Source organism: Mus caroli, unplaced genomic scaffold (assembly GCF_978045245.1).
Source record: "Mus caroli unplaced genomic scaffold, Mus_caroli_1 scaffold_8, whole genome shotgun sequence".
In the NCBI taxonomy this organism is placed as follows: Eukaryota; Metazoa; Chordata; class Mammalia; order Rodentia; family Muridae; genus Mus; species Mus caroli.
In genome coordinates, this window is record NW_028227263.1 from 5,730,955 (window position 1) to 5,875,133 (window position 144,179).

The window sequence follows — 144,179 nt, forward strand, 5'->3', positions numbered from 1 at the left end:
CCTGTCCTCCACCCAGCCTGTGCTCCTCAGCTTGTTTTCCACCCAGCCTGTGCTCCCCAGCCTGTCCTCCACTCAGCCTGTGCACTCCCAGGCTGTCCTCTGTCCAGCTTGTGCTCCCCAGCCTGTCCTCCACCCAGCCTGTACACTTCCAGCCTGTCCTCCACCCAGCCTGTGCTCCCCAGACTGTTCTTCAATTCACTCCCTCCAGCCCGTGCTCCCTTAGTCTATCCTCCTCTGTAGGCTGTGATGCCCTCAGTTTGTGTTCCTCCAGCCACGCTCTTATCCTAGTCTGTGCTCCCTACAAAAGGTGCTCCCAAGTCTGTGCTCCTCTGTAGCCTATGTTGTCCTGAGCCTGTTCCCCTGAGCCTGTGCTCTCCAAATCTGTGCTGCCCAGGCTTATGCTTCTCAGCCTGTACCCTCTCCACAGGCAGTGCTCCCTGCAGCTTAGTGCTTTCCTCTAGTTCTCGCTCATCCCATCTGTGCTCCCTAAGCCTGTGCACCCCACAGCTGGTGCACCTCAGCCTGTGCTCTCCCTTTCTTCAGACTCCATGCTTTCTTGAAGAATCTAGATAGGTATGACCAAAAAGACAAGGCTCTAGGGCCTGGTGGTGGCCAAGGTGAGACTTTGTCAGGTGGCTTCACAGATGCTTTTGAGCCCTGGGTTTAAGGAAAAGACCTAACATCAACTGGAAGGGGCAGGCACCCCAAGACTTATGGGGTGACCACACTATACAATTTCTGGCTCTAATGATGCACCATTTACTTCAGGGGAAAAGGAGTATCCAACTTGGGTGAAGTTTGAATACAGACGTGGACTCAGCTTTTGTTGCAACAGTCAAATCTGCTCACCAGGCCCTTGCCTTCTGGCTTGGGTAACACCAGGGCTCCTTCATAGGGCTAGGGCATGAATGCTGTGAGGAATGGGGAGGGGACTTTGGACAGCTTAGACCTATCGGCTTTCTTTAGATTACCATTGACTTTCCTAAAACTTTGGCCCTTCTCAGCTAGACACTCATTAGTCTCACTGAACATCTGCCCATGTGTGTGCATTTATAGTGAGCTTTACTGCAAGGGAACGGTATGGTATTGGTCCCGGTTCTCTGGACCTGGCACACTGTAGATGCTGACAAAAACTGTGTGAGAGGATGATGCTGGAGGGCAGAGCAAGCTTAGAACAGGCACTCCACATTATCAACTGCTGAGCAGCACAGATGGTACCTGAATGTCCGAGAGGCCTCTGGATCCAGGAATAGATTGTGGGAATGGCTTCTCCTTGCTGCTCCCTGCCCGTGTGGCCTGCCTAACATAGGCTTGGCATGTTCCTCTTAAGGCTTATCCCTGACACTCAGAACTCTGGAAAGGTGGCGAGTGTACCAGTGGGTCCCTGGTCCAAGCCATGACTTGACACACTTTGGCTTCCTGACAGCTGATTTCTTCTTCTTCTTGTTTTTTGGCTGGCCTATTCATTCTTTATCATTCTATCCCTTTTTCCTGCTAGACTGTCCTACTGCACAGAGAGCTCTGCCCACTGCTGTTCCTGGCCTGAGCTGTTCTCCCTGCCTGAGGGTTGCCTCCTTTGGTCTTCTGTTCTATCCCCTCTACCAGGTACCTGGGACCTTGATCTTTTCTTCAGAGATCCTGCTCCATATTGGTCATATTCAGACATGATCAGGATTTGTTTCATCCTCTGACCCCGTCACTCTACTGCATAAAGACTGCCTTTGATTCATGGCACTGGTCAGCACTCAGTGTGGCTGGCTACATTTGGCGACAGGTGGACTGGGAGTTTCAAAGCTTGGCTCACACTCTTCCGATAGGAATTTTGACAAGCTGCCAAATCACGTGGAGATTTTGAAGCCAATATTTATTTTTTTAAATTAAAATGCAAAGAATATAATCTCTGGTGTGGGGTAAATATTGATATTCTGAAACAAAACTGTTAGTCATTCTTATAAACATATGCAAGAATCTAAATTCCAATGAAGCCTTGGTACCTGCTATCAATCATTCAAGAACTCCATTATCACAGTCTTCTCCACTCAGAACTTTGCCACATCTTTTCTCCAGGCTCATTTCTGGCATCTAGTTTTGTCTTTTTTTTTTTTTTTTTTTTTTTTTAATGTGAGGCATTCTTGCCCCTTACTGACTTTATTTTCTTCTCTCTCTTTAAAAAACTTTTTACTGATTCTTTGTGAATTTTACATCCTGCACCTCAATTCTACTTATATTTCCATCTGTTCAGATCCACCTTCCACTCTGGCACCCCCCAATAAAATTAAAAAGAATCCCGTTATGGGAGCTGCAGTGTGTCACAGTGTGGCCCACAGCACACCCACACCCTTTTGTCTACATGCCTTTACTTGCAGATGTTCTGCTACACCATCAATAGTGGATTCTCACCAGGACCGCACGCAAATACCCTGTTATTGTCCCATGTCATGGACATCCTGCAGCTTTGGATCCACATGACTGTTTACCCAGAAATGGATCTTACTGTCTTATTTCTAGTCCCCCAAAATTTGCATTGATACCTTATCCTAATTTTCTGACTCCCCTTGCATTCTCATTTTGGTTTCCAGTGAGCATAGGCCCCTGGTATGAGGGTGCACTGCTAGCTGACTTCTATGCACAGCCTACATCTATGTGGCTGTGATGCAAATGATGACACACACAGGACAGATGTCTCCAGCTCAGCCACTCACCCTGAAGCAAGCCTGGAGGAGGATATTCTTAAGAACCTGGTGTGGTCTCTCACACCAGTAGGCTTTAAGTCTTGGTCCCCATGAGGACTTGTGGCAAGAAAGTACTATCAGGAAAGCAGGGCCTGGATGGGCAGGGAGCTACACTCCCATCCAGACAGTCTCAAGTGCACACTCCTGGGCTCTGTGTTTCTGTCTCTCTGTGTTTTATTTTTTTCCTGTAAGCTGAAGTCATTACATACAGCAGTTTCATTGGCCCGTTTTATCTTTCCTCTGTGTCTCCTGGGATCTTACTGTGGATAATGTGGACACGTTGGTGAGGAGCCTTTCTCATGTTATGCTTTTGACATTCAGCCATGTTGTCAGTATAGGGATGATTCCTTCATGACCACCACTGAATTGAATTCAACAACATGAGCATGTCAGTTGAGGGTGCTGGGTGGCCTCTAGATTTCAGGGTGTATGGACAAAACTTTGAGAGCTATCTTGTTTATTTCTCATTGCACACGTGCACTTGATTTGGCTAAGCCTATATTCATGAGCTGGAAGGTCTGCATGATGCATGTGTTAAATGTCATAATCTCCCCCCACAAGAATGCCCGATTGATTGAGCATAATTTATTGAGAATAGCTTTTTGCTATCCGATCTCCCATTTTGATTTTGTTGATCCAGTGTGTGCTCTGTGCCTCTTGCTACTTTCTCTTAATTTCCATTGGCATTTTTGTCTGTCAAACAGCACTACCCTCTCCCCAAATGGCAGAAATCTCGATACACAAAATCCACCCTTTCTCCTTACATTTCTCCAAAGACTGTCTTGGCCAGGGGCTGGGTAGATGGCTCAGCATCTAAGAGAACTTTTGCAGAGAAACTGGGTCTAGTTCCTACTATCCACACTGGGTGGCACAATCCCCTGGAACTCCAGTTGCAGGGAAATATGCTGCCTTCTTCTGGCTTTTACAGATACGACCCATGTGTGGTACACTTAAATACAGCACACAAAACGAAACAAAAAGTTCCTTGACCACACTTGTATATTCAGAATTAGCTACGTGCTTTAGAAACCTGGGATTTGACACAATTGCAATGTGTCTGATTACCAACAAGTCTTTCTAAAACAATTATCATTGTTGTGCTGTATTGCATGTGGGTGTGTGTAGGCTTGCATCCTATGCCAGTGCAGAAATCTGTGGAGTTGGTCCTCTCATTCCACCTTTATGTGGGTCCCAGGGATCAAACTCTGGTTGTCAGTCTAGTGCAGCGCAGCAGGTGTGACTCACCCCCACCCACACACTCACATTTTTTTTTTCTTTTAGACAGGATCTCATTATGCAGCCTTGACTGTCCTGGAACTCACTGTGTAGACCAGGCTGCCCTTGAACTCATGGAGATCCACCTGCCTCTCGCTTTTTAGTGCTGGGATCAAAGGCATGTGATGCCACAACTGGCTCTAAATTTTTATTAGTCTTCCACTTTAGGAACATGCATGTAATCTCTGTGTTCAGGTTCTCATTATGTCCTTTTGATTGCATTGTGCAGATTCCTGGGAAGGGATTTGTTTATCTTAGACTATATTTTTATTGCTCATATTTGATATTTTGTGGTGTAATTGCAAATTAAATCCTTGTAAAAAAATCTTTAAGTGTGTGCCTAACAAATGCAAGGTTTGACCCACAATACTAAAGAAAAAAAATCTGTTTTGTGCTGTCCTATTGAAGCAAGTACATTTTTCACTTTGTGGCTACCTAGCAATGTTGCTCAGCTTTCTTTTATTTTATGGTTTATCTTTTCTTTCTTTTTTCTTTCTTCCTTTCTTTCTTCTTTTCCTGACAGGGTTTCTCTGTGTAGCCCTGGCTGTCCCAGAACTCACTCTGTAGACCAGGCTAGCCTTGAACTCAGAAATCCACCTGCCTCTGTCTCCCAAGTGCTGCCACCACGCCCGGCTCTGGTTTGTCTTTTCTTTTCTTTCCTTCTCCTCCTCCTCCTCTTCCTCCTCTCCCTCCTCCTCCTTCTTTTTTGAGGCAGCATTTTTTCGTGTAGCCCCAACCATCCTGGAATTTGTTCTGTAGATCAGGCTGGCCTCAAACTCAGAGATTCGACTGCGTTTGCCTCCCCAGTGCTGGGACTAAAGGTGTGCCCTACCATGCTTGGCCGCTAAGCCTGCTTATTAATTTTGATCTGTAGATTGCCCCGATTTTTACTCAAGCAATCGTATTATCAGAGAACAGGAAGTTTTGACTTCTTCAGGAGTAGTCCTCATCATGTGTCTCTTTCTCTACAGTTCCTGCCAAGACCTCCTGTGCAATAATCAAAGACAAGTGGTAATAACAGTCTTTGTTGAGTTCCCAGAGTGAAAGTAGACAAGATTTCTATTTTGCCAGAAAGTATAATTTGATTATGGGTTTTTGTAACTCCGTTCAGCTGTTTAAGTTTCTGTCTATCACTGATTTGCCTAATATGTTTTCACAATGGCTTATTTATTTTTATTTTATGTGTATGAGTGCTTTGCCTGAATGTGTCTCTCTGCACCACATGTATGCCAGGAGCTTACAGAGGCCAGAAGAGGTTTCAGATTTCCTAGAATTGGAATTAGAGACAATTGAGAGCTGCTATGTGATTTCTGGGAATTGAACCCAGGTCCTCTGGAAGAACAGCCAGTGTCCTTTAATTCCTAAGCTATCTCTCCAGCCCCTACGAATCCATTTTAAAAAATCATAAATACTTCTTTTTCAGGAAAACACCAAATGACCGATGACTTCAGTGCAATGGGAGGGCCGGGAGGACCGGGACAACCCAGGGGCCCAGGATTAGGAGGCCATAGCAGCTTCCACGGAGGATTTGGCAGTGGTCATAGGGGCTATGTTAGTGATCAAGGCTGTGGCTGTGATCCAGGCAGCAGGGTTCGTGGAGGTAAAGCTGAAGACAAGGAGTGGATCCCCGTCACCAAGCTGGGCAGCCTGGTTAAGGACATGAAGATCAAGTCCTTGGGGGAGATCTACCTATTCTCCCTGGCCATTAAGGAGTCTGAGATCATTGACTTTTCCTGGGTGCATCCCTAAAGGATGAGGTTCTGAAAATCATGCCAGTGCAGAAGCAGACTCGGGCTGGCCAGCGGACCAGGTTCAAGGCTTTCGTCGCTATTGGGGACTACAATGGTCAGGTTGGTCTTGGTGTTAAGTACTCCAAGGAGGTTGCCACTGCCATCCGAGGGGCCATCATCTTGGCCAAGCTTTCCACCATTCCTGTGCAGAGAGGCTACTGGAGGAACAAGATCGGCAAGCTGCACACTGTTCCATGCAAGGTGGCAGGCCACTGTGGCTCTATGCTGGTGTGTCTTATTCTTGTCCCCAGAGGCACAGGCATTGTCTCTGCTCCTGTGCCCAAGATACTGATGATGGACAGTATAGATGACTGCTATACTTCAGTCAGAGGCTGCACTGCCACCCTGGGCAACTTTGCCAAGGCCACCTTTGATGGCACCTCCAAGACTTACCTACCCGACCCCTGACCTCTGGAAAGAGACTGTGTTCACCAAGTCTCCTTATCAGGAATTCACTGATCACCTTTTGAAAATCCACACCAGAGTCTCTGTTCAGAGGACCCAGGCTCCAGTTGTGGCTACCACATAAGGGTTTTTATACAAGAAAAATAAATGAATTAGGTCTGTTTAAAAAAAAATCATAGACATTGAATTTCATTAAATGTGTGTCTGTGCCTATTAAGGTGATCATGTTTTCTCCTTCGTTCTGTTAATGTTTATGGTTATCCTGACAAATGCATACTGTGTAATTATATATTTCTGGAATAAATCCATATGATTAGGATATGTTATCTTTCCCAGTGTTGCTGGGCTTAGTTGAGTAATTTTTTGTGTAGGCTTTTTGTACTTGTTTTTGTTGGCCTATATTTTATATTTTTATAATGTCCTTGTCAGATTTAATTAGAAGATTATGCTTACTCATGAGTGGTTGGATGAATTCCTTCTTTTTCTGTTCTTTGGAAAAGTTCTTGTAAACTCATATTGTTTCCATCTTTAATGGTTGGATAGAATTTTTTTGATGAAGCCATCTGGACACTTGGACTAAGACACTATTTTTCTTAATGACAAAGTTTCAAACTATGGAGTCATTTCTTGAATAGTTATAAATTGTTAAACTGTTTTTATATTCCCTTAGGACAATTTTGTTATATTCTTTCCTAGGAATTATTCTGCTTCACTCCACTGTTCAAACTTGCTGGTGTATGGTCATGCATCCTCTTTGTCTCTGCCCCTTCTTTTTTATCTGTAGCATCTGTAGTGATGGCCCCTGTGACTCCTGGCATCTATAGCTTGTGTTTCTTTCTTTCTTGATCAGATTTGCCAGAGTTATTTTAGTTAATTAACTAATTAATTATTTTTTTTCCAAGACAGAGTCTTTAGTAGCCCTGGTTATCCTGGAACTCATTATGTAGATCAGTTGGCCACAAACTCACAGAGATCTGCCTGCCTCTGTCTCCTGAATGCTGGGATTAAAGTTGTGTGCCAAAACATCTAGCTTTATTAATACTTTTAAACATATATATATATATATATATATATATATATATATATATTTTTTTTTTTTTTGGTTTTTCGAGACAGGGTTTCTCTGTGTAGCCCTGGCTGTCCTGGCACTCACTTTGTAGACCAGGCTGGCCTCGAACTCAGAAATCCGCCTGCCTCTGCCTCCTGAGTGCTGGGATTAAAGGCGTGCGCCACCACGCCCGGCTAAACATATTTTTGTAACACATATTTATATATGTTATATGTAAGTATATATACTTATATTTCATTTTCTATTTTATACTCTTCTTTATTATTGAATTTCTCCTAATTTTGGTTAATTATTATTTTAGAAATTCTTTAAAAATTAAAAAACTAATTTTATTTTCATTTATGTGTATGTGTGTTCCTGGTTGTGAACCATGTGTTCACAGGTGCCTATGGAAGACAGGAACATGTGTCAGAGCCCCTGGACACAAGTATAGCTTTATCATGGATTTCTGTATCTCCATTCAGCCATTCCTGTCTTACTAGTTTGCCTAATGCATTTTAAAAGGCATATTTTATTTAATTTTATTTTATGTGTATGAGCACTTTGTCTGCATATATCTCTATGTAACCATGGGTATGCTTGGAGCGTACAGAGGCCAGAGGAAGTTCAGGTGCTCTAGAACTAGAGTTACAGACAGTTGTGAGCTGCCATGTGTGTGCTGGGAATTGAACCTGGGTTCTCTTAATTCATGAGCCATCTATCCAGCCCCCATGAATGCTTTTAAAATCATAAATAGACACTGAATTTCATTGAATGGAGTTATGGCTGTAGGCAGTGTCATTAGCTACCCAGATTGAGATCCAAACCCGGGTCCTCTGACTCTAGCCCTATTTTTATAAATTCTTGAGGTGGGTGTACAACTTACATGTTTACAAAATCTTCATCCCCCTTTTCCTGCCCCTCTCTTCCCTTCTCCCTTCCTTCTTCATAATTTGTTAAACTTCATCATGGTAAAACTGCATGCAGCACAGTTTTACCGTGATAAGTTTTGATGTACTACATTGTCATTGTGATTCTATCAAAGTATGTTCCAAAATTTCCACACATGTTTTCTGCTTGTTTCAATGTTCATGACATCTGGCTTAAATGCAAGTGTGTTAGGAGATTATGTGATACTGTGCATTCGTATAACCTCAGCACGTGGGAATTACAGGCAGGGGGATCAGGAGTTCAAAGACAGTTTTGGCTACATAGTGAGTTCAACACTAGCCTGAGACATATAAGATCCTATTTTTAAGAAATGCTCTAAAAATTAAAAATAACTGACTTTGTTTTTCTGTGTATGTAAGGGTGCCCGATTGTATGTGAACCCTGTGTATGCCAGTGTGTACGAGAGGAAAAGCCAGAGGGAGAATCAGAGAATATGTGAAAATTTGTTTCTCCCCTCCCCTCCCCCTCCCCTCCCCTCCCCTCCACTTCTCTCCTCCCCCTCCCCTCCACTCCTTTCCTCTCCTCCTCCCCTCCCCTCCTCCCCTCTCTGCTCTCCCCTCTTCTTTCCTCCCTCCCCTCCCTCTTTCTTTTTAAAAAATATTTTTAAAATGTTTGTATGTATCAGTGTTTGTTTGCCTGCATGTATGTCTGTGTACCATTTGTGTGCCTAGGTGCCAAGGAAGCCAGAAGGTGTCAGTCAGATCCTCAAGAGCTGGAGTTACAGACAGCTGTGGGCCATCATGTGGGTGCTGGGAATGGAACCCAGGTCCTCTGCAAGAGCAACCAGTGCTCTTCACTGCGGAGCCATCTCTCCAGCCTCATCGCTCTGTCTTATCTTCTGTGAAATCAGATTAGTCTATATAGTTCAGACTGGATCCAAACTGGCAATTTCCTTGCCTTAGCCTCTCAAGTGCTGGGATTACAAACATACACCACCACGCATGATGAATCTGTGTGCCTTTTAGTGCCAAAAGGGTGTATAGAACCATTCACTGTGATCGAATCAGGTAAGTTCCTACTTTGAGTCTTCCACTGATGCATTTTTTTCTAAGTGTACAATTTTCAATTATAGTGTTTTCCTATTAAAATGATTCCTTATCTCTCTGAAATATATTTTTCATGAATTTGAAGAAACTACTTTTTAGTATTAATACTTTAATATTAATACTACGTTTTAATTAAATTCATAAGACATCTGGTTTCTAGGCAAGCTTTTTTTTCACTTTTTAGAAAGTATTTTTTATGCATATGAGTATTTTGCCTGAGTGTATGTTTATGTACACCTATGTACCTGGTGCCCATGAAGGTCAAAAGAGGGTGTCAGGTCCTCTGGAACTGGAGTTACACAATTGTGAGCTCTCATGTGGGTGCTGGGAATTGAGCTTGGGTCCTCTGGAACAGCAGCAAGTGCCATTTCTCCAGTATCATTTTATTTTACTTTATTTGTGCTCCTTCTACATCCTTCTATTTACATTCCTTATTAATGGATGTGGTGGTTTGAATAAAAATAGCTCCTATAGGCTCACATATTTGAATGCTTAGTTATCAGACAGTGGCACCACTTGAGAGGGATTAGTAGGTGTGGCCTTGTTGGAGTAAATGTGACCTTATTGGAAGGAGTATTCCACTGGGTGTCACATGTGTTCCTTTATAAGTGTTGGCTTGGCCATGGTGTCTCTTCACAGCAATAGAACACTGAGTAAGACAACAGGGTGTGTGGATACTGATCAAGGTTGAAGTACAACTGTTTCTGGCTTCAGCTGCAGCATTTCTCCATTTATATTAACTATGCATTTAAGTTATGAATACATTTGCCCTAGACTATTGATGCTTACTGGTCCTGGTGCTAACCCTGACCAATCCTGGGGCTCCAGCCCAATGCCTCCACTGAACACCAGAGAGGCCAGAACACACTCTGGAAAGTCATAGAACGCTTAGTCCATTTGCCCACTCAAGATGACATTGTCCTTTGTAGATGTCCCCAGATGTCACTGTGGCTAGCTCCCGGACCAGGCTTGAAGACGACCAGAAGGGACAATAGGTCCTTGTTCCAGCTGACCAGAGGCACAGGGATGTGCCATCTCCCCCTGAGGCCTGTGTCTCAGTTGATTCTTTTTGCCACAAGGACATTTCCTGGCAGCTAGCCCATGGTGCCTGCAAGTTGGGATTAGAGTCATTCTTTAACTCTATGGCCTTTTTTGTGTCTCCCTGGCCTTCTGGGGAGAATTTCATAACTAGGTGGCTCTGGGCTCCCTATGGGTGATATGTATGTGTGAGAGTTCTGGTATACCATCTTTCTTTCCAGGAGAAGCTGGGGTCACTCTAGAGTGGACGGTTTTCTTATAGTGTCCTCAGAGGAAGCCTGGGCTTTTAAAAGCACCCATCAACTCCCTTCTTTCCAGAACTGGGGTGGCCACATGGCGTCCACACAGTCTCCCAGGCTCTCCCATGAGAGGGGAATAACACTATTCAGGTGGGCAGGCTCATGTTAGATCCTAGAAATTTCTGTGGAGTCATGACTGTTCTGTCTCTCATCCCATTTCTCTGTGTGTCTGTGTGTCCCTGCCATGTGGGGACTGTATCTGAAGACATTCATAGTGAGTGGCCTATCAGCCAGTGGAGCAGTGGGAAGGAATGGGTTCTGTAGGCCTAAAGGCTTAGGTGTCACTATGAGACCAGGGAACCCTGAGCATACCCAAGGCCCAGGTCTCAAAAAGTACTCTTGGTCTTGATTCTATTTCCATGGTGATCATTCTGCTAAGAAATGCTCATAGTCCCCTGGTTACTCCCAGTATCTCAGGGAGGCTTTGAAGGTCGATGCTGAATGTCTGGGCCAGGGTGTGGCCTTCTGCTCACTCCTCTCCATCCCCTGATTCCTGATGCCATGTGCCAGATAGTTTTTTATAAAGACGAGAAACATACATGATATTGAATGTGAGCAAGTTGTGCAGTGTGATAGGTTGACTGCATCACCATAAGAAAGGATAGCTTCATTCTCAGATTCCCAATGTTTTTTGCAGCCCAGAGCAGTTCTCTTTGTAGCCTCTCCTCCAGTTTTCCTGGAGGGGTGGGATTGTGTGGGGTGCCGTGAGTGAATGTGGGGCTGATGCTCCTAGAGAAAGGGGTATGGAGTGCAAGAAAGTTGAATATAAGATGGTAGGCAGCAAAGATCACAGAAGATGGGTAAGTTTGGCCACCTGTCTTTGCTGGCTTCACCTTCCCCACAAAAGAGCTTTTCTTATTAGCTTCATCTTCTGCCTCCCACATCTCCTCCCAGTATAGGGTAATTGTTGAGGGTACCTGTGACCATGTACCCCCAAAAGACTCAGGTCCCTAAGCCACCCCTGCCACACAGCACGCAGTTTCTATCAGTCCAGCTGGAGGAAATTTTGACCTGTTAGGTTTGAGCCTTTTCACTTCTAATCCTGGTACCTAGCACAAAGAGTGCATCCTGGTGACCCCAGGCACCTTCTCACTTTCTCCCCACCCTGAGTGTTCAGAGTAGAATTGTTCCTTTCATCGTTGTGCTAGTTCTGACTGCAGTCTTCCCTCCCAGGCTGTGATAACCTTTACTGAGTAAATTTGTAAAAAGACTGATGCCTTGCCTGATTCAGTCCCCCAGACTGTAATAGTACCATGCTGTCTCATTCAGAAGCCTTTCCCTCATCTACCTCCTGTGTTGGGCCACCTCCCTGAAATAGCCTCTGTCCCAGGTTCCCTCTCAAGACATAGACTGGAACTCAATTTAAATCAGGAGATGTCCCTCTTGGTGAAGTGAAAATTTCTGGTTTTGTTAACAACTCCAGTTGCATCACGTGATGTTTTTCTGGACATTGTCTTGTGAGAGGGCATGGGATGTTTCACTGCAAACAGACACTTGAGAGAGTGTGTGATGTTTAGGAAGAATATAAATGGAACCCCACAAACAATAAGAGGATGCTCTTGCATTTGCTAGGCAACGCTTCGCTGATCCTGGCTGGTCTTCTTCGCTGGTCTTCACTTTGTAGAGAGAAACACACCAAAGAACTTTCTCGTGGTATTCCGGCTGCTTCTGGCTGCCTCCACAGACTCATGCGCACCTTGCTGGTTCTGCTGGTTCATGTCACTGCTGCGGATTCCGGTTTGGTGTTGGCTATTGACCTGGACTGTTGGTATCCTGACAACAAAGAGGAAAATTGCCCCAAGGAACTGCTTCTAAGCAGGTCCCCATCATCCATTTTCAATTAACCTTCTTTCCCCCCCTCTGGCCAGCAAATCAGAAGGGAGGTTAAAGGATTTAAGAACCCTAAATAAAGTAGGTTTTGAAAAAACCTAAGCCTACATTGAGGTGATGCAGGTGACGATGATTCAGAGACCCTGGGGATCAGCTTCCTATGGCTGTGGCTGTACTCACTGTTTCCCACGATACAGAGGTCACACAGCACTTACCTATCCCATAGTACTTCAGTGCTTTCCTGAATACACTTGTGGAGAGCACTCACCATCCCAGGGTACCAGAAAGGTGAATTCTGTCGGTAACATTCATCCTGCCCGGTGCGGGCCATGTCTCCTTGCCCTGTCAGCATCTTCCCTGAATACTTCATCACAACAATTCACTAGAATGCCTCTCTTTATGGGAGTCTTGGTACACAGGGATATGTTTCTGAGACAGGGCCAGGAGTCCTCTCTAAACCAAGACTCAGGCGTGAGGACTCCTCTGGCTCTCCCTGGTGAGTCAGCTCTTTCCACCCTCCCTCTCCAGGCAGGTGGATATATATGGTCCTGAGGACAGGCCAAGGACGTCGGCTGTCAAGGAAGGGCCTGCTTTCTGCATGTTTTGCTGTTGTGTCCTTGTTGTGGTATGCTTAGAAGTCTGTGTGTCAAAGGCTTGTTTCCCAAGGCAGTGCTGTTGTGGGGGTAAGGGTGTGTGTGCTATGCACCTCTGGGAGGGGTCTTTGTGGGATGAGGAGCCTTTAAGTCATTGGACAGGCTTTTAAAAGGGATCATGGGTGTCTGGTCCTTCCTGGTGTGATCTATGCTGCTTGCTTTTCCCTATGTTTCCCAACATGTCCTTTGTCACTTTCAGGTACCCCCACCATGGACCCAAAGCCATGGTCTCCTGGTCCTGGACTAGATCCTCCAAACTGCAGGTCAAACCAAGCCTCTTCTCTGAGTCAGTTGTCTTACAAGTCACTGTCTTGTTGAAGCCGTTGCCATGGGAACTGATGCACAGGCCCAACTGCTGGCCCCTTGAAGGGGCCATGGCTGGTTATAGCTGCAGCTTGGGTTATGGAGACAGGAATGTGGTATCGCAATTGTGTTGATATTTATGCAGGATCAAATCATGTAGTCTGGGATTAAAAGGAACTTAACATCATTTCTCTAAGCACCCATATCAGTAGTAGGTGAGGCGTCAACCAGGAGCCCATCATCCCAGATGACCCCCTAAGACATCCAGTGCCTGTCTGGGCCTTGGTGAATAGAAAGAATGTGGTACGCAGCCATCGAAGGCCTGGATAGTAGTCCTGGAGTAGTGGGGATTGGCTATCTGGGTACTAGTTCTATCTAAACCTCCTGTCTGGGGTCACAGACACCACTCCAGAGAGGCATGAGGTGAAAACTGGCTTGCTACCTGATTCTTGAAGTAGCCTGACTGACTCACTGTAAAACACCCTTTACTAGTGGGGGCCCCAGGGACTTCCTTCTCTCCCTTACCTGGACCTCAGGACTTTCCCGCTCTATCCATCCTCCTGTTTAACCAAAGCACCTAGGTGACTGCTCATTTGTCCCAGAGACCGGTTCACCCATTTGGTTTCTCTATCTTCTTTCTATCCCAGGAACCCCACTGGGTCCAGCCTCTGCCTAAGCCATGTGTGCACTGTTCCTCCTGTCTCTTTCGTCTCTAGCCTCTGTTGCAGATGCAGAGCTGGGCTCCATTGTGGTCAGAGGACTTCAAATACATTGTTTAACGGGTTTCACTCTTTTATTTATTTATTTATTTATTTATTTATTTATTTTTGGTTTTCGGAGACAGGGTTTCTCTGTGCAGTCCTGGCTGTCCTGGAACTCACTCTGTAGACCAGGCTGGCCTCCAACTCAGAAATCCACCTGCCTCTACCTCCCGAGTGCTGGGATTAAAGGCGCGCACCACCACTGAATGGTTCATGCTTCACTCTTTGGTCCCAGTTGTAATAGTAACAGGTGATATTTTAGAGGATATTACATCATAGAATGAAGGTGTTTCCCTGTCCACTGGCCTCAAACATAAATTTTAACAGCACCATGAAAGAGTAAGTGTGACAAAGGCTGCCCTGGGGGTTGTGGTCCTTGCAGAGGGATCTGCTGATCTCAGAGCCTACTGTAGGCTGAGGCCTGCAGTATCTACCTAGAAACACTCAGGGTCAGGGGACAGGTGGTAGGACTTGGCAGACTGCCTTATAGCACAGCCACCATTAGGGACACCTCTGTCAGGAAATGCTAAAGAAATCCATAGGGCTACCTGCTCCTATAGAAGGATCCATCCTATAACAGGTCTCCAGCCAAGGCTACGCCTTGACTCACAGCCCCAACAACCTCATTACGCCCTCTAAGTTAAGTTGACTTTCCTTTGAAGATGGGGCCCAGAGTCTCCCTGGTCTTCCCATGTTTCAGTCTTGCTTGCCTGTTTCAGGTGGATGGGATGTAGATTCCATCTCAGCATCTTTCTGGTAGCTCCAGGGGCTTCTCGGGTGCTCAAAGCGCCTGAAGAGGTGACTCATTCATAGGCCTGAGAGGTGTCCTTGATCTGCCTAGGCAGCGCCGGCACCTCAGCAGGCAGACGTGAGATTGTCTGGCTGTGGAGTGGCCCCGTGGGAGACACAGCAGACGCTGCTAGTCTCCAGACAGGCAGAGCCTCCATAGTTAGAATCACTGCTGAGGTGATTAAAGTTGTCATAACATCTCTGTGTGCTGAGGATATAACCTCATGAAATACTTTCCAGTGCAGGGATGCTGTGTGTGTGTGTCCGTGTATGTATGCTACCTTTGTGAAGAGCTCTCTCTCTCTCTCTCTCTCTCTCTCTCACACACACACACACACACACACACACACACACACACACACACACACGTGTGCACATTCCATACAGATGGACATGCAATGTGACTCTGACAACACCCACTCACAACTCATGCTCTACAGGCACACATGTGCATTCACACTCACGTGTACATTCACTGTACAGCCACCTACACACTGGCCATGTGGATTATCATGAAGGAAGAAGGGAGGGACCTGGTAAAGCAAGGCCTGGAAAGCTGGCACAGACAACTTTCAGCCTAAGGGAGGTTGGTTCTGAGTCGAGGGCTCTAAGAAGCAGGGATGCTGCACATCGTGACACGTCCCCACAGGATGTCACGGGACTCTGCTGCAGCACTTATCCAAGTGGACTCATGAATCTAAATCAATGTTGAAACACAGCCAGGTTCAATATTTAATGCCGAATTTCTTTGGTTGAATGAAAAGGTGTCTCTGTTCTCCCAGAGGCACTGTGGTAGAAAAGATGAGGGATTAGGCCCAGGGGAGCAACCTGGATGGGGGCCAAGCCTCTCCCATACTGGTCTTCCTTGTCAAGACTGAGAAACACACACATGAATGCTACTGACCAGCCCGACCAAGGACAAACAATGTAAAACACTGTATTTTCCTCTGGATGGTCTGTATCTACAGTACGTACACAGCATGGTGGGTTCTGCACACATCAGCTACACAAGCAGGTAAAGAAGTCCGTTAGTGAAAGGAGCTGAAACAGCCTGGTGGTCCTTGGCTACCCACCTGAGGGATGGGTACAGAATGCTGCTTTAAGGGACATCACAGAGGAGCTTATGAATATCAGATCTGCCTGCCAACCTCCTTACTCAGGTACTGAGTGTGTCTGCCTCTAGATGGCACTGCCCACCACAGGCTGCAGAATGCTGCCGCCTTGCCTCCAATGCTCTAGGAACTTACCTATGCCCTGTTCTCTGAGGCAGTTATCAGGAAGGCTATGCTCTGTGAAGCAAGTCACAGACTCACCCACATCTGCGGAGAAACCCAGCACTCAGGGCTGTGATACACACTAATTGTTTGTGGGTGTGTGTGAACGCCAATGTGTCTGTGTGTGGACAGTGTGGTATGTGTGCATGTGTGGTGGTGTGCAGGCATGTGCATGTGCATACATGTGGTGGGCAAGTGTGTGGATGCACGTGTATGTGGTGTGCATAGTGTAACTGTAAATGTGTATAAGCATGTATGTACACACAAATGTGTGCATATGTGGTGTGTTCATATATGTATGCCAGTGTGTGTGTGTGTGTACACATATGTACACATATGGACTACAAACTGGGAAGAGAAAGCTGGAGAGGAAGGGTGGACAGTCACAGGTTGGCATCTCTGGGCTCTCACCTCTGTGAGGATCTCCCCTGGGACAAGACACTTGCTTGTACAAAAGGCTCATTGTTGAAATATACTCTTTGAGGCGGGGCTTTGTACCCAAAATGATCATGAATATGGCAAAAAGGAAAAGAAACCATCACCCACGATAAGAAACCTTCATCCGTGATGACCGTCACACCCCACTCAGCCCCTCCTCGTGGGACGGAGAATCTGACTACTACATACTCACAATGGAACAGAATCCAGTCTGACAGAGGCCAACTTTCAACAGCACAGGTCCAGAGAGACTGTAGCCAGCTCCCTGAAGGCTACAGCCGTGAGTTGTTTCCCCTCCCCATGGCTCCGTACCAGGCCCATCCTTAGCACCCGAAATGACCTCAGGCTACCAGGCCAGGGCCATGTCCCATTACAGGTGCAGGTGATGAGCAGGCAGAGGTGCCAGGTGGGTCCCCCAGTGGAGATGCAGGTGTGAGGTAACGCAAGGACAGCAGGGGACGGGAAACTGCCCAGTGTGAGCGAGCTCTGGAGGGCCACTGCGGTGGTCCCTAGAGCAAAACCTAACATACATATACCAAAGGCAAGAACACCAGCTGGAGTCTTAGGGGGGGTGTGTGTCCTCCCAGCTTCCCTCCCAGCAGCGAGGGAAGGCGCTATAAACAGAAAGCAGGTGCCTAGCTTATGGAGGTAAGCTTGGGGACTAGTGGCGGTTGTATGTGGCCCAGTGTTCTTCCCATGGGTTCTTATACAACAAAAGAGATCATGGCTGAGGGCTGAGAACCATTTCAGAACCACTTGGTCATTTGATGACCCTTCTAGCCCACATAGCAAAAGGCCACTCCCTGCTCTGAAGCTCCTCCAGGGACACATGGTGGCACTGGCGAAGAAGTTGTGTTCCCAACCTGGCTACACTGTAGTTTCATTTTTCCAGGGTCCTGTTCGGATGTTCCCTGTCCCATCAGTGCCAAACGGCAGGCCTTCTCGAACATCACCCTGGAGCAGCCCATTCTGGCTGGGGCCCCCAAAAGGCAGGGACTGTGTCCTTCGTAGCATCTCCAAGTGGGCAGGGCCTGGGGATAGGTGTGGAGGGCAGCCATAGAGCCCAGGGCTTGTGTCTCCACCCTCAGGCTGGCTGACCATGGGGAAAGGGTCAGCCTGGGCACAGCAGGCCAATGTGTGCATCCCCATTGGGCCCTCCAGAGAGCTGGTGGGGCTCTCCGAACGTGAGCTGTGGGGACTGCCATCCAGGCTGGAGGGGATGTGGTAAGCATACTCCCTCTCAGCAGCAGCTGCCTGGTGCCGGCTGAGGTAGTGGGACTTAGTTCTGCCCTTGAGGCACCTGTGCAGGTGAGGGTCATGCAGGTGGGGATCGTGTGGGTAGATGTCCTCCTCAGCCATGTGGATGTGGGCCTCTTCCTCCATTAACTGCTCACAGTGCATCTTGGCACAGCACGGGGTGGCGGGTGACAGACAGCTGACATGGCCCTGGGCAGCCTGCAGGTTGGTCATCTTGCAGTGGCTGGCTGGTGGATGGCCGAAACCTCTGAGTTTCCCAGGGCATGGTGAGTCCTGCAGGCAGGCTGTATGTCCCAGTGCATCCCCGTTGGCATCGAGTGTAGGGTGAGCGCCGGGCTTGGTGGTGGAGGTATCTCCCCGGGAAGGGCAGCAGGACCACCAGCACTGCCACACGTCCTCCCGCTTGGCGCAGTGGTGGATAAGTACAAAGAGTCCCAGTGTCACGCAGAAGGCGCCGTAGAGACAGCTGAAGATCATGTCCAGGAAGTGGCCCTGAGACACAGCCAGGGCCCCAAAGGTCCATGTGGCTGTGAACAGGAACAGTGTGAAGGCAGCAGCACGAAGCTGGGCCTTGAAGGAATGCTCGTTCTGCAGCTGCGAGGCAGCCAGGGCATCACAGGTGGGTGGGGTGCCGGGACGGACTCCGTGGCGATGGCCACTCTCTGGCACGGCCAGCCGCTGCTGCTCCTCCGTGCGCTCTCTGAGCTCATACCTGCGCTCCGGGTGACGCCGCAGCTGCACGTAGGTGCAGAGGAAGTACACGCAGGTGACCAGGGCAATGAAGGCAGCTGGCCCATAGAACGCACCCAGGCTGGGTTCCCAGGCCATCCAGCAGCTGCAGGGAGAAGCAGGTAAGTGTGGGGGTGTGGCTAGCGTGCTCGCCTCCCCGGCCATCAGGACGGAATGGGGTTTCTTTCCTACAAGGGAATATTTTAATTTTTTGATAAGACTGGTTGGTCAGCCATGAGGTTTGGGTTGCTAGGGACAGAGCTGCAGTCTGGAGATGTGTCTGGAGCCAGCTGTTGGTTAGCCTGGTGTGCTGACCCTCAGGAGGTGGGTCAGGGTGGGACAGAGGCAGGCTGGGGTGGGTGGGGCAAGGAGGTACACTGGTGGAGGCAGGATATTGTCCCAGGTAAGCAGGGGAGTGGGTGGAAGCAGGTTCTGATGAGGAGGGTATGGGGCGCACTGTGGCATGCGTGAGGGTTGGACTTCCTGGGGTCCTGAGGGGACACTTAGAATGATGAAGGGCTTTGTGTCCCTGTAAGGGGTGGGTCTGGATCTGTCTGTGCTCCAGGGGTATACAATGCTCAGCTAACCTCCTGCTGTCTGATCCTAGACTACAGAAAACACAGGCCTTTGGTGTCTAAGAGTCAGTGGGAAGCTGAGCGTGTTGGGAAAAGGGCTTCTGCTAACCCAGAGGCCTGGGAGACATAACTCTGAGTGGTCTTTTGGGGCCCAAGAACCATGGCTTGCTGTTCACCTCAAGGGTTGATTGCCTTACCACAGGTACCTTGGGGGACAGTCACTAACGAAGGTTGATTATGACAGATGTCTGTGGGCACCTTCCCTGCCCTCCCCAGCCTTGGGCACAAAGGTCTGGGATGACCACAGGAGGAGCTGGGGGGTGGGGTGGTGTGTGCTCCCAGCTTTTTGTCAGCTTACAGGTGGGAAGTACTCACTATGCCACGTCCTCATCCTCGGTGCCATAATTTCTGATGTTTGTGGCAGCTGTGACCCCACAGATGATGAAAGGGACCCCTCCGCTGATGAGGTAGAACCTGTGAGAGAGATCAGAAGGCTGACTTCCCAGGAACGGCCCAAATACCTTCCCGTTCCCTGATGCATAGGGGGAGGTGGCTGGATTTCAAGGCCAGGCCACCCCTTAGAATAGACAAGCACACGTCCAATGGGGGAATCTGCCCTCTACTCATTTGGATCTCAATGGCAGGGACTCATGGTGAATCTTCAGACTCAGTAGGGCCCCATGGAGCCTGGGCTGGGAGCCGGACAGATATGAAGAGGTATAGCCAGTATGCCCATAGAGCAAAGACAGTCATGGAGGGTGGTGAGTAGGGCATCCTTATCCTGAAGTGGTGTCTTGAGTGGTGGCCCAGTTGGATTCCTTTCGGACCTGTCTTTAGCCAGAGTTCAGCTCATACCCCTCCCTTCTCTGTCAACAGTGCTCAGTGACCAACGACCCCGTGTATAGTTAAACCTAGCTTTAGGATGAGGAGCCTGGGCCCCCTAGCCCTCTGTGGCAGTTGGGAGAGTTGCTCACTTTCGACTTATCCCTGGAGAGCCAGCTGATCACCCTGGCAGGAGTAGGCAGTAGCAAGGACTGATAGCTTGGATGATAGCTTCACTGAGGGTGATTCAGTGTCTAGCCTACAGGATACCTATTTGAGTCCAACCCCACTGAGCACGTGTGCCCTAGACTCAGCCTGTGCACACACTAGTTCTGACATACTCATCATGACTGATAGCTTCCTATGGTGTTGAACCATGATAGGGCCATCTCCAGGTCAGTTCAGAGAGGATTCTCCCAAGAAAGGGGCTGCTGTTACATACATCCTGAGTGTGGCACAATGTCCCTACAAGCACTGTAACTAGGACTCAGACTCAAAGGCTGGGAGGAGGGCCTTCTAGGGATGCTGTGGCAATAACAATTCAAGAATGAAGCCACAGTGGAGCATGACAGTGCATTCTTGTAACTCTAGTGCTTGGGAGGCAGGGCAAGGAGAACTGGGATGTTTGAGGACAGCCTGGGCTGCCCAGCAGCCAAGCTCCAGAGAGGCTAGTGCCACACGGTGATACCTTACCTAAAAGTAAATAAAATAAGCTAATAGTCGCGTGAACTCCACTTGAAGGAAGGTCCTGTGACATTCCCAAGGGTAGTGGGATGCGGCTCTGAAGGAAGCTGGGTCACCAGGAAGGAAGAGCACAAGGAATGCTAAGCTTAGGGGGAACTAGATAAAGAATTTCCCCCCTTTAACTTCTTCAAACAACAGGTGAGTGTTACAACAGAGAAGTTTGACATTTTGTGAGTTCATGCATGCCACAGGGTGAGAGGCTTGGCATTTGTGACACAAAAGAAGAGGGGAGGTGGCCTCGAGTTTCAAGATCTCCCTGGATATTTCATGCGGATTAGTTCAACTTTATTTTCTTGGACTGTGATTAGATTGGGTCTTTTAATCTCTGAGGTGGCTGAGAGACACTAAGAGAAAAAAAAAGCTAATTAATATATTAAGTTTGAAATTTAAAAAAAGACATAACACAAACACAGGGAGAGAAGGAAGGGAAAAAATAGAAACCACATCAAAACAGTGTTGTAAAAGAGGTAGAAAAAGAAAAGAATAAATGGAAACAATCTAACCAAGTGAAAAAGTTACATTGTAACAAAGTAAACATTCTACTTCAAGGTAGAGATTGTTACAACAGAGGAAAAGAAAGAAAGACCCAGCTGGGGATAGTATAGAGTGAGAAGAGATGGGGGACCTGGAAGTAGGCCTGTAAGAATCATCTTTCAGCTTTGCCCTCTAGGTCTGTGGTTCTCAACCTGTGGGTTGCAACTCCTTGGGGGTCAAATAACCCTTTCACAGAGATCACAATCAGATATTTACCTTACTCTTCATAACAGTAGCAAACTTTCAGATATGAAGTAGCAATGAAAATAATTTTATGATTGGGAGGCATTACAACATGAGGAACTGTATTAAAAGATTGCAGCATCAGGGGGCTTGAGAACCATTGTTCAAAGCCAAGGAAGGCTACCAGGCCAGCAGCAGAAGAGAAAACAGGCTTGAGCAAGACAGAAGAAACACAGGCAAGGGCAAGACATGACATTTGCATTTGGCTGGGAGGTGGCACAGCATCGACCAATAGAGGGTTCAAAATACCAGAACAAACTGATAGATAGAGGGGAAAGAGCAGCTCCCCGAGTTGCAGTTGGCATTAAAGTTCCTCTTCTCAGCAAGAGGCAGAACAACCAACGGAAATTCAATGAGGAAATAGAGCCACAGTTATTAAAGATGTCAGCCTCAAGACTCCTTGTAACACATCTCACTAAACAGTGTGGCCAATGTAATCCTCCTCTAGTCACCGAGGCTTGTTCACCACGACACCAGTGTTATTAACACATTACTCTCCAGAATGTGTGGCTTATTCGTCCACATGAGAGCAGCACCCACACATCTTCATTCAGTCCGTGTAACTCCTGCACCGTGGGGACCATAACATTCACACATCTTCCTCCAGTGTGTGTGTTCACCATGTCAACCGTGACATCTTGACATTCTTCTCTGCTGTGTGTGACCTGCCAGCCATGGTCCAGGCATCCTCCTCCAGAGCCTGCATGATATGTTTACCATGAAAGCAGAGGCATTCACACGTCTTTCACTGTGTGGTTGCTTCAGCAAGACAACACTGCTAAGCAAGCAGTGCTTCCTCTAAGGTGCACGTACTGATCACCATGACAACAGTGGCATCCTGTTTCATTGTATGTGGCCTGTTTACCATATTAATAATGTTATTCAAATACCTTCCTTCACTGTGTATGTGGCCTGTTCACCATGGCAACAGTGGTATCCACACATCTCTCTTCACTGTGTGTGGCTTGTTTACTATGACAACACTGGTACCCTATCTGTGCTCTTTCATTACATGTGGCATATTCACCATGACAACAATGGCATCCTCTAGTGTGTCACCGGCTCTTCAACAGGTATATGTCATGGAAGACTCAAACATTCAGAAGATTTGAAATCATGCAGAACATATTCTCTAACCATAAATAAATTAGATGAGAGGTTGGTAGCAATATTTTGCTCAAGATACCACAACTACTGTGGACTTAACAACATACTTATAAAATATTCATGGAATAAGGATGAAGTTATAAAGGATATAACACACCAAAATTTCTTGGCTGCAGATACCATAGGGATAAAAGGGAAAATTATAGTTTCCAATCTTCCATTAGAAAGAAGAGAAAGATCTAAAGTTTAGTGATCTATTCTACCTTGACAAGGTGGAAAAACAAGACCTCAAGGTTGGCCCTAGGTTGCCACCTGATGAAGATGATAAAGATTAGGGACAAATCCTGAAAACTTGCTCCCCCTACAGCAAAAGCCAGTGAAGCTATAAACTCTTAAACTAATAAAGAGAGAAGAAGGACTGATGAGATGGCTCAGTGGGCAAAGGACCTTGCTTTGCAAGCCCCAGTTTGATTTCTGTGACCCAAATACTAACCTAATAACCTGATAGACAGGGAGAGCCAATGCCACAGAGCTGTCTGCTAACTTCCACACATACCATGGTGTGTACCCCCGCCCCATTCACCGTGCACACACAATAGTGATAATGAACTATTTACAAACATTGTTTGAGCTTAATTCCAATCTGAAGAGTTACTGTTGTGCACTCTACAGATACACTACAGGAATCAAGGGCGTAGATAGTGAATAGCTGCATGCCAACAGATTCAGTCACTTTGATGAAATGGATATATTCCTTGGGAAAAAATAAAACCAAAACATTAGAAAATTTTGCTGGTCTTGATAGCCAAAGGCTAAGAGAAAATCAATTCTTTCCAGTAGAGTGTCAGCCATACTTCAGGCAGGTCCCTTGCCTGGAAGTAGTTGGCCAACACAAAACTCCATTTTTTTTGGTCTTATTGTTTTTCTCATTGTTTTGGTTTTAATTTTGTGTGTAGGGAGGTAGGGAGAATCTGAGAGAAGTTGGGGAGGGAAAACGTATGATCAAAATATGCTGTATAGAAGAAAAGAAAAAAAAGAACACCTTGCTGGTGGGTCTGATGGCACATACCTCCTCTGGAAGGCAGAGGCAGGAGGATCTCTGAAAGTTCAAGGCTAGCCTGGACTACATAGCAAGACTTTGTCTCAAGAAAACAAAATACAACCCCCCTCAACTAACCAACCAACCAACAACCAACCAACCAACCAACAACCAAACTACCAACCAACCAACCAACCAAACAAACAAACTCCAAACCAAACTAAAACAAACTTTAGTGTGCTCTGTCTAATAAAAATGGATTTTAATATCTATATACTCAGTGGGCTTTCTGGCAGAGTATTATACATGCCTGCTCATATGACAAATTTGGAGGGGGTGGGCAGGAAAGTGTTTCTCAGATTTGAGGTCAGTGGGGCCTGATGTCAAAACCAGACACAAAACCCTGATGCGGTCAGTTGTTTGCCCCCGGAGTCCTTTGCAATGAACGCTTTCATAATGTATAAATAAATGAAGTCTTAGCGTTTTATGAAAGTATGACTCTGGACTGGCTTGCTACTCATATATTTTAACAATGTATTTCAACATATCAGCAGTGTGGAGAACACGGTGAGATCACTAGCTGGATTCAGGAACAGTATCGAGTGGAAATAGTGTGTATTCATTCTTGAACTCAGTCAACCAGCAAAAGAAGGCAGTGCCTATAAGTCTATAAGTCACCTGGGGAAAATTTGCACCAGATGAGGAGGAAGATGAGGAGAAAGATGTGTTTCTGTTTGTAGATAATAAGATGGACTGCATGAGAAATTCCGCAGGATCTATGGGACATGTGTGCGAATTTAAGAAGGTACAGAGTTGACACACAGACACACATTTTTATATTTGAGAAATAACAGGAGACATTGAGAAATAAAGTAAAGATGTCATTAAATGTCACACACTTATCACAGTCACAGCCCTGGAAGATTTTATACTCGTGAAATTTGAAAAATTGATTCTATAGTTATTTGGGACTGTAAATGATTGGACTATTCAGATCCGCCTTGAAAGACCTAGAAGAATGGTCTAGTACTCCCAGATTTCTGACATGATTGGGATTTCTGACATGTGTGCCTGTCCTCACAGGACATGGGTCCAGAAACATCTGAGCCAACTGCATCTGACACAAAAGGCTGCACACTGGAGTGGTTTGTATTTTTGCTCCGATTGTAGGCAAGCGCTCTACCACAGAGCCATATTCCAATCCTGAGTGATCTTATTAATCTCAGGCACTAAGCCAGGCAGAGTCACTGTGGGATGGAAAATATCACTCATAGATGTGCCTAGGGCCGGCCATACGGGCACTTTTGGGACTTGGCTGTGAAAGTTATCAAACCCAATGCAAAATGAATAAAAACCAGTGAGTAATTAAATAATCAAGTGGGAGCTGATTAGAAGAGCCTGATATGTGCCTGCTATGAAGAGCCACCACCACAGACTGCTGGGAACATACCTGCACAGAGGCCACCCCACCTGCAGCAGGACACATCCCTGCAGCTCCTCAGCCTCAGGCAGCACCATTTGGATTGTCGGCTCAAGTTCAATTATTAAATTCCCATGGATATTACCCTCCTTATCTCCCTTGGCTGCTTCTCCCCATTGAATACACTCATGGTTTACCACGATGTGCGTAGCCTACCATAAACTTCCCATAGAATGGACTCTGATGGATACCTAGGTGAACGTCAGGTTCTCTGCCTGCATTTGTCGCAGCTCAGTAAGCATGCATGGGCCCTACCCACGAAAGCACAAGTGAGCTCCACACTGGGGAAACCCTGCAAATAGACACTGCTCAACAGTTTGGGAGTACATACGAGTTCTGCAACATACTTGCAAAAGCACAAAAAAGATAAGACAAACTAATGGATTGGCCGGTGTGTGTGTGTGTGTGTGTGTGTGTGTGATAGACAGCCAGGTGGGTATAGCTAGGCCATGGAAGAAGGGTGAATAGATGGAGGGTGATGGACAGTAGAGAGTGGGTGCTCAGGTGGAGGGTCTTGGAGGGTGACTGGTACAGCAGAGGGCTAGTGATCAAGGCTTTCATCATAAACTGTTGGGAGGAGGTGGGAGAAGGCCACTGTCTTAGCAGGAGACACCTTAGGGAATTCCCTAGAGGATGCAGAACACACCTGTCACAGTTCACTTCAGCTGCCAATGTAAGTCAAACCTAGAGCCACTTGGGAAGAAGAAACCTCATCTGCAGAACTGCTTTGATCAGGTTAGTCTTTGAGGCACTGTCTTATTGCTAACTGATGTAGGAGGGCTCAGCCCACTGTATGCAGTGCCGTGCCTAGGCAGGTGGGCCTGGGCCGCAGAAAGGCGGCTGAGCAGGCCAGAGTGAGCAAGCCAGTAAGCAGCGCCCTTCTTCTGTGGTCTCTGCTTCATTTCCTGCCTCCAGATACCTCTACCTTGGCTTCTCTTGATGATAGACTGTAACCTGTCATTCAAACAAACCCTTCTCTCTTCCGAGCTGTTTTTGGTCAGTGTATTATCACAGCAGTAGCAGCAGCAGCAGCAGCAGCAGCAGCAGCAGCAGCAGCAGCAACAACAACAACAATAAACAAAGCAGCAAACCAGAACACCTTCAGGTGCCAGGGGCTCTACTCTCACAGGGAATCATTTGAAATGGTGATAGATACCCAGTGCTGGTACTGTAGGAGAGAGCTACACAGGGCTAGGTGGGAACCTGGTATGGAGTGGGACTGGCTGATCTCCTGGTGAATCCTGGTGTGAGCTGCAGCAGGTGGGCTGTGGTTTGGCCCCATTTGGGGCTCCATCCCGCACTGGTCTCCAGGGCAGGGGAGGGCCAGATTTTCCAGGCATCTGAGAGTAATGTCTCCCATCTGAGCAGATGACACTGACACTGTAAGAACCAGTTTCCCAGGACAAGGTCTGCAGGCCTGCTGAGGCAGTACTGGACAGTGCTGAGTGACCCTGGTGAGACCAACAGCAGTCTTTAATCTCCAAGTAATGACTGAAACTCAGGGACACTAATTCTCTCTGACTCCTCTGGCTCCTGGGCTTGCAAAGGAGACTACAGACTTGCCTCGAACAGAGCAAAGCCATCATCCCTGTCCCATTGCTGCCAGGAGTCTGCAACAGCAAGGGGTGTCTTGAGGCTGGACACCATGGGGAATGTGACTACCTTCCCATTCAGAATAAGGTCCCAGGCCACCCTGTGTTCAGAACCAGGGCTTTCTGTGTCCCCAGCCATAGACAGAGCAGAGAGTCCCTGTGCATGACATGAGGTCAGCTGGCTCCAGACAGCCAGGCACTGGTTGGCCTCCAGAGCCCAGCAGCCAGCTCTGGACAGAACCTGCTTAGTGGGGGATCTCCAATCCCAGCTCACTCATGAGTTTTCCTACTGCTGTTATGGACAGAGTGTTGCTGCATCATCAGGCTGTCTACTAGTGTGTGCCACTACACAGCATGATGCCTTTCCACATGCTAGGAGTCCCACATGGTCCTGCTATCCTTCTCTTGGCTTTCTAAGATTGCAATCCGGAAGTTTTTGGATATTTTCTTCCACATCCAACCAGAACAGCTCCCAAGATTCTTACTGTGGTTCTGCCTTTCACTCAGCTAGCGGGCAGACTTACTCTGACAGCATTATACAAATCGGGTTGCTTCCTGACAAACCATCTTCCCTAGCCCTAATGTTCTACCTTGGTGCAGGCTCACATCTAGTCATAGACAAAGCACTCAACACCATACAGAGACCCAGTAGCAGGTCTTAGCCAAAGTCGAATTTCACCAGGAAATGTAAGAATCCTGTGGCAACAGACTTTGTTTGTTTGTTTTACGAGACAGGGTTTCTCTGTGTAGCCCTGGCTGTCCTGGAACTCACTTTGTAGACCAGGCTGGCCTCGAAGTCAGAAATCCGCCTGCCTCTGCCTCCTGAGTGCTGGAATTAAAGGCTGGAATTAAATACCACCATGCCCGGTATGACAGCAGACTTAACCCTACCCATTAGCAGTCACTGCATGGAGGCATCGTCTACCTATGTGGGTCAGGTTGGTCTCCACCTTCATGGAAAGACCACCATGTATACAGGACAGTGGTGTGACAGGGCAGATTCTGGGGTAGAGGGCAGGGTATGGAAGACTGAAGAGGTATTGGCTTGGCATGAATGAGGCAAAGCAGCCAGCATGGACAACTGCTGCTAAAGGAAGATCTCGCAGGGTAAGGGGCTGAGCCGTGATGGGCTGCGGGCTTCTTATGCATACTACTCAGTGGCTACCTTACAGTTTGGGGGTTTCTGTTCCCTAAGAAAAACCCTGACACTTTCTCATCAAGTGGCACACACACACACACACACACACACACACACACTTCTTCCCAAGAAAAGTAGGGCCTTTGTGAGAAGAGAGTGGCTGATCTATAGGAGAAGGGACTAAACCTATGCAGGCCAGGGCCAAAGGGGAGATCCCCGGCAAAACAAGTTCTGTTCGGAGCTGGCTGCTGGGCTCTGGAGGCCAGCCAGTGCCTGGCTGTCTAGAGCCAGCTGACCTCATGTCATGCACAGGGACTCTCTGCTCTGTCTATGGCTGGGGATACAGAAAGCCCTGGTTCTGAACACAGGGTGGCCTGGGACCTTGTTCTGAATGGGAAGGTAGTCACATTCCCCATGGTGTCCAGCCTCAAGACACCCCTTGCTGTTGCAGACTCCTGGCAGCAATGGGACAGGGATGATGGCTTTGCTCTGTTCGAGGCAAGTCTGTAGTCTCCTTTGCAAGCCCAGGAGCCAGAGGAGTCAGAGAGAATTAGTGTCCCTGAGTTCCAGTCATTACTTGGAGATTGAAGACTGCTTTCGGTCTCACCAGGGTCACTCAGCACTGTCCAGTACTGCCTTAGCAGGCCTGCAGACCTTGTCCTGGGAAACTGGTTCTTACAGTGTCAGTGTCATCTGCTCAGATGGGAGACATTACAGTAGGTGCTGGGAAGGCTGCTCCTCCCCTGCAGAGTCCTAGCTTAGTTCCAAGCCTTCAAAGGACGCAGCCACAATTTCAGTCTTTCCCTCCTTCCTGGCTTGCCTGCAGTGTTGGACTTGGTCAGCAGAGGGGGTCAGAGGCTGCTGAGGTGCCTCTTGACCCAAGTCATTGCTTTTCTTGATGCAGTACCAGTGTTCAGTACTAGGGTGGATGCTGGACTATGGTAGAGCCCCACCTCACTCAAGGACAGCTGCCTGGGCCATGGACTTTTGCCCCAGTGTCTGTCTTGTCCTCGTCCTGGCTGCCAGTAGATCTCATATGGAGTAGGTGGTCATGTTCTCTTCACTGGGTCTGATTCCTTGTTTGCCCTGAGGAAGCTCCAGATGCACTCGCCTCTGGAGCCTTCTCTTGTGTCATGTTCCCCTAGCATCAGCTTTGACACATGGAACTTCCCGCTGCAGGGAGGCTTCTGTTTTCTGAGTCTTTCAGCTCTAGCCAATGAGGCCCCTAATGACTCTAGGCCTCTTATGAACCATCAGCCTACCTGACACAGGATAGGTGCAGCTTGAATCATCTAGCTTGGGGGTCACTCCCAGTATGTCAAAGGAAGAGGAAGAGAGGCCCTCCAAAGGCTAACCTTTAGACATAGCGGTTTAGAATCACACAGCCAGGGCTATAAGGACCAGGAAGCCTGAGAGTATGGGAGGCAGCAGGGCTGGACCAACCACAGCACCATATAAATCCATGATTTCACAGTGAGGTGGAACAGTAAGCCATATTGTGAATAGTTATGTAACAGGCCATAAAGATTAGTGTGCAGGAAAAAACATGATAAAAATAAAATAATGAAATGGTCACAGGAGTCCCAGCTCAGGCCCAGGGACACCAGTGCAAGGGTTACAAACCTGGGTAGCAAACCACAGACAATGGGGCACTCTGAAAGTAGGCCAGTGGGACTAGGGTTAGATAGGCATAGAAGTCTCTCCCAGCTGCAGGCCACACACACATCCCTGCACACTCATCTCTGTAAATGCATCCTCATATGCTGGTGGGGGTGGGGGTGGGGGAAGGGAAGGAGGGAGGAAGAGAAAGACAGAGAGAGAGAACCTAGCCAGTGATGTGTCGGAACACTGGGAGGAGGCTTTGTTGGGAGCCAAGTCTGTCCTCCCACTCTGTAGCCCTGTTTTGTGGGCCCGTGTGTACTTTTATGTCAGCTTGTCATAAGCTGGAATCACTTTGGAAGAGGGAACTGCAGTTGAGAGAGTACCCTCACTAGACTGGCCTGTGGGGAAGCCTATGCCGCATTTTCTTGATTAATATTTGATGGTGTGGGAGGAACTCACTCTAGGCAATGTAACTGCCAGGCTTATGGTCCAGGGTGCTATGAGAAGGCAAGCTGAGGGCTGGAGAGATGGCTCAGTGGTTAAGAGCACTGACTGTTCTCTCTTCCCAAGGTCCTGAGTTCAAATCCCAGCAACCACATGGTGGCTCATAACCATCCGTAACGAGATCCGACGCCCTCTTCTGGAGTGTCTGAAGACAGCTACAGTGTACTTACATATAATAAATAAATAAATCTTTTATAAAAAAGAAGAAGAAGAAGCCAAGCTGAACAAATCACAAAGAAAAGAAACCAGTAAGCAGAATGCCTCTATGGCCTCTGCCTCGGTTCCCGTGTCTGGTTCCCATCTTCAGTTTCTGCGCCGACTTCCCTGATGATGAGCTTACGAGCTGTAAGAGAAATAAACCCTCTCCTCGCCGGACACCTTTTGGCCATGGTGTTTTATCACAGCAATAGAAACCCTAACTAAGATGGCCTGTGGCCCTACCTTTCAAGTCACTTGGATGCCAATTGGAAATGGTGTACCTGTTGGAATAAATTCATTCCTAGAACTCTGAGACACTATGGAAGAGGGCTCAGACCCAGACACAATCTTACCACACTCTGTGTTGAGCCTACCATTTACATGAATGGCATTTGTACAGCACACAGTACATACACTTGGCATACATGTATCATACAAACACAGGCTTACACACACACACACACACACACACACACACCCTACCTGTTCATGCCTGCACATACAACATTAGCACATACATATTTATATACTGAAACTCTTGTTTCAGTATATAAAATATACTGAAACCCCTATTCTATTCCTGCTCTTGGAGGAGATCAAAGCCCCAGTATATGGGGCTTCAGCAAAGTTGTCCTCATTATTCATAGACTACATACTTGCCTTAGGAGACAGCAAGCCAAGTCACACATATATTGGGACATTGGCTAACATACATACATTACTCATAGACTACATACTTGCCTTAGGAGACAGCAAGCCAAGTCACACATATATTGGGACATTGGCTAACAGATGAGCTGGGGGAATATGAGCAAGAGTCAGGCCCATATCTGGGACACGGCTCAGTGCTGTGACTATGGCTAGGGGAGGGGGTCTTGCTATTTGATGAACAGCTAATCCCAGGGGTTTGGGAGCTGTGGCAGGAGGAGGACCATTGAGCCTGGTGTTGTTTCTATTCCTGCTCTTGGAGGAGATCAAAGCCCCAGAAAGCATGTGTGATGCGTTGGGATCATGGATGTGCTGGGGTGGATTGTCAAGGAAAATGGTCAGGATATGGGGTTGATGCAGCCCAGGGCATTACTGGGCATCTTGGAGACCTCTGGTACAGAGGCACTGACCACTCGGAAGCTTTATGTGACAGTTATTTCCATTGGCAGGGCCTGGAATCGTTTGGCAAGGAAGTGTCACCAAGGGACTGTCTGGATCAGGTTAGTCCATAGATTTGCTTGTGAGAGTTTTCTTTTCTTTTCTTTTTAAAAAACTTCCTTTGTTTTTATTTTATGTGTATAGGCATTTTATCTGCATGTCTGTCTGTGTGCCACATACATGCAGTGCCCATAGAGGCCAGAAGAGGGCACTAGATTCCTTGGGACTGGAATTACAAATAGTTCTTTTATCTGTGATGTGAGTGTTGGGAGTTGAGCCCAGACAGTGCTCTTATCCAAAGCATCGCCTCTCTAGTCCCTGTGAGGAATTTTCTTAGTTGGGTTAATTGAAGTGGAAGGTCCACCCAGAATGTGGGCGGAGCCATTTCATGGTTCAGGCCTCGGATCTGGAATGAAGAGAGAGAGAGCTGAGCACGGGTGATCCTTGCTCTCCACTTTCTAACCATGGATGCACTGTGGCACAGTGTCCTTGAACTCCTCCTGCTCTGCCTTTCCCACAGTGATGTACGAGTCTGAAGCTGTGAGCTAAAACAGCCCCTCCTTTCTCAGGGTGCTTTTTGTCAGGGTATTTTAACGGTGCAGTTGCGAAAGAAATGAAGACATTTGGGCTCTGCAACCGTTATGCTCTTGAGACACAAGATTCATGGGGATATATTCAGAGGGATTTCTACACTGAACTCAGGCAAGGGATCTGAGCACAGGTCTCCTGAAGGCTGGCCTCATGTGTGAGGTCCAAGTATAACAGAGGTAAGTGAACTTGCCCTGTTGGCCATTTTCAGGGTTCCTAGCTCTGTGTGCAGATCAATCCTGGTGGACACTTAGACATAAGAACATTAGAAACCCATGGTAGCTTTCAGAATTTGCTACTGTTGCCCAAGAAGGGGTTCCTGGGTGAGGGGCCCAGTAAGCTATTCTATTAACATGTCTGCCCCTGGGGCTTCAGCAAAGTTGTCCTCATTATATGGGAGGAAACAAATGACATTTCTCAAAGCTGGCTCTTGAAGTTGACTGTAATCTTCTTGTGGCTGCTGGGAATTTTCTTCTAAAACAGAAAAACCACTGGTGGGTTTACCATAATGGACACTAGTGAGGGAGAAGCCATCAGAAGAGGCAAAACTGACTGGACACTCAGGATGTTATTACACGTAGCTAGCTCCCGAGCAGGTACAAACCACCCCAAGACATTCTCTGGGCCTCAGAAATGGCTTCCTTTAGGTTGATGGAGGGTAGAGAAAATGTGGTAAGATGAGTCCACAGAGACCATCTCGGAATGAGGGTAGATGTCAGGATTGGGAGAGTGGTATCTGAGGTGGCCAGCAGGCCTGGTCTATAAAACTAGCCACCATCCCACTAAGGTATAACTTGACACCGTGGTTAAATAGAATCTAATCATGTGCTCAGGACTGACTGCTGTTCTGTCCAGGAGTCCTACCTGCGATATTCAGATTGTGTAGCTTAAAAGAGGACATGAACAGAGAAGTTGGTTGACTACGGTTACACGGAATTAGCGTCAAAGCAAGTCGTGCGTAGCTCTTACGTAGTTTTCAGTGTCTTGATTTCCCAGAAGTGGGGGGCTTACTATGCCCCTACTTGGTGTAAGAAAGCTCAGCCCAGAGATAGTATCCACACTTGGCTTTGTTGTTTGCTTGTTTACATATTTCTTATTCCAAATCTTTCTACTTCACCTTTCTCAACATCTTCAAAGACAGATGATTGAAGCAACTTCCTAGGCAGGCAGGCCCTGTCTAGTCATGTAGCCAGAGATGAGGAGTCCTGCCAGTCTTCACTGGAGGCTGTACACCCTGTGCAGGAGTTGTTATCCTCTGGTGTTCTATGAGGGTAGCTCTGGCAACCTTCTCTTAGCTGGAGCCTGGATTCTAGTGTGATCTACTTAGGGCTATTTTATGTCCAGCAAAAAGCCTGCAGAACCAGCCTCCCATGGCTGTTTATGGGAGTAACCTTGTATATGCCAGGCAGCAGTATGTCTCCTAAGTGTGGGAGGGGCTCAAGACTGTGTTCAGATACTAGACCCAGAAAGAACTTTAAGAGTGAAGCATGAGCCGGGCATGGTGGCACACTTCTTTAATCCCAGCACTCAGGAGGCAGAGGCAGGCAGATTTCTGAGTTCGAAGCCAGCCTGGTTTACAAAGGGAGTTCCAGGACAGCCAGGGCTATACAGAGAAACACTGTCTCAAAAAACAAACAAACAAAAAGAGTGAAGCATGAATGTCAGCTTTCCTAGAAGGAGATAGAATTTATTTAACTGTTGGAGGAAAAAATGGGCTAGAGACCCCAGGAAAATCTAGGACATGATTGCTACCTATTTTCTCTGAATTGAAATATTATTTCCTACTGGAGGTTAGAGGAAGGGTCTTAAAACTTAGGAAGTAAATAAAATTTGCAAGGCTCAGGAAGTTCCTGCAACTTACAAGATTTACAGGCTATGTAAGCAGTAATTGCTGGGGAGACGTCTTATGGGCTAAACTGACTTCCAGTTGTTCAGAGAGCTCTACAGATAACCCTGTTCTCTTCTGAGTCCTCACTCATTCTTGGGTGGGTTTCAGTGACATACTTGCCTATGAGTCACCCATACTCCAGTAAGTAACCCCTACTTATTATTCTGCAAGTGACCCCAATAAGCTTGTTGATTCATTAGGCTTAAGCCACAGTGGAATTGTTTCTTTGGTCTGTTGGTGTCCTACCTGCGATGAAGGGACCTTTGTTAATTCTGTCCCAAGAAAAGTTGCACAATAGATACCTGCTCCTGATTCTCACTGACTCTAGTTAATGGGTCTTCTGCACTTGTAGGCTCTGTCATGTGCCCTTCTGTGCAGAGGTACCATTTCATGATAGTGGCTGCTTTGGAATTCCAAGTCCTGGCTTGTTATTGATGACATGTGACTGTGGGGCTTTGAAAGTCACAAGGAGGAGTGACCCCCATGGTCACTCAGGATTCACAAGGATAAGTTACACATGGTATTCCTTCAACGTATCCAACTCAGACTAGAGATTTATGGAAGGAGAAGTCAATAAATGTACAGTAGACCCTGATGAAAGGCCACTAAGAGTGATAGTATTTATGAGTAGGACTTGATGCCAGCCTCTGATAAATGAAGAGGTCCCATGTGGATGATGGGAAAGGGGAGGTGTCCTGTTCCCATGTGGGATGGAGGGAGGGCTTGGTGTTGTTCCCCACGGGTGCTGGGTAATGAACTGATGAGGGGTGTGTATGTGTGTGTTTATTTGTGCATGCACATACACCACAGGGGAAATCTTGGTTCCATTTGGATTCAGAGGGTAGGTTATAGTTGCATGTTGATGTGAGGGGGTTGGTTCTGGCTCCATGTGAATTCTGAGGAGGAGGGTCTGGCTTCATATGGGCACATGGGGAGATCTTGGTCTCATGTGAACATTTTGTGGATGAGTTTCTGTTTCCATGTAAACATGGCTGGAGACACCTTTGGAGGATGTGGACATTGGGGATAGAATTCTGGTCTCATATGGAGATTGTGGGAAATCTTGGTCCTGTGAGGGGAGAATTCCAAGTAGACTGTGGGAAAGGCCTGTGCCTGCAGTCCCCTTTGCGCTCTATGGTGGCCTCTTAGAGGAGGCCGTATTAGGTATTTACTTTTGTGTGGGGTTGGGGTGGGGAGTGGGAGTTACACTGTTGTGAGCCAGCCATACTTTCAGTGTGCTTGGCTGTGGATCTGGCCACAGTGTAGTAAACTAGAATGCAGGATGTTAATTGTGAGAGCTATGGCTATAATGTTCGGCTGTGCTAGGTGTTTCCACATCATCAGAGGCCTTGTGTATGTGCCTGCGTTGCTGGTGCAGCATCTCCCATGGGTTGGGTAGGCAATGCCCAATCCTGCTATCCCTCTCAGTCAGGCATCTCAGCTTTCCCTCAGGCTCCTCCAATCCCTCTCACCCTCCTTCTCCCAACACAGCTTCCCTCTGGTGTGTGTCCCATTTTGCCCACGTGCTAAGGCCTCTTCAATGTCACCCTTTCCTCAATGGCAAAGCCAGACTGTCTTTGTTAGAGACCCCCAGTTCCCTAGCTGAGGTTGGAAGAATCTCTTTCTTGAGATGCTCCGCTCCTGGCTTCTCTAATGTTTTTCTTGGCTACAAGTGTTTCTTAACCGACAGAGGCTTGAGATGGGACTAAGGATGGATCTCCCCACTAGATTTATAGCTGTGTCTGTGCCAGAGGCTACTGTCAAGGCTCTGGGCCTGCTGTATGATGTCTGGGTGACTTCTGTTCAGGGTATTTGACCCCTGGCACTCTCTAGAGGCCTTAGTTCCCACTGAGCACAAAACAACACAGTTACACAGCCCACTCTCCCCTTCCTACTCCAAGAAAGCAAGCAGTGACTAGTCCAGGCACAGCCTAGACTTACCTGGGAGGTAAGACATACAATCACCTTCTCTCTGCCTATTCTCTGTCCCTCTCCCTGGCCACAGAGCCAATGGACACACATAGAATTTTCTAAATATGATAAAGAAATGAGCCTTGTCTTTTGGCTGTAGTAAAGATCTCTCCACAGAGTCTGAGCAGCTGAAACCTTCCCCCACCCCCACAATCCCCATAACCAAGCTGGGAATTTCTTCATTCTAATTATCACTAAAACACCACCACCACCACCACCACCAACAACAACAACAAAAACCTCTACATGTTTACAGTTTTTTCCTCCTGTTTTCCAATATCTAATGATCTGTGAAAGTAAAACCGCACACTCTGAAGTAACCAAGGACCAGGAAAGGAATCCCGGGGAAAACTCTAAACTATTTTCAGACGAATGACAAGCCACACGGTATTCCTTTGGGAATACTGTGGCAACCCCCCACACAAGAAAACATACAGCTATGAAGCAGCTATTTTAATTAAGAATTAACCCCCCCCCCCAAGCTCACATGGTTAGGAACAAGGAAGAAGGACAAACCAAACCTCTTCCCACAGAAGGAAGGACAGAGCAGAGATGACAAACCAGAGAGAGGGGAGGAGGGTACACCAAAGGCTGCTTCTTACTTGGCACTAAGAAAAGAAACAAGGCCAAGACTGACTCGGATGTTGGGCCAGAGCAGTTAGCCAGACAGAAGGAAAGACAGGCATTCAGAAGCAACTCTGTCCCCAGGCAACAGTGCCATAACCATTACATGCACACAGCTCGCAGAAATTAACCAGAAACCTTTGGAACTCAAGATCCACACACAGAACCTGCTGTATTTCTATAGGCAAGCACTGGGTGATTAGCAATGAAAATAAAGAAAAATCTCAGCCGGGTGTGGTGGTGCACGCCTTTAATCCCAGCACTCAGGAGGCAGAGGCAGGCGGATTTCTGAGCTCGAGGCCAGCCTGGTCTACAAAGTGAGCTCTAGGACAGCCAGGGCTATACAGAGAAACCCTGTCTCGAAAAACAAAACAAAACAAAACAAAAACAACAACAACAACAACAAAAAACCCCCAAAGAAAAATCTCAATTTATAGTAACGTTTTTGTTTTTATTTTTGAGACAAGGTCGCACTCTGTCCTCTCTGCTGGTTCGGAACATGTGGCAATCCCTGCTCTAGCCTCCTGAGGGCTGGTAGTATAGGCATGAGCCACCACAGCTGGCTATATTAATATTTAAAATGAAAAAAAGAACTTAAGGAAAAATGTAAACAAGGAGGTCCAAGACTTCTGTGTTGTGAACTATAGGGGACCCTGGGGAAATCGAAGATTTCCATACATGGAAAGGAGGCTGCGTGGTAGACTTGGAATGCTCCCTGCTCTGCAGGTCACGTCATTCATACTGCAGGATGAACTGAAATGACTGGACAGACTTCCCAAGGCCAGTGCTCTTCATCTTTGGCCCAGAACTATGAGCATGTGTGTGAGTGTTTGACCTGTGCCTTCATGGGGTTTTGGCCTCTAATGACTTGCCTCTGGGACATAAGCTCCTGTCTGAGCATCCTCTTGTGTGGCCCCAGGCAGGATCCTGTGGGCAGCAGTGCTGGGCATGCCTTCTTCAAGACATGCTACTATTGAGGAAGAGACCTCAGTTGCTGCTTCTCCACATACCCAGAGGTCGCTCTCTGAGGGCTTGGCTGCTCATTTGTTGCTCAGGAGGCCCCTTAATCTTCTCTCTGTGTTAATGTGTGTGTGTGTGCATGCGCGCGCGCGTGTGTGCATGCATGTGTATGCACGTGCACAAATGTACATCTTGAGAGTAAGGGGAGACAAGACCAGGTGAGTCACTATTTAAAAGTCACAGAATCCCCGCTGAAAGTCTAGATTTCTTTTTTTGTTGTTGTTGTTGTCATGGAAACCACCATCCTCCATCATGGTTGAGGAGCAAATACTTGGTTTTAACCTTGGCAATGAGACCCACTCAGCTGCTCTCTGCTAGGCCTCCATGGATCCCTTTCTTTCCTTGAAACAATCCTAACTCACACGTGGAGGCTCTCGGGTGTCAGAGCTGTCTAAGCTCATTTTAGCAGCCAATGACACAGCCCAAGTAGCACCTAGCAAGAACACCGGGGGCTGCAGGCTTATTCACGACACACTGCCCAAGTCCTGGGAATCTTCTGTGGCTCTATTTTTCTTCAAAGTTCCCCCGAGGTGAGTGTGTCTCCTCAGAGCTGAACCGGGAGTGTATTTAGGTATGGAGATTGCAGTGTCGCCTCAGGGAAGGGAAGGTTGCTTTTCCACATACCCAATGTAAATGTGGAAAGCTCCTACTGTGTGTCCCGGGCTCCCCCGGAAGCTCATGTTGGGAGTTCTCTTAGTACCTCTTCCTGGAAACCTGCAGGCTAGGCTGGCCACATGGCCTTTGCACAAAGGAAACAGAGTTCACAGCCACACGCATGGGATTTAGTTCTTCTGCCTGTGGTAGCTCAGGGTGCGGTGAGAAGCAGTATTCAAGTATTATGTCCAGAGAGCAGTGAAGCAGGTCATGTACCTGGTGGGCATCTCGAGGGTTCTTTCCAGGGACTGTGACGTTTCTGGGATTATGGAACTAATTTCAGCGGATGTGCATTTGCACTTATGCCTTAGGGGATCAGGGCAAGATGCAAACCCAGAGGGATGTCCATTGTGGTGTGGCAGGAAGGACACCTGAGTGATGTGCTGGATCAAGGGGGGTATGTTGGAGGCTGCCCGGCCAGAGATGGATGGTGAATTAGTCAGTGTTCTCTAGAATAACAGAAGCAATAGGATAAATGTATGTATGTCTATAGTTAAGATTGTTGTATTTGAAAACTATCTAAAAGGAGGTTTGTTATATTGGCTTACATGATTGAGACTGTGTAATCCAACCATGGCTATCTGCATGTGGAGAAGCAGAGGATCCTCTAGAGGCTCAGTTCAAGAAGCTGGGAGGCCTTAGAACAGGATGGATCAGGGATGCCTCAGTCTGGGGCTGAAAACATGGAAGCTCCCTGGAGAGCCACTGGCATGAGTGTGTCTAAAGAAGATGGAGTCTGGTGTCCATGGGCCATGGTGGCCAGAGTAGATGTACCCTCTCAGGAAGTGTGAAGTTTGTGCATGCTGGCTACTTATCCCCCTTTCTCACTGCATTCCATCCGGGCCCCAGCCTGGTATGCTGCTGCCCTCATTCAAGGTGGGCCTGTCCTTTGCCTTCACTGCATCACGTATTTGTCATCTCTGGAAAGATCCTCATGGACAGACCTAGAAGTACCTTTCTGGTCTCAGGAATCTCTCAATTCAGTCAAGTTAACAACCCAGATCAGGTGTCAGAGGGCCATCATGAGGTCTGAGATAAAAGGTTTCCCCTTGGGGCTGGAGAGATGGCTCAGTGGTAAGAGCACTGACAGCTCTTCCAAAGGTCCTGAGTTCAAATCTCAGCAACCACATGGTGGCTCACAACCATCTGTAATGAGATCTGACGCCTTCTTCTGGTGTGTCTGAAGACAGCTACAGTGTATATAATAATAAATAATAAATAAATCTTTTTAAAAAAAGGTTTCCCCTTCCTTCTCCTTATCCTCTCGTCTCTCTGAGAAGGGTCAGGCACAGCAATTCCCTTACCAGCCCCAGGCCAGGTCAGGAATCAGGAGAGGGAAGCAAGCCTTTAGTGGGGAATGAAGCCGACGACACCCCTTATAATCCCTGAACCTTCAAATGACATTAACCTGCAAAGAGTGAACCTGTCGAGGGCATGCAAACGCATGTATATGAATGTGGACAGCATGTATCTACAGGGGCTATGTACCTGCGCCTGAGTATTCCCATGTGTATGGGCATGTACCTACATAGGTATATAGAAGGTGCATATTGTATAGAAGAAGGTATGTATACCAAGCCCAAAGCTAGCCATGGGGAAAGGAGCTGGGGAAGACAGGAGGGGTCAGACATGCCAATGACCAAGGGATGCTGGGATCCTAGTGCCATGAGCCATCCTAGCACATCAGGTCCTGATTGACCAAGAAGGGCACTTGTGGAACCTCAGTGGCCTACAGGACAGGCAAAGCCTGCTTCACGGAGGATGGCACCTATGCCCAAGGCCTCCTAAGCAGGCTAATCTTGAGTCTGGTTTCAATCGACTACAGTGTTAGGGGTTTGGTCTTGAGCAAGTAACAGAGAGCTGGGGCTCGTATTGGTGACTGCTGTCTACTATGGTTACAGGCGTGTTTTCATCTAAAGTAACTTTCAATTGCTTTGTAGCACAGCCGTTTCCCAAGGGAAGCGAGAGGGCTCCTGGCACCTCCTAGATGGGCTAGTCTTGTGTTTGCTCTGTCTCTGACTCTGGAAAGAGGGGAGCAGACATCCTGTTGTGTTTGCTTTCAGGAGCTGTTTCCAGCATGGGGTTCCACGGTTCCAAGTCTAACTGAGAGTTCTCTCCGAGGAAAGGGAGTAGTAGACATAGCTTGAGCAAAGCCTCCTTCTTACTCCATAGGGTCCCAACATGCCAGTGCACAGTGACTATGAAGTTAATGCTAGAATGTGCAAAGATTTTCTATTAGCTACAAGCAGGTGCCTTAGCGCCACTGAGACCAGAAGTAAACCAAAGCCAAGAATGCCCAGTCCCCATGTATGGTCACCCCAGGAGGCATGGAGGGCCTTCTGTCAGTAACTGGGCAGCTCAGTGTTGCCCATGTTGCATAGGTACACAAGTCCTCAGACCAGCCAATCTCCAGCTAGAGATATCATGAGCAGTGCCCTGCTTCTCAAGTCTCCCAGGCCTACCTATATTATATATGCTATATACAATGACATATTATTACATATAATAAGTCCCCGTATTAGCCTTACGCCCATGACTGGACCCACTTACCTCAGGACTTTGCTCTACTAACCCATGTTACTCCTGGTTCCCATATTCAGCACAGTGGCTCCCAATTCCTGCCCCCAGACTCTGCCCCCCTCACTGTGCCACCTCCTAGCTCTGTGCAGCCCTCAGGTCACTTATACAGACCAGGTCATCTCCAGCCTGGAGCCTGGTGAAGAAGGTTTACAGGACACATGAAAGGTATGTCTGGGTGTCATGGGTTTCTTGGGCTCAGGTGGTGGAGGGGCCCATGAATTGTCCTAAATACCTGAGCAAGGGCTGCTTAGGGTACGGTGGCTGGTCAGGTCCAGGGCATGGCAGGGCCTTCTTGGTCACCTGTTTGTAGATGTTCCTAGCAGTCACACCGATCCACAGCATGGTAGAAAGCGTGGAATAGTGCAGAGCAATGCCCACCTGAGAGGAGAGAATGTCAGCCAGCCACCTCCTCCAGCCACCTGCCCCAGCCACCTGCCCCAGCATGCACAGCAGACTCCTTGGGTGCAGTCCTAACTTTCTGGGCTGTGAGTATACAGATCCCTGACAGCTACTCGGAAGCTCTAAGGGAACAATAAAAACAGTGAGACCAGGAGGAGGACAGGTAGGGAAGGAGCCAGAGGCAGCTGAGACTCTTACACTGTCCAGCTATTTGCTGTGTATGTGGACCTGTGAGAAGCTTGTGGGGTTGCCTACTAGATCCCCCTCTGTGGGAAGTCTATGTCATCTTTATGTATGGGCTCTGATGTACACACCTATTTGTGAACCCTGGTCCCACTCTGGACCCCCCGCCAAGTGGAAGGCAGGCACAGCTGCACAGCAGGGCTCCCCTCATATATTCACCAAGGCACTGAATTTAAGGAAAGGCACCTCAGGGATGAGGCTCTGATAACCCACCCTTGCACGTCACAGTGACTCATTGCTATGGAAACAGCCGCTGGAGCTAGTCCCAGGCAGCACTTTTACGCTAGCTAATTACGCATTCTGCACTGCTTCATCTCCATCTGATTCCATAAAATAAGGCTACCTTTGAGGTACTAACCTGACATTTTGAAATGGCAAGTAAAATATTGCTATAATCGGAAAGGACATAAATGTTTAAGGAATACAGAGATTTCCTGAATAAAGCTAACATCGCACGATTATAATGATTTATCGAATCCAGAGTTCAATTTTTACTTATGAGCAAATGCTATAATAATTGATGAGGATTTGGGGGTGGGGTGGGGGTTGGAGAGATTGAAGAACTGTTTATGGTTTCAGATGGCTTTGTGGGTACAGCACAGCATGTCCTGTGAGTTCAGCTTTCTCTTGGCTTTGCTGATGCTCAGGTGAGATAGGCCATATGGACATTTCAGCCACACTGGGCTCACCTCTCCTGGATGAGAGTAGGAGGCCTTGGACCTGGGTGGCAAGAGCTGCCTGCCATCTAAGAGTTCAATGTAAAGGCAAGCAGAAAAGGGGAGGTAGGCACGGCTTGAAGGAAGGTCTGCAGCATGGCTGTCACTGTCATAGACAGACAGAAATGTCAGACTCATCCTCAGAAGGGCACCTGACTTGCCCTTGAGACATTAGTTCAGGGCCTTGAGGTGGGTGGGGGCACAGCTGGGAGGAGAGAGGGAGGGGAGGCCTGGCTGTTTCCTCCCTTAAGCTGAGTCTCATCCAGGCTGTATGATCAGGGAGCAGAAAGTGTACAAAGGCAGGCTTTGTCTCTTAAACACCAACTTGAGGCAGAACACATAGGGAGGTCAAGGGATGCCGCTTGGCTTCCAGACAGCATGTGCTATTGAGAGGAAGAAGCAGGCAGGACACCCTCCCTTGCTTCCGGACCCAGGGCCAGCACTGACGTACATTCATTATGTGGGACTAACAGCAGCCGTCTGCTTTGTTTATGATGTCACTTAGTACTTTAATGAGACTCACGGTCATCTTTCTGTTGCTATGACAACTGTCTGTTCTCACCAGCCATCCAGAGCTCTGGACCACTTCTCCTGGTTGTTCTGATGATGCTGAGCTTGGGTGGGGAGGGGCTGGGACTTCTGTACTCAGCCAGTTGGTTGCTGATCCAAGTGGGGGACACATCTAGCTTTCAGTGATCTAATTTTTAGCCTGCTCCTCTCAGGTGTCTCCCTCTTAGCAGGTGAGGCAGAGGAGCTGTCGTGATGAGTGAGGTGGGCTAGCTTCTGACCCGTCAGGCTGCTGATTAAAACCAGCCTGGCTTCTGGCTCAGGGAGGCCTCGGAAGCAATAGACACCTTCACTTCTGTGCATAGGCACAGAGGCATTTAAAAATGTCCTAGTGTGGTGGAGATTGCTTTGTGGGACCTGGGTCTCCTTTAGCTCTTGTTTCTCCTGAGCTCTCCTTGACTCCCCTGTCCTTGCAGCAGCAGTTCCGGGTCTCCACAAAACTAACAGGACGTGTGGCTTTTTGGTCCTTAGTCTGCTGTCTACAACTTCCCCCCAGCATAACCTGGCAGATGGGTTTCCATTGGTCCCACACCGTTAACACTGCCGATACCTGGCAGTGTGTCAAAAAGCAAGGGATGAATAGGGGTTGGCCATTTCAGGAAAAGCCACCGGAGACTAGGAAGTGTCTGTTTTCTGCAGTCCACCATACTCCAGCACACGGGACCTGTCCTTTATCTGGAGTCCCAGCATTGTTACTAAGGACTTCTCATCGGAGCACAGCCCTTATAGATCTTAGCTCGGAGGGTATTTCCAGGTCCATTTGTCCCCACCTACCAAATCTCTCTTCCAGGTGCTGCCCCAGTGGAATTCTGGAATGCCATGGGTGCCTGGATCCCTGGGGCTTCATAGGGTTGGCCTGAGCCTGGGGCCAGTGCTGGATTTTATGATTCCAATGACTGCGTGGCCAGCAGGCCCCAGCTGCGCAGCACTTGGTGGCAGAGTGAAGACATAAAGATAACGGCCCACTCAATTGCCTTTTTGGCTTCTAGGCAAGCTTTTATAGCAGGAGAGAGTGGGATTTCCTAGCCCTTGCTGTGGCTGTTTCCAGCTTAACAGGGGCAGCAATGAGGAAACTGTCTTCTCTTCCATTCAGGCATGTGGCACTTCCTCTTCTGATAGTCTAGCCCAGGCCAGGGTAGGGGCCTGTCTTCCTGGGGTTTGATGTATCACACAGTCACATATATATGGTGCCCAGGGGACCAGAGCATGGGTTGTGTCTTTCAGGTGTGGGTGTCATGCTCCCAGAGCACTCTGGGCTTCTAATGGCATCAGTGTGGGAAACAAAGTAACAGTAGCTGAGACAGTTTAAGTCTACATGAACTGGGTGGGTCTGGATGGGAACCAGGGAGGTGGGAGGGTGTGTCCTGTGAGCCAGGCTGTTCTGGGAATAGCTGATTACCCATTGGTCCTCAGGATAAGCTTCACCTGCAGCTAGCTATCCAAGCAGGAGGGACACGTCATAGGAGAGGCTGGGGAACTGATAATGTGGTTATTGTCATTAATGTGGGTCATGAGGTCCTCAGGTTGGCTGGAGTCATTTCTGCAGCTGCCAATAGCTATTTGCTGAATTTGCAACAGTTAGAGATATGTCCATGGTACAGGGAAGATGTTGGCCATGAAATGACAGAAACCACCAAGCTTTTTAGTAAGCTGCTCTGGGTCCCTGCCTGTACTCACTCTTAGCGCTTAGGTGTGGAGCAGGACAAACACAAGTCTCCTTGCTGGAGAATCAGTTGGCTTGTTTCCTTGATCCAGAGCCACACCCCCAAAGGACAGTCCTGGGCTTGGCTTTGGAAGGAGTCTCTCTGGCATCATCTTAGCCGCGGGCCACAGATCCTGTCTGTTTCCCAGTTTAAGATGCTCAAACCAGGCCACGTGTGAAGATGATCTGCCTTGTGATTTGAGCTATTCTTTTCCATGCTGAGTGTTTCAAAGCCCCCCTTCCCTAAGAGAACAGAGATGCCTGGGATGCTCTTCCTGGTTCATGTGGGGATAGAGCCTCTGCTGCTGCTGCTGGTGGTATCTATGGCTGGCGGGTCTACTGGCAGGGTGAGGTCAGCACTGGAAGGTCTCACTCATCCCACCCCTGGGTCCTGCCTTGCTGTTTTTTGGCAGAGGTATCATGTCCCCATTCTTGTGAAGATCAACATTTGCTGGACAGTAGCTGTCTAGGTATGTGGCCCACTAGTCCTTAGACTCTAGGGAAAAATAAAATTATTTCATATGGCTAAATGTTGGGCCAAACAGCTGCTTCAGATGTAGTGGGATTAGAATATAGAGTCACTATAGAAGCCTCAGTCTCCTCGGGAGCAACAGCTGAACAAGCACTAAGGTATTACTTTATAAGCAAATTAACCTACGTTTCTGCTGTGATAAGAAAACTGTCATGCACACTTTTTTTTTTCCCTATAGCATCAGGAAGGCAACACTCACCGCCTGGCACAGGATGGGGTGTTGGGTGCGATTGATGCCACCAGCAAACACGGTGAAGGTCAGAGCGGCATGGAAGCAGAAGTTGAGGAGTGCGTGCCGGCCTTTCCGGCTTATCCGGATGGCACTGTGGGAAGCAGAGGTTTCACATTAAAAACCAGCAGTTCAGAGAAGAGCCTGGAAATACCACCCTTGAAGTCCATAGTGGGAACAGTAGGCCCTCAGCAGGACTGGGAGGAACCCATCCGAAGGAGCAGACCATGAGAAAGGTAGAGAACTGAGCCTTGTCCACTTCAGCAGGTTTTTCACAGAAGCAACGCTTGAAAGGCTTTTGCAGTTTCTACCCCCTACGCCCATTTGACAGAGACAGGCTTGTCTGGGGTCTCAGAGGGGGAAGTCATATCCATAATTCCTGGGACCACTTCTCTCTCTCTCTCTCTCTCTCTCTCTCTCTCTCTCTCTCTCTCTCTCTCTCTCTCTCTGAGTAGATGTCTGGTTGACTTTGGTTATGATAATATCACCAGCATGTCTCAGGTCTGCCTAGCTAGCCAGGGCAGGGCCGACCTTGTTCAGCCTATGACTCTGACTCCATCATGGTTGTGTACCTGTCTAAGTCTCATCCTACAGCTTCTGCGGTCTGGGTGTGCTTCTCAAATTCTCTGCTGAAGGGGTTTGGGGAGATGACTCAGTGGCTGCTCTTCCAGAGGTCCTGAGTTCAATTCCCAGGCACCACATGGTGGCTCACAACCATCTGTAATGGGATCTGATGCCCTCTTCTGGTGTACTCATATACATAAAATAAATAAATCTTTTAAAGAAATCTCTGCTGAAACTCGATTGCCAGCACGATGGTATTAGGAGATGGTTGCTGGGATGGAGTCTCGAGAATAGGTTTAGTGCCCTTATCAACGAGGCCCCCAAGGGCTCCCTTCTCTATACAACTGGAGGACTTAGAGAGAATGCCATCTGTGTACCAAGACATGAGTTCTCATCAGACACCAAACCTGTTCAGTACCCTCGCCCTTGAATTCCAATTTCTAGACCTGTGAAGAACCAATTTCTATTCTAGCCATTGTTATCAATCAGCCACTCTCTACGGTAACTTGTGAGAGCTGCCAAAGTAGACTAAGAACAGTTTTGGATCAATCCTCTCCCCCAACAGTGCCCTTGACATACCAAGTCTCCACTTGTGTCTGCCTATGGCCTAGGCCTAAGCATTACTCACAATTTTAATTATGGGGTTGGCTGTGGCTATGGCTGAAATCCCCTTCTCCTATCTCCTTGTGCAGCTTCTATGGATTCAGGCACACAGAAGTCACACACATCTCGTTCCCAGACAAAGGCACCCAGAAACAAACTCAGAAGTAGACCTCTGTCTAGAAGGTCCTTAGATTAAAAAGTCACAATAGAGAGGGGACTTTAAGGACCCTGCAAGCATGACCATGACCTCTCAGGATGCTGGAACCAATATGCTTCCATTTCAGGACAGACTTATTTTACAAGAACACAGAGGCTGATGTTAAGAAGTCCCAGTGAGGGCTAAGAGATGGCTCCACCTTTAAGAGCACTGGGTGTTTTTCAGAGGTCTGGGGATTGGTTTTCAGCATCTGCATGGAAGCTTGTATTTATCCTTAACTCTAGTTCTAGGGAATCAGGCACCCTCTACTGGCCTCCTTGGGTACATACACAGAACACATACATACATAGAGGCAAAATACTCATACCCATAAAACAGAAAGAAAGATAGAAAGAAAGAAAGATAGAAAGAAAGAAAGAAAGAAAGAAAGAAAGAAAGAAAGAAAGAAAGAAAGAAAGAAAGAAAGAAAGAAAGAAAGGAAGGAAGGAAGGAAGGAAAGAAAGAAGGAAAGAAGGAAAGAAGGAAGGAAGGAAGGAAGGAAAGAAAGAAAAGAAGAAAGAAAGAGAGAGTGAGTGAAAGAAAGAAAGAAAGGGAGAAAGAAAGAGAGAGAGAGAGAGAGAAAAGAAAGAAGGCTTAAGTCCCAGGATGGAAGGATTGGGTTTTCTCCAGTACTATGCCCTTGTGGTCACTATGCTGGATAGGGTGGGGTGGGCTTCCTTACCTCTGATGCAAGATGTAGGTGATGACAGAGGCAAGGAGGCACAGGAGCATGACGGCGGTGCAGGCATACACCACAGGATGCAGGAACTCCCCTGGGTACTGGGGCAGGGAGAGGACAGTCTTCAAATCCTGGAAAGGAAGAGGAGTGTAGAGTGACTGATATGGACGGCCAGGGCTCTTTATGTGACTTGTCAGGTATTTCAGGAGGGGTCAGGCTGGTAGCAGAGAAGGACTCTCTTTAGTGACTACTCATGCAGGAAGGGTGTAGAGTGGAGTATTCCAGGAGCCCACCTGGGGTTGGTGTTTTCTCAGGGGCTGCTCAGCTGAGAGCATCTGCTCCTGACTCTGAGAGCATCTCCTAGAGGCAGCATTTCCACAGTGCTTATATCTGCCTCTAGCCTTCTCTCTATCCATGTCACAGATAGAGGGCAAGCAGGCACCAGCTTCCACTGCCTGTGTGCCTGCTGCCTTCAGACAAGCTACAGAACACTTAGCCTCCCCAACCCACTTCTGCACCCCACGCTCATTGACATTATTTTTTAAAATGGCTCCCTAGGGGAATTCTCCACCAGTTTTCAGCATGTCCTAGGGGCATTAACCCAAGCAGATGGAGAAAGAGATGTTATAGGTAACCTCAGGACCCTTTCTGGCTTCATCCACTCTACTGTGTATCAGAACTGAAGTAAAGGGCTGGAGGTCACAGTTCAAATGAAAGCATGGCTTTCCTGGGATAGGGTAACACAGAGAAATGAATATCTGGGTTGGAAATCCTTAGGGCCCTGGGGGTGGGTGTCCTTGCTATTATGTTTGGGGCAAGAGGTTCAAGTCTCTGGTTGACCTTGAAGAGATGCCTGGTGAGTGGGCAGCCAGGGCTTGTGCCCACACTGTCCCCATACCCATCACACTTCTGGGTCATAGCTGATGCAGGGAAGAGGTCTGAGGGTAGGTGAGGGCATGGGTAGCACATGAACAACTAACTCTCTGGAAGACATGAGGCTCAAAAGGTGAGATGCCACATGGCCTGTGTCCATCCCAGGGCATGATTTCCTAATGAGACATTGCAAAGCTAGCTCTAGAGCAGGTACAATATACTTCTCTCGGTTGGAGATCCCCACATCCTACCCGCCTAACCAGGAAACTTCCCACACTTGGCCCAAGGTCCTGGGAAGGGGAATCTGTAGTCTCGATAGCTACAGGATGGCACAGCTAAGGGATAATGACCTATAGCGCCATCACATCTCTGACCCTGGAAGCCCTCAGAAGTGCTGGCCAGGCAACAATTGCAGGAGGAGCCTGTGCCTGAGGACAGGCACCTGTAATGGATTGAGGGTTTCTGAAGGGGGTGAGTGTACTGTTTCCCCAAGGAATGTGTCTTCAACCGTGCCTTACTTCCTGGACATCCAGCACCTTGTCTGGAGGGTCAGCTCAGTTATACGGTATACTTGGGACATTTGCCCATGGGTATTTTAAGGAACACAGCCAGAGACGACCCACTCTCCAAGCAATAAGAGCCTCCGTTAAGATCTCCTGAGCGCCCCTGACTTCAAAGCCTCAGGTGCTTTCTATAGTGTGTTAAGTGGAGGGTCCCAGACTCAGTGTAGAGCAGCCACTTCCAGGACACTTGATCTGCATGGGGGAACCACATGTCCTTCCTTGGTGTCTGTCTGCAGGGAATTTACTAGGTGGTGATAGAGGACACTCTGGCTCCCTTGAACACCAAGGCCATTATTCTGCTTGTCTCGGCTCAGCTGCTTCCTGTCAGACAGAAGCCAACTTCTGAGTCACAGGGAGAAAGCTTCCTGATGAGATCAGGATAGCCACATACCTGATGAGCTCGTGCTACTGGGAGGTGCGGGGCCCCATGGGGTTCTAAGAACTCTGGGTTCAACTAGGCCCAAGTGACAGCTCCAGGTTCCTATGCACATGGGCTTTTTCATGGGAGTCTTAGGATTTTGACCCATTTTTTACCATTGTTGCTAGGGAGGGAGGAAGAGAGGGAGGGAGGGAGGGAGGGAGGGAGGGAGGGAGGGAGGGAGGGGCGGGGGAGAGACAGAGAGAGAAACAGAGAGAGAGAGAGAGAGAGAGAGAGAGAGAGAGAGAGAGAGAAGAGAAGAGAAGAGATTATGAGACCAAGAGAGAAGGGAGAGAGACTATGAGAGAGAGAGAGCGAGAGAGAGAGAGAGAGAGAGAGAGAGAGAGAACAAAAGTGCAAGTGAGCTTCCAAGGACAGTGCTTGCCTTGCAGTTAGGTATCTTCCCTGGCACCAAAACTCTATAATGAAGGCCTATCTATGGCTTACAAGTCTTCCATTCCCCACCTCATGGCACTGTTATTGTGTATACGGGGTGTGAGGCTGTCACAGGGCTTGTGTGCCTGATGGTATCAGACTCCGGTGATGGGAGGGATCTGAGGCAGCCAAAGAGGGCAGAGGGCTCAGCTCTAAACAGAGAGGTGCTTGCAGTGCCCCTGGTTCTGAGTTGGGAGCACTGGCCCACATTCTCATTCCCAGTCCTTATAAGAACCTGATCTATGGCTTGGATTCACATAGCAAAGCCTCGCAGGAGGCCAGATAACAAAACAGAACTGTCTTCATGTAGCAGGCAGAAAGCTCAGAAAGCCAGCTTGCTATGCAGTGATTTTTTTTTTTTTCTAGGATGTTGTCCAGACAGGATCACAGTCTTGGGCTGAAGGGCTCATTCTCAGCTGGACATTGACAGGGGGAGGCCTCTGACCCTTTGGTGGCTCTGTAAGCTTTGGAGACCTGGCCTGGAGGGGGATTGGCACCACCTATATGAAGACAGACTTCCGACACACCAGAAACAGGATGACCCAGAGAATGACCAATGAGCTTGGGGTTTGGTTTGGCTTCCTGCTTATTTGTATCAGAATGATCAGCAGTGCCTTTCTGCATTTTTAGAGGTGACATTTAAAATTCAAAATAGGCAATGCAAAATGGAGATGCATTTCATATTTTAAAGTTCACACATGGGCAAGTTCCTCTCAAGGAGTCTACTGTGCAAATGTTCCTTGGGCAAGATTCCAGTGATCTGACATGGGGTCAGGCAAAAGCTGCCTGGCTTGAGGACAGTTCCCTCTGTAGCTGTGGAGCCAGAACACTCTCAGAGCAGTCATGGTGAGCTGAGCCTGGCTTCCAGGTCACCATATAAGAGCTCTCAAATGACCAAAGCCTGTTGTCCAGCCAGCTGTCACTTGCCCTCACAAATTACAGCTAACATGCTGATAACCGCATGCTCCTGGCTGCCGGCTATCCAGTTACCACACACGTTCCACAGGAACTCTACATCAGTAAAGTCTGATGTGGAGGTCATGTTGACACTCGAGAGGAGGCTGAGCTCATTAGCATCTCATTAGAGTGATACAGATAGACCCACCACGCTGTCAAAGATCTTAATATAACCAAGTGGGGGGGGGGGGGAGAAAGAGGTAGTACCCTGTTTCCTGGAAGTCTTGTCCCTTCTCTGATGACAGCATAAAATAATGAACTGTCAGAATGCAGGTCTAGTGAAAACCGACACCCAAGAACAACCTGGGAACCTCCAGGGTTCTTTCCCTTTTCTGTTCTTTGACTGCTGGATAACACTTCCTGCTTACTCCCCAGAACTGTTGTTAGGTGATGCTATCAGCTCAAAGTAGGAAAAGTACCTATAGATTCTTTAGGTAAGGTGGGGGAAGGACCATCCTGGAGAACTCTCAGAAGCAGGGTGAATTTCAGTGAGAGATAAAGGCTGTCCCTAACAAGGTAGGTCCAGGTGACTTACTGCTTGCATTGTCTGTAGGACGGGCTGATGGCTTCAGAAGCCACTTTGGATATTTCTCTATTCCCTTAAGCTGGGTGCTCAGCCAACAGCCCCATGAACAGCCCCACTGTGGTGGTTTGAATAAGAATGGGCCCCACAGGCTCATGAATGCTGTAGTCACTAGCACGAATATTTGAAAGGATTAGAAGGATTAGGAGGTGGCCTTCTTGGAGGAAGTGTGTCATGGGCTGGGATTTGACAAAGGTTTCAAAATCTCAAGCCAAGCCCAGTGTCTCCCAAGGATCAGGATGTAGCTCTTAGCCAAGCTTGCCTGTTGTCACATTCCCTGCCATGATGATAATGGAAACTGAAACTGAAAGCAAGCCCCCAGTTAAATGTTCTCTTTTATAAGCATTGCCTTGGTGTCTCGACATAGCAACAGAACAGTGGCTACAACACCTGCTCTAACATATAGTCACAGGTATCCTGTTTTGAGTCATGGCTTCCATTCACATTTTCATTGTATTTTAGTTGATGTATCCTTTGAGCTTGTCCTACCAATAAAACAAGTCAGGAATTACACAGGACAAGAAGGAAGGAGGGGAGGAGGAAGAGGGTTCAACTAAGTAATACAAGAGCTCATGGTAACTGTGACAAGTGGAAAAGGAGGCTCTTGAACCTGGGACGCCAGGTCTGAAGACATATGGCTCTCTGACCTGGGAACTTTGAATATGGGAGTGACTGGATCTTTCTGATGCCTCTTCTGATTCGTTCTCTTCCTTCCTCCCTCTCTTCTTTCTTCCCTTCCTTCCTCCCTTTTTCATTATTTGTGTGTATGTGTGTGTGGCTTTCTCTGTGTGTGTGCCTGTACTTAAGTATGTGTTGTGGTGTATGTGTGTGTGTCTGTGTGAGAGTGTGTGTTGCATTGTATATGTGTGTGTGTGTGTGATGTATGCATACATGTATGTGCGTAAGCACATGCCTCTGAACATGTGCAAAAGCCAGAGGAGGCTGTCACGTGTCCTGCTTCACCACTTTCTGCCTTCTTCCTTTGAGTCAGTCTCTGAGTGAAACTGGAGCAAGCCTCCTGTCTTTGTTGGGGTTATGGGAGCATGTAGTTATGCCCGATTATGTGTTTCGTTTTACATAAGTGATAGGCATGAACCCAGGCTCATGTGTTTGACACGGCGAGTTTTCTTACCCACTGAGTCATCTCCTCAGCCTTGGTTCTTCTCTCGACTCAGTTTTCCTGGGTAGTCTTCCTCGTCTCCATCTGTGGTTTCGTTCCCGTTTGTTTTGTGGCAGGGTCTCAGTCTGTAGCTGCATCAGCTTCTCAAGTGGTGGGTTCACCAGTGTGAGTCACTGTGTGCATCTCGCTCACTCTTCTTGCTCTGCTCGGGTCTGGATTTTTTTTTCTTTGTTGGTTCTGTGCCAACCCAGACTGGTTTCAGTAGAGCCTGATGCATCTCCTTGCCTGTCTTTTCAGTGATAACTGGATCTTATCAATCGATCAGCCTTCCATGGGACAAGCAGAAGGTAAGTCACTCACTCTCTCACAATGCCAGGGGATGACACATGAACACAGTGTGCTGTGATTTTCTTTTTAGGGGGATATATGGGATGATGAAATCATGGAGAGATTTGAAGAAAGACATCTTGAAGAGTATTACAGAGGCTTCTTTCTAGGCTGGCAGTTGCTTTCTTAGTGTGGATAGTTCAGGGGACTGTTGAGATCAGAAAAGCTCTGTCTGACAGAACTGTAGCTCTGAGACGTTTCTAGCCATTTAGACCTTGGGATGAACAAAAAGGAAAAGAAAAACAAAACGAACAAAATAAAACAAAAAGCAAAAGCAAAAAACAAAACCCAACAGACTCCAACAAACCCTGAGAGTAGAAGCTCTGATCTGCTTGTAAACATAATGATTTTTCTCACCTGCCTGCAAGGGGAGGCAGGGCCAGGCCATTTGCTGGCTCCTGAGTACCACGGCCCGGCTAGGTTGAAATGAACCTCCCACATTTGGGCTCATATACGTTCCATAACTTAGGGCTACAGATCTCCCTTCACCCATGATCTCAGAGCTGATCACACACAGATGCTCCTGTGCATCTGAAAGTGCCCCACTGTCAGCGGTTGTGACCCTCACGCACCGCGGGCAGGAAGTTAGTGCCTTGGGGGCTTGTCTGAGTCCCACAGAGTTGCAGAGCCAGGGTGTGAGGTCTACTCTTTATACATCTTCCCAGTACCTTTGGCATTGATAATTGTGTCATATCTTATTATATAATTATTGATTTAATCAATTCTTAGCATGGCGTGTATGTGTGTGTATGTATGTGTGTGTATGTATTGTGTATATGTGTGTGTATGTACTGTGTATATGTGTGTATGTATGTGTGTGTGTGTGTGTGTGTGTAGTACATTCATGTGTGGAGGTCAGAGGACAACTTTGTGGAATCATCTCTTTCCTATCACTTTTTTTGTGGGTTCTGTGGTGTTAAACTCAGGCTTTTAGGCTTTTGTGGGTCTTTAGTCGCCTCTCCTGTCATTTTTAGATGTGGAGACAGCCGACACAAAGGGCGTTGCAAATGTGTCATGTATTATGATCCTTAACCCAAGCAGGGCTAGGTGAGGCTTTGTGTCCCTGTCAGACGAGCCAGCATCCAGTGGCACTGAGGTAAGCCCTGGACCACAGCAAGTGAGGGCCAACTAAGTTCTCTGTGAAAGCTCTCACGGTTGCTACTGCTGTTAGTATGCTCAGACCAGTGCAAGCACATTACACATATACAGTGATGTCGCAGCCAACACACAGGAGTAGCACCTGATCAGTTAGACTCAAATATTATAGCTCCCCACGGTGCCACCTCACAGCATGCCACCCCACCCCACCCTGTCCTGCATCCCAGTATACTGACCATCAAATCCTACCCATGGGTCCCCTCACTGTGTCTTCCCAGAGTTACCCCACTGCACAACGCCATCTTACCCAGGCCATCCTATGTCAAGGAACATCACCATAAACCACACTGTCATTCCACACCACGCACGTCCACATTGCATGACCCCACAGCACGCCAGTCCTCACTGTACCATTCCATATCCCACTGTCCCACAGCACAGTGTTCTAGCCTGTGTCATCCCACACAGTGTAACCCCACCATACCCATTATACAACCATATCATCCTTCGCCATTTACTTCTTGGCATCTACTACATACTTCTATGCACTGTCCCAATGAGCACTGTCTTGGACAGTAACGCTCTATATTGCAGCACTCTGGTTTTGAGACAAGGTCTTGCTGTATAGCCCAGGCTGGCCTCATGTCAATTTTCTTGCCTCAGCCTCCTGGATTTTGAGATGACAGGCATGACCCACCACTCCCAGTTTACAGCACTGCACCACTATGTCATATCCCACCACACACATGATACACCATTCCACGAATGCCACCCTGCACACCCCACACCATACATTATCCACTGTTCCACACATGCCACCCCACATACCTCATACCGTATATCTCATGTCACACCATTCCATACCATGCATCCCACACCACATTCTATGACTCTGGTAACTTAACATCCCACCCCGCATACCACACATTCTATATAACACATCTCATATCATATTGCTCAACTTCAAATACTTCACAGCACAGCATATATTCCTACTACATATCACATGCTACACATTCTACAGCACACATCCTACACCACACACCTATTCTACACATTCCATACCATACATCTAATACTGCATCATTCCATGCAACAACCTCATACTATGCCACTCTACTCCATACTGTACATTTTATACCAAACATCTCATATCACACATCCTCCACACACATATATACCACATAACACACACCCTACTACACACCCCACACCTCACAGCACACCCCACACACCACACCCTACAGCACACCCCATAGCACACACCACACATTCTATATCCCACACCCACTCTACACATGTTACCACAAACCCCACACCACACACCCTACAACACATCCCACACCACACTAGCCTGTATCACAGTCCCATAACACACTTTATATTATGCCATTCTATACCAGTGCCATACGTGCCACTCCACCGCACCCTACACCACACACCCACACTGCAATTCTACACCCACACTGTACATCTCCACCACATACCCACACCACACTCTTCAACACCATACACCAACAACACACAGCCCATACCACACACTTCACAGCACACACACCATCCATTCTACACCATATATTCTGTGTCACACCATTCTGCACCCTACCCCAACCCCACCTCCTTTACAGCCCATGTTCTGCACCACACTCCTCTATACCACACATCCCACACCACAGCAGACTATGTCTGTCACAACCGCCTATCCTATTTAGTTCCTCCCCTCTAGTTGCCAGAAAATGAGAGCCAAGAACGTGGCAAGTGCCTTAGTTTATCCACCAAGGTGGATGCTCTCAAGGACCAGCAGAGAGAAGGCAGATGCTGAACAACTCTCAGTGTCATTCACAGGTGTCACTTTGTTCCCTTCAAGAGCAGGCTTTCTTGGTGCTAAACTGTGAGAATCACAGGTGAGAGAGAGCAAAGTCATCCATGCCTGGGTGTCTGCTGGAATTAAACAGCAGTGCTTAGTGTAGCAAAGCTAGTTGGCTCCTGAGTTTGTTACTTGCTGTGTCAGAGATGCTCTAAGGACAGAGGTGCCCTCAGCTTCCCATGTTGGACACAGTCATGGGGAGGATCAGACAAGGATAACATCTAGGAAGAGGAGCATGGCATGGCCTAAGTAAAGAAGCTTGACCCCAGTGCTCTTTTCCACCCTGGTATGTGGTTCAGAAGGCCACTGGCTGTATCTTAAGCCTTAGAGCAGGAAAGTGGTGAGCTGCGAGACATGCGTTGGAGAAGTTCCAGTAGACACGGTACAGCTAGCTATGGAGCCTCGGCTAAGGCCAACCAGTCTCAGAACTACTGACCATTCTGTCCCTGGGTCCCAGGTGACTTGTCCAGCCTCTGCCTCACAGCCTGTAGACATACAGAAGGTACAGCACCTCACGTTGTCCATCCCCTAGTTTCTGTGTCTCTCAGATACTTCTCATCTACAAACTATCAGTCCATAGTAATAAGCTCCCGGAAAGTCCACAGGCTCCAGGCCAAATTGTCAGGGAGGCATTTACAGTGTGAGCTCTTGAATGGGCAGCCTTGGGCTCCTAAAGTCTGGCATGGTCCTTGTGTGGAACAGAAATCTCCGCAGGGCTGCTGGCAACTGCTGTGAGTCTAGCACATTGAGACGAGAGGGAGCAAAGGGTAGATACTTCTTACATTGGGAGTTGAGTGTAGGAGGGGGCCAGGGGCTTGTAGGTGGCAGGGCTGAGCTAGGCAGCTAAATTCTGCCCGGTGGGTCACATAGGGTGGTCACTGCAGCCACCCATGCCTCCTGAAGCTTCAGCCAGTTTACCTATCATCTGCCAAGGGTAGCTTTCCATTTTTGCAAACATGAATTTGAGGACAAAGGCCACAAACCATTCCAACCTAGGGCTGACAGCCATATTGGGTGTGGCACTTGGGGGCAATAGGAGACACAGTAGAAATCAAGGGACCCTTGAGCCCAGGGTGCTCTCCTTTGAGAGCTGCCAGCACCTAGAACAGGGAACCTTGCTGGGGTCAGGAGACAGCATGGACATAACCTTTGCTTCAGCCAGGGAGACTAAAGTGATGTTAATTCGGGTAACAGGGATCTCTCTTCTTGGGCGTTTTGAGTGGAGCAAGAAGCAAGTGAGCAGAGATTCAGACAGAATGTTCCTTACTAGGCAGACACACAGGTCTGCACTGAGGAACCTATGCCCATGTCTGGGCTATGGACACGTTATCCTGGTGGTCATTGGCATTCCCAGCACGCACTCAAGCCCTAGCTGCCCCTGTCAGCTGTCCCTTAGGAGCATACACAATGCATTATTTACTCAGCTGTCAGCCTTCTTAGAGACCAATAGGCCGCAACCACAATACAAGCTTTAGCCTTCAGGAAAGGCCCCGCCACATCTTGGACACTGTTCCAACCCGCTGACCACACTGCCCTTACCCTTTTCTAGTGTGAGAGAAACACCCTCCCCCGTCCTGTTGTAGCCTTAGCTGCCAAAGCCGGCTGACTTTCTGAGGAGCAGGGACAGTAGGAAGGGCTTGGTGACCTGACTGAGGCCCCCTTGAGTGGGAGGGAACCTAGTCTAGGACTAGACAAGGTTTCCCAGGGCATGGATGGATGCCACTCTGTTGATTAAATGCTTCGACATTGCCGCGTGCCTTCAGCTAATTAGTATGAACAGCACCAAGTGAGCCAGTGAGCAGACAGACTCTGGCAGGCAGCCAGAGACTCAATGTAGCCAGACCCCCCTGCCCCCATAGAGTTATCCCACCCCAGGACTGACACAGGCTGGACAGTTGCTAAGTGCCTAACCACCCCATAACTTACTCTCCTGCCCAGGCCTCCTCCACCTAACAGAGATGATGCGAACGGCAAGGTTTTGGTCACAGCTTTAGGTCCCTTGGGCTGTGTACTCACCATGAGCCCTGCAGAGTTAGGGAGGCAAGCGCACCGATGGGATTGCTGGCACCGACCACTATGTTGCACCCTTCTCCCCTCTAGCCTCCATGGCCATCTGGAAGGTCAAGTCCCACACAGTCACGGTCGAGCTCCTGGGAAGGCTACCTCAGAGTGACTGTGACAAGATGAATGGGGATCTGCAGGCTGACCCACCTGCAAAGACAATGCATGGTCAGACTGCAAGGGAGCCTGATACTGGTCAATACCCAGGTATACTCAGGGGGCACTCGGTCCCTTCCCAAGTTTGCCCTTTTCTGGCTCTTATGAACCTGGCCAGCCTGTTGGAGTCCTTGGCTCAGGCTTCATCTGAGGCACCCAGAGAGGTGGTAACAACCTGGGCTTTGGGACTTGGGAGGAAACCTGGCTCCTGGCAGCCGGAAAGCATCCCTTAAGTAGTCTCTGCTCACCATCCCAACATAAGACCGTAACTTGGTTATTTCGGGCTGCACAAGCCAGACCAGCATTATCAATTGAAATCAAGAGAGTCAAATAAACCTGAGTAAATCTCTCAGTGCCCAGGCAGACCTGGCAGGCAGAAGCTGCTGCTGCTGCCTGATGTAGCTAGATCTTGAGGGCTGGCGTCTCCCGCATGGACATTCTTGCTTGGCTGGAACTAAGTGGTCTTGCTAGGGCTCCAAGCTCTAGACTTACCCAAAGTTATTCAGAATCCACCTTCCCAACATCAAGAGTGGCCGAATCTCTCACAGTGTTTCTGCTCCAGAAATGGCCCTCATGAGTGGACACTGTGACCGGCCAGTAGCTTGGGGCACAAGCCCTACCCCTCCCCTTCCCTTCTCAGACACCAGGAGGAAGCCACCCAACTTCTCACCTATTTTGGTAAAGGCAGCCGAAGAGGCACAGGTCTCCCGCTTCTCACAGGCGAGATGTGGCATGTCCCTCGTGCTAGGGAACAGCTTTCTATGACGAAAGGCATGAGATTGGAGCTTATGAGTGGAGTTATCAACAGATTGCAGGGCTGCAGCCTGGCGACTGGCTGTGGCCAGAGCACTGCGCTGGGGACGGAGCTCTGCACCCGGAGGGAGTGAGTCAGAGCGGAGAAGAGCAGGCATCCAATGCGCTCTCTGCAGGCAGTTTCCAGCTCTGGGTTGGGGGACGCCAGCCGCCTGCGCGCCGGATTTCTGCAGCAACAGCCAGGGGAATGAAGGACCGGCCGGGAAGCAGGAGCTGTAACCATGGGGACTGGGGGAGGCGCGGACCGCGGCAGCGCCGTGCCCTGGCTCCCTGCGGCAGAGCGGGAATGGTTCTTCCCAGCCCGGCGGCCGGCTGCCCGTCACACTGCAGAGTCGATTTAAAGAGACAACCGACCAGGGTTTGCTGCTTGCTTCCAACCGATTCAGACAACTCACATTAAAGCATTTTCCCCAAAAGGAGGACAGGATGATGTTATTTCATTTTAAAAAGAGATCCCTGTCTCTCGAGGGCTGCAGGAACAGGAAGGTGAAAACGGAAATTGATTTTGGAAGAATCTTCACAATCCATGTATTAAAATACTGTTCAAGTCCAAATTTTCCGAAACTGAGGTGAAGACGGTGTGAGCATGAGTCAGCAGGGCTGCTCCTGTCTGTGGACAGGGCCTGGCGGGGCAGAAAGTGTTTTCCCTAACCCCAGTGTTGAACCCTTCTCTAAGCCTGGGTCAAAGGACTGACTGTTGAGAAGGAAAGTGTACAGAGGCATGAGTCCAGCTCATGCGCTGTGGGATGGCTTGGCCCAGACTGGTTGCCTGAGGGGAGAGATGGATCAGGTCAAGATTTTTCAAAGTTTATCCCCTTGGCAGATGTTGGCATGGCGTTGTGATTGGGAGACACCTGTTTGGGGACCATTCCCTTCCCTCTCCACCTGGCTCCTTTTCTTGTAGCACCTCCATCCCTCCTAGCAACTTTGCTCTTCAGGTGCTGGTAAAGCTAGAGTCTACTCTAGGAGGCCCCTAGGTTCTTGCTACTCTGGAGTTTAAAGGATTGGAAGCTAGAGTTCCTGGGGCAGAGGGAGATAGTTAAAGGATCATAAAGATAGAATTAGACCCAGGGACATTGTAATTTTTGTTTTAGAGATCCTGTGGTGTGTAACCTCTGGGTGGGGTGTGGTCAACTGTCCTGTCCCAGTCCTCAGTGGGAACACTGAGCCCTGAACTTCAGATAAGGGACTCGACCCTGAGGAATTCTGTCTGCTCAGCACCCTATGAGTGATGGAGACCTCCATGTGTCCTGAACTCTCAGAGTCTCTTCTCCAGGGACTGGAGGCCAGCCAAAGTCCCTGATGGATCCAGGATGATAGGCTTAGCCAGGCTGATAGGGAACGGGGCAGAAAGGAGAGCAGGAATTATGCAGGGGGAGGCGGCTCTGAATCAGAGTAGGCTCTGACACTGGTCTTCTGCTCGGGGCTCCAGGTCTGTCACAGGTGGTCCAGGCCCTCAGGAGAGGCAGAAGAGCCCTGGCTACTGGCCCCTGGACTCTATGTCCCGCGTGAGTGATGATTCTCAGCTTCTTCCTGGAGTGGCCAGAAGGAGTCAATCTCCTTGTACTGTGTAGCTGAAGTCTCCAAAAACAAAGCCCAAGGCCTGGCTTTATAAATACTTGGGCACTAAACTAGTGGCTTCCAGCCATTCATAATGGTCACAGATGCCCCTCTACATTTGTGTCAGGGCCTTGGTTGGAGCTGCCCATGGAGGGCATCACTTTAGGCTCAGTCTCTGGGGTACCACTGGAGACAGGTGCCGTGATGCCCTGCATGGTGAGCCATGTTTTATAGCAGGGGTCCTCAGCAGTTCTGATGCTTCAACCCTTTAATACAGTTCCTCATGTCGTGGTGATCCCCCACCCCCAACCATAAAGTTATTTTTGTTGCTACTTTGTAACTGTAATCTTGCTACTGTTATGAATCGTAGTATAAATATCTGCCTTTTCCTATGGTCTTAGGTGATCCCCATGAAAGAGTTGTTTAACCCCAAGGTTGAAAAGTCCCTGGTTGAGAATCCCTGTTCTATACCAACACAGAATCTTCGATGGTATGGGGAAACGGAGGCATGATATAGTCAGGTGTACTTCTAGTTACCACCCAGCCTTTGCTGTTGCTCTGGGAGACGCCCTGTCCTATTTGATAGACAGGCCACACTTGCATCTTACTAGAAGCATAGCTGCCTGTGGGCTGCCTTTTCTACATAAGAAAACCTGACAATGTGGCTCAAGGCTCAGATCTCATACCTCTCAACACTGGGAGTAATGTAAATGACCCTGCAGTTAGGAACCTGCCCCTGCACAAGGTTCCAAGAAGCCCAACCTTTTTCTAGTCTGTTCCTCTGGGCATCCCCAGCTGGGTAGATTCTGTGTTGCTATGGGACACAGCCTGATCTCTGGGCATTATGGAGATAGTCATCGAAGAATAACTGCTAATTCTCCAAACTGGTCCATGAGAGCACAGGAAAAGATCAAGGCTAGGACAAGGCAATGAAATAACCCTCACCTGAGACCACGGGGATGCAGGCGATGAGGACCCTTACAGAGGATAGGTAAAATCCCTCCATGTTGGGAAATGATAATCTCTGCCCCACAGGTTGGGTCTTTGCTTAGGGGACATTCTGTTTACAAAAGTTCCCCAAGTCCAGTTCTTGCAGAGATGCCAGCAGAGGGTGACAGTCACATGACAGCATCTATGATAGTCACATGAGCAGTGGTGTCTGGCAAGGAGCTGGCTCATGGGACAGCAGGACAATGGGGTAGAGATGACTTGCCTGGAAGTCTCCAGCACGTGCTGATACTTTGTCCTTGAGGATTTTATGTAAAGACGACTTCAGCTATAGTCCTCAGGCCTGTCCATTGCCAGGCAGGTTATCCTGGGTCATCCAGGGTCATCTTCATATGTAGTAAACTGGAAGCGACTGTTAACATTCACAACATTTACAAAGTTCCCTCTCTGTAAACCTCCACATGTTTGGCTGAGACAGGATAGTCCCTGTAGACACACAGCACGGAACATCTCATCATGGCCAGATTCATAAAGGGCCAGACAGCACCTCTCTTAGGCTCTGTGGGCTAGGTCCTCCTAACAGCGCCCCACCTTGCTGGTGCAGACAAGTCCTCAGCCAAGGACTAGCTGGATGCCAACATTGGAAAAATCACATAGTTCTCACATGCCATGAAATGTTACTCTTACTTTTTCCAACCTTTGAAATGTGCAAGAAAGAATGTCCTGTTTTAGGTTGTATGTGACAAGCTGTTGTTGTATTGGCTCTGGGGCCATTAGCCCAGGCAACATGTCCTCAGGACTTGGTCATATCTCCTAGGTTCTCACCATTGCTGGCATAGGGCTGTGCCTAGCTGCTTAGCTGCTTCCTGATGCAAATCTCACCACAGATACTCTCTCCAAACGAAGTATTAGTGGGCAGCAAAGGTACAGAGGGCTCTGAGTGTGTGGCCTGTTTAAAGCATAGTCCCCAGTAGATGGACAGCCCAGTTCACCAACTGCCTGCAGGTTCTGCCTCGCTTCTAGAGAGGTCAGTTTTTTTTTTTTTTTTTTTTTTTTTTTTTTTTTTTTTTGTACTGGGAAGAGATCATCTCATGGACTGAGCTGGTGGCTCTGGCCTCCTCTGAAGTGTTAGGATCTCAATCAAAGTTGAGATCTTTCCCAGCAGCCTTTGAACTTGGCTTATTGATGTTGTAGAGATGTGGCTGCTGATTACAGGCAGCTGTGAGTATAGACTGAGTGGACTTGTTAATACTCCCTGGTTAGGGACAGTCTAGATGAGCTACAACCTACTCCGTGCTCAGAAGGAGCAAGGTTGGCTGCCCTGCAGCAGCTAAGGGGGAAAGTTCCAAGCATCCAGAACCCAGAGCCACAGGAGGCTGGGCTTCTCTCTGTATTGCTTGGCTTCAGGAATCCACAAGCTGGTTGTGGGAGAACAGGAAACAATCCGATGAGGAGGCTGAGACTGAGTCACACTCGTGGTTGTTAGAATCGAGACTGACTGACTTGTCTTCTCGCTCTTGGAAGGGCTAAGGCTACCAAGGACATAGCAAGCTACTTGTGAGAAACACTTCTTCTTAGAATAAGGATGGCCTTGGATGGCTGCTAGTGCCCTGGCTAGATGCACCTCTACTGAGTACTCGAGTCTTCATAGCTGAAGGCTTCCCAGTCATTTAGTGGAGACCAAGAAATCAAAACAGGAAACCTAAAGATGTGGAAATGATCGCCTCAGGGGGAATGCAACCTGGCCCTGGAGGGGGACGGATATTGGCCCTGGCCTCTCTGTGTGCAGCATCTGGGTTGCAGAGCAGAATTAAAAAGGCTCTTGGGTTGCTGTGGAAACCAGCCATCTCCCCACCCCCACCCCCAGCCCCCACAGCATCAGTTTGAATCTGTACAGACCATTCTTAACAGATTCAAACCAACAAACTCATCCTCACTTCAAGGGAAACTGAATTTGAGAAGCAAATAATAAAAATCACCAAACTTACAGTATCCTGATGCTGCCGGGTCTTTAACAAAGCACTGTTGGACTCTGGAGGGGCCCAGGGCCAGTCCAGTCCCCCATCATAGTCTTTTGGAGGACAAGAGGCTAATGTACAGCCTCTGCCTGGTAACAAATAGACATTTTGGCTTTTTTTTTTACAGGAGCCCAGGAGGCCTCCTGGGCAGACACAGGGCCCTGGCTTGTCCAGACTGCAGTGAAGAGAGCTTAGGCCCTGTTGGTCTGGGAACTGTGAAGACCGCACCTACGTGCTGGGTGCCTCGCTGAGCTTCAGTTCCTGAGCCTCAGTCCCTATCTCTTCCAAAGGCCACTTACCTTCCCTGGGACACTTAGAGAGGTTTAGAGAGCTGCAGGCACAAGGAGGGAGGCATCAATAAGGATGCCTAGTGGAGAACCTGCCTTGTATCTCCAAGATCATGGAGGCAGCAGTATATCCTGGAACATGCACAGTTTCTCTCTGCTTCTGCCAACTCCACAGTAGATCCCAGCAGAGATATATCGCCTCTTTGCCCATCAAGCTTGCCCACACTCTAGACAGAGGTCCTGGGACACTGGATTCAGGAGCAGAGGCGAGGCATGTGTGGAAAGTTTGCTTATTCTGTAGGCACCAGGGAGCCATGGATGTATCTGAGGGAGAGAGTAAGAGGCAGGTTTGTTCTTAGTTGTCATGGTGATGGGTGATATGATACAATTTTGTGGCTCTCAGTGCTCTCATTTTATCCCTTGAGGCCTCATAAGCTTCAGACATCGTCTTCTGAAATCCTCAATGATGGGCTCCATCTACCATGAGCCAGCACACTGCTGCACCATGTCTTCAGCATTGGAGGGGCACAGAACGAGGGAGCAAAAGTGGCCACACCATGGAGTGAGTCCACAACCTTTTCCAGGGTCCATGTATCCTTCCCCACCCTCACCCCGTGACCCATCCAGTTCCTTCAGGAGGTGTCCTGTTGATACCTGGTGTTGATACCAAGGAACACTTGCCATTGTCATCTTTAGATACAAACAGACATATAGTCTAATCTTACCTGCTTGTCTCAACCCCTGATAGCTCTGGGCATGTGCACGGATGACCTGGATAAAGCCTGATCTTTGTACATGGACCTGGGTCTTCAAAGGTAAAGAGAGCCCCACTGGTCCTGTTGGAGAACACCAATCTCACCAGTATATAAAAAAACTGTTAGCATCAGTATCTCTCATCTCCCAGGGCTAAGGTATGGCCTGGACATATGGCCTCAGACAGGGCTAGAACATTTCCCTTGAGCTGCAGAACCCCTGGCACTGCACAGAATTTCAATAAGAGTTAATCACAGGGAGAGATGACCAATTCAAAGAGCCTGTCCCACTGACTAGACTGATAGCAGTGACTGCTATGGCAGCCAGCAAGGTAAAAAGCCACCAGGTGCTGGTCTGCGACACTGTGGGACACTCAATAGCCTCCATTTTCAGAAGTTAACCTGGGTCCTCAGGAACATTTTTAAACACAGCATTTCTAGCCAGACCTGCTGGGACTTCTGTAACAGAACCACATTCCCTACTGCTATCTTGATCTCAAATGTGAGCTAAAGATGGAACAGAAACATCCAGTTATCCAGATGGCTTTAAGTTTTAGGGACTACCCTAGTCTCCAGACCCCAGTGATGAGCCAACAGCCCTGCTTTCATGAGAAGATGCTGCCGCATAGGGTGAGGGTCCTGGGGGAGGGGCAATGTGCTATGGGCAGAAGTCACCTGAGCAGTCCTTCTGTCTGGTGCAGAGCTGGCTGCAGGGATTGCTATGCCTCCCCAACCTCAGTGGACAAACTTCCTAGACACTCTCCTCCTAGCCTTCCTGTTTCTCCCTCCCCAGTTCATGCACCTGCTCCTTCCCAAATCGCCAGTTCATCCATCCTCTTCCCTGGCCACTGTCAGCCGTGAATGGGAAATTAAGGTCAAGCCCAGATCTAGTTCACAGAGCACCTGGGCCAGAATAGTCCCTATCGGGCATGAGGCTGTTCGGGAACTGTCCACGGTGCTGCCCAGACTCGGATACCCAAGTTTCCATTCTTGCAGCTGCTTCTATCTAGCAGCTAGATTTGAGCTGGAGCCTGGAGCCTCCACCCTCTAGGTCTTCTGGGTGCTGAAAACCAAATTATACCTGGACTGTTCATCAGTGTGGCATGTATCTGCTAGCTGCCTGACCCTCCCAGGGGGCCTGGCTCCTGCTGTGTCCTCTGGAGGTTGGGCCAGAGCAATTTAACCAAATTAGATGTGGTGGAAAGCAAGTTGTTCCACCTGGCAATTTTGTTAAAGTAATTATTTATTTAAAAATTAATGTTTCTGAGTCACTGGTGTTTCTAGGATTAGCAATTTTGGCACAACCCAGGGCAGCCTTCTCCTTCTTTACATTGTGAAATAATTCTTTCTCTGCTTCAAAAATATCTTTAAGCCTAAAAATATCTTTATATTTTTAAATTTCTAATAAATTTTCAGCCAGTCATTTGTGCTTTGAGCTGTTGGTAAGAGCAGAAGTTTGGAAGAGTTTAAATATCCAACACAGGGGTGGGTTGGAGACACTTGAATACCCTCTCTGAGGAGCAGCCAGCAAATCACACTGTGTAGGGCACTACTGCTGCTCTGTGAGCCCTTATCACAGACATCATGGTGTGCTATGAATGTGTAAATGTGCATATGTGTGTTAGTATGTGAGAAAATGTGCAGGTCAACATGTATGGACAGACAGTGTAAATGTGTTGAAGAACATGTTTGCTCAAATGATTACATGTGAAAGTGTGTGCAGTGTGCAAATGTGTCCCAGAGTCCAAGTGTATAAAGTACAGCTGAATATACGTGAGCTCCTGAGCACTAGAGCCAGTATGTGGGTGTGCCACTGTGCCAACATGAGCAAAAATGTGAGTGTGTCAGTATGCAAACATGCAGGCTTAGGTGGATTGTGTAGGTGTGTGGTGCTTGTGAAGAGGTGAGTATATGTGAGGGCGTGTGCAAATGTGGATGCACGTGAATGCATGAGTCAGAATGTGAAGGAGCAATCAAGTGCAAATGTGTGTAAACATGCAAACATGGGTTTGGCAAACATGTTAGGGTGAGTTGTGTAGTTGTAGGAGTATGATTATGCCTGTGTGAGCCTGTGTGTGTGAGTGTTTGTGTGTACTTGAATGTGTAAGAGAGTGGAGTGTGGATGTGGATATATGAGATCATACCAATGTGAATACGTGTAAGTTAATTCTGTGAGTGTGAATATGCACAAGTGTGTGGGTGTGAATGTGCACGGCATGCGTGAGTGTGTGACATGTGAGTGAGAATGTACACGCACAAACATGTAAACATGAATGTACGAGTATATGCGTACATGTTAGCATGAATGTTAATGTCTCAGTTAGGGTTTCTATTGCTGTGATAAAACAGAAGGCAGAAAGAAGTTTATTTTACCTTATAGCTGTGGGTCCATCACTGAGGGCAGGAACCTGGAGGCCACCTTACTGGCTTGCTCTTCATGGCTTGCTCACCTCTTTCTTATGTCACCTAGAATACCAGCACAGAGGTAGCATCCCTCACAGTGATCTAGGCCCTTCCACATCAATCATTAATCAAGAAAATTCATCACAGGCTTGACCACAGGCCAGTCTGGTGGCAGCATTTTCTCACATGAGGTTCCCTTAGTTGCAGACTCCAGGTTGTGTCAAATAGACATGGAACTAGTCATCACAGTGACTGTGTATGTGTGTTTGCACATGCAGGTATGACTGTGGATGATCAGGAGGATATGAGTATACTCATGGGCATATGTGAGTGTGTGTACAAGTGAGTCACGCGAGCATGTGAGTGGGAGTGCATTAGCGTAAGTGTGCTTCATTGTGTAAGTGTGAGCATGCATAAGATCAGATTATGTGTGCCTGGGTGTTAGTGTGAGTATACGAATGCACGTGCGTGTGCAAGCATGTGTGAGAGTATGCTCATATGCATGTGCCATCAGGTGTGAATGTGTGTGGTTGGTGTTAACATGAATGAATGTGCATGTGTGAATGTGTGTGTGAATGCGCAGTTTGGGTGAATGTTCTTGAACATGTGGGTGTGAGTGTGAATGGGAATGTGTGAGTTATATACATGAGTGTGTGTCCATACAGTGTGAATGTATGTGAATGTGAATATAAAGGGGATTGTGAGTTTGAGTGTGTGTGTGTACACATGTGTGTGCATGTGTGTGTGTGCATGTGTGTGTGTCTGTGTGTGTGCATGTGTGTGCGTGTGCATGTGTGTGTGTGAATGTGTGTGCACGTGTGTGCGTGTGCATGTGTGTGTGTGTCTGTGTGCATGTGTGTGTGTGTGCACGTGTGTGCATGTGCATGTGTATGTGTGTCTGTGTGTGTGCATGTGTGCACACATGCCGGCATGGGAGCCCTCTGCACTGACTGTGTCTGTGCAGTCATGGCTGGTCAGCTGATGGAGAGTGATTGCCCTCCACATGCTTCGCTGCCATTTTACAGACATCACTTTCTTCCTGTGCATTGCCATATTAAAACCCCATAATTTCATCATCAAACATAAAAATTCATAGTGGAGACATTTAGTTTATGTTGTTTTTCAGTGAGCTTCTTATTGTGTTTGTTTGGCATAGTCCAGTATTTGCTGATACTACAAAGTGGGACGGAAAAATAATTAATTTCAAACAAAAAAATCAAGAAATAAGGGAAGAGCAAACAAACGTGGAGGCAAAAGTGGCAAACCCAACTTGTGCAGGAGGTTCCAGCAGCATAGGGAGGTGGACTCTCCCTGCTCTCTGGGGCTCCTGAAAGTAGGGGTGGGCAGAGTGGGGCCCTGGGATGGAGTGGTGGGACCCATTAGCACAGGCACCCTCTGTGTCTACAGCTGGCATCTGGAAACCACGAAGGTGGCAAGGCAGGACTGAGGAGTAATGTACCTCTGGGTGGGGACACCCTGTAGGCTGCCATGTGGCGCGGAGTCACACTGAACTCTTCTTAAGAGATCCAGCCTTCTTAGGAGCCCTGCTGTTGACTAAGCTGTCAGAAGAACACACATCAGCACTCCGACCCTAGAGAAAGGATTTGGCAGCATGTACTAATGGGACCAAGCCAAGGTTCCGTGTGCACAGGGGTTATGATCTGAAATGTCCCTCAAGGTCTCATGTAAGGGCATAGGTCTCTGTATGCAGCCATTTTCAAAGGTGGGACGTTTGGGAGGGGATTGGAAAATAAGCGATCTGACCTTACTGATGGACTAATCCATTGTAGGTTCATTTTGGGGTGGTGTGTTGGGAGGTGCAGAAACTTGGGGGTGGATCCTGGGGAAAAGGAAAGGAGCCCACGGGTGTGAGTTATTCCCACGCCTTTCTCTCTCCTTTCCCTTCTCTTGGTTTCTTCTCCTGCCTCCCTCCCTCTCTCTACTTCCTCCCTCTTGTGCCTGTGCTTCTTTGTGCTTCTTTGATCCTTTACTATGCTCTTCTTGCTATTATGTTTCACCATAGGCCCTGAAGCAATGAAGTCAAGTGGCCGTGGACCGCATCCTCGGCAACCAAGAGCCCAGTGGGCTTTTCCTCCCTTAAGTTGATTTCTTAGAATATTTTGTCATATCCGTGGAAGACAGCACAGTGAAATGCCAACAACCACTGGGCAGAAAACAGGTCAGCACGAGTTGGCTTCACATAACTGTGAACTCTTTTCTCCTAAGTTGGTGTATTTTGAATTTTAGGAGTCTATAAAAGTTAAAGTCCTCATTAATTTCAAAATACATTTCACAAACTCCAAATATTTGACCCGTCAGGCCATGTGTTCAATAGCTTTTCCAGGGAGCACGGAGAAAGCCGTGGTGAGTGGCACAGCTTCCAAGAGAAAAGGCACAGCCACTGTCTTCTAAGTCCCCTCTTTCTCCGGGGTTTGGTGTCCCAGCAGCAGGGTCCCCAGGAACCCAGATTCCTGGAACAGCTATTGAGCCAGAAGTGGGCAGGGGTTGGGGGTGAGAAGTCCCAGGCAAGACAGTGAGAGAGAGGTCTCCTGTGTCCCTCACCCTCTGTCATCCCAGCTATTGACAGATAGGAGGGGAGGGCTAGAGGTCTACATTTGCTCTTCCTCTTCCTCCCTTTTCCCTCCTCCTCTAGCACCTGAGGAATCATCACCCCAAAGAGCCATGCTGTGGTGAGTGGCTCCTGCCAGCTCCCTCTTATTTGAAGAGGGCAGATGATGAGGCTGTCTGGTTGGGTCTGGGCAGGGCAGTGCACAAGGCTTCTGGCAAAGCTTTGGTCACAAAGAACAGCTTTTGGAAGCCTCTGCTGGGAGGTTGGGGGTGGGGCATCGCAGCATGCTCCCCGATATTACTGCAGACCTTCTGTGATCCCAAGAAGAGCAGGTCTCTTACCATAGTCCTGCAGATGAGTGTGGTACCCAGCCCTGAGGGTCCATCCCATTCTTGGTGGATGTAGGGAATCCAGGGAACTCTTTTGGATGTTAGGTGAGTTCCAAGAGCTGTGGCAAGACCCACAGGTTTAGGCTGATCTGATCTGATTGTGTAGGAAACAAGTCTCTTGAAGATTCACTCCTCACAAGCTCCCCTTTCCCCAGAGTTCTCCTCTCTACTACAGCCCTTTGGGCAATGTGTTAGAAATCTCTTACCGGGAAAAATGCCCCTAAACAACCTTGACGTATGAGGATGTGGGGTGAATGAATGAATAGCTTCTCTTGACATCTTGGAGCTCTCAGTACCTGGTGGGGTTTCCTGTGTGACTTCTGACCTCCAGGACGGTAGCTCACCCCACATTCACTCGGCACTCACAAAGAGTTCGATGGACCAGCCCAGGCCCTATTCCTGTTACTTTCTAGGACCCAGTTCCTTGACCCTGGGCTCAACCTTCTGTGCCTTTCTGTCTCCAGCAGGACCATCCTAGGACACATTTACCTCACTGCTGCTTGCTTTGTGGCCTGCAGGAGCTGTGTCCCCAGGAGACATCTAGCATTCCTGAATATGCTGGTCCCCATGTTCCTTCCTTTCTCACTCCACTGCAATGGCCAGGGTTTGATGTCTCCTGTTTCTGAATCTGTCCAGAAAAAAAAAGCACCCAAGACACAGAGGCTGGTGTAGAGGAAAGCAAGGGCACAGTGAAGCCAGGATTGGAGGGCAAGGCTGGGAGAGGTCACTGCAAAGCCAAGATGGGTGCTGGCCAGACCAATTAGCCTGGCTCTCTAGCAGAAAGTGAGAGCTGCAGAGGCTTGGCCAGAGGGAACTGGGAGGTCCGCCCACTTCCAGATGTCGGGGCAAAGGTTACCATAGTCCAGACAGCCTGAAGCAAGTTTCATGCTTGATTACAAAGGATCTTTCTGGCTGTTTGAGGACTGGGTAGTGGTATCATGGCTGTATTTACAAAATAGCCATTACCTTTCTGCTATCATGCTGAGTATTTATAGACAGTGATGAAATGTCTGGGGTTTGTTTCAAAATAGTCTGTGAAGAGAAGGAGGCTCGACAGAGATCTGGGTGGCTGTGGGGGACGTGCTATCCTTCCTGTGCCACTTTCTCTGCCAATGAACACCGTCCCTGAACGCATCACGATAAAATGGAACATGTGCGGTAGGCTATTGTGCTCTTGTCTCTGAGGTAGCCTGGGCACCTGCTGAGGTGACAGAGTTGTCTCTACTGGTCACTGTTCTAGCTCAGCAGCCACAGCCCAGGGCTCTGTGAGGGAATCTTGAGACCCCATGGCTCCCACATCCTGTCAAACAGAGTTAACATAGAGTGCTTACTGACCAAGCTCTTGGCCTGCCTCTTGGAGGCTGACTGGCTATCCAGTGCCTTGTACCAGTGTGGGGTTATTTCCTTAAGGATCTGTCACCAAATGGTAGGGTGAGGAACATATACAATGGGTATGGGATATGGTTAAAAACCCAAACACAACACAAAACAAAACAAAACAAAACAAAAAAGCCAAAATACCATTCCCAGGATCTGTTTCCTGATGCTAGAGATGGGCATTTCTGAGCAGGCTTCATGGACCCTGCTGCCTGGGTAGGCCGCTGAGGAGCATGGAAAGAACGGTGCAGTGGGAAGCAGGCCTGAAGGAGCTCTCTGTCACTCCTGCTTAGTGTCAGACTGTGAGAGGGAATGCTTTTGGGTAAACAGTATTCAACTGGAAACCAAATTGAAGAGCAGGATGTGCGACTCTGTAAATGCGCTATTATGGTTCTTAAATTCTCAATCACATGTGACAAACACACGTAGATTCCGCATGTGGCGTTGACGATGAGGAGGGGGTTGGAGAGCAGCCCTGGTGGGAGAGTCTCTTGCCTCTTGTGGGAAATCTGGAGCTCCCTAGGTTGTGCTTCAGCTCCTTTCTGCCTTGGCTCTTGTAGGCCTATGCAGCATAGCGCCCACACTGCCTCGTGGCCTTACAAGGCATGGAACCGGCCATCTTCTAAGAGCCAGCCCATTGCCCCTGCCTCTACCTCCTGACACCTTCTTATCTGGTGACTCTACTTTGTATCTACTCTCAAGAGAAAGCTCAGATGTGTCCTTGGCTGCCAGGACCTGGATGGTTGGGTCTTTGGTGGACATGGAGAAGCTCTCACCAGTGTCTGGGTCACACTTTCCCTACTGCTGCTATGACCATCATCCTAGTTGGTATTTTTCTAACTTGACATGGGAAAAGGGAATCTCAGTGGAGAAAACTGTCCTTATGAGATTGTCTGGTAAGCAAGCCCAGGAAGCATTTTCTTGATTGATGATTGAGGCTGGAGGACCCAGACCACTCTGGGTGGTGCTGCTGCTGGGTGGGTAAAGGAAAGGAATCCACCCTAGGGGCTGTGCGAGCCATGGGGAATCAGCTAGTAAGCAGTGTTCCTTCACGGGCTCTGCTTTGGTTCCTGCCCTTGGGTTCCTGTCTTGAGTTCCTGTCCTGACTTCCCTCAGTGATGGACTGTAACCAGGGAAATGAAATAATACTTTCTCTCCCAGAGTAGCTTTTGGTCTTGGTGTTTATCACAGCGACCAGAACAGCTTCCTGGAGGAGCCTTGCCTATAAAGACTTCCCTAAACTGATGTATGCCTAATTTTAACCCTAAACCTAACCTAACTCTAATCTAACCCTGACTTTGAACCTGACTCAGACCCTACCTCTAACCTAAACCTAACTCAAACCCTAGCCCTAACCTAACCCCGACTCCCCCTGACTGTAGCCCTAACCTTGACTCTGACTCTTACTCTGACCCTGACCTTGACCCTAACCCTAGCCCTAGCCCTAGCCCTAGCCCTAGCCCTAGCCCTAGCCCTAGCCCTAGCCCTAGCCCTAGCCCTAATCGTAAGCCTCGTTCAATGGTGTCCTTTCAGGCTTGAAGCCTTGAGGCAGGAGCTGACCAGGTTTGAAAGCTGTAAAGACCCTGAAACATAGACACAGAGCAGAGATCCCATGGTGTATCTATTAAAGAGAAAAAAATGGTCATATTCCTTTAAGCTATCAGTTCCCAAGTGTCTTCATTGTGTGTGCTGGCCAGGTGATCTCTTGTTGATGCACACTTGTGTGTAATGAGAGATACAGTCGAAGTCAGCACACCTGGATTTCCATCGTAACTGGTGCTCATAGTGATGCATTGCTGACAAGTGATCCTTTATGGATCAGGCTGGGCCACTGAGCCTGTGCTCTCTGCCCAGATCTACAGAGTGTAGAATGGATTGAGGGCCTGATTTTCTCCTCCTCCTCTTCCCCACCCCCTCCAGCTTGTCCGTTTCCTCCCCTTCCCCACGTCCTCTGTTCCTTCTCCCCCTGCCTCCTTCTTGTCCTCTTCTCTGGGATCCTTCTTTCTCTACCCTTCTCTCCCCCTTTCCTACTTCTACCGTAATTTCCCCTTCTTTTCTTCTTCATTTCCTCTTCCTCTTAATTCTCTTTCTTCTCCCCCAACCCTCCTCTTTCCTTCTCACCTGGTCTCCATTTCTTCTCTCCTCCCCTCCCCTCTGCTGCTTCTTTTCCCTTCTCTTCTTTTTCTTTCCTTCCTGGCCTCCTTCAGTCTCAAAGTCTGAGAGGGGCTTTGCTCCCACTGACCAGCCCTGTCTGAAGAAGGTAGCTATGTCTGTTTGTTCACACTATGTAGCCAGTGCATATAAAGGGCCCACATGGACAGACTGTCTTAAGTGCAGGCCTCTGCACTGGCAGTTGCCTGCCCTTTCAACACCTGGCTCTGCACTAGAAGAACCAGTGGGCTTTTTTGTTCTATAGTGGGTAATAGAAACAGCCTTGGCCAGTACAGCTAGAAACATTAATAATCTCTCAGTGATTTGAGAATAACTTTCAGTGTGTTCTCTTTCTTTGCTTGCTGATGGTTTGAGCCATCTATGATGTATCAATCTTCACTGTCAACTCGATAGGACTTAGGATCGCCTAGGAGACACATCTCTGGGCATATCTGGGAGAGTGCTTCCAGAGAGGATTAAGTAAGAAGCGAAGACCTAGTTGAATGTGGGTGGGTTGAGCTCCTAAACTGAATAAAAAGAGAAAAAGAAGAAAGCACGCTGAGCACCAGAGGTCCCTTCTCTCTGCTTCCCAATTCTCTGAGTCGTAAGAATGCAGCCTCATGCCCCTGCAACCAAGCTGTGAGCCATTTCTAAAACCTACCATGCTCACACACTGTGAGGCCCATTCATCCCCTCGACTGTAAGCCCAAGTTGTTCCTATTAGGTTGCTTCTATTCTACATTTTATCAAACCAATGAGAAAAGTATTGAATACACCATCCACCCGCCGGCTGGCCATGGTTAGTGTGAGCCCTGCTTGGTCTGCCCAGGGCAAACCTCAGGTCACTATGTCACTATGTCTCAGCTGCAGACATCAGAGTCGTGGGTTGGAACAGAGTCCAGACTGCTGTCTCCTAGCTTAGGGCAATGAAGGACAAGGATGGGTTCCTCTGGGATTTTCTGAGTCAGACTGCTCTGCATCCTGGGTTGGGCCTCTTAGCCATATGTGAACTTGTTTATTGGTTTTGGTCTGAAACAGATGAAAAGTCACCGAAGGGTTTTATGGTAATGAAAATCAGCCATCCAGCTGCAGTACTGTGGAGTGGCAATCCAGCAGTGAGCCACTCTCCCCGGCCTCCTTAGGGAACACCCATTCAGCTTCACTAAGTGACAGAAGTCATAGTAGCCATGTGTTAATTAAAAGGATAAAGTGCCAGAATTCCCAGGAGCCTCAGAGGAACCGGGAAAGTGGCAGGTGTGAAATGCAGGCCCAGACTTGGGCTGTCCAGGGCTAGAGTCTCCGCTTCGTTCTGATCTGAAGGAGCTGCCTGGAGTGGAGAATGGATTGTCAATGGTTATGCAGTGCAGTGGGATCCAGGACTTCTCATTAGGCCACACCTGAGTGCCCCCACCCCAGACAATATCTCCAAAGCCCAGGGGAGAACCAGGCCGGGAACTCTCACCCTGTGGTTTACACAGGTCATTACTTGCCCACAAGTACACATCAAGTCGCACAAAGATGACATGCACAAAGACTCATTTGCTGTTCCCAGGGAAACAGTGAGGCTGATGCTCACAGGAGACCAGTTTGGTCCCCTGCCCTTGAGAATGAAGGAGAGCATCCTTTCTCACACCTTGACTATCTACTCATGTCATTTCACCTACTTAGCCCCATGTAAGCAAAGGGAGAAAGCAAAGAATTCTGGGCTTTGGCCAGGATCCCCTATTGCCATGGAAGGGGCCTCACCTGGGTGTGGGGTCAGCAACGACACACATCCCCTTCCAGAGGCCTTTGAGTCTAGCTGTCCCAGAGCCAGCTGAGTTTCCCCAAGTCCTGTGGTACACAGAACCTCTGGCCCACTTCAGTCTCTTCCTGTCCATGCCCCCCTCCACTGCTATAGGAGTCCAAAGAAATTTGTCCTCGAATGCCAAGTACAGAGCCGCCAGGATCTCCAGCCCATCAGTCAGCCCCACAGTCACATGGCCTAGCTCCTCCCAATGGCCTCACAGTGGTCAGGTTTGACCTTGACACGTCCAACCTAATAGCCCTTCAGTCTACAGTACCAGCCAGTGTATCATTGAGGTGCCAGGCAATGGGATACACAGTACACAAGGTTGGGCAGTGTCGATGGCTTAAGGTCCCCATCACATCATGGAGCTAAAGTCCCTGATGTTCCAGAAAAAGTCTCTTTGGGTCTCAAGGGGAGTGAGCCATCCTCAAGGGGCTGGAGTCTTGAGTGCTGGAGGATGATCCTGCAATCATTGCCCTGTAGGAACCTTGGCACCTGGAGCTAAGTAAAGGCCACGCACAAGCCCAGAAGAAGACCAGAGATAATCTGAGCTACACTTCCACGTCTACTCTCTTCCACACTCTGCTTCTAGTCAGGCTGACAGTGGTGTGGGGTCTATATATTATATGTCTTCCCGCCCGCCAGAGATCAATTTTCAGCTGAGCTCTGTCACATGTTTGTTCCTTGTCACTTCTAATTGCTGTTTGCCACATGGGAAGAGTAAGCCACCTGGGGAGAATGTGCCACCCGCAAGGGTTTTTGGCACGTCTCCTCTGAAGCGTCTTCACCCTAGTCAGTCCCCTCACTGGGCTGTAGCAGCAGCTAGAATGTTCCATGCCGAGCGTAGGTTTTCTCTGAGTCCCTTTGGCTTCACAGTGACCTTTCTTCTGAGACGCTGGGTGAGTTCATTAGTCACACCCCCAAGGGGCAGTTGCTTTCCTCCCTGTCCATGCTCAAGGTACTCGGGTTCCTGGCGTTTTCTGGAGAACCCTGAGGAGATCTCAAGCTTCTCATCCTTTCCATTTACATCTGGGCCAGAGCTAGAGGTGACCCTTAGTCTCAGCAGCTCTGTGCTGAAGGTCAAGGGTGAGGTGTGTGGGGTATATCCATGCAGGAGTTGGGTGTGGGAGCTCTGCTGTGACTTGCCTTCAGGTAACCTTGTAGCATCATGGTCGACATCATCTAGCCTGGGTCCCGCCAAAGGACAGAGCTGTGGTTTCAGGGTGGGGCATTGTGACCCTAGAAAAAGAGGATGTCTTGAGACATCTCAAGAGTAGGGAAATGCCGACAAGCTGTGTAAAGAATGAGGTGGTATATGGGGATGTGAAGAAGAACCAACTTTGGAAAAGGCCATTTTACTACTGGGAGAAACAGGTAGGGCCACTCTGTCAGTGAGCTAGTATATCACTAGGCTTGATGGCCTCCGGCCCACTTGTTGAGATCCTTAGTTCAGCTGCGACCATGCATGCTTGGACTGGTTGTTCATTCACATGCGGATGCCCACCCCAGAGGGCGGAGCATCCTGGAAATGTCTATAGATGCCAGGAATAGGCATGGGAGCTGGATATCCCTCTGGCCCCAAGGCATTCCAATCTGGACTGCCAACAGAACTACATATACGAGAGTACACACTGTGAGTGTCTCAGTGCTGGGCAGACAGTCGCTGAGCCTTTAAGGTCAGCGTCCACCTTCCAGGTGAGTACATGGCAGACAGTCGCTGAGCCTTTAAGGTCAGCGTCCACCTTCCAGGTGAGTACATGAGACTCAGTGTGTTCCACTGGCCTCCAACCATCCCATGGGTCAGTATCTCATTGTCCACCCAGTGGCCCATTCCAGAGTGAGGCTCACATGGGGGTCAAAGTAAGCAGTGGACAATCAGTCACCTCGCTGGATTTGGTGGGAAAAGTCCAGCAGGCAGATGACCCAACATAGTTGAGAAGGTCTCTTCTTCCAGGGAGGCACATCCATCACCCTCCAAGTAAGTGCCCATGAATCCCGGCAATGAGAACATGAGGAACCACATTGCTTCCTCTGCCACTGTGCTCTGATGAGGATCAGGGGCTCCAACCACACAGAACTTGTCTCATGTTCTTATGTCCACATACCCGTATTTATGACTCTCACACCCACCCATGCCCATCCATGGACTGTGTGAGCCACAATAACTAAGCAACTGCTCAGTCATCACCTTTACAGGCACACTTAGGAATGACTATTTTGGGGAACACTAAACCTATAATTTCTTTGCACAAAACAGGATAATTTTCACACAGTAGCCGAGGAAGTCCCAAACATGTTTGTTTATGTTAAACGAATTTGTATGTTTATGCTACTTGACCTTGTTTAAGAAACGTTTTTAGAGCAAACATCATTTGTTCATACATTTGCCACAGTTCCCCCCCCTTTTTATAGCACTTCCATGAAGTGAACATTCTGCAGTCCCATTGGTCTTCAGGGCTGTGCTGGCTCACAAGCCCCCACCGCTGTGTGGAGAATTTCTGTCTCTGTCAGGTCTATTTTCTGAGCTAATGTGAGGGAGTAAGAACATTTCCTTTTAACTCCTTTAATCCATTGTTACTTATGAGCTAACAGGAGTTATTTGAGACCCAGTCCCATGGAGCCCAGGCAGGCCTTGAACTTGCCATGTATCTGACATTGGACTTCTGGTTCTCCTGCCTCTACTTCCTGAGGACTGGGGAGTCGAGTGTGTATCACCATGGCTGGTTTTATGTGGTGCTGGGGTTCTGACTTGGGGTTTCCTGCATGTTACACAATCACTGTACCAGCTCAGCTCCATCCTATTTGGCTTCATTATATTTTACCCAATATGCCAGCATCCTTCCACTCACTCAGCCCCCTCCTCATCCATTCTCTTAGGGTTCCTATTGCTGTGATGAGACACCATGTGGTGGTTTGATTATGCTTATGCTTGGCCCAGGGAGTGGCATTATTAGGAGGTGTGGCTCTGTTGGAGTAGGTGTGGCCTTGTTGGAGTAGGTGTGTCACTGTGGGTGTGGGCTTTAAGACCCTCATCCTAGCTGCCTGGAAGCCAGTATTCTGCTATCAGCCTCCAGATGAAGATGTAGAGCTCTCAGATCCTCCTGCACTATACCTGCCTGGACAATGCCATGCTCCCACTTTGATGATATTGGACCTCTGAACCTGTAAGCCAGCTCCAATTAAATGTTGTCCTTATAAGAGTTGCCTTGAAAAAAAGAAAGAAAGAAAGAAAGAAAGAAAGAAAGAAAGAAAGAAAGAAAGGAAGGAAGGAAGGAAGGAAGGAAGGAAGAAAGAAAGAAAGAAAGAAAGAAAGAAAGAAAGAAAGAAAGAAAGAAAGAAAGAAAGAAGAGAGAAAGAAAAACCGGACGTGTTGGCGCACGCCTTTAATCCCAGCACTCGGGAGGCAGAGGCAGGTGGATTTCTGAGTTCGAGGCCAGTCTGGTCTACAAAGTGAGTTCCCAGACAGTCAGGGCTATACAGAGAAACCATGTCTCAAAAAACCAAAAAAAAAAAAAAAGAGTTGCCTTGGTCATGGTGTCTGTTCACAGCAGTAAAACCTTAAATAAGACACACCATGGCCAAAAGCTGCTTGAGGAGGGAAAGATTTTCTTGTGTAGTTTGTTACTGAGGGAAGCCAGGGCAGGAACTAAAGTAGGGCAGGGACCTTGAAGCAGGAACGAAAGAAGGAGCCATGGGAAAGTGCTGCTTATTGGCTTGCTCAGCCTACTTTTTAAAATAGCACCCAGGAACACAAACCGGGGTGACACTACCCACAGTGAGCTGGACCTTCCCACATCACCTCAAGAAAATGCACCACAGGCTTGCCCACAGCCCAGTCTGATGGGGACATTTTTTTTTTTTCAATTGAGAGGCTTTCTTTACAAGTCAAAGTTGACAAAAAAAAAAAAAAAAAAAAACTAATCAGGATACCACCCATTCATCTATTCCTTTATCCGTCCTTCCATCTATCTGTCCATCTGTCTGTCTGTCCATCTCTCCATCCGTCCATCTACCCACCCACCCACTCACACACTCTTCCACCCGTCTATCTAACTTATTCATCCTCCCATCCATCTAGGCTTTGCTGGCTGGAAGAATATTTAGCTGTCAGTGGCACAAGGAGAAGAGGCCCAGCCATGTGACTTTCAGCCAAGTCCAGACCTCTGTGTCCCACATCCCAAGGGAGGAGGTGGGAGCAAACAGCTTCCTATTGAACATTAAGGGAAACGCTGCCTGCCTGGAGCCAGAGAGCATTCTTGGACTGAACTTTTTTTCAGTGCCCTACATTTAAACAGCTAGAATTATTTTTCAAGCACCATCGTATTTAACCTTTAGAAATGATTGGCCTCCTAATGGGGTGTCTGCATTTGACTGTGCAGCTGGAATATGACAAGTCCTCATTTCTTCAAGCACTTTTCTTTCCCTGTGCTCCGAGCACAGAAAAACTAAATGCAGGCCATATAAATCACCCAGTGTCCACTGAGTACCCACTGAGTATAGGACAGGGTGTTGGCTGAGAGATGGGTGGGGTGGGAGGGGTTGAAGCTCAGACAAGATGGCCTTTGACTGTGACCCTGGGCCAGCAGAGATCCTGGGGTAGGCGTTGATTCCAATTATGAATACAGAGACCTGAGATGCTCGGGAGGGGCAGGGCTGCCTGACTGGTGCTTGGGATCACTGAAGGTCACTGAGGGAAAACAGCTTGTGACATTTGGGTTAGACCCTCAGGGATCAAAACACATATCTAGATATGAGTTATAGGAAGTCGGACGCCCACTTCATCACTGTGGACCCTAGCTGCTCATGGCCTGAGAGACTGGTGAATCCAGGCTAGATAAAGCAGACTGATCTGCACTCTGAAGTACTCTGGCTCCCTGAGAGGCTTCCAGTAAGGGCCCTGTACTCACTCCTGTTGCCTTGACCTGGAAGAGCCTGCTGGATCTTCACAGGCTTCTTGTCCATCTCTGAGGCTCCTGAGCCAGGAAGGGTAAGGGCAGCTCAGGAAGCTATGGAAACCTGTGTGTAGGCTTGTTAAGCTGTAGACAGATGGCTGTCTTAGTTAGGGTTTTACTGCTGTGAACAGACACCATGACCAAGGCAACTCTTAAAAGGACAAGATTTAATTGGGGCTGGCTTACAGGTTCAGAGGTTCAGTCCATTATCAGCAAGGAGCATGACAGGAGGATGGCAGCATCCAGGCAGGCCTGGTGCAGGAGGAGCTGAGAGTTCTACATCTTCATCTGAAGGCTGCTAGCAGAACACTGGCTCCCAGGCAGCTAGGATGAGGGTCTTAAAGTCCACACCCACAGTGACACACCTACTCCAACAAGGCCACACCTACTCCAACAGGGCCATGCCTTCTAATAGTGCCAAAAGCTTGTTCAAACATATGAGTTTATGGGGTCCATACCTAAACATAGCACAATGCGAAATACTTTTAGTCCAACTTCAAAAGTCCCCATAGTCTAAAGCAGTCTGAATAATGTTAAAAGTCCAAAGTTCAAAGTCTGAGATTCCTCCAAACACTTAACTGTAATTCCCAAAGCAAGACAGGAAACCAGCTGGGCAAACTCCAAACTCTGCATCTCTTTGTCTGATGTCAAAGCAGTCTTCAGATCTCCAACTCCTTTTTCATCTTTGTTGACTGCAGCAAACTTCTTTCTCTTGGATTGGTTCCACCCCCATTGACTAATAGATTCTGTCAGATATGTCTGTCACATGGAACCCTCAGTTAGAACCTCTGTTGGCTGTGCTAACACACTATGTCAGTCACATGGGACCCTCAGCTAGAACCCCCACTGACTAAGCCAATGCATCCTGTCATTGCCTTCCATCCTACAGGACCCTGGGGGTTGGCTGCTCAGGGTAGGGTGAGTCTGTTGATTAGAGGCAAGACTTGCCAGGCAGCTACCTGGTCTCTGTGCCTCCAGTTCCCCATTGCTTGATGGATGAGTAGCCCCTTAGTGAGGGGTCAGGTTGAGGAGGGCTGTTGATGCATGTGGTCCAGTGACATTAAACCTTATTGCCTCCCTTAATGGGAGTGACTCTGAAGGCCACTCTCAGGAACTCCGGTTCCTGCCGGCTCCCTTATCATGGGAGAAGTTTTGACTCTATTATATAACAGCAAAAGATGGGAAGTGAATGTGATGTGTTAATTTAACTTTCCTGAAAAAAGTATTTGCACACTGGTTAGGCAATGTTTAAAGACCAGCTGCTTCTCCCTCAGTGGGAAACTGGGCCCAGGGAGGATGCCTGTTCATGTTCTCTAGCAGTGTCTCTTGGCACATATTAGCCAGGGATATACCAAAGCCATAGCCTCTCTGCTGGGCACTGGCTGTCGACTTGGCAGGTAGCCAGCACCTTGCCACTCAGTGAAGCAAGATGGCCCTACAGATGCCACGTGTGTGTGCAGATAGAACAGGTGTTGTCTCCACCGTCGTGTGAAGGTCACAAGAGGACATGCTTCTTATAAGGAGCGTCCCATCTCCACCAACCAGCTGCAGAGGGCCCACCAGCTGGTGGCTGAATGTCTGCCTTGATGTCTGCTTTTTCGTGCCCCCTGCTGTCCCCTGAATCCCCTGTGATTTCTGCTGTGGTACCCTTGGGAGTCCTCTAGTGAAGCAGGCAGGCTGAGGAGTCCTTCCTGAGGTAGCTGCCCCATTCACGACAGGCGAGATGATGTGGGGAGCTTCAGTCTCTCTTGTGCATTGTCCCCAGCACAGAAGTCAGGGTGAGTTGAGCACAGACATAGTGAGATCGTTGGGTGGACGGAACAGGACAGGCCTGTGTCTAGCTGCTTCCTGGAGTACCTGGGGATGAGTAGGACAGTACCACTCCCAACAGAGGGCTGGGCCCACTGTGCTGACTTGGAGATGGTTCTGTGCCTTGAAGAGCCTGCCTGACCCTCATGGAGACTCAGATGAGGCAGATGGGAGGACATTGCCTTCCAGCCAATTGGGGGCTTCCTGCTCCTTTATGTAGGAAGAGCAACCCCCCTTTAAGAAAAACATCACTGATGATATAAAGGGGTAGAGAACTCTATTTCTCAGTGAAAGGATAAGATACTCTGTGTTCTACTAAGCATTTGGGAAGACTAGAAAGAGAAGAAATGGAAACAAAGTAAAGATAAACAGCTGAAGACATCATCCAGAAAGTCTCAGGGCTCTTCCTCACCAAGCCTAAACACCAGCAAAGGATGGCCACTACACCTGAAGAGCCACTCTGGGGTATGTGAGCCCCAGCTAGGGTGCTGACTCAGACATGAAGGCCCATTTGAGGGGCAAGGGAGAGCACTATCCTATACTGACCCCTCAGGATGAAAGACATCATAACCAGATACCAAAACCCAAGTGATGGGCAGGGAAGTCTCAGGGCAAGTCAGCTTTCTGAATCAAAGGTAAAACTACTCAAGTGAGCAGTACCCAGTGACAGGTAGGAAGGGAGCAAGCTGATTCCTAGAAGGGGGTCGAGTGGTCTGCAGACTTCCCTACACACGGGGCAGTGGGTGTGGAGGAGGGGAGAGTAGGAAGAGACAGGTGGGATGGTCCAGTGGAGGAGATGGAGGTTGCCGATGCATGCTGTAGTCATAGGGACTCTCCTTACTCACAGTGTAACCCGATGGCAGTCCTTCATGCACCACAGAAAAGCAAATAAGGCACGGGACACAGGTGGTGTCCAAGGCAAAGAAAAGCAGAGAAAGCAACGACAGTGTTTGCTCAGTCCTGCCTTGTGCCCATGGAATCCACGCCTGCCACCGCTTGGCGACACCTTCCCAGAAGCTTCCATGTAGCTATCACAGCCCGTTGCATGGTGCTGGACACAGGGGCACAATTTCACCGAGCCAGGGAGTACCAGGTTCCATGTCACCTTAGACCCACAAGTTAAACCGTGAAACTGTTTTGACACAGAGGCCATGAGCTAGATCCTAGTGTCTGTGCTTTGAGACTTCACCAGATCCTCACTGGTTGGCACAATCTCCTCTCCTGCTGTTAATGTTGTGACTGTTCACAAATAGGAAAAGCAGCTGCCCCTCCCTTCCCCTCCCTTCTGGATGTTCCAGTTAGAAAAGGGTAGCGGGAGGCTGGGTGGTGGCAGCCACATGCTTTTACCTATCATTGCTGACTATCCTTGGTATCGCCCAAGTTAGCCTGCATGCAGAGGTATGTGTGTTTCAGGCATCCATCCCCTCCTCCTACTTTGCTCTTATTCTTCCTTCTCCCTCCCTTCTCCCCTCCCTCCCTCTTTCTTGACTTCTTTTTTCTTCCTTCCTCCTCTGATGCTTCAACTGCCCAAATAGCCCATTATCTCTAGCTATAAACTTTCTGGAGGGCAGGCGTGACCTGTAAATGGCTGTCTCCTGGCTCTGAGACTCTGGGCAAACATGGCTTAGGATCCCCGAAAACTAGCTGCCTGGGTTTTAGTTGCTGTGACTTCTCCACAAGAGGGGTTATGTTTTGATTAGGGATAGGCCAGGGGTAGACACAGATTATGGGCATCTGATGGGCACTTAGCTCCCAGGCAACCCTTGGCATACTCAGAACACACCTCTTGGCCTTCTGATCTCCTCAATGTGTCCTTCAAACAGCCCTGAGGCCTGTGACAAATGGGTTTCCCCATGAAGCCATACCAGAGCCAGATTGTCAGGAGCTGTATAACAGTGGAGTCTGGAAGGCTGCCTCAAGAATTTTGGGAGCTCAGAGCTGCTGCTCCTTTATCATGCTTGTGTCATATATGAGGCAGGGGGATGGTTTTGGACAAGATTTTCAGCAAGGTCAGATTCAAATGTTTCATTCCTTCTAAGTCGACTGTCTTAGAGAGAGCCTCTGCAAGGACACTCTGACAGACTCAGGGATGGGTGTGAATACCTCAGGCGCTTTCTCTCTTCTGCTGTGGTGGATATTAAAGACTCTATAGATAACCTGTGTGTGGACACTGGGGCCTGTGGCAGTCTTTCTCTGATTCCATTCCTATAAGCTTAAGCTTCTGGGCCCATGGCTTCAAGGTCATCCTTCCCAAGCCTGGCTCTCATGGTCCGTGGTGCTGGTTTAGATAGACTGGCACGTGCTCTCAGATGCTCGAGGAAAAGGTCAGCTGTTCTGCTTTAGGAAGGTCCTTGGATACGCGTCTCCAATAAATGCATCCCCATCCCAGTGTGCGACTTCAGCCAGATCCATCTCAGACTGGGCCTTCTTGCATATGCAAAGGAAGCTGCTGGAACTTTATTGTGGTCACATTCATTTGTGACACCTGTGCGGCCAGCTCACTGGTTGAGTTGACAGTGTCTCCTCACCATCCCTCCTCTATGTTCCTCCCTGTGAGGGTGGCCCTGCCTGCTCTTGCTGACCTTTAACAGCATCTGTTACCATGCTGAAACCAGTAGGAAGCCACGGATCTCAGCATACCTAGCAAGATCACTCCAAAGAATAAATCTCGTACCAATTCTGTATGTTACCATCAGAAGTAGCCTGTTAGGTGGGGGGGTCCCCCTGTGTGGCGATTTGAATAAGTTTGGCCCCCATAGACTCATGTTTGAATGGAATGCTTGGCCCATAGGGAGCTGCACTATTAGGAGGTGTGGCCTTGTTAGAATAGGTGTGGCCTTGTTGGAGGAGGTATGCCACTATGTTGGCGGGCTTTGAGATTATATATGCTCAAACTACTCCCATTCACAGTTCCATTCTGCTGCCTGTGGATCAAGATGTAGAACTCTCAGCTCCTTCTCCAGCACCATGTCTGCCTGGACATTATGCTTCCCACCATGATGATAATGGACTAAACCTCTGAAACCGTAAGCCAGCCCCAATTAAATGTTGTCCTTTATATATGAGTTATGGTGGTCATGATGTCTTTTGACAGAAAACCCCAACTAAGACACCCTGCCTGGTCTCTGGGCAGATGTGGATTCTGTCCTCTATTGGGCAGCTCACCAGCCATGCCCCTAACTTCTCGCTGAGTTTCTTGGAATCACCTGTTGTTATAATACAATGGCTTCTGTAAAACATCCGGTGCCCCATAAGTCTGCCTTCTAGCCAGACACTCAGCCACATATACCCACACGTGTGTTAAGTGTCAAAGCTGGACATATTACATCAGGGTAACATAGATGCTTCAGGAGGTGGAGGTGAGCATCAGGTTAACTGCCCATAATATAGGTCTCCACAGACAACCTCTTCTAGTTCCAGAGCAGGATCCAAGAACTCCTGGATTCTCACTGCAGGTTGGCAGTATGACTCTGCCTTACAACCATCAAGTTTCACCGCACTGTGTGGAGCCTAACTGGATGGGCATAGCTCAGGATGCAGGAAAGGGCTGTCTTGTCTTGTTCTATAATGGTCACACATGAGATCCACTGGAGGCTTATACATAACATATAGGGCAGAGCCTGTGTCCCATATCTCTGACCCTGCTATAGTAAGCAGGCTCTTGAAACTGCTGGTGAGCTACTCTTCCTCCATGTGCCTGTGTTAGTTGGAATGGTCTTAGTGCCTGAAGCTTTAAGGAGAAGCTTGACAGAACTTGGTCACACTGTATGCCCTTCTGAGATCCTTCCTTGCTTCAACCACAAACTAGTATCTGTCTGCAAACATTTATGGACTGACACATCGTAGACTGTAAGTAGGGCTGTGGGGACAAGCCCCTTGCTGCATGGAACAAGCCTTGTGTCAGCAGGTTGGGAACTCAGGGACACTCAGACTGTCAGTGAAGGTCATCATGGGACAGACGTATTCCTTGCGTTCCTCACTTTTCCTACCCTGGTTCTTCCAGGAACATAGTACAGGGCAGTGACCATAGACCACACAGTGTTTCAGAGCAATCGGATGAATCCATTTGTCAGCTGCAAGAAGTATCTGCAGACCTAAAACACCCTCGCCAGGGGCTCCACAGTAGCTTAACTTGGTGCAGCCCAGATGTTGCCCTACTTGGTGCTAGAAAAAAAAATCACTATGACTATCTCCATGGAGACCCCATACTCTGGGGATGCCGACTGCTGTCAGAACCAGTTTTGTATCTTAGAGAATTCATGAGTAGAGGCTTTGAAGGACTCCTGTTGTCAATTTGAGGCTTCAACGGCTCCCTGTCCTGCTGCCTTCTCAGTTCTGATAAGCCTACCTGGGAGCTGTGCTAGAAGACAGGTCCTCAGCAGGACTTGTGTCACCCTGTAGGCTGCAGAGGCACCAGTGGACAGCAGAACCACAAGATCTACTCTCTGGCCCCCATACTCTCCTTGTTCACACTTGACAGGAACTGCATGGATGGCTCTCCTGTATCTCTTGGACATGTGGTGCCTGCTGGCCTGGCCCTCTGAGGACACAGAAGGTGTGTACTTAAGCAATGGGGAATGCATGCAGCCCCTGTTGGCTTTAGCTGGACCTGTGTCCCACCCACAGCTGGGGTTTTCTGAACTATGGGCTATTACAGAATGGTTCTATGTGCCATGGGTCCTGTCTGTGTCCGTCCATACCACAGTCCCAGTGCTCCAACTTGGGGCACAGCCCTACCACCCACTGCCAGTGACCTACCTCTGAGGCCCCAGCAGTGTTTTGGCAACTCCTTTGACTGAGTTTGCTTCCCACTGATCACAGGCACAGGCTAAGCAGGAGGGCCTGCATTGGACAGACAACTGTTCTGGAAGCTGTTACTGTCGGTAACCCATGTGGGACCCAGGTTTCCACACTGGCTGTGAGCCTAGGCTGCATGTTAATCACACATCCTTCACTTCGGGGCTGAGCAGGGCTCTGTCGGCTTCTGTGGGGAAACCGATGGCGGGAGTGACTTGAAATAACCTTGCGCTAATTCAGTATGCATACTTATGCTGACAATTTCTTAAGAGGAGACTGATTTGGTTCCTTCCCAAATCTGCATTTAAATGAAGAGATAACTCATTCATCCTGGCACTCAGCACACCAGGCAGCCACTGAGGCTCTGACAAAGACAGCTGCTGAATCAGCCCCGAGTCTGCTGTGGACCCATGTCTAAGGCATGGCTCTCGCTAGGGCCCACTATCCCTACTTGCTGGTGTAGACTCAGTAGCATGTGCTGCAGGTAGGTTATGGTAATCAAATGACTGAGAATAGGTGTGTGTCTATGCATCCAACCTGGTCAGAAAGTTCCTGGTGTAGCTCAATGTACTCCATGCTGCCAGGGAACCATGGAGCACTGGGGCTGGGTAGGATGATTTTGGACTCTAGAGATTCTGGGTCCTACATCAAGGCATCTCATTGTCTCACTGTTTCTGGCTATGCTAGACTGGTCAGTTACCTTGGCCCTGGCTTTTTCTGGGCAGTATTTTCTGGCTATAGTGGGGCATAGCTGCACCAGAGACCCAGACTCAGGGACTTAGGAGGGGAGCTAACAGCCTAGCCTACTGGTCTCCCTTCTCTTGTCTACCATGACCCAGAGAGCATCCTGAAACCCCATCCTTCCACCCTGCTTAGCTACCTGGATTGCTAGCCTGCCTGGGGCATGATCTCTTAGTGGGTGTATTCTGTTAGTAATGAATGGCCTGTCGGTGAGGTGGTATCTCAGATAGGATTTGTCAGTGGGGTAGTCTCAGTGGGTGTGGTCATTTGGAAGGGTTGTCCTTCAGAGGGAGTGGTATCTTAGTGGGGGGCATCTTCTCAGCTTCTGAAGTTTACTATTGCAGTAGTTACCTATGCCTACAGGAAGAGCCCCATCTGCCATCTGCAGGCTTTTCATGGTCACTTATTGCCACCACCCATTTACTAACCAAGAGTGTTCCGAAGCTAAAGAGCAGCCCAATGGTACAGCCATCATGGGCCCAGGGGAGAGACACAGTAAGAGAGCCTACTCTGTCTCATTATAATGTATGGGGTCTTGGGCAGGGACCTCTGGCTAGTGAGTTACTATGCTCTTGGCTGGGCCATGGTCATCTGATGGCCATGAGGCTCAGAAGGGACTTGAAGCTGGCTCTAATTCCCTCTGAGACTTCACCAGTACCTTCACCTCAAGCCTGGAAGGGAAGGGGGATAGAACAGTGTCATCCCAATAGGACAGAGTTCCTCCCCCGCCTCCTAAGTTTAGGTGTTAGCTCTCACCTAAAGAGTTGTTTGCCCACAGACCTGCCTGGTGTGAACACTGCAAGGTGGCTCTCTACCTCAGGCCAGGCCATGCCCTATATACCCCCATACCTGGCCTCAAAGCCACTGGTGTTCCAGGGGAACACCAGTAGGGTCTAGAGGGAGTGTGGATATTTAAAAAACTTTATAGAAGGGTGCTTGAACACATAGGCCCTGATGTAAAACCAAATCTGCCTCACTGGGAGACATTGCAACAGCAAGCACACTTATTGAGAGACCATCAACCGACCAGAGACTATCCCCTCAAAGAGACCACCCCTACTGAAAGAGACCTTACTGGAATGCTACTCCCCTAGGAGAACACTCTCCACTTACAGGTCACATCCCGTCCTGGCCAAGAGCTTAGTAGCTTGCTAGTTAGGTTTTCCTGAGGTATTCCCCAGGACCCCATACATTATAATGAGATGGATGTGGCTCTCCTTCCTGTGCCATCAAAGCCCATAGTGACTCTACCATTGGGGTGCCCTTTGGCTGTGAAATATTCTTCTTTTGGTCAGTAAATGGTTGGTGGCAATAAGTGATTGTGAGAAGCCTGTGGATGGCAGATGGGGTTCTTTCTGTAGGCATAGGTAGCTACCACACTAGAAGAATTCAGGGACTGAGAGACAGCCACCCATCCTGATGAAAGTGGCAAATGACTGTCAGTCGAGTGCCTAAGATCTGTGGTGGGATGGGTAATCACCTGTAGTTCAGCATATCTAGTGAGGGGCCTGAAGCCTAGCCCCTGCCTCCCTTGGAAACCAACTCTATCTGGGGACAACCTTAATACAGATGCTGAGCCCAGCAGGTGTCAAATCTTCTCCCATGGCTTCCCTAGCAGGGTCTCCAAGACATCAGGCCTGCTTATTCCTATCTCTCTTCCCATGGTGTACCAGGGCCAGAAGCATCCTTACTTCAAGGTTGGCTTGTCCTTGTAAATTCCAGTTCTTCCTATTTTTCTTCCATAAGGACTTAGACCAAATTTAGCCACAAGCACCAGTTTCCTTGTCTTCCTCTCCATAACTCACAGCTGCCAGCTGCTGAATTCTGAGGCAATTAGCAGAGACTCGTGCCTAATTTAAGATGGTAGGGCCAGTGTAGGTTTGGCCATGAAGACAGTGGACATAAAGCACTGGAGGCTGAAGAAGACCAGGCCCCCTCGATCAGAGAGGTGGTTTTATTTGTTACTGTGACAAGCAAGTCTTGTCTGTGTTTGCCCTCAGGTCTCCAAGCCCAGGAAGCTAGAATGAGGGAAGCAGAGCTGTCAGCTCAGGCATCTTGTGTTCACTTCTGTACTACGGGCTGGTATCCCCATGGGGTGGGTTCCATCTCTTTCACCTGCTGAGGAGCCCTCTTGGATAAGCAAGGCATATGTCATAGATCTTGCCAGGGAATCTCTAAGAAAAACAGCCAAACCCAACTTTCTGAGGGTGTTGGCACATGCCAGGACAAGTGGGAAACCTCAAGGTAGAGACCAGGCTTCTCATCTGGCTTCTGCCTCCCTAATAAAGGTGGGCTTTGACATGCATGATACCATGGGCTCTAGAAGGTTACACAAGCATAGACTCAGGGTACAAACTGAAGAGCAAGGCTGCCGACTAGATGATATCCCCAGTGTTGCCTTAGACTCTTCTGCCTTCTCACCCTGTTGGCTGAACTGGATTGCCTATTGCATTGGTCAGGGTTCTCTAGAGTCACAGAACTTATGGAATGTCTCTCTATAGTAAGAGAATTTGTTGTGATGACTTACAGTCTGTAGTCCAACTACCCCAACAATGGTCAGCTGTGAATGGGAAGTCCAAGAATCTAGTAGTTGCTCAGTCCCATGGAGCTAGAAATAGATTCAAACAGATGTGCTGGCAAGTAAATGCAAGCAAACGAAGAAGAGCGAATCGTTCTTTTTTCAATATCCTTTTGTAGGTTTTTAGCAGGTGTGGCCTGGATTAAAGGTGTGTACAAGCATGCCTGGGTCTGGGACTTGTTTTGTTTCAGGCTGACCTTGAACTCAGATCTCTTTGCCTTAGTCTCCTGGGATTAAAGGCGTGTACTACCTTGCCTGGGCCTAAGCTTTTCATAGCCACCATGCCTCAAGATCTCCATGCCAAGATCCAGGTCAGAAACTTGTGTCTTCCAGCCTCAGGATCTGGACCACAGGTGAGCCCTCCAATTCTGGATTGTAGTTCATTCCAGATATTGTCAAATTGACAACCAGGAATAGCCATTACACCTATTGAGATATGAAGAGATATGAACTCAGTATTTCTTGTACAATACTAACACAAAGGAACACACCAATGTCTCTCTCTCTCTTGGCTCCCGGAAAGATCAAGGCTGTATAAAGTCTCAATCACTTTCTGAATTAACTGATTTGCTTATGGATCCAAATTGTTCTGTGTATAATTGTGTTTGGGCATGTGTGTGTGTGTGTGTGTGTGTGTATGTGTGTGTGTGTGTGTATGTGTTTGCGTATGTGTGTGTGTATGTGTGTGTGTGTATATGTGTGTACGTGTGTGTGTGTGTATGTGTGTGTGTGTATAGGTTATATGGCAATCTCAGATATTGCAACTCACGAGTCATTTGCCTCATATCTTGGAGGCAGGGTCTATTATTGTCCATTCAGCCAGGCTAGCTGTCTAGAGATCCTCCTGTTCTGCCGGCTCAGGGCTGGGATTCCGAGTGTGCACCACCATGCCAGACATTTTTATGTGGGTTCCGGAGATCAAACTCAAGTTCTCATCTTTGTACAAACACTGCACCAACTGAACCGTCTCCTCAGCCTCCAGATTTTTATGTCTATTTTAACTGTCCAATTCTATACATATAAGCAATGTTAAGCCAGCTCAAAACTCATCAAGCCGGCAAAGGAGATATAACATTTATAAAATAGGAAACTGATTTTCAGGATGCAGAGTGACTTGCCCACGGGCACCTACGCCACACTCTATTTCTCCCTCACATGGCTTCTTGCAAATCAAAAGAAGCCTCGGATGCATGTGTAGAACAAGCCAAGCAAAGACTGCCCCTCAGAGGCTATCTCTGGTGCTCAGTGGTCCCCTGCTGCTCCTTCAGCCCCGGGTAGTGTCCTGTGGGAGACAGGTAGCAGCCTTCTATCAGCCATGCTGCTTTATGATCACATTTACCCTTTCATGGGTTGGTCATGGAACCCCATCTAAGCACCATCTTGGGAGGGGCCATTTTAGAAAGCAGTTGGTCAGCAAGTTCTTCTCCTTCTCTCCTGCCACTTTCTTTCAACAGAGTCCCTCTGTGTACTCTGGTCTCTCAATAGGCACCTGGTCTCCAAAGGGGCCTCAGCTTCAGCTGTCTCCTGTGAGATGAACTACAGATTCTAGCTGCTGGTCAAACCTGGTGAACGGGCAGACACTAGCATGCGGCGACAGTGACTGCTGTGTAGCCAGTGTGTGTGTTCACCTTGAGCTTCGTCTTCCCATCTGAAGGTCCGTGAAGAAAGAACAGAGCTGATACTGCTGAAATCCACCTTAAGTATCAGACCCACCTTAAGTATTGTTGGAACTGGGCCCAGTTGATTCTGGGCCTCTGATTTCTAGCTCAGCAGAAACTAAGAGACTCTGCTTCTTGCGGGGAGGATGAAGGTGGAGGTTCCATGGTTCAGGAAAACTAGGGAGAAATGAAGCAGTTTCTTTCCTGTTGTTCGACAATGCCTGTGTGCTTGGCCTGCAGTGAGTTCTGATATGGCCTGTAGCCAAAGGGAGGCTGTAGTGTTTTCTGAGGGAGCCTGGACTCAAGCTGCCAGTCTGTGCTTGGGTAATGTGTAGTCAGGGCAGCAGGCAGACTATGGAGAAGCAAGGACCCATGGAACAGTGAATATACACCTAGCCATGTTTTCCTTCAGCCCAGACTGGGAAGGAAACTGCAGGCTGAGAGAACCTGGGTCCTCTGGGGAATGGTCTCCCTTGGCATTGATGTTCATGGAGCAAATGGGAAGACTGCTGGTTTTTATGGTTTTGTTGTTGTTGTTGTTTGTTTTGTTTTGTTTTGTTTTACTTTTGGGACTAAATAAAACTCCACACTGTTAAAGGCAGGAAAGTCTATATTTCCTATTCAGTGTATGTAAGCTAATTTTATAATAAATCTTGGCTTTTGATTAATGTGGACTCAGAATCACCTATGAGTTTAATGAGGCATATCTGGGTGTGCCTTCTAAAGTTTCTCCCCAGAAGAGGAGAGGATGAGAGTTCTGACCTAACCAACAGGTTAGTCCTTTGATGGGTCCATGGTATGATGAACCACTGGGATGTGTGGCCTAGTTGGAGGAAGGAGGTCCCTGAGGGCATGTCCTCGGAGACTGTGTCTTGTCCTGGCTCCTTCCTATGCGCCTTTTTTTTGCTTCCTGTCTGCACTGAGGTGATCCACTTTTTCTACATGCTCCCATCGTGGTGATGTCCGTCTGTATTAAGCATTACCACACACTGAATTCTATGAAACTGTGAGCTAAGTTAAAGTCTTCCTTTCTTAAATTGTTCTCTCAGGTCTCTTGGTCACCACAGTGATACAAGAGTAACTCCTACTGCTGGTGTGACTACAGGTGAGGACCTCAGAGTTCTGTACATGTGTCGGATACTTCCGTACTGTCAGTGACAGTGACAGGTCAGTGGGTCGTCAGTATAACCACAGTGTATTTAGTTGGGGACAGCCAGGCCAGAGTGAGGCACTGCTCAAGTATCTCCTACAGTTCTGTTTTGGAGATAGAGTGGAACCTATGGCTGACACTACCCAGAGTCAAGGTGACCATTGAGTCAGAATGTCTCACTTCCTACCCACATCAGCAGCACTTCTGGGGACAATGATGTGGGATACAGAACAGGGCTCCCTCAGAACAGGGACTACCGTGGTCCCAAGTACAGTTAATATGGAGGTGCTCCATTTTCAAGTCTGAAGTCATAGACCGAGGGCAGAGGAGAACTTAGTGCTGACACAGGAAGCATCAGACCTGGGCTTTGCCTAGGGATTTCAGTTTTCAGATGGTAAGATTCCAATGTTATCGTCTTCTTCTGTCAGTGAACATTCTGTCTCTGGCCCATTCTCCTAGAGGAGAAAAGCTTGAGAAGAAATCAGTTGATGTCTCTACAGAACAGGCAGGAGGTATTGGTCTGGGTTTCTGTCTGTGGCTTCATATCACCCTGGAGCCTGGAGCCTGCTACCTTGGCCACATTGACTCATTCTCAACATTCGGAGCCAGCAGATGCTGGCTCTCATTGTATGGGTATGACAGCCCGTGTGCACACAACCCACACACATGGCTCCAAGAGCTGAAAACCAATTTACTGCCTGTAAATCACAAATCTCACTGATGAAAGTCTATTGATAATTGCATATGCCAGCAAGATTTTGCTGACAGGACCCTGATATAGCTGACTCTTGTGAGGCTATGCCAGTGCCTGGCAAATACAGAAGTGGATGCTCAGAGTCATCTATTGGATGGAACACATCACCCCCAATGGAGGAGCTAGAGAAAGTACCCAAGGAACTGAAGGGGTCTGTAATCCTATAGGAGGAACAGCGATATGAACTAACTAGTACTCCCTAAGCCCGTGTCTCTAGCTGCATATGTAGCAGAAGATGGCCTAGTCGGCCATCATTGGGAAGAGAGGCCCCTTGGTCTTACAAAGATTATATGCCCCAATACAGGGTAATACCAGGGCCAGGAAGTGGGAGTGGGTGGGTTGGAGAGCAGGGTGGGGGGAGGGTATAAGGGACTTTTGGGATAGCATTTGAAATGTAAATGAAGAAAATATCTAATAAAAAAATTGAAAAAAAGAAAGTCTATTAATAGATATCAATATTGCCCTCATATCCCTAAGGTGCTTTTATACATTATGCCAGCGTGTATGTGTGTGTGTGTGTGTGTGTGTGTGTGTGTGTGTGTGTGTGTGTGTGTATGTGAGGGGGAGGGAGGGAGGAAAGGAGAAGGGAGAAAGAGAAAAAAGGAGGTAGGAGGGAAGAAGGGAAAGAGATAGGAGAAAGGAGAGAGAGAGAGAGAGAGAGAGAGAGAGAGAGAGAGAGAGAGAGAGAGAGAGAGAGAGAGAGACCATACCTAGAGAAGCATGGAAGATACAAACTGACAGGCCCATAAACGACTGAGCGACTGCCCTGGGAATCAAGTGAGATGACGTAATGGACACAGCCCCTCTTCAAGGTTACACTGAGCTTGCAGGAACTTAACTGTACAGTTAGTTGGTCTTTTCTTGTGAAGGGAGCACTTTTAAGCATATTTTGGCCATTTGTAGGGTGTACATCAAAACATGGACTTAAATAGGAAGTCTCATAGGAAACTTATGGTCCCTATGGCTATCTGGCTGAGGTGTCTAAGTCCCCTGTAGTCATGGCTAGGCTATAGAATACCTCCAGAACCCCTCTAGGGTTCTTTCTCAGGCTGGCTCTGCTGTGAAAGCTGCTGACAGGTCCAGGAGGAGGTCCTAGCGCTCAGGTGCCTAGGGACCCGGAGGAGACGCCTGGAGGGGACTGCTGGATGGGGACCTGCTTGCCCCATCTCCCAGGAAGCCAATGCCGCCCCAGGATGGATTTGCATGGAGCTACCCACGATGCTGACTTATTTGCACAGTGGCACAGCATCAGTATTCGTGCTGCGCACGGCTGCAAATCCCATTAGTCTGGGCGTTGAACAACAATGCACAGAAGACTGTTAAAAAATTAATTTCAAGTTTCCTTCCAGCTTGCACTTAGTTTGTTAAAGTAGTTTGCACTTGAAGATGCTCTTCCCATTGAAAAAGAAAAACCATGAAAACCAGAAAGCTAAATTTACCTCTGTGACCAGAATATAGAGCAGAGCTGCCCGAGATCGTAGCTGACGGAGGCAAGCAGGTGGAGGTAGGCAGCAGGCAGACCGGGCGCCCACTTGGGCAACCAAGACTCTGCTACTCAGAACTGCTAAGCACAATCCTAGCTGGGAACCAGTGGTGAATTTAATTAGTGCGCGCTAATGAGAAGTTTATGAGCAGAGTCAATTAACGGCTCTGGCCAGCTTTGAAGCTGCTTTGTTCTGGGGTAGAGCAGGGAAGAAGCCCTAATCCTTTAGGCCCATGACCATCACGCGCAGAGGGCCACATTGAAGACTAGAGCTTGCCCCCAGTTTCTGGGAAGGGCAGAACAAATGACTCCAGTTCCAGGGACTGTACTCTCCTCAAACTTGGAGAGTCATGAGACGCCTCTAGGATTGATGGGCCCCGGGAACCTGAAGTAGAGTTGCAAAACAGTATGACCTCATTAATTTGAGTTTCATTCTTCCGCTAGAATGGATAACACAAACATTCTTCAGAGGCTGGGAAACCAAATCCACATACATGGGTCATTGACGACCTCTAGCTGGAGTCTTCTGGAAATGCCTGAGGGATTTTTATGAGGTCATGATGGGGGTTCTGTGTAGGTGGACTGGATAGAGATGGGCCCCGGGCTTCCCAGCTTCACCTATCCTCACAACCATTACTGATTTTCTTTCCCAGCAAATTTGACGTTTAAAGATGTTGGTAGACTCAAGACTAGTCACTCAGCAAGCAAAGTTCATGGGAAACCAGGTTTTTACTATGACCCGAGTCATGGCTCTGATTTAAAAATCCAGAGGCAGGGAGGAGCTCTGAGACTGAAGATACCAAGCAAAGGATGCTGGGGCGGGGCCAGATGTGCTGTGTAGATGCTCCTCCATCCTGGAGCGTAAGGACTGATGTGCAGGGGAAGCTCTCTCTAGGGCCAGGCTCTCTGTAAGCTGCGTATGGAAAGTAGATGGTTCACATTAGCATTCCTGGGTGCAGCCCTGATTGAACAGTGCTGGGAGAGCATTACTTACGATCTCATGGGAGCAGTCTGCCCTGCTTCCTCTGCCATATATGGGCTCCAGGCTGCTCCTGCTTCTCATCCAGGCCTCTGGCTAAGCTTTTATTTTTCTTCTGAATTACATGTATGTCTGCATGATGGTATGCATACGTGAGTGCGGTGGTCCCCTGAGATGAAGGTACATATGGCTGTGATCCACCCGATTGGGTGCGGGAACCACATTTAGATCCCCTGCAAAAGCTGGTTATGTACTCTTAACTGCTGAGCTCTTTCGGCTCCCTGTGTTGGTTTTCTAGACTTCCCTTCCTCTTCTCTGGCAACTACCTCTGCAAGCTCAGATCACACTTCTTCATCATGGGACTTTCCAGTAGGCCACACATGGATGTTGTGTAGGAGATGGACTGGTCTCTATTAGTCTCTGAGATAGTCTCATGAGTAAAGGTAGACTATCCCAAGGCAAGGAAATACACTCCTCTCATTATGAAAGTCACTGCTGAGAGACTTCCTTCATCCGCGACAAGTTTGCATTGGGATAAAAGGAGTTTGCTTTGGGATCAAATTTGGATAACTCATTCCCTTCAGTCTCAGAAATTCTCTTCACCCTTAGCTCTATGCTTTGGGCTCTTTTCGATTGACTTTGAAGGCCCTGCTCTGCCCTGCCCTGCTTTGTCCAGGGCCCAGAGCAAGCAATCATCCAGGTAGGGCCATCTTGGCCTGGTGAGGATACCTGGCTGAGTGTAAGCGGCAGCTACACCTTCTCTGGGAGAAACTGGAGAGGAGGAACCAGAGGCTCCTGAGATGGCTGACCTTGCTCACCAACATTGCCCTCAGTACCCTGGGAGCCTCAAGGAAGTACAGGCCCATCAAGGCAACAGACAGTCCTGCCTGAGGCCTCCCTCTGTGAAGGAGTGCTTCCTGTGTCTATGAGTGAATGATGGACAGGAGCCCCAACTCTTCAACAGGCTCCTGAACTCAGGACTTCTGTGCCATTTGCCACCCCAACAGAGCCCTTAGGCAAACCTTGACAGTGCCCCATGTACCCCAGCCTCTGGTATGCTCTTGGGGCAGCTCAATCCAAATGCGGTCTCAAGGTATGGCACATTTGAAGGAGGGCACGTCAGCCCCTGGACGTGGGATGGCAGAGTGAAGACCTCCAGGTTGATGCTTCTTGAGAACAGTCAGAGCAGAGGGGTTACTGATGTCATCAGTCAGCCTAGGCACCTCTGTCAGAGGAGGAGGAAACAAGTTTTGGGAGAACCCTAATCCCCTAGTGCTGTCCTCTATATGAACATAGGATTATCTTTTGGTGGGGACATGGGATAGGTTAACTTACTGCAGAGTGGGTGGGGCTATTTCCATGCTGCTTTCCCCAGTTATCTGACTTCTGGAGTTGGCAGGCCTAGGCTTTGAGGCCTTGGGACATAGGCCACTGCAGGTCCATGAAGCTCTGCTGCCCATTGTTGACCTCAGATATCCTGGGCCCTTGTTAGAACTTTTGTCCCCAGTAAAGGGGAGTGCAGTGGATTAGAGCTTTAGCCAGAGAAGACTCATCCTGTGGCCGCTCTTCACAAACACAGCAACTATTCCAGGGTCAAGATGGCCCCAAGAGTAAACTGACCCCAGGACAAAGCTGACCCTAGGAACAAGATGGCCTCCATACCAGGGATGTCCAGAGGATCTGTGGTACTGCTCTTTCCATGGCTAAGAGGAAGGAAGGTGATGCTCTTTCTGATTCTGGGGTCCCGGGTTCCCATATTTGCCACTCTCTCCTCCAAGAACCAAACCAGTGGCCAGTCTGGACAGGGGTTGTGTACACGGATGTCTGTGTCCTTGAGTCCTTGGAGTGAGGCCTGGGCTGCAGACTGAGAAGGCCGTTTTCCTAGTCCCAGAGGGGTCCAAATGGGGCAGCCGTGATTAATCACCAGATGCAAATAGCTCATTTAAAAAATTAATCACACCAGGACGATCTGATTCATTATTCATCACTTGAGTGGTGTGCACAGAATTCCTAACAACCTGTCAAACTAGAGATAAATGACGCAGGACCACTGTCCCTCAGCATTTCTTGCCCTGTCTCAGCAGGACACAGGCTTTGATGGGCTCCAGGGAATCAGGGAAGCTGGATTCTTTCAATGTGGGTGGCTAGCCTGCCAGATGAGCCCTGAGACACATGTGTAGGCATACTAAGAAATGTCTAGTTCTACCCTATCAAAATGGATGCATGCCCTGGCTGAGGAAATGGCTCAGTCAAGAAAATACTTGCTTTGCAAGTGCAAGGACCCGAGTTCAATACCAGAACCCATTAAACAAAAACAAAACAGAGACATGGTAGCTTCTGTTTGTAATTGCAGCACCAGGGAGGCAGCGACAGCGCGCGGACCTGCAAGCTCTACTTATATGGCAAGTTCCAGGCCAGTGGGAAAACACTCAAAAAGCGAAGTGAGCAGCGAAGACCTGAGGGATTACACTTGAGGTTGTTCTCTGATTTGCACACATGCACATATATGTGCACCTACACGTGTTCACTGCATACTCACGTGTATGCACAAATGCATGCTCACACACACTCTCCCATGGATCTCTTCTCTGTCCATGGTGAGGGATGCTTACTCTGTCTTTGGTAAGAATTCCTTCATCTTCTCCACAAAGAAAACCACCCCGCCCTCCCCATGCCATAGGTTTCCCTGACTTGCCTGTCAGAGTGATGTTTATGCATGATCCACCCGTGACTAGTTAACCTGTTGGACTGCTAGATAGGAATGGAGTCCTTGCCACGTCTTTCTTACTATCCTCTGCTCTTCCCAGAGAGCGGTCTCCTCAGCTGCTCCCCTAAGAGCATCACCACATCTCTTTGCCTCTGACAGCACAGGTTGTGTGACCCTAACAACTGCCAACTTAGAGCCCTGGCTGCAGCCCTGTCCTGTTCTGCAGGGACTCAGATGGATGCAGGGAAAGGAGAGGCATCATCAGATGACACAAAGGACAAAGGCATGGCTGTGTCCTGATGTGCGGAAGGAGCTCTGGTGGCACGGAGGCTGCTCCTCTCCCTGATGTGCCACTGTCGTGATGCTCCTCAGTGTTAGTCAGGCAGCTCGACAGCATGCAAGCCCCCTCTCCTTTCCATCCCATTTTACAAGGGGCATGTTTGCCCCTCCCAGCTCAGGGAGCCACAGACCTTTGTTACCAGAGCTATCCAAGGAGGAAGGTCCACATGCTGTCTGCAAAGATGGACACCTCAAGGTCCAGCCATACAGATCCTAGCCCCACAGCCTGATAGTGTCACTGGCCAAAGTGGAGAACCTTCCATGTGTGGAGGGTGGCTCAGCTCGGTGTCTGTGAGATTTAGCACGGTAGAAAAGCACACAAAGTTATCAGCAGGTTCTCTGGTTACACTAAGAAGGATGCAGAAGCCACAAGGCACCGGCAAGTACATTGACAGGCCAGGCTCTGCTGGCTCATGGGACGTGCTTCTGTGGTGTGGACCTGAAGTGGAGCTGACTGTGGTCTGATGGACTGCAGTGTGCTAGCGGAAGGTAGAGTTAAGAAGGACATTTCAAGATGGAGCAGAGTTCATGGCGTGTGTTGTCTCTCGACCTCAAACGAAACAGATTTTGTTTGTGACATTCATGTCTGTAGAGGGTGTGTGTGTTCATTTAGAGCCAAGCATCTTATTCTGACCATGGAAAGAGCCCTGGAGAGAACCAGTGGGAGGGAGCTACACCAGTGAGGTCCCCCAGGTGTCGGGCAGATGACCCCATTCTGCAGAGCTCAGGAACACAGACATCTGTTCTCATGTCCCTGAACCCTTAGTGAGGTGAAGGCAGAGTTTTTCTCCCTGAGGGCTGGGCGTAGTGTTCTCACTTTTTCTACTCTGGGTGGCCAATGACAATGTCCTTTGAAGTCCCTGGGCTACATTCCTCTGGTTTTTACCTCTATAGTGAGTGGTGTGGCCTTTTCTTCAGCCTGGCTCAGGCCTTCCACTCATTTCTTCTGCAAAGGCACCTTATCATTGAACTTAGAACCTGGGGACAACATGAGCTGTCCTCATCCCAAGATCTTTCCAAGACATCTTTAAAGGTCCCCACCCTCACCAGTAGATTCATAGCTCCAGGTTTGGGGATAGAGTAAAGATATATCTTCCTGAAACCCTCATTCAATCCTCAACAGTTCTCAGGCCTGCCCCCCACCCCAGCACTCACTACCTACATATCCAGGTGCAGGATGAAGCCAGGGGGACACGTATGGTGACAAGACTGCAGCAGGAATCCTAACCCCTAACACGGGAGACTATTGGCCTTGTTCAGAGGTCCTGCCCCAAGATTATCATCCTGGGAGCTCAGCCTTCAGAAGTATGGTAGGAGATGGGAGCAGGTTTCTCTTTGGAAACCTTTTGGGCTGTGCATGGTTGGTCCAGGAGGCTGTGGGCAGACAACTTGTAGGTTGACTTTCCAGAAAGCTGCATTTGCAAGAGTACAGCTGGGGTGACGGTGCAGTTTCCCCCGTATTTTGCAGTGAATATTACTACTTTAAAGCTAAAAATCACCCTACAGGGTACAGGAGTGCTACAAACAAGTAAAATATATGATTCTGCCAGATGTGGTGACACATGCTTTTAATCTCAGTACCCGGGAAGCAGAGTAATGACTCTCTGAGTTCAAGGCCAGCCTGGACTACATAGCAAGCTCCAGGACGGCTAGAGCTACAGAGTGAGACCCTGGCTTTAAAAAAAAATGTACATATACATGTACACACACACACATACACATACACACATACACACACACATATACACACACACATACACACACAGACATATACACACACACACACACATACACACACACATATACACACACATATACACACACACACATGCACACACACACACATACACACACACATATACACACACACATGCACACACACATATACACATACACACACACACATATATACATACATAAATACATACATGCATACATATATACTTATGGAGCAGGGTGGTGAGCAGATGCAGTGGATCCCAGCTTTGCCCACCTACCTATCTGATCAGAGATCTGCTGAGACTCAAAAGTTGTGATATAATCTCCCTCCACCATCCACAATGAACTGTCCAGAGATTTGACCTAACTATCCCTAACCTTAACCCCAGCCCCAACCACAACCCTAACCCCAGCCCCAATCCTAACCCTAACCCCAACCCCAACCCTAACCCCAATCCTAATTCTAACCTTAACCCCAGTCCAAGTTGCATGTGTGCTACTTGGAAAAATCAGCTCTCTCCTCCCACCCTGTGGATTCAGGATCAGGTCATTAGTCTTGGCTGCCAGCATCTTTCCCTGCTGAGCCACCTCACAGGCTTTTGTCGAGCCAACTCTACAGAAGAGGCTTAATCTAAATGTTAATGTTTGTTGAACAGGAAACTGAGGATCTGGGCTTGCAGTTCCAGCCTCTTAAAGGTGAGACATGACCTTTGAGTTTTGGACTGGAAGTGCAGACTTCATGGGAAGTAAAATGTCCTCCCCCTGCAGCCTGGAGATGCTGGAAGACGCTGCTCGTATATCCATGGGACAGAGGGACCACAAGCCACAGCGTGTGTGAGTTGTGGGCGTGTGGGCACAGGTGAGTGTGGTTTGACATTTTCTTCAAGCTTCATCTTGGCTGCGGCAGCGTTTCTTCCCACAAGAGCCTGGGCAGAACTCTGAGCTTCCTGTTGCTTCCACATCTTGCCTGACAATTCCCTGTGGGAAATGCTTCATTTTAAATTTTGGAGCAGGCTGCTTTTATTCTCGCCCCCATAGATGAGAAGCTGCTGCCCTCGAGTGGGCACCTGGGACATGGAACAGGTGTGTGATAGGCAGCTGACCATATCCAGACACCTGCTCCTGGGCTGTGCCTGACACTCCTTGCAGGCTGTGGCTCTCGGTCAGCTGCCTGCTCTCCACAGGATACACCTGGCCTGAGCCTGCAGCCTGCAGCCTTTAGCTGCAACACAGTCAAAGGCTAGCTAGTTCAAGGCCATACATGAACTGCACAGGGTCTGAGACTGTGCTTCCTGACTGTGCAAGGCTCACAGATAGGATCCAAATGGGGAGGAGAGGGGACCCTTGCTAGTTCTATGTGGTTGAATAACAGCGACTACATTCTGCCTTGCACATACTTCACAGGTGTTTGTGTTGGGATTCTAGGGGAGCAGGTGTCCCTTTCTCTTCTGACCCCATGAATGGGCCCAGGACAGCACCCTCGTTACCCTCCCTCTCCTCCAACAATGCCACACGTGGTGGCTCCTCCTTTCTCCATAGCCTTCCCGGGAATGAAGAACTGAAGGCAGCTTATAGGAAGAATGTCCTGGGCTGGATCCAAGTTAGAAGACCCCCAGGAATGCCACAGAAATTCCCATTCTCTATGCTACTGTCTCCCTCGGCTACACAAGGCTCTGGTCTTGGCCAACATGATCTTCAAGGATTCTGAACTGTTCTCTTGAGCCACCTCCTACCCAGCCGTCTGACGGGTGAGCCCTGATGACCTGTGTTTCACCATTGTGTTATTCTACACTGGACCTAGCTACTCCCTTAGTTATCTTTCTATTTGGTCAGTCAACAACTTCAACATCCCCACTCATCGCTCTGTCACCTGCATCCCTAGGTGCATCCCAAGTTCTAGGATGGAGTCTTTCTGCTATTTACAAGAGCCTGGGCACAAGCTTTCCACATCAGTTCCAGAACCATCAATAAACACTTCCGCCTGGCAGGCTGGGCTTGCAGGCTGGGAGGGTTTCTTGCCACTGGGGCTTGTGTTACAGCTTAGGTGTAAATGTTACTCAGTAGTTCATGTGCTGAAGGTCTGGTCCCAATGCTGTTCAGAGGTGACTGGGTCATGAAGGCTCTGACCTATTTGTGGATCAACCCATTGATAGATTCAAAGCTGAAGGAAATGCTGGAGGTATGGCCTATGTAAGACATAGAACTAGCTGGAGGGAGGGAGTTTTGAAGGACTGTGCTCTTGGTGGCTATACCTATTCTCTCTCTCTCTCCCTCTCTCTCTCTCTGCTCCACTATGTGCTCCCACCATGTTGTGACCTTACCCAACAGGCCAAGAAACAACAGAGTAGGTGATTATAGACTGAAACATGAGTCAAGATCAAGCTCCCCTCTTTCATTTGTTTTCTTCAGCTACCCTGTCACATTGATGGGAAGCTGATGAGCAAGGGGCTGCTGGAGGCCCTGCAGAGTATACAAAGAGGCCAGAATGGACTCTTAAATAGACTCCTTAACTGGAGTCCAGCTCTGACCCCGGGACAGAGGGTAGTGGCTGACTGGCTAATTGGCCAGGAGAAATCTTGGAAGAACTGAGACCCATTTTCCAGTGGTGGGGGGAGGCACTGCACACAGCGAGCTGTGTGATGCTGCCTGTGTCAGTTAGAGCAGTGGTGGAGCCGGAAGGGAACAATGCCAAGCTGAGCCTGAGTCAGGACAGGTGTGTAGTCACGCCTCAGGGTCCCCATTGGCAGGTGGCACAGTGAGTCATCAGAGAGGTGGGGTCACCCAGGCCACCTAACCCACACAGCTGACTCAGAGAAGAGGTTGGCAGATTTCTTTACTCAGTCAAACTTCTGGGGCCACCCCTGGCAGGAGAAGCTTTCCCAAGCCACAGTCTCAAGCAAGATTCTTCTGGGACCTGCATCCTCCACTAGCCGTCCATTAGTCACAGTGAACATGAACTTATCCTATTGACTATTGCCCTAGTGGATGACATAGAGACAAACAGATGTAGCAAGGATGGAAGTTAGGGGCTGTAACGCTAACTCAGTAAGTGCTTGGCTCAGTGGCCATCCAATCTAGCCTCTTCTGTGAGTTCCATGTCATGATAGATCCAGTCTCAGAAGGAGGTAGACAGCTCTTAAGGAGTGACCCAATGTTGTCCTCTGACCTCTTTATGCATGTGTGCACACTCACACATTCATCTACATACATGAACACACACAAGAAAGATTTAAATCCAAGGATAGAGAATTGCGGCTTGCATAACCGATGAAGGGAATCTCTGCCTCTGTTCGTCCGGCATGTTTCTTAATGAGCAGACTCCATGGCACGACTTGGCATTGTTCTCTCACACAGGGTTTGCCCGTCATAAGAGCAGTTTTACATGCAGAAAGAGTGATGTGTGGCACAGGCGTCTGATTTGCAGACACAGCTTGGTCTCATTCAAGTGTCAATTATAAATGCCTCCTGGTTCTTCCAGCGATGCGTAGTGGCACGTCCTCCCACAGCCCCGCAGTGAGGCAGCCCCTGGTGAAGCACTCCTCCTCTTACCTCATTGCCATGAGATCAGTCCTCAAAGTTGACTGGCCAGAGACGGGCCTCAAAGGCCTCTGGGGCGGCATCCTGGGCCAGAGTTGAGTGTGCTCAAAAATGGCCTCTGCTAGGTTTGATGCATCTTCCTTAATACCAAAAGAATGGGTGGCTTTTGATACTTATTTCAAAAATAAAATCCGGTAGACTTTGTGTGGGACGTTCCACAACTCAGGATGTGTCCTTCCTTTGATGGCAGCACAATGACAGGCACCCTTGGCTTTCACTGAAAAGTGTGGGAATTTTTAACAAACCTTTTGTTGTTAAAGAATGGGAGGAACATTCGCTGGCTTGGGCTTCAAGTGCCCCTGGAGCTCTGAGCGGGGGTGTTAGACTGAGCTCAGTGCCTGCTTAAACCATGTGCTTTTAAAGTTTTATTTTTAACTGGAGCATCCAAGTCCCAGGTTGGGGGCCAGGACCAGAGACAGGGGCAGTCCAGAACAAGTCATCTCTGCATCCAGTAAGGAAAGCCTGCTCTGCTCTACCTTCCTACAGCTCTTCAGGTTTAGCCCTGCCCCTACTGAGTGGGTGGGGACATGTTCATCCACAGCACCATCTTCTTCTGATTGTCCCCATGCAGGGACTGACCAGAAATCTCAACGTGCTCCTCGTATCTGCAGTGGGATGAATGAATACTCAGGCCATGGATTGCTCTCAAGCTCCATGAAACACATGCTTGAAGGGCATTGGTAAGGTTCCATGAAAACCTCAATACATAGGACCTGATCTTGCCTCTCTTCTAGAAGTCTCACTCCACCACAGTCTCTGTGCTTATAACAACCAAACACTCAAATTTAAACTATAGCCAGTTCTCTGTCTATATAACTAACAGTCCTCTGAGTCACATGTGAGGAATCTCTATGTCCTTAATTGATGCAACCTAAGGACCAAGCAGCTTCTGCCACTCGGGAGGCAGCTCAGGCCACACAATGGTCACAGGCTGGTTCAACACCATCATGAAATCTTCATTGCGGGAGAAAATGGCAAATCTGGACTTTCTAATATTTTATTTAGGAGGCTCAATTATTCACTAAGTCGTGAGCCTCCAGAGACCCAAAATGGCCTGTGCAGTTGGGTGGGCTCTGTGTGCATGGCCCTTGCTGTTGGGGTGTGAGGAGCATGGGTGCAGGAGACTCCAACCTGGGGCAGGAGGCAGTCTAGATCTCTGCCCCTGCCCAGAACCTAAGGGTTCTACATGCCCCCAAAGAAAGGGGGAGCCAGATGGATCTTGGGGTCTCACTCAGAAATGTTTGCTTTGTATTGCTGACACAACACTAATCCTTGTCCTCATTGGGCTCACCTTTCAAGGTTGATTGGGTTCAGTGAAGTCAGGAGTTGATCCTACCATGAAGCCTCAGGGTTCTTCTACCTGTACCATCCATTCAGGTACCTACATGCCTGAGGGGCCTTTCTGGGGCCAGTTACACCCACCTCTGAAGTGTTAACGGAGATTGCTGACCTACAGTCTCCACTGTTGGTGACCAGTCTCCTTGGTTGCTGACTGTGCTAGGCCTCTGGTTGACGTGGTGAGCCAGCCACGGAGAGATTATTCCAAAGCGAAGTTTCAGGCTGACTCATGCTCCCTGTAGACAGTAGAAAAAAAAATTGAAGTTCACCGCCCAAGGTGGTAGAATCAAAGGCAGTAAAACAATGTGGGGCCACCTACCAGCTACCTTCCTGACCACCAGGGAGCAACAAACTTCTGAAGAACACCAGTGAACAGTGATGGCAGCCATCCAGAGAGGTGTATGGTCTTGTATAAGCCTCTCAGAGAAATGATGCCTGTAGTTATGACAACCCAAATCAATTGTCTTGTTCCCCAAAGTCCAAGGACTGCATAGCCAGAAGCACCATCATCTACACAGATCTAGATTCCAGGAAAGCCTGGCCTGGGACGAATTTCATTCTTCTTTGTGTGGAGGGAAATCATTTCGAAGTCGAGGAGGAGAGGTCTTGCAGTTCAGTGGTCGTTCTGTCGTTTGGCAATATCCCAGCTCTGGTTTGGAGCAGGTAGAGAGACAAGCCTCAGCACAGGTGAAGAGGTAGTCCTCCCATGAGGCTAGTGGAGACTCATAATCTTGAGCAGTGTCTCATTTTGATTACAGTTCTGAGCTCTGTGTCCCCAGAGCTAGAAGAAGAGATGCTATGGTCTGGGCTGTAAGTCTGCAAGCTCAACAGCTTAGAGATGAGAGTTCCCTGGCCTCACTCCTGGGACACCACTGCCTCTCGAGGACCCAGCCCTACCCATGCTCAGTCATGGCCAAGACTCTGCTGGTGTGAGACCTGCTGAGTCAGCACCCTGCCGTATGTACATCCCGGAGTTCCCAGGGCCAGCCTGACATCTGTCAGGATAGCACATGCTTTGAGATGTGACTGTCATTCTTGGCTGCCGGAGGCTTTGCTCTGGCTGACTCTTGTCCTCACATAGCTTGGGACTTCTGCTTTTGTAAAGAGGTGTAGCACAGAACCTGACCAGGATTACTTATCATTGTGGGTGAGGGTCTTCCATAACCTCGACAGAGCCAAGTACTTGTAATCTTAGCTCTTGAGAGGCAGCAGCAGGAGGCTTATAGCAAGTTTAAGGCCAGTCTGGTCTACATAGCAAGCTCCAGGCTACATATTATCTCAAAAGGCAAAAAAAAAAAAAACAAAAAAACAAAAAAAAAACCAAAAACCAAAACCAACCAAACAAACAAAAAAAAACCATCTTAATAGAAGCAATCCAGAAGCTAATGAAGTTGGGGATTTTGACAGCCAGTAATGTCTGCATCAGCCATCTGAGCAGTAACTTTTGTCCTTTATTCTGGAATCTGCAGGGATGACACGATTTAACAAAGTGCCTGGCTCAGGTAGCACGATGAGGGAGCCAGCATGGAGTAGCTCATCTCCATCTTCTCAGATACAAAATCAGTATCTGGCTTTGAAGCAGAAGGGCTTCTGGGAAACTCACCCTTCTCGCTACCCTGCAAGCCATAACAAAAGCCCAGCAAAGTCTGTTCATGATCCACAGTGTTTCAAGGATGGCTAGTCCTCTGACAGTGCCTGATTATCTAATCAATGCCACTGGGGTGAGGGATGGGGAGCCAGGGGATGCCTTCCCCAGTCAGACCTGCCATGGCTGATGCATTGATAACTTGCCAAGTTATAATTCAGATACTTTCAGCTGTCAGATGGCCAAGGTCACCTAAGTGACAGCATCTAGATCCATAGACAGTGATTTAAAACTGCCTTCTGCCATTGCCAACTTGGAACCAGCCTAGCTACATGAGTCACATGTTCCCGACCCCGTGTCCACCATGCCTGCAAGATCACACACACACACACACACACACACACGGTGTTACCACTTACGCAGTAATTGGACTTGCTACTTAAGGCTACCTTTACTCTTGGCATCAGAGTGGAGATGAGAATCAGTCTCTGTCCCAGGACAGAAGGGGCTGATTTCCTCGCTGCTTCTGACCACAAAGCCAGGAGAGACCCGTGTACTTTAAAAAGTCCAAACATAGAAGATAGAATTTTTAGTTTGGTTCATTCGGGAGCTCAAAGCTGAAAGGAACATTATTCTGTGAGATCCAAGGGAGACCTTAGACCAGCCCTGAAAGCTCTGTGTGTGATTTGGCCACAGGGTGGACATAACTGTGGCCATGTACCTTGTCTCAGGAGCCCTGAGGAGCCACCTTTAGTGCAGTGGTCACTTCATGTTGGACTGTAATATTCACAGGGCCCCAAAGGATGGCATCAGACCAGCCTGGTGACTCTCCAAAGTGCCAATCTGCACTTGGCTAGCTGAGCCTCATGGGGAGAGCCCCTGGGGAGAATTCAGTGAAGCCCTTGGCTCACCAGATACAGGGGATAGAAATAACATCATCCTCTTCACGTGACCAGGCAGGTCTGCATGTGGGAATGTTCTAGAAGTAACATGCCTCCCTAGTGGGAAATCGTTCCACACACTTAGAGATTAATAGAGAAAGGACTCTTTAATAATACATGGCTGGTTATGGCTGGTGCATAAAAGGGAGCCAGCCTTGAGCAGAAAAATTTACCAAGTTTTATAGGCCTTGGGCTTATCCATTTCACATAAGCTGCCGTCCTGAAATCTCTTTTAGGTCTTGGCTACATGTCATACTTTTGACAATTTAAACAGAGACGAGATACTGAAAGTCTGGACACTTGGGCAGATGAGAGATTTACACAGCAAAGATATTGCCAAGATTCTTTCTTAAGTGCACGTGTTTTGTTCTTTTCCAGCAGCTGTTAACCCAGGTCCGTCCTTCCCTGATGGCAGGATAAGAGCTCTGGGGACTTAATGGCAGACCAGGACTTAATGGTGGTTGTGACCCTGAGCTGCCCCTAAGAGGCATGTTCTTAGATAAGAGTAGGGCCTAATGGTTGGTTTTAAGTCAGGGATGTCTCCTATTGTTATGAGGGTGGAGTCTAATTAGAGGTTGGTCTCTGTGAGCCAACATTAGCAGAAACTCTCTCAGCAATCCTAAACCTCAACTATGGTGCAAAATGTTCTTCCCTACAGTTTCTAACCAGCCTGGTCAGTACATTACTGTCTTCCAGTCATCCTGGAGGCAAAGCTCCTTTAACTAGTCTACTTTGTATGACTTAAGATTTCCTAAGCGAGTTTATTAGTGAACCATCTAGAGCATCAAATTGGTTACTTCTAGTTTTTCCCAGGGTCTGAACCCTGTGCTTTCTCTTGGTGCTGCTCAAAAGAACTCTGCTTGGAGAGGATGTGGTGCTGAGACAATTGTCCCGATGCCAGCCCGGAGCCTTCTAGACTGCCCCCCCCCATCACCCCCTGGCTGTCTGTGGTCTAAGGAACTGTAGACAGGCTGCTGAGCCAGCTGTATTGCTGTGACACACTTTCCAGGGCCCTGGATGATCCACCTTTTGTTGCTTTACCAGAGCTGGTGACATTTGTATAACACTGTGTGTCCCAGGCTGGGTCACCAGCTACATCTCCAGTTCCACCAGCCAGGTCTCTGTCCACTGCCTAGGTCTACTACATTGATGACCATATATGCTCATGTATGGGAACAGCCTTAGAAGTGTTAGAAAGGGTGTGAGGGGTGAGGCCAACCCATGCCACATGGAAAAGAAACCCTGCCTTAACCTGAATATGGAAAGATGTGCATTTTGTATGTTCAGAAGTCTCCTGGGCAGCCCTGTTCATTTGGCCACAAGGAGCTTCTGGTTCATCCTTCTTCATGGAATGAAAAAGAAACCAGCAAGCAGGTCTCACAGTAGCAAAATGATGGATTTTGGTTTTTGTTTTTTTTCAAGGCATGAAAATTCTTTCCTTCCTTTTAAAAATTCCCATGAAGAGAAACCAGAAGCCAGATTCTCAAAGTCAGTGTGGATGTGGGGGAAGGGTGCTCAGGGTATGGTCTTCCTCCATCTCCACCTAGGAGCATAGTGGCATGGTTCCTGGGTACATGTGTGTGTCATTGGTGTGTCCCCGTGTCTTTTGGTGGATGAAGGACATTAGCCACGTTCAGCCTATCAGGCACCTGTGAGGTCAGGCTGAGCCTGGGACTCTGTTGGATCACAGGGCACACAGTGGTCAGGCTGGTGGCTGAGGAGGGACTGCCGGAAGCAGTATCTTTTACCTAAGGGGACACAGCTAGGTCTCTGGGCCTGTTGAATCCATGGTGATGAGGAACCATACTGGCAATGTCCCAAAGCCCCTGAGCTGGCCACATCCCTCTTTTTTGAAGACTACCACTTCAAACAGAAGGATGTCTGGGGTCCCTGGGAGCTTCACTCAGTCTCACTCAGTCTACGTTCTCCTCCTGCATTTCTACTAAACCTCTGAGTAACAAAGTAACAATCGTGGAACATGGGGTTTCTGCACAGTGACTGCCCAAGCTTCACTGTGCCTTCTGTGTTACCAGAATCTGCATGCTGGCAACCACGGACCTCATCTACCCTACAGTGTGGATATCATTGTGACCCAGGACAGGTCAGCTCAAGGATCCTCTAGGGATGTGCTTAGCCTCAAGGAAGACTTCTGGGGTCTTAGCAAAACAAGAGGTCTGTGTAAGCAGGTAGCATGTTGTGTGGTTATTGTGTAGCTCCATCCACTGGTCATTACCTGTCTTTTGCTATTTTGAAATCATAGTAGGTATGGTTATCCACAGGTGACCCTCATAAAATTGGACCCACTAACACCCCCTTGTGGAAGAGAGGGAAGTTTTACGAATCTCTGCTCTTCCCCCAAAATACAAAAGTAATTAACAATAGCTAAGGATTGGGCAGGAGCAACTCTTCTAAAAGGTATAGCTGCCCACAAGTTCCCCATGCCCCTGTAAGTACCTCTTCACACACACTGCAGTAAGTAATCCCTAGTAAGCAACTAGGTTTTCCAAAGTAAACTCACACTGGAATAATTCATTTGGTCTGTCCTTGGTGACCTATATGGCAAAAGATGGTTATTAGTGTAGCACCAGAAGTAGTGGAGTAAGGACAAAGTAGCAATGTGGCAACAGAAGTAGCAGAGTAGAGACAAATGGATATATTCATTGTCTGAGGCTCTGGCAGCCACCTGGGAGCTCACACACCAGTGAGGTCCCTGTCTTCTCAGCTGAGATCGCAGGTGTGGTTCTCAGGAAGAGAGTCTCCACCCCTTGTCAGTGATGCCTCCGGGAGATGCACGGAGAACAGAAGCAGGAAGCTTTCTATTTTCTTCCTTCAGAAGAAATCGTCACCCTTGGCTCTTTTGGAGGGACTATGATGACTGGAGAGAAGCGTCCCTGGATGGTCACGCGTCTGTAACTACAGCCTCTCTGGGCCTGTGAGAGGTACGGGAGAGCCCTGCCTGTGTTGGGTGCAAGAGCTTAGCTGGAGGCAAGTCACTCAAGTGTGGTCTATTCTTAGCTCTCTTCCTGTTATCTTGATGGAGTGCTTTGATTGCAAATAATCCCGTACAAAGGAAAGCCATCATCAGCGCACACTTTGGGACCCTCTTCATTGATTAGATAATTACAAATGCTCAGCCAATGGGGATCGAGGGTGACTTGCTCAGCAGAAAGCCTGGCTGGGCTCTCTGGGATGTGGCTCTGTGATATTCAAACACTAGGCACAGAGTGTGGTCAGTCAAGCATTCTGTCTCATTCCCTCTTGCCCAACTCTCCTGGACTCCCAGACCTGGTCATGGGGCACTGCCCAGAACTCCAGACTCTCTTAGAGATCTGGGGCTCTTCACATTGTTGCTGCAATGGAATTAAAAAGAACTCCCCTTAGTTTGCCGGCTCAGCGAAGTGTACCAGCCTGGCCTTGAGTGTCAACTCCCTTAGACCAAGCAGGAAGTCTGAACTTCTAACCTGCTCTGGCTTTAGCATGGAAGATTTAGACCCTGCACAGGCTCAGGATTTCTGTCCTGTTTGTTTGTCTGGCATCTGTAGGGCGCAACCACACAGCCATCTCAGAGACAGGATGTGACTTGTTGCCTTAACAGCAGACTCTGATTGTCATGAGATAAATGTCACACTTCACAGGACAGTCTTAAGGGAGATAAACCCACTGGAGAGACCGTCCACAGCCCTGAAGCCAGGCACAGTGTAACTTTTATGCCTGGCCTCTGGTCCCTGGTCAGGCTCTGGTCTTCACACAAACTCTATAGGAACCTTCTATTAGCCAATGCATGGAGGGACTGGGACTGGGATCAGAGGTGATCAGTCCTGCTTGTGGCCTAAATCAAGTAAGTGTGCTGGCTCAGTTCTCCTCATAGTTTGGAGGAGCATCCCAGACTGAAGGAGAACTGAGCCAGCACACTTACTTGATTTAGGCCACAAGCAGGACAGGAGGTAGAACTTTCCTGTTCACTTTTTGCCCCTTCTAGGGCTGGAGGTGTGTGACAGAGGTCTAACCTAATCTACTTGCCCCCAGGTAGGAGCTTCAAAGACACAGCAAGGGCCTCAATTCCTGCATTGCAGGGCCTCTTGAAGCTGAGATCCTGTGTTCTAGGTGGTGGGGTGATAGTCAGGAGCTTGAAGAAACATCTGGCCCTAGAGCAAGTGGAACAGGTAGAGCCTGCTCCCCTGCCAGTTCCCATAGAAGGCTTCATGTGGCCACATCTGAGCTTTAACATGCAAGGACATTTGAAAGCAGAGGAGGTAAATGACCTGATTCCCCAAAGCATGGAGTCAGGATCAGGAGGGGAAGCAGGAAGCTGAGTGCCTGCCTCCTTGAAGGCCTTAGGTAGTAAGAGCAGGAAGTGGGGCTTCAAAGGCCACTAGGCCTACGGGGCTAGAGATCAAGGCAGCGTGGCTTCAGGTTTTCACGGGAGAGAAGAATGCCCATAGAGAAGAGACTGGTGCCGGGCGTGGTGGCGCACGCCTTTAATCCCAGCACTCGGGAGGCAGAGGCAGGCGGATTTCTGAGTTCGAGGCCAGCCTGGTCTACAAAGTGAGTTCCAGGACAGCCAGGGCTACACAGAGAAACCCTGTCTCGAAAAAACCAAAAAAAGAAAAAAAAAAAAAAAAAAGAGACTGGTATCCTCAGGGGCAGCTGGTGGCTAAGTAGTGACCCAACTGCCTGAGGGAAGGTAAGGCGGTATCAGAGAAGGAACACCAGAGGCTGAGAACACCTCTTAGGACATCTAGGCAGGGATGGTCAGATGTGGCCAGTGCCTGGGGTCTGCAAAGGTGGAGGAATTGCTAAGGACTTGTAGCCCACAGGTTCTCTCAGAGATGCCACGGCTGCTCAAAGCTTCAATTGGTCCATTCTATGAGGGTCTATAAAGATGTCCCAGGGCAAGGCTCAGAGAGCAGAGATAGGAAAGGACATCCAATGGCTGGTCCACTGGAGGACTTGGTCCTCTTAAGGTCCCGCAAGTCCCCAGCTGCAGCAGACAGGGATGGGAAAGCTACAGAGGGAAGAGTGATGTTCTGCCAGCCTGGGGAACCCTCGCAGGACCCTGCAAAGGGCCTGCTCACAGCCGTTTGTGGTGTTCAGAGCCAGAAGCAGACAACAGTGAGCATAAGCTGTGAAAGACCATGACCAGTGCCAAGGGCAGGAGGGAACTAGCCAAGAACTTCTCTGGGTAAGCCACTTGTGTGGATTCCGGAGCCAAGAGCTCTGAGGAGTCCTGGCATCAAGCAGGAGAAAGTGGAAAGTATCTCTAGAAAGCTTTCCAGATACAGAGGGAGTCTAAGTGAACCCAGGCTTGAAGTGAGCTTTTCCCATGCAGGCCATCAGTCCATCACTAGAGAGGAGCCTTTTATACGGATGTAAGCTGCAACACCAAGGGAGGAAGCACAGGAGAGCATCTCCTGCCAGCTCAGTAAGTGAGTCCCAGCATCTTGCTTATATAAGCCAAAGAAGGTTTTGGACCAATCACAGCACACCTTTGAATGCAAATGAAGGTTTGTGTTTGCACCAATCAGTACACCTCACATGCAAATAGAAGTTTGTGGGTGTACTGATGGTGATAATCATAGCCTTGACTCTTTAGCACCAGACACAAGAGTCCTTGGTTAGGTCATCAGCCCCTCCCCCACCTTACTTCTTACTCAGGCTGAGTGGTTACAGGATCACCTAGAATTCAACAGGCTTATGGTCAAAAAAAGTCTGGCACAAACTGTTTGAAACAGCTTTGGCCGAGGCTGTCCCCTCAGGAGCTGGGGACGACCTGCTGCGATTGTGTAGTTACCCATAGTGTTCAAAACATGAGTTCTGGTCTGAGAGGAATACTGTTCACCATTTGATGGGCAATCCCTTTGCTCACAGCAGCTAGGCCATTGAGGGAGCATCCACCAGATGCTAATTAGGGATTCAGATTATCCCAATCCCCTGTGGTCTTTATGTGTCGAAAAAATGAATGGGGAGTGTTGGTGCTTACAATTAGAATTGAGTGCCTAACACCTGTCCAGTGCCTCAGGGAGAGGGGCTCCTCTGTCTCTGTGGGACCATAGGCCAGTTACCTCCCTCTTATTCAGAGTTTGATTCTGTAGAAATGTATTCCCAGATGAAATGAGGCAGCTGCTTCAAATATTCCCTGTACCCGACACCACTGGGGTATAACAGCTGTCCGATGAGAATCGCCAGTGCCCAGTTATGGTATCATCTCAGATGGAGATGTTTGAGGCATAATTATGTCCTAAGTATTATATTATACCAAAATTAATTGTGTTCATCCATACAACAGTTTCTATCACAGGCTTAATGGAACTCATTCGTTTTTTCTTGACCACGTCCTCCAAGTGGGTGACCACCCTTGGATGGCATCTTTGCCAGCCCCTTAGTGTCACTGAGAGCTCAGGGAACAGGTCTCGTGCATTTTTTCCTTTCTTTATTGAAAATGCCTGTCAGTGTAGAAGTTCTTACTCCAAATTAACAAGCCACCTCCACGGACAAAGCTTCCCCCTTCCTGAGAACTAGGCTGTCTGAGCTGTGATCTTCTTAGTGGATACTCAGGCCTGTAAGTCCACATCCTATTTCCATGTGCTTCAAAAGAAAGCAGAAGACATATTGGTAAAGAAACCTTGATTTGTTTCCAGGTTGCCCAAAGTAGGGAGAGAAAGACTCCTAGTTGCTGTGTTTCCCTAGGGAAATATTACACTTTGGGTTTCTCTCTGTTGGAGCTGCAGAAACCGTTTCCTCTGGTTTGGAGAACACTCAGAGGTCTGAGAAGAGCTCCCCGTCTAGTCCTGACACACCCTAAGAAGACCCACAGGGTACACTGAGTTCCTGCTTTTCTGTGTGTCCCTGCCAGGGAAGAGTGGGTCTGTGAAGGCCCGAGTTGTAAGGAGGTGTCCACAGCATGGCACTGAAGTCACAAAGGATCACTGTCAGTGATGGAGCAATCTCGCAATCTCAGTGATGGAGGGGAGGTGTGCTGCTCTTTCAGAGTTAGATTCTCATCAGGAGGAAATTATGTCATATGTCTGTTCACGATTCACACAGGCCATGGAAGACATCAGTGGCATCTGGGGCTGTCTGGTGTACTCTACCATGTGGTATTAATAACTTAGCCATCAGTCTAAACACTCAGGATGTGAGCACCCAAACACTAGTGTACTGGGTTTCTGTGTCTATGGATAGAAGGGAGGGAGGGAGGGAGGGAGGGAGGGAGGGAAACACACACACACACACACACACACAGAGAGAGAGAGAGAGAGAGAGAGAGAGAGAGAGAGAGAGAGAGAGAGAGAATGACAGAAAATAAGAGAAAGAGAGAGAAAGGAAGGAAGGAAGGAGGGAGGGAGGGAGGGAGGAAGGAAGGAAGAGAGATACAGAAAGAAAGAGAAACAGAGAGACAGACAGACAGACACCAAGACTCTGTGCCCACATGTCTGGTGTCAGACAGACTAGATAGATGGGACTGTGGGGAGACCCTGTAGGAAGCCTGTGATAGAAACTGTTGTCTGAAATCCATGAAGCCCTTGCCTATGCCTTAGTGTCCTTCACTTTGCTGAGTCCCTGGCCACCAGGAGGCCCAGCCCACACACTGTCCATATTCTTCTGTGCACCTGTGAATCTCAGGGATGCAGCATGGCCTGATGGGTTGCTCTCTCTTTCTTGGAGACCAAGATTTCACTCTAAAGTCTTGGGAAGCTTGATTGAGAGTGTTTATATCTGCACCTTTTTAGAGCAGGATCTGTAGAGCAATTCTTGGAAATTCTCAGCACAAATCTTCCCTGGGCTCATCTGACAGCATGGCTAGTTGCCAGATGAGAGCCTTCCAGTATGTCAGATATACAGGAAACCATGGTGAGTTCCCAACACACAGGCCCATTGTACTCTCAGGATACATGGTTACATGGTCAAAGGAGCCCCTGGATTTCTGGGTAGAGACTCGCTTTTGATGGGCACCAAGCAAAGCCCCAGCAAGCTATACTGCACAGAGCTGGAGGCCCAGAGCCTAAGGCCTTTAGGCTTGAAGCCCAAAGCCGGAGCTGTGGGAGACAGACCTCCCTGAGAAGCTGTGTCATCTTGATGCCCTGAAGCCTGAAATTCGGTCTTGATTAATAAGCAATGCTAAATGAGGATACAAACACACTGTCTTCAAACATTCATGTGGACTCCTCAGTCCAGGATGAAGAATCTTCCTGGGTCAGCAGGACACCAGGACTCAGGGTGTAGGTAGATAGGAGCTGCTCTCAAGTCTCTCTTGTGCTCAAAGATGGTTGAAAGGCAGCCAATTATGAGGGCAACCCCTGCCCACTGGAGCAGGAAGTCACCTCCGATGCTGTGTCTGAAGAAGAACCTGATGGTTGTACAGTATAACTCCCCCCCCCCCGCAAACGCACCCTAAGATCCAGGTCACTGACTTCTACATCACCTGCACACATAGCTCGCAGGTTCTGACAAGTCCAGTTCATGGTGGAAGGGCGAATTAACCAGTGACCAAGAACAGCCCTATAGTCTCACGTGAGGGCCATGGCTGTGTGTCATCGTATATCAATCCTGGGCTTCTATTCAGCTTTTGATTATTCAGTTCCCAGATAAAATACCTATGTGGCCCTTAATTTATAATAAGCCTTTATTAACACTAAAGCTGAGCAGGTATCTGCCCTCTATGGCCACTAGAATCTACTTTCCTACTGTACTGGCTAGTTTTGTGTCCACTTGACACAGCTGGAGTTATCACAGAGAAAGGAGCTTCAGTTGAGGAGATGCCTCCATGAGATCCAACTGTAAGGCATTTTCTCAATTAGTGATCAAGGGGGAAAGGCCCCTTGTGGGGGGGACCATCCCTGGGCTGGTAGTCTTGGGTTCTATAAGAGAGCAGGCTGAGAAAGCCAGGGGAGGCAAGCCAATAAAGAACATCCCTCCATGGCCTCTGCATCAGCTCCTGCTTTCTGACCTGCTTGAGTTCCAGTCCTGACTTCTTTGGTGATGAACAGCAGCATGGAAGTGTAAGCCAAATAAACCCTTTCCTCCCCAACTTGTTTCTTGGTCATGATGTTTGTGCAGGAATAGAAACCCTGACTAAGACACCTACCAATAGCTGCAAGTTATTGCTTACTGTGTTCCATCTGGGCTTCTCTTAGTCCGATTGGTCAGCCCTCATGGCCATGATTTCAAGATTCTTACCCCATGCCATCTTCGCCCCTCTCCACCTTCTTCCTCTCCTCATGCTCTCCTCGGACCCCAGGCCTGGGAACCGCAAACCCTGCCTATGTCTCTTCTGCCCAACTGTTAGCTGTTGGCATCTTTATTTAACCAATAGTTTTAAATTAAGGAGCAAGGTCACATTGTACCTGCGGTTTGGTTTCTCTCATTCCTGGAAGCAACCAGGCCTTGGGGGCCAGTATTTATCATTACAATACACAGCAAAAGATCAAACCTCAACTGTGATCCCAATTTATGGCTCATAGTTCTTGCATACATGGAGAGCACCGCAGTGAAGGGGAATTGGGGTAGCTGCCCTCTGGTTGGAGTTCCCATATAGCAGTGATATGGGTTTGCTGGCCTGCCATAGAGAGACATGTCGCTGCCCTTAGGTAACTCAGCAGTTTTGTCCTAGTTAGTGTCTCTATTGTTGTGAAGAGGCACCATGACCGCAGCAACTCTTTTTAAGTTTCTTTGTTATTTATTTATTTACTTACTTACTTATTTAATGGCAACTTGTAAAGGGAAACATTTAATTGGGGTTCACAGGTTTAGCCCTTTATCATCATGGTAGGCAGCATGACGGCACACAGGCAGACACTGTGGTGGAGAGATAGCTGGGAGTTCTACATCCGAGTCAGCAGGCAGTAGAAAGAGAGAGATAGTGAGCCACTGGGCTTGAGTTTCTGAAATCCTAAAGCCTACCCCCAGAGACACGCTTCCTCCAACAAGATCATGTCTTCCTCCAACAAAGCTACAGGGCCTAATCTTTTCAAATAGTGGTCCTCCCTATGAACCTGTGGAAGCCATTTTCATTCAAACCATTACAACTCTAAAGCCTACAGTGGTCCTAGTGGCGGTATCTATAGAGGAGTGTTCACATACTGGTTTCTGGGGTGAGCGGTAGGTAAGGACTGGACTAGCCAGGCTACATGCAGTCTAGGTACCTTTTCTGGATCTGCAGGTCTAGACTGAGGCTGGGTCCCAGGGATACCACAGAGGCCACAGACAGAGCCAAGGAGCTGCCTGTGTGTGCTTGACTGTGGGCAAGACTCCTTCCCTCTCTGGCATCACAGATGACATTGGCTTCTTGAGAGACTCCACATTCTCTTCTTTAGTTTCCTCGTTGTTAGACACTGTGATGGTTTGTATATGGCTGAACCAGGGAGTGGTGCTATTAGGAGGTGTAGCCTTGTTGGAGTAGGTGTGTCACTGTGGGCATGGGTGTTTTTGGTTTTTTTAAGATCTTGATTTCCAACTCTGATCTACCACACTAGCGTTTCCCACCAACTCTGGGGGCAGAGACCTTCACGGGCTTCACAATCTTTTGTTTCGGTGCTGCCTTTGTGGGGGCCTTGGCAGCAGCCATTGCTGTCTTCTTTGATGCCTGCTTAGCCTTTTTTGCTTCCTTGGCAGCCCTGATAGCCTGCTTTCGCTGGGCTTTCCTAACCTCTGGTTTCTGATTCCTCTTGGCCATTATATCAGCAAGAGATGCACCAATGATGGCTTGTTGGAATTTGACTGCACGGCGGGTTATTTTCTTTTGAATTTCTTCCGACTGTCCTTTCTTGTGTTTTCTTCTGTAGAGGACAGTCCAGTTTATTTGCCGAGGATTCCTTTTGGAAAGGAATGTGGACTCACATTTTGCATTAAGAAACTGGAAAACCTTCTTGTAGGTCCTGGTGTAGTGCCGCCCATGCCCGGGTAGATCTTGTACCAGCTGAAACTGTACAGCTCAACCTTCATGGTGATAGATGTCAGCCTGCCAGGGGGAAAGATGGCGAAGAGCGGGCATGGGTGCTAATACCCTCATCCTAACTGCCTTGAAGCCAGTCTTCTGCTATTTGCCTTTGGAACAAGGGGTGGAACTCTCAGTTCCTCCATTCCCACGTCTGCCTGGATGCTGCAATGATCCTGCCTTGATAATAATGGACTGAACCTCTGACCTGTAACCCAGCCCCAATAAAATGTCATCCTTATAAGTGTTTCCTTGGTCATGGTTTCTGTGCACAGCAGTAAAATCCTAACTAAGATAAACATTTAGTGTTTTCTCTTCTTCTTCTTTCCCAGATGCCCTGAGTTCTTTCCTGAGTAAGATGGTTTCAAAAACCCAAAGACCTTTGCATTTTGTTAGTTCTATGGAGATGGCTGGATCATGGCTCCTTCTAGGTGCCATGGAGAGAGCGTGCATGCACATCTGCTGATGTCTGCAGGTGTCTGCAGGTGGTCCTCCTGCAGGTGGTATTCTGTACTTGTGATGGGAAGTGTCTTGATCACTGTCCTATTGCTGTGAAGAGACACCATGAACAAGGTAACTTTTGAAGAAGAAGTCATGGAGTTTGCTTACAGTTTCAGGGGTTTAGCCCATTTTCATCATGGCAGTGAGCAAGGCAATGCTGGAGAAGTAGCTAATAGTTCATCTTATAAGCTTCACCTCTAGGACAAAAGAGAGACTTTGGGCATGGAGTAGGCTTTTGAAATCTCAGAGCCCACCCCAATGACATATTTCCTTCAACAAGGCCATAGCTCCCATCCTTCTAATCCTTTCAAATAGTGCCACTCCCTGGTGATTAAGCATTCAAATATACGAGATTATGAGGGCTATTCTTATGCAAACCACTACAGAAAGCCTGTGACTTTGTGATAAGCAGATTGTCAGGAACAATCTTTGGACCCTCCTTTTTGTGGGGAAGCCTCACTGACCAGGGAGCTCTGTCCAGCTGGTGGCATCAGCAGAGGCTAAGAGAGAGCCACACAGTTGTTTTAGTTATGCAGGAACTACCAACATCAGACAACTTCAGGCCAGCTAGGCAACATCCCTTCACTCAAGCCTTCCCATGTAGGGCATTATACATTGTGTATACAGGAGGCTGGCTGCCTAGAGCTGTCAAACATTCATATTTTGAGCCACACACATGTTCACCTAAGAAAATATAATTACAGAGAAGGCTCCGTGGCAGCTTGCTTAGCATGCATAATGTCACCCAGCTCAGTGTTCCCAGTGTAATTAGCATGAGTGCACGAGGAGCTGAAACCACTGCTAAATTAAGCCATCGCATCGGAGTGTGCAGGACCCACATTAACCCCACCACAATGGAAGGTGCAGGCATCTGCTCAAAGCTCAGTCAGAGTGAAGCTTGAAGCCATACACACAGATGTCATCACCAACACCTGGTACATGGAGGGAGCCAAAGCCCTGTGTGAAGTTAGACACGGTAATTTGACACAGGGAGTGCTGCCCTGGTTATCAATGACTGAGGTAGATTACTCAATGATACTTTATTTTGACTTCATGGGACTCCATCTTCGAAATGTATTCATGCTGAAGATTTAGGGTGTTTTTATCCAAGTGAAAAGCCAATAGTCTGCCAGGACAGACATTCTTCACAGGAACACGGATTGTATTTTGACTCTGGAGTCAAGCCTTACACATGCTATGCCCCACCTGTCCTGTGACTCTTGCCTTTTCTCCCGTCTCCCATTCTGTTTTCCTCAATCCCACACATTACCGTTCATAGTCAATGCCAGACGCTGAGGGGCAAGTCTTAGCGTTCACAGGAGCCCTCCATAGGGAAAGCCCTCAGATCCCTAGCCTAGCCTCAGCTTAGAAGTAAGGACAGGCTGAAGGAAAATGTGAGTCTGGGAGAGGTTGTTCAGTTTGGTTGCATTTGGGGGTCAGGCAGTGTTGATGTATTTTATTACGTTCTTATACCTCTATGTCCCTTCCAACCCTTATTCCCTCCTAATCCCTTCCAAACTCCCAACACAAGGTGGGAGAGAAAGAAGGTTAGAGGAGAAAGGGGCATAGTTCTCTTTCAGCCAACAAAATAGACTATTTCCTACTGATGAAGGGCATTGGCTCCCTTGGGGCAAGTCCAATCTTCTGTTGTCAGGTTATCACCATCAAACCTCCACAACAGCAACCGAGGCAGCACAGCAGCCTTCTCCTCAGAGCCTCGGCTGCCACCTCCCCAACCCCAGGGCTATCTACAGCTGGAAGAAATCACGCCTCCCCTCTCCCTCTAGAGCACGAGACAGTCATAGTTAACACCATGGACAAACTGAAGTAGCTGCCCCAAATCCCACACCTGGGATTAGAGGAAAAACGTATCCACATAACAGAACTGTGTTTTTCAAGAAACCAAAACTCTCTCTACAAGGCAGTCCCTTACTGTTCAGAACAGTCCTCGTAGAAAAGAAGCACTAAGTCCCTGCTGCCCCACCCTTGGGAGTTACCAGACAGAGGACCAGGGAAATTTCAGCTTCTATCAGCAGCCAGCAATACCTGCCCCCATCTTTAGCAGAAAGAAGCTCTGTCCTGATGGGCCAGGGTCTCAGGTTGTGTGTTCTTGGGGACAGTCCTGAGACAGTCACCACAGTGAGGGTGGAGGCTGGGTGACAGGAAGCAGTGGCTGGCTGTTATGACTGTCCATGACACTTGCAGGAAAGGTTCCTTGTCCTGCTGTTAGGGGTCAGACACGGGGACCCTGGGACATGATGACCATGCATTGGTACCACCTCTTCTCCAATTGTGTCCTCAGTCCCCTGCCCACATTCAGAGACCACAAAGACATTACCTTGGCTCAGACCCGGTGATCCCAGCTTTTCACTGCTGCCTTCCATGTATAAGTGGTTTAGACATAATTGTCAGAAATGATTCTTACATTCAGGCCGTTAAAATCCATTAGCCATGGGAAATTCTGAGCGAGCCTCAGAACATCTATTTTGCAGGCGTGTTTTTCACAGCAGTCTTCCTTGTTTTTGCCCCAAGGCAAAAATGATCTTTTAAAAACTTCCCTTAAAGGTATTTTTTGAAAATGGAATGCAAAATGCAGGTCTAGATAAATCCACAAAGCAGATATAAAGAATGTAAACTGCAGCTGCATTGTGCTTGCTCCCAGAGCGTTTCTGCGACTGGTGTGTGCTGAGTTTTCAAGGTCCTGCAGGGAAGATGCCAACGGAAACACTGTGTCTGTGCCCATTCAAGTAGAATTAATACTTACAGACATGTTGATTCTGAAAGTCCAAGGAAGCTCAGGTCAACTGTGTTGATTATGTTAGTTTTCTCTGGAAGAGAGAGAAACAGTGAGTAGCCATTTCACAGGAAGCATTAAACAGCAATCTGGGATGGTCAGGCTCAGGCCCACAAAGCTATGGGGAAAATGAGGAATAATTCTCTCTGTGTCTCTCTGTGTCTCTCTCTGTGTGTGTGAATCAATATCAATATCTCTCTCTCTCTCTCTCTCTCTCTCTCTCTCTCTCTCTCTCTCTCTCTCTCTTTCTCTCTCTCTTATGAGGAAAAATATGCTTTCTAGGAAATCTACCTGGATGTGTATGCCAGGCTAGGCACAACTGCTGGTCCTGGCTGCACAGAGTTCAAAGGTTCATGAACTAATACACACTTTCCTTGGTTTCTTCCTTGGTAGGCTGCCATGTGTGGTATCTGTAGCTACATCGATGGTCCGCTTGCCTTGTTTCTTTTGTGTCTCTGACATAGAAGTTGATGGGCCCATTTCACTCCACATAGTTAAGGCAGGGAAAATTCTGCTGCCTAGGACAAACCTCTGTCTAGGCTGTAGGCTTGAGGCAAGGATACTCAACTTGTCTGCTAAGTATATCTTCCAATATCTTCCAGCCAGTTTCATCAGGTTTAGATGTGGACGCAAAATGGAGGGACTCAAAGGGCTTCCAGGCTCTGTCTTAAGGCTGCTAGAGGAGAAAGACACACTGTGCACACTGAGTTTGCTCAACTGTGGTGTGAGAAGCACCCATAGCTATTTACAGGCTAGCCACACTGATCTTACCAGGTGTCTTAGTCAGGGTTTCTATTCCTGCACAAACATCATGACTAAGAAGCAAGTTGGGGAGGAAAGGGTTTATTTGGCTTACACTTCCATACTGCTGTTCATCACCAAGGGAAGTCAGGACTGGAACTCAAGCAGGTCAGAAAGCAGGAGCTGATGCAGAGGCCATGGAGGGATGCTCTTTACTGGCTTGCCTCCTCTGGCTTGCTCACCCTGCTCTCTTATAGAACCCAAGACTACCAGCCCAGAGATGGTCCCCCCCACAAGGGGCCTTTCCCTCTTGACCACTAATTGAGAAAATGCCTTACAGTTGGATCTCATGGAGGCATTTCCTCAACTGAAGCTCCTTTCTCTGTGATAACTCCAGCTGTGTCAAGTGGACACACAAAACCAGCCAGTACACCAGGGTGATCTAGAGCTTTTAGCTCCAGAACATTGCACCAGACCAGGCAAGACGCTGGCAGGGGTCTAGCTCTGTTCCTGGTGGCCACTTAAGCCATGTAGGGCTAAATCTCAGATCCAAGCTGTGCACTAGACCAGAGAAGGCTACTGGATTAATAAGAAGATCTGCCATCATGCTTGCAGAAAGGAGAGGTTCTATAAAAGCAACCCTGGTGAGGTGGAGATACAGAGAGCTGGAAGAGCCAGGCAGTCATGATAAAGAGCCAATCAGAGCAACCAACCTCTCTGTTTCAATATCTGAACTGTTAGCTGTTTGGGTAAAGTCCAGGATATGAATCAATAGGCCAGTTCTGCAGCCTACTGCAGACACTTGAGGGAGACCAGTTGGTTTTCCTGGGATTCTATAATGAGAAGATGGTGCTAGCTGCAGGTCATATATTGTGGGGGTCCCTGTACCCTTCACTGCTGGCAGAGAAACACTCACACTAAATACAAAGGAAATTAGTTCAGCATGACTTAGTTAGCCAGGCTGAATCAAACTTCCGGAGTCTGATACCAGGCCAGATTTTTTTAGACATATTTAAGAGAGTACAATTTTGGAAAAAAATGTTTACTGGTAACAGTTATCCCAATCTCATGTGCACAATAAGTCTTAAGGCATGATTACATCAAAATTCTTTTGCAAAGCACATGTGACCTCTTCCATGAAGATGGGTTCTATAGCTTTGGGGCCCAGGATCTGGTGTGGTCTCTGACTGTGAGAGGAAGACATAGTCTCCATTTTAGGACCAGACTTGACTTCAAATAAAAGTCATCTGTTCCAGGAATTGATGATAAACCTTTCCTAAGTCATTAGTCCCAGGAACTAGGCCAGACGTCACCAGCTCTAGGAACAGACCATAAATTTCAGGAACAAGGCCATAAAATCCCCCATCCAAAGAGCAGTCTGGAGATAACCGCAAGAATGGGGAAATATCGCAGGTTGGGCCATCTGTTCTGGACAGTCTTATATTATCTCATCCTATGGTTAAACATTCCCAACACAGGAATACAGTCCACTGATCACATGGACACAAGCCAATCAGAAATGACCCATGTAACAACTCCAGCACCCACCAATGAAGTTTTAGATTACCTAACCCTAGCTAAAATTCCCCTAGTTCCCTATAAAAAGGCCTGCAAACCTCTGTCTGGAGTCACCATTTTTGTATGTGGCTGACCCATAACATGCAGGCTTCTTGTTTTTGTGAAATAAAAACACTCTTTGCCAGTTGCATTTGTGAATGGGCTTTTGGACTTAACAGCTGAGGTTGCATAGAGCTCAACAGGCTATAAAATACATATGACGTCTCCCCTGTCTTATCTATTTTGATGTGTGTAAGTTGGAATCTCAGAGTCGTTTTGATTTGCACTACTCTGATGACTAAGGAAATTAAACATTTCTTTAAGTGTTTCTCAGCCATGGAAAATTCCTCTGTTGAGAATTCTGTTTAGTTCTATACCCCATTTGGGTTATTTGGGTCAGTGGTGTCTAACTTCTTGAGTTCTTTATATATTTTGTATATTAGGGTTTCTATTGCTGCAACAAAACATGATCAAAAAGCAAGCTGGGGAGAAAAGTTTCAATTGGCTTACATTTCTTTATTGCTGTTCATTACTGAAGAAGTCAGGACAGGAACTCAAACAGGGCAGGATCCTGGAGGCAGGAACTGATGCAGAGGCCATCAGAGTGTGTTGCTTACTGGTTTGCTTCACATGGCTTGTTCAGCTTGTTTTCTTATAGAACCCTGGACTATAACGGATGGCACCATCCACAATGACCTGGGTTCTTCCCCATCGATCACTAACTGAGAAAATGCCTTACTGCCGGATCTCATGGAGACCTTTTCTCAACTGAGGATCTTTCCTCTCTGATGAGTCTAGCTTGTGTCAAGTTGGCACACAAAACCAGCCAGCATATCCCCTAGGGATGGTTTCCATTGACTGAAAAAGAGAACTTTCTAGGAAGGGAGAGTCTGGGATAAACATTCTGGGAGATTTGGGTAAAGTCTGGCTCGCAGATAGCAATGGTCACCAGGTTATTAACAACATCTACTCCTGGCCTTCTGGCTGGGAAACAGGTATATATTTTCTCTATTGCGGGGACAACCCTGTGCGATTATCATTTCTGGTTTCTCCTGTGCTTATCTGTGAGCACTTATGCCCTTGACAATGTATGTGGAATGAGAGCTTATGCAAAAGATGAATTCATCAGAATGGACCAAAGACTTGGCACAGCCAAGAAAATAAGAGTTGCACTGTATGATCACATGATAGGAGATGACTTAGCAGTGTTTCTCAGCCTGTGGCCTGAAGTCCCATTTCAAGTCAAATGACCCTTTCACAGAGGTCACCTAAGACCCTTGGAAAACACAGGTATTTGTTTTTTTTTTTTTTTTTTTTTTGAGACAGGGTTTCTCTGTGTAGCCCTGGCTGTCCTGGAACTCACTTTGTAGACCAGGCTGTCCTGGAACTCAGAAATCTGCCTGCCTCTGCCTCCCAAGTGCTGGGATCAAAGGCGTGCGCCATCATGCCCGGCAAAAACACAGGTATTTATATTCCACTTCATAATGTAGCAAAACTGCAGGTATGAAGTAGGAACAAAACCAAATTTATTGTTGGGAATCACCAGGACATGAGGAGCCATATTAGGAAGGTTGAGAATCATCGATGTAGCAGATTCACAAAACATGTGACAAGACAAAAAAAAAGCCAAAATTGGACTTCCAGAGATAACACTTAAAAAGCTTTGAGAAGCTCTGCCCTGGCAGCAGGGCTCACAGTCAAGTCTCTGACCCAGGATTGTACCCAGAGCATACACAGAACCCTCAGGGGTGCAAGGATGGGGAGGGACAGGGTGGGGACATGGTGGGTGGGCAGAGAATGATCAGACCCTTCAGGAAAGGAGATGGCCAAGCCACCGTGGACTGTGACAGCCATGGGGCCAGAGGCTCCAGCAGATTGCCACATCTGTCCTTAGCTCCTCAGGACCAAAGGTGAGCTTCATAGCACTGTAACACGGGAATGTATGGAGAGTTCAGGGAAACCGGACCCTCGATCCCTCTTAGCCTGTGTGACAAGTACAGCCAGTTCAGGAAAAGAATTTGAGTCTGTTTAGTTTTCTTGTTTATATTTCGAATTCCCTTCCCTACTCTCTTCCCCTATCCTCCCCCACGTCTCTCTTTCTGTGTGTGTCTATGTGTGCATGCGTGCTTGCTACCTAGCACACCTCAAAAGCCTGATGTGGAGGTTTCTTTAAAAGCTAAGCGTAAGCTTATTATCCATCTCTGGCATCCATTTCTAGGAAAGGGGGGCATCTGTTCTCATAGGCACTGAGGGGTCCCACACAGTGCTGTTCACAAGGACCAAAGAGCACGCGTGGACCATAGAGTGGGCGCTTCATGCATCTGGAAGACCAGTACACAGCTGCAAGAACGACTTAAATCAGTGGTGAACTTGGAAGATGTAAATGAGTGGCCAGAGCTTTGAAGATATGAGTGAGTGGCTAAGGGCCATGCATGTGTGGTTTCACAACCATCTGTAATGGGATCTGATGCCCTCTTCTGGTGTGTCTGAAGACAGTGACAGTGTAATCATATTTATAAAAATAAGTAAACCTTTAAAAAAAAATAAAGAAATCACCATTATAGGAAGCCCGACAGACAGAGCTGGCAGGGGTGGCAAGGATGCCATGGGTCGACTGTGTGTGACCAAGGGGAATATTTCTGAGGTAAAGGTGACACTAAAACCATTGAATTATAGGCTACAAAGGGATGACTTTCTGGAATGTAAACCACACCCCAAAAGCTATTGAAGTAGGCCAAGTGCCCTGAGGGTCAGACTTGGGTGAGGAGCGGGGTTGACTGCTCCTGAGCTAATCATCTAGGGTAAAAGTCCCCAGCCTGAACTCGGGGAAGCTGCCATCTGAGCACCAGAGAGGGTGGTGCTTTCCTGTACCTGCCTCTTCTACTTCCCAGGCATCTCTAGGTGCTCAGATGGCAGCTTCCCCGAGGCAGGAGCAAGGATCTCTGGCATGGTTGGGACGAGGCATTTGCTGATGAATGATTTAATAAGAAACCATCTGATCCCCAGGATGTCCAAAGCCACAGAGAGAAGGGGGCTTTCCCCCCCTGGGCCTCAGAGTGAAGGGAAAGGTCTCTGTCTTTCCCTCCTACCATAGCACACAGGGTCTCATATCCAAGGACAATGTGGACACTTGGGGACTATGTATTAAGAGAAGAGGCTCATTTTCTTCATTGGCAAGTTTAGCTTGATTTCAAAGTCTGTGTGTGTGTGTGTGTGTGTGTGTGTGTGTGTGTGTGTGTGACACTCAGAGACAAAAAGACAGAGATGGGAGACAGAAACAGAAAAACAGACAACAGAGAGGCAGACAAGAAAAGCATCTGACAAGCTGCCCAGTAGCATCCACCTTCTGACCAGCATAGCTCCCCACTCTGTCCCCTCAGCCAGCATCCATGACAATACCCATGTCAGTCACGTTCTTCAGGAAGCACACTCCCATGAAACAAAGTCTGTCGTGGTAAGGATGGGGTTCCCATTAGAATAGCTCTTGTACTCTTCCCTGTATTTCAGGGACAGCCTGGCATCTAGGGAGGTACCATGTGGCAGGTGGAAGGTATAGAAGCCCCATTCCCATTATCCCAGTAACTCTTGGCCATCTGAGACTTTCATTTGCCCTAAGGAGCCAGACACCGTACACAGTGTTAGGGGCCACTGATACAAGGTGCCCAGGATGATGAAACCAGCCAGAGACAGGAAATAGCTTAGTGGTGGCCAGGGCCTTGTCAGGTGTGTTGGGGGATGGGAGTGGCTGCCCATGGGTGGGAGTTTCTTTCTGGGTGACAGCATTTTGTAGTCAGACAATAACAGCTTATGAACGTACTAAATGCTGATTTGAGTACTTAAACTGGCTAGTTCTACATTATATGAATTTTACTTTAAATGACATGAAACCCATATGAAGTTGTTTCTCATTCTCTGAGTTCCTCAGTGTCCATGTATCTTGGCACCTATATCTGCTGTGAGGCCTAAAGTGTGTTGGCTTTTACCTGTCCTGTGGATGCCTAGGGGGATCCTGTGTTAGCCCTGTATTAGACAGTATCTTCTTATCTCAGTCAAATATTTCTAGAAACACTGTCACAGACACACCTAATGGTGATTCTAAGTCAAGTTTGCAAGATTAATCATCAAAACCGTCCTGAGTGAGGTAGGGCCTTGATAGAGTTCAGAGAGGGTCCTGGTTGGCAGTCCGTGGTTTGCATGTCTTAGCAAAGTCTTGATACTGGTAGGCAATGTCACACTGGTGGAGTACACCCAGCCGCTAGACTCCCTGGCAGTACCCTCCAGAACTGCTGCTGTCTGGGAGGAACCTTAGTCTGGATGTTGACAGTCAGTCATGTGCCTTGCAGGTCAGGAAACACCCCAGATCACAATGAGGGCAAGTGAGGGGCCTCCTACAGCACATAGTGGGTCAGTTACGTGGCTACAGAGCACCCTTTCCACAGTCTAGGCAGCTACTGCAGATACAGCAGCTATGGCAGCTATAGACAGGTGCAGTAGATATAACTGGTATGGAGATACAGGCGAATATATCAGGTGTGCCAGGTGCACAGGCAGAGTCATTATAGCAGGTGCGTATATGCAAAAGTAGGTCATGTACACAGGTGCAAAAGTAGGTCAGGTGCATGTGCGAAAATGTAGGTCACATACATCTGTGTAAAACTGTGACAGGGTCATATGTGCAAAATTGTAACAGGAACATATGTGGAAACATGTATGACAGGTGCTCAGGGGCAGCTGGATGGCAATGCACAGGTGTAGCATTATGTCACGTGCAAGGTACAGCAGTACAACAGGAGTGCAGGTGCAGCAGTGTGGCAGATATGAAAGCATAGCAGTATGTCAAGAGTACAGATGCAGTGAGCAGTATGGCAGGTGTGCGGGTGCAGCAGTATGTCAGGGATGCAGGTGCAGGTGATGTCGTGCTGTCTTCTGGGGCTCAGGCTATGTATAGATGAGGACCTGCCTGAAGCCTGGCTTTTGGGCAAAGGGGAAACAATTTTTTTTTGGGCCTGGATCTTAGGTGCACAAGCTGTAATTGAGCCAATTCTGCTGCACTGTGTGTGACTGCTTCTATCACAGGTGATCTGGGGGCAGGGTGGGCCCCTCCATTACCCTTTCTCCAAGGCTGGGGACCTGGCCTGCCTTTCCTCCAAGCTATGGTGGAAGATGGAAAAAGCCCTAGGGACCCCAGTCACCCAAGGCAGGTCTGATTGCTGTGTTTCCTCCTTCACACTAGTGGGTCCTTGCATTGATAGAAAGCAGAAGGCTGTATTTGCACCCTGGCACCCCAAGTGCTCACAGGCAGCAGAGTCAGTTCAACCCTGACACACTGTGGAAATGGCTCTGTGCGGAGGCCACTTTCGAGTCTAGAGAGGGTTGACAGAAAGGTACAACTCACAGGGCTTTCTTCTGTGTCAAAGCCTTTCTTCATCCAAGACCACTAAAGTCATGCTGGTTTTCCCCTGCAGATGACAAGCATCCAGCTGCCCATCTTCCCACAGCTCTTATTTTGGGAAACTTAGCTGCCATCACCCCGTGATTATGAACAGCTCTTTGACCTAATTACAACTTGCCTCGCTGTTTCCCCGCTGGCTCGTCAGGCACCCACCCCACACTTGACAGCTGAGTGGAGTGAGTGGGTCAGCTCCCCTCCCAGGCTCCGTCAGGGCCTCCAAGGCTTTGTCTTGAAGACTACTATTCCAACCCACTTGGCCCTGGGTCATTTTGCATGGAGTTCCCAGCCTTCAGAGCCCTTATACAAAGCTGTGCTTTCCCAGTTTAGACCCTGGGTGTTGGGCACCTTGGCTAACCCTAAAGAACCCCTTCCTCCCTCTGACCCTATCCAGAGGATATGGTTACTGGAATAACCACCAGTGACCCCTCCAGCTTTCGTGCCTCTCAGAGGCACCCTGTGTGGGATTGGTGTGGAGGGAGGACCTGAGTCATGTCCCGGGACAGGAGCAAAACCCAGAAAGCCAGGAAGAAGACAGAAATCGAGGAGGGATGGCCCTTAGCCAGGGCTCCCTGGCAGTCAGATAGAGAACAGCCAGCCTACATCACCTACCCCTCAGCAGCTCCTAGAAGCTGAAGAACTGAGGATAGCAACCCCACATACCTGTCCCAACTGCACCATAGGCTGAGCCACAGACCAAACATGGGGGAGGCATTGGGGCTGCCTGGCCCACTCTGAGTCCTGCTGGGTCACCAAACAATTCCCTGTGAGGCACATGCCATTTTCTGAGAGGCCCCTGGCAGCACAGATGCTATTCCTGTCCCAGCTGAATGGCTTTGTGTGATCTTACATTGGCTGGGACTTACACAGTCCCTGTCCACTGGATGCCTGGTACTTCTATCCTCCAGCCACTGTCCCCCAATGATGGTGATAGGCTAACACAGACACTGGCTAAACGGCAAGATGGTATGTGTCTGGAAAAGGCTCCTAAACTCAGCTTCTGGCTATGCGGCAGGAGCAGACTCTGTGCCCACAGTGCGGGGCGCGGTCACACCACCGACACAATTCACATGTTAACACGCAGTTACACCATTTCTTAATGGAAACTTCAAGACCGATCTCTTCACAAGGAGTTAAGAAAAAGAAAGATGGTGTCTTGATGCTGACCATGAACTCCAAACCTGGTTCCCAGTTCCCACCTATTGAAGCTCTTTCCACCCACTGCTACTGTCTGACAAGACCGTTCCCCACACAGCCACTTGCTGTACCACAGTTTAAGTCTAACACCTTTCAAAGAGCAGATAGGGACAGATGGCTCAACACAGCTCTAGCACTAAAATCGATACCACAGTGGCCAGTACCTGAGAGGCCTGCCCCTTGCCCATGTGTGGCATCTCTGTGCAGTCATGGGCAGCCTCTACCCAGCTTGGAGTTGGGGCACCAGAAAACTATAGGTTGACCATCCATACCAACTACCCTTTGTGCCACAGGACAGGTAGAATATGCACTTGTCAGAGTGAGTCTGCTAGTGACTTTAGGGGGTCAGGTTAAAGGGTACCCCATACAGGCAACCCTTCATTTTTCACTCCAGGGCACAGGTATTCCACTGGCTATGCCTTACTGGTACCTACAAGTGAGATCAACAATGGAGCCAGATGCAGCATCCCAGGGACACGTGAGCTGTAGGAGAAAGACAGGATTTCCCCTAGTGCCTGGAGCCCACTCTGGTCCTTTTCAGAGTCCAGATGTAGGCCACATAGGGTAAGAATTTTCATGGCTCTCTTTTCTAGTTTAGTGCCTAGAAGGCCTCTGATCCCCATCTCAGATAGCATCCCTCAAGGCAATGCCTCAGCAGTGAAGACTGACCATCTGTGTGCTCCCAGAAGCTCTGGAAACCTATGCTAACCTCAACTGTCTGCCATCTCTGATGTTTCTTTGGCTGGGTCTACCCCAATCAGGTTGGAAGGGCCCACTTTGGGTGTGCATCTGGGTTGTTGCATGCTCTGACAGACCTCTTCAGCCCTCAAAGTCTTGGGTATGACCAATTGCCTGGTCTAGGCTAGGGCACAAGACATGAAAGAAAGCAAATGGGGTTCTTGCTTCAGGAATTAGATTCTCCCAAGCTGACTCTAGTCTCTTGTTTACTAGCCTTCTCCTCAGAAGGTCTCACTTATGCTGGATACCCCATCCTGGATCTCAGAGTATACACAGCAGTCACCCAGCAGAGCTCCGGGGACTCTCCTCAGTCTCATGCAGTTGAAGTTACTCCCTTGGAAGTTGAGTGCTGTAGCTTGGACAGGATTGTGTCCCCAGAGGTCCTGTGCTGGTGGCAAGGTCATGGTATTGAAGTGATGGAAGTGTTAAGCTACGTGGTCTTGTAGTAGTGACTGGTAAGCTATGTTGTCTTGTAGTAGTGACTGGGTCACAGGGGAACTGTCCTAGGAAGGGACTGATACAGTTCTCAGGACCCCAGTTAGTTCTAGGATTCCTGTCCATATAGGCATTTTCTCTGTCTGTGAGAATTTGTGTGTCCTTGCCAGCTGGTGGCTGCAGGACTCCCACCCATAACCAGGTCTCTGGTCTTCACTGCCTCAAGGTTAGATACCAAGTGTTGTGAAAGTATTTTTGTATTCCTGTTACGAACTTACATCAATTTTCTCTGAAAAGAATTCGCTGAAACACACTGTTCTCTAATAAGAGATTCATTCTGGTTGATTATAATGTCATGCAATGATGAAAAATGCTTTCTGCCTTCCCCCAATGCCAGTCCCTGCTGTTGGGACTTCACAGATGGGCTCCTCCATTGCTATGACCTCTGTCCCCTTGTCCTCAGTGTGTTTGTGTCGGCAGCCTCGGAGACTGCCCATTTCCAGAAGTCCTTTGGGATCCTGGCTTCATTTATTGTGTTAACTGATCAGTTATCCCCCAAGTGTAATTTTCTGACATGAGAAACAGTGGAGCTTGGCACTGAGAGATGTGTTCTTAGTCTATAGTTCTTCTCTGAACAGCTGTGTCTGTGTGACAGCAGCAATGGCATCAGCCAGGCATGAGGAGGAGGAGGAGGAGGTCGCAGAGGCATGCAGGCAGAGTCCACTCCCTGGGCTAGAAGAACAGGTATCTGTGTACTGGCAAATGCCCTCAGTGATCACAGTGCCCACCACAACCTTGGCAGCCTACTCACTCAGAGTGCATGGGGCTGGCCTCTTATTGCCACATTGAATCTGACTGGAGTCCAGCTGCTGATGTGTAGCTATTCCAAGACCATCCGGGATTTCTCTGCTTCTGCTCCCTCCTCCTCCTGTCATCTACTCAGCAAATATTTATTTTGCACTGCAACCCAGGCTTACAAAATGATGAACATCAGGCACAGGTACCAAGGCACACACATGTGGTTTGGGGACCAGCTCCTGAGCCTTCTTGCTGCTGTGAGAGCATAAGGTGATTTCCTTTTCTTGCTTAGAACTCAGATGATCTTGTTCTGTTCACAGTGGAGGATCTGAGGCCAGAGAGGCTCCAGGACTTGGACGGCTCTTTGATGCCACCCTTGTTCTCAAATAATGACACAGATGTCTATATTTACTTATGATACCTTTGGCCTTAGTTTAAGCTTGCTCTCCAATGAGCTTCTCACTTATACTGACCTATTCTATGCCTACCACGTGGCTGGTCACCTCTCAGTTCCATTTGTCTGACTTCCTCTGAGTGAGTGATGAGTCCCTGTAGCCCTCTCTTTCCCAGATTTCCTCTCTCTGTCCAGAAGTCCCAATCTGCCTTTTGCTATGGGCTTTTTATTTCAACCAATCAGAAGGTACCTTAGGCGGACAAGAAAGGACAGAGACACATCTTCACACAGTGTACAAAAGCACCACTCTAACAGGGCAGTCATCAGGAAGGACAGATGACAAGCCCTATACCTGTATGGGCCCAGGAGCCTCAAACCAGTACACAGTGGAGCAGCTTTCTGCACAACAGAGGCCCAGTTTTCTGTCCCCTGGCTCTCAGTCTGTAGGTAATAGTCTCTAAATGAGTATATCTTTATGGGGAGTATGGGAAGGGTACTCAGGCCACCAAGGCCTAGGAAACCATTGGTTGGGGTCCATTTCCTAGAACACTTGCCTCTATACTTCCTTACTTGTTTCCTTGGCCCCAGTCCCGCCTGAGAAAGCTGCTCTGTAGCACCCTGGTGTATGGTTGGTGGCATCTCAACACTCAGCACACACATAGGGAGAATTGGAAAGAGATGAACATGCTGGAGGAAAGATGAAGAAAGACCCAGAAGACATTAGGTTGACATATCAGGTTGGTCCTTGGCAGAAGCAGCCTATAGCAATTAGAAACAAACCCAAAACCTTTGCAAGTCGCAGGGTAGAAGGAAGATTCTCACATCCAGAGCTGCTACTTAAATGCCATGTCCAACATAAAAATCCAAACAAACGTGCAGTGTAGTGCGACTAAAGAGAAATGCCCGCAGAAGCTGCTCCTGAAGAAGACGGATGGCAGATAAGCCTGACAAAGGCCTGGCTTGAAGCTGTCCATCGGGCCAGAGGAAAACATGGAGAAAGCCAAGAGAACAGTAGAAGAACACAGAACCTAGTGAGGTCTGGATTTTAAATGCCACCCAGAAGCTGTACGCTGAGGTAGGGGCTTTGCATGGCGATTGGATCAGGAGGGTTCTGACTGTTTCAGTGGATTAACCTGATAAGAGCATCACAGGTCTGGGGATGCAGCTTAGTTCACAGAATGTTGGCCTAGCATGCAGGAAGCCCTGGGTACCCTCCCACATAAAATTGGGTGTGGTGGTCCATACCTATAATCCCAGTAGGAGGAACAGTAGTTCATTGTCACCCTTGGCGGCATAGGGAGTTCAAAGCCAAGCAGGGTACATGAGACTGCTTCAAAAGCATACAGATAATAGAAACCACTAACAGACTCACAGCTTGACGGGCTATTGGGAAGCTGTGGACACTTTGGGAGGCAGGCTTACTCAAGGACAATAGGTATGGGGAGCAGGCTCTCAAGGGATATTTTGATCCATGTCCCCTTTCTGCTTTTCTCTATCTTTTTGCTTCCTGGCTGATATAAGGGGGATCATCTTTGCTCTATCACGTGCCCCCCACCATGATGACATCTCAGCCAGGCTCAGGAATGTTAGAACATAGTGGCCAAGTGAGCCAAAATACATCTTCCCTCCGTCAACTTGGCTTTGCAGCTATTTCCAAAGTGGGGAGAAGCCGCACAGCACAGGAACTATCCATAAAAAGAAAATAAACTTTAAAAAAAAAAATCAAAGGTGCAAACAACCAGTGAGGAATGAAAACCCACTAGGGAGAATCAAAGACAGATCTGAGCAGGAGCAGGATAACAGAGTCCCATGTCTGAAGAACAGAAAGGAAGAAAAAGAGGTTGAGAAGAGGGAATGGAGCCAAGGGGACCTGTGGGATGCCATCAAACAACCTGTGTAGACATTGTGGGAGACCTAGGAAGAGAAAAGAGGGGGGGGGAGATAAAGAGACTGTCTTAGTTAGGGTTTTACTGCTGTGAACAGACACCATGACCAAGGCAACTCTTATAAGGACAATATTTAATTGGGGCTGGTTTGCAGGTTCAGAGGTTCAGTCCATTATCATCAATTCGGGAACATGGCAGCGTCCGGGCAGGCATGGTGCAGGAGGAGTTGAGAATTCTAGTTCCAAAGGCAAAACAGGAGAAGACTGCCTTCTAGGCAGCTAGGAAGGTCTCTCAATGCCCACCCACACAGTGACGCACTTCCTCCAACAAGGCCACGCCTCCCAATCATTCCACTCGCTCTGTCAAGCATATTCAAGCCACCATAGAGAATATCTAAGTTAAAAAAAAGGTCTCCAAACCTTCCAACTTCAATAAAAGAGATGTAAACATGCAAGGAACTCAACAAATTTCAAAAGATATGAGCTCCAAGAGATTCTCCAGCCAAGGGTGTTAAAGTGAGACACTCAAAAGACAGAGGGGGTCTTAGAGGAAGCAGGAGAGGCGCGACTTCCACATGGGATCCTCAGAGATGTTGCCCACAGCTATTCAAAATTCTAATGAGCTTAAAAAAAAATCCCCTGTCTAATAAAATGTTCCTTTAAGCGTAAGGATCAGTGATAATATTTGCAGATAAGCAACAGCTAGGGTAGGCAGTCGTCACTCGGGACCCAGAGGAAGGAAATACTTAAGGGAGTCTACAAGAGGCCAGGAGAGCATGCTGGGAGGAGATCTGCAACCGAATGAGAGAGCTGAGCTTTGCCAGGCAGCAACAAGCGAGTATTGTGACCTGACTTCATAATTCAAGATTCTGTTTTTGACATGAGTGAAGGCCCTTACTATTTAACAGAACTGTAACTTCATGTTTGTGTAAACACTGTATGAAGACAGAATTTTGTGGCATCGGTCCTGGAAGGCCCGTGAGCCAGGGTAAAGGAGGGAGTTTTGTTTGCTGTAGAAATGGTGTCAGATTATTGAAAAGTGGAAGAAAACGGGTAAGGGATAACATAAAAAGAAGTGAAAGAATTTAAACATTTTACTATAAAAAAAAATCAGCTAAACAGAAAAGCCCACTCTGGAAAAGAACATGCGGAAAGGAAATGCGGGAGAGAAAAAGCTACCGGACGTGCAGAAAACAAGACATGCAGAAAACAAGCATCAAAGGGAGGGAAAGAAGCCCCTGCGTATCAGCGATTGCTTTAAACACAGATGGGTTTCACTACAGAATCGAAGAAGAGAGGTTGGTAAAAAAATAGAAAAAAATAAATGTGTTCGTTATATCTTTCTATGAGAAACTCACTTTAGGTCAAAGATAGGCTATGAGAGACAAAAGGTACTTTACATTAAATAAAAGACTCATTCACCAAACAGAAGACAATCACAAATATATTCACACCTCGTAATAGACCAACAGGGAATAGAAAGAAGAGAGAAATGACTGGGGAGATGACTCAGTGGGTAAAGTACTTGCTACACAGCATGAGGACTTGAGTTTTGATTGGCAGCATCCATGCAAAAGGCTAAATGTAGCAGTATACCTGTGACCTCAGTGTCAAGGAAGCGAATCCACATTACTAATTGGCTAGCTCGCCTAGTTGAATAATTGAGTTTCAGGTTCAATGAGAGCCCCCCGGTCTCAAAATATAGTATGAAGAGAGGTTGACGAGGAATTCAATGTCAACCTCTGGCCTACACACACACACACACACACAGTTGTGCACACATACAAACATACATATACATAGGCTGTGTGCCTACACACATACCACCACCACCACAACCACAACAACAACAACAACTGAAGGGAGAGATGGAATTCTTCAATAATAAGTAGAGGCATCAATGCTCCATCTCAAGGTTGGATACCCAGACAGCAGGTCCAGAGCCTGGATCCCATGCCTGGTTAAAGGGTTATCCACTAGTAGATGAAATTTTACTTTAAAACATAAGGATTTCCCACAGAATTAAGATTCTCTCTGCCATTACAAAGACAGATTTCTCATACCAGAAAGTAAAAACTAATGCATTCAAGTCTGATGAGCTTGCTATGGTTGACTTTGTCTTCGGAGAAGCTGAGATGCCAGTTGTTTCTGGAAAACAAATAGCATCTCGAAACTGGCATCTAAACAGCAAGAGAATTCAGTCTGCCCTGATGCTCACTGGGCAAAATACATTCACCCTAGGTCCACTTGTGACTGGGCCAGCTTGAAGATGTTTCCACGTGAGCAATAATGTCTCCATAATGAGAAAAACGCAAATTTTCTGCCTCCTAGAGAACTGTACTTGCATGCAGCCTCTTGGGAAATGTCAAGAGCCTCGCAGCTAAGAGTCGGTGTGGGGTTTTCAATACAAACTGCAGCTCCTCTCCACCCCAGCCAAGCTAGTAGGCAGAACACGTTTTGGAGACAAATGCCTCCTGGAGCCAAGTAGTGGGAATTTGGAAGAAAAACCCATCAGCCTTCCAGATGAAGGTCAATGGAGAAAGGACCTGGTAAGACACAGGATACTTGGCAGGAATCCAGAGCAGTTAGCTAGTTGATGGCCAGACTGATCTAGACTAAGGCTCAGGACTGGCTGCAATGGAGAGACTGAACTGACCCTGTCCACGTAGGCTGCCTTTGAATATATATATATATATATATATATATATATATATATATATATATACCTTCAACCTTCATCAGCAAGAGCAAGAATCACAGAGTTCTTTGGGAGAGCTGGAGAAATGGAGAGGGGGTGAGAATCAAGGCACCATCTACAAGGATTGGCATCAGGCCACAAAGACATTGAACGTGGGCTAGAGAGAACACTGCTCCTGGAATAGTGGAGGATGCTTACATCACTAGAGCAAACAGGAGTCTGAACAGTGGAGAGAGGGAGACAGTGGGGCAGGTCAGCTGCAGAGACAAAACCCAGTGCGTGTGCACACGCGAGCGTGCGTGCGTGTGTGTGTGTGTGTGTGTGTGTGTGTGTGTGTGTGTGCGTGCATTGTCTTTATATGTAGTCTACATATGATTCATCTACAATGGAATCAAATTAAAAATCAATAATCAAGAATAGGTGAAAGGACAAATAGTATAAATGTAAAACCCAAATAAATATATCTAAGTAACCATGAGTTAAAGAAGAAGCCTCAAGGAAAACAGTGAAAATACAAGGAATGGGAAGAAAATAAAAAGGCAACTTACCAAAATTTGTTGAGGACACGGCTAAAACAGAGCAAGTGGTAAATTTACAAAACAAACCCAAAAGTCACCGTCTTGGGAAGCGTGGACTCTCCTAACCATGCCAGGATGCTTACACAGTAGTCTTAGCCACACTCTCTGCCTGGACAGTCTTTGTCAGGTAAGTGCTGACAAAGGCTGAGCTCATCTACTTTGAAGTTTGGTCTTCTTCTATGCATTGTAATGCTAAATACTGGCCTGGCTGCTCCCAGGGATGAGGAAATCCACGTGTACAGTGTAACCTTGCTCTTTCATTTAAAACTATTGGTTAAATAAAGATGCTTTAATAGCTGGGCAGAAGAGACATGGGTGGGGTTTAGAGTTCCTGGGCTCGGGGTTTGAGGAGAACCAAGAAGAGAAAGCAGAAGAAGGTAGAGAGAGGAAGAAGCCACCATGGGGTAGATGAGTTCTGAATACATAGCCATGAGGTCTGGCAAATAAGAGCAGCCCAGATGGAACTAATGAGGAACAATGGGGTTATCAATAGAAAAATAGGTTCTAATAGCCTACAGGGTAGATATCTGCCCAGCTTTAGTGCTGATTAAGGCTTATTATAGTAATAAAAGTTGTGTGTTTTTTATCTGGCAACTGAATGATTAAAGGTGGGGCAGAAACACTCAATTGAGAGTAAATATTTTCTTTCTTTTTTTTTTTTAAAGATTTTATTTTATTTATATGAGTACACTGTTGCTGTCTTCAGACATACCAGAAGAAGGCATCAGATCCCATTATAGATGGTTGTGAGCCACCATGTGGTTGCTGGGAATTGGACCTCTGGAAGAGCAGTCAGTGCTCTTAACCGCTGAGCCATCTCTCCAGCATGAGATTAAATATTTTCTACCACACATCTACCTTCTTCCATAAGGCTAGTTGACATAAAAAAAAAAAGAATGAATGAATGAATGAACGAGAAGTAATTGACAGGGAAGCTTAACGTACCTCCAAACTTATGATGACCAAAGACTGACAGCTCCAGGAGGAGCTGTCATTCTTAAAGTTCCAGGAAGGTGGGGAATTGGAGAACAGAGTAGCAGTAGATAAGTGTTGAGAAGGGATTTGAGGAAGACATAGTTGTTTGTGGGAGCTGTGTATAGACTTGTGTTTAAGGATACTGGTGTGCACAGTGCATCTGTCAGGGTATGGGGCATTGCTTGCATGTCTGTGTATCAGTGAGGGAGTCACTTGCGTGTGTGTGTGCGTGCGTGTGTGTGTGCGTGTGTGTGCGTGTGCGTGTGTGTGTGTGTGTGTGTGTGTGTGGTATATACACCTGTGCTATGTGCATGTGTGTTACTTATGAATGTGTCAGGTTTTCTGTGGTATTTTGAATGAGAATGGGCCCGTAGGATCATATATTTGAATCCTTTGTCCTCAGTTGATGGAACTGCTTGGGAAGGGTGAGGACGAGTAACCTTGTTGGAGGAGGTGTGTCATTAGCAGGGGTGGGAGGTTTTGAGGTTCCAAACAGCTACACCATTGGCAGTTAGCTCTTTGTCTGCCTCCTGGTTGTGGATCCAGTGTAAGCCCTCAGCCACTGTTCCAGCACCCTGCCTACCTGTCTGCTGCCATGTGCCTCAACAGGATGGTCATTCCTTCTGTAAGTTGCCTTGGTCAAGTTTTCGGCCAAGGCAGTGGCAAAAGAAAAAAAAAAATCACTAGGACAGTTTATGTTGTTAATAAATCACCATGACCAAAAGCAACTTGAGGAGGAGAGGGTTTATTTCAGCTTATACTTCCATATCACAGTTCAACCTGGAAGGACTTCAGGCAGGAACCCAGTGCAGGAACCTGCAATCAGAAATAAAGCAAAAGCCATGGAGGAACACTTCTTGGCTAATCCAGGACCACCTCCCCAGGGGTGGCAATGGCCAGAATGGGTTGGAGCTTCCTCATCAATCATTAAGAAAATGATCAACAAGCCAATCTTGTGGAAAATTTTTCTCCACTGAGAATCCCTCTTCCCAAATGACTCTAATTAACAATCAAACTCACCAGGACAGAACATGCATGTCCACCTGTGTACTGAGGTGTGCTTGTGCATGTCGTCCACCTGTGTACTGAGGTGTGCTTGTGCATGTCCACCTGTGTACTGAGGTGTGCTTGTGCATGTCCACCTGTGTACACAGGTGTGCTTGTGCATGTCCACCTGTGTACTCAGGTGTGCTTGTGCATGTCCACCTGTGTACTCAGGTGTGCTTGTGCATGTCCACCTGTGTACACAGGTGTGCTTGTGCATGTCCACCTGTGTACACAGGTGTGCTTGTGCATGTCCACCTGTGTACTCAGGTGTGCTTGTGCATGTCCACCTGTGTACTCAGGTGTGCTTGTGCATGTCCACCTGTGTACACAGGTGTGCTTGTGCATGTCCACCTGTGTACTCAGGTGTGCTTGTGCATGTCCACCTGTGTACACAGGTGTGCTTGTGCATGTCCACCTGTGTACACAGGTGTGCTTGTGCATGTCCACCTGTGTACTCAGGTGTGCTTGTGCATGTCCACCTGTGTACACAGGTGTGCTTGTGCATGTCCACCTGTGTACTGAGGTGTGCTTGTGCATGTCCACCTGTGTACTGAGGTGTGCTTGTGCATGTCCACCTGTGTACACAGGTGTGCTTGTGCATGTCCACCTGTGTACACAGGTGTGCTTGTGCATGTCCACCTGTGTACTCAGGTGTGCTTGTGCATGTCCACCTGTGTACACAGGTGTGCTTGTGCATGTCCACCTGTGTACACAGGTGTGCTTGTGCATGTCCACCTGTGTACTCAGGTGTGCTTGTGCATGTCCACCTGTGTACACAGGTGTGCTTGTGCATGTCCACCTGTGTACTCAGGTGTGCTTGTGCATGTCCACCTGTGTACTCAGGTGTGCTTGTGCATGTCCACCTGTGTACTGAGGTGTGCTTGTGCATGTCCACCTGTGTACTGAGGTGTGCTTGTGCATGTCCACCTGTGTACACAGGTGTGCTTGTGCATGTCCACCTGTGTACACAGGTGTGCTTGTGCATGTCCACCTGTGTACTCAGGTGTGCTTGTGCATGTCCACCTGTGTACACAGGTGTGCTTGTGCATGTCCACCTGTGTACTGAGGTGTGCTTGTGCATGTCCACCTGTGTACACAGGTGTGCTTGTGCATGTCCACCTGTGTACACAGGTGTGCTTGTGCATGTCCACCTGTGTACACAGGTGTGCTTGTGCATGTCCACCTGTGTACTCAGGTGTGCTTGTGCATGTCCACCTGTGTACTCAGGTGTGCTTGTGCATGTCCACCTGTGTACACAGGTGTGCTTGTGCATGTCCACCTGTGTACTCAGGTGTGCTTGTGCATGTCCACCTGTGTACACAGGTGTGCTTGTGCATGTCCACCTGTGTACTCAGGTGTGCTTGTGCATGTCCACCTGTGTACTCAGGTGTGCTTGTGCATGTCCACCTGTGTACACAGGTGTGCTTGTGCATGTCCACCTGTGTACACAGGTGTGCTTGTGCATGTCCACCTGTGTACTCAGGTGTGCTTGTGCATGTCCACCTGTGTACTCAGGTGTGCTTGTGCATGTCCACCTGTGTACACAGGTGTGCTTGTGCATGTCCACCTGTGTACTCAGGTGTGCTTGTGCATGTCCACCTGTGTACACAGGTGTGCTTGTGCATGTCCACCTGTGTACACAGGTGTGCTTGTGCATGTCCACCTGTGTACTCAGGTGTGCTTGTGCATGTCCACCTGTGTACACAGGTGTGCTTGTGCATGTCCACCTGTGTACTGAGGTGTGCTTGTGCATGTCCACCTGTGTACTGAGGTGTGCTTGTGCATGTCCACCTGTGTACACAGGTGTGCTTGTGCATGTTCACCTGTGTACACAGGTGTGCTTGTGCATGTCCACCTGTGTACTCAGGTGTGCTTGTGCATGTCCACCTGTGTACTCAGGTGTGCTTGTGCATGTCCACCTGTGTACACAGGTGTGCTTGTGCATGTCCACCTGTGTACACAGGTGTGCTTGTGCATGTCCACCTGTGTACTCAGGTGTGCTTGTGCATGTCCACCTGTGTACACAGGTGTGCTTGTGCATGTCCACCTGTGTACTCAGGTGTGCTTGTGCATGTCCACCTGTGTACTCAGGTGTGCTTGTGCATGTCCACCTGTGTACTGAGGTGTGCTTGTGCATGTCCACCTGTGTACTCAGGTGTGCTTGTGCATGTCCACCTGTGTACTCAGGTGTGCTTGTGCATGTTCACCTGTGTACACAGGTGTGCTTGTGCATGTCCACCTGTGTACACAGGTGTGCTTGTGCATGTCCACCTGTGTACTCAGGTGTGCTTGTGCATGTCCACCTGTGTACACAGGTGTGCTTGTGCATGTCCACCTGTGTACTGAGGTGTGCTTGTGCATGTCCACCTGTGTACACAGGTGTGCTTGTGCATGTCCACCTGTGTACACAGGTGTGCTTGTGCATGTCCACCTGTGTACACAGGTGTGCTTGTGCATGTCCACCTGTGTACTCAGGTGTGCTTGTGCATGTCCACCTGTGTACACAGGTGTGCTTGTGCATGTCCACCTGTGTACACAGGTGTGCTTGTGCATGTCCACCTGTGTACACAGATGTGCTTAGCTGCCTACTTTGTAATTCTTGCCTGGCCTAAGACATATGATGCCATGTGGTACTGGGACCAAAGTGTTTTCTAGAAAAGGAAGTGTCTGAAATGACACTGGCAGTGGGGATGTAGAATCCTGTAGGGAAATAGTCACTTTATACAATGACTGGGCCTGAGCCAACATGAGGACTGAGGCCGGCACTGCCAGAAGCAAGTGGTACCCTCAACTCATCCCACAAGAACCTGGCCATGTGCAGTGCACTTTGGACTCCTGATTCAATTTTCACCCTAAACAAAGAAACATCATCTACTGGATGAAGGAACAGTATGTTCTTAAGAATGTATTTAGAACATAACTCCATTAGGCAGAATGCAAGCCAAATGAACCTTGGTTGAGAATCGCAGAATCGAGAAGAACAAAGGGCAAATGACAAGAAACAGAGTCAGTGCCACTCATGGGGGGCAAAAGTCAGAGTCTCCTAGGAACTTCTCCCAGGTTCTGAATCAGGGTCTTAGGTCAGGGACAGTGGCCTAGAAAACTGTATGCCTGGGTCAGCCTTTCTCCATTCCTGTAAAGTACAGAACCCAGCAGCTTTTGAGCCCTACCAGGATAATTAATTGGCTCCACTAAGCCCAAATGGGCACTGGGTCTGCAGGGAAAAGAAAGTCCTATGGCCTGGCTCAGCATCCATCTAACCTCCATGTAGCATTTGACAACAACAAAGGAACTTTTTAGGTCCCGTGTGTCCTGGATGGGACTGTGGCTAGTGAACTGATGTCCTGCTGGTGGCTCTTCAGTCTGTCTCCTCATTCACAGGTTGCTTCCTGGGGCCACATAAGGCCAGGTGGGACGTCAGAGCAGTGGTTTCTCAATGTAGTACTTGAAGCATGTTTAGTCTTTAGCTGCAATGACTTTATTGGAGGCTGATTGTCACGTAGACAGGATAGAAAGGCTGGGTGATCCGAAAGACATGGTGACATCTTTGGCTGCATGCTTCCATGCTCTCCGGTGGTAGTTGTTGGAGGAAAGGGGACCTCACAGAGTACAGGGAGACAACGTTCATTGGACTTCAATGATCGTCGGTCTTGAGGTATAT

At 48.3% G+C, this 144,179-nt stretch overlaps 1 protein-coding gene and 1 pseudogene across 3 annotated transcripts; both read right to left on the bottom strand.

Moving 5' to 3' along the window:
• Positions 1-15,841: 15,841 nt before the first annotated feature.
• Positions 15,842-58,665, bottom strand: Adgra1 (adhesion G protein-coupled receptor A1). Of its 3 annotated transcripts, XM_021168788.2 has the most exons (8): positions 58,286-58,665; positions 57,415-57,609; positions 52,059-52,647; positions 47,101-47,228; positions 45,026-45,149; positions 40,900-41,045; positions 19,569-19,667; positions 15,842-18,724 (listed from the first exon to the last, which is right to left on the bottom strand). In XM_021168788.2, the coding sequence occupies exons 3-8, from the start codon at positions 52,068-52,070 to the stop codon at positions 17,500-17,502; spliced, it is 1,734 nt and encodes a 577-aa protein (XP_021024447.1). In that variant the 5' UTR covers positions 52,071-52,647; positions 57,415-57,609; positions 58,286-58,665; the 3' UTR covers positions 15,842-17,499. The 3 variants fall into 3 exon arrangements, with proteins under 3 accessions (XP_021024447.1, XP_029334974.1, XP_085697315.1); XM_029479114.2 differs by lacking the exon at positions 52,059-52,647; XM_085841189.1 differs by lacking the exons at positions 52,059-52,647; positions 57,415-57,609.
• Positions 58,666-118,241: 59,576 nt separating this feature from the next.
• On the bottom strand, positions 118,242-118,745 carry LOC110299500 (large ribosomal subunit protein eL24 pseudogene; annotated as a pseudogene).
• Positions 118,746-144,179: the final 25,434 nt, after the last annotated feature.

Excerpts from the sequence above, each read along its gene's own strand:
- Adgra1 (XM_021168788.2), bottom strand. Across the intron at positions 45,150-47,100 it reads ACCTACATCTTGCATCAGAG|TGCCATCCGGATAAGCCGGA; the intron begins GTAAGGAAGCCC and ends TGCTTCCCACAG. Across the intron at positions 41,046-45,025 it reads ACCCCATCCTGTGCCAGGCG|GTGGGCATTGCTCTGCACTA; the intron begins GTGAGTGTTGCC and ends CTCTCCTCTCAG.